At 39.9% G+C, this 144,179-nt stretch overlaps 4 protein-coding genes across 6 annotated transcripts; 2 read left to right on the top strand and 2 right to left on the bottom strand.

Annotated features, from left to right (window-relative positions):
• Window positions 1–35,037: 35,037 nt before the first annotated feature.
• On the top strand, window positions 35,038–54,514 carry cables1 (Cdk5 and Abl enzyme substrate 1). 2 transcript variants are annotated; one of them, XM_072363006.1, is made up of 10 exons: window positions 35,038–35,752; window positions 43,619–43,690; window positions 43,791–43,883; window positions 45,031–45,108; window positions 48,451–48,553; window positions 49,165–49,321; window positions 49,473–49,576; window positions 51,639–51,745; window positions 52,029–52,236; window positions 52,778–54,514. In XM_072363006.1, the coding sequence occupies exons 1-10, from the start codon at window positions 35,187–35,189 to the stop codon at window positions 52,916–52,918; spliced, it is 1,629 nt and encodes a 542-aa protein (XP_072219107.1). In that variant the 5' UTR covers window positions 35,038–35,186; the 3' UTR covers window positions 52,919–54,514. The 2 variants fall into 2 exon arrangements, with proteins under 2 accessions (XP_072219107.1, XP_072219108.1); XM_072363007.1 differs by lacking the exon at window positions 45,031–45,108.
• Window positions 54,515–58,454: 3,940 nt separating this feature from the next.
• Window positions 58,455–74,522, bottom strand: npc1 (Niemann-Pick disease, type C1). The gene is made up of 25 exons (XM_072364529.1): window positions 74,345–74,522; window positions 71,817–71,942; window positions 71,556–71,662; window positions 70,116–70,261; window positions 69,651–69,818; window positions 69,307–69,556; window positions 69,077–69,159; window positions 68,591–68,961; window positions 68,177–68,403; window positions 67,675–67,775; window positions 66,290–66,392; window positions 66,018–66,207; window positions 65,667–65,849; window positions 65,339–65,453; window positions 65,028–65,155; window positions 64,143–64,277; window positions 63,936–64,025; window positions 63,555–63,745; window positions 63,252–63,367; window positions 62,549–62,678; window positions 62,227–62,412; window positions 61,409–61,640; window positions 60,885–60,998; window positions 60,480–60,642; window positions 58,455–60,379 (listed from the first exon to the last, which is right to left on the bottom strand). Exons 1-25 carry the CDS (start codon window positions 74,420–74,422, stop codon window positions 60,297–60,299), a joined length of 3,816 nt encoding a protein of 1,271 aa, XP_072220630.1. The 5' UTR covers window positions 74,423–74,522; the 3' UTR covers window positions 58,455–60,296.
• Window positions 74,523–77,571: 3,049 nt separating this feature from the next.
• Window positions 77,572–116,702, bottom strand: egfra (epidermal growth factor receptor a (erythroblastic leukemia viral (v-erb-b) oncogene homolog, avian)). The gene is made up of 28 exons (XM_072363220.1): window positions 116,405–116,702; window positions 97,958–98,109; window positions 97,288–97,474; window positions 97,013–97,144; window positions 96,835–96,897; window positions 96,417–96,535; window positions 95,929–96,070; window positions 95,266–95,382; window positions 94,244–94,370; window positions 94,060–94,133; window positions 93,880–93,967; window positions 93,547–93,746; window positions 93,279–93,411; window positions 92,775–92,865; window positions 92,024–92,181; window positions 91,208–91,246; window positions 89,923–90,067; window positions 89,706–89,828; window positions 88,988–89,086; window positions 87,716–87,901; window positions 87,266–87,421; window positions 85,736–85,811; window positions 84,762–84,908; window positions 84,134–84,231; window positions 83,860–84,027; window positions 80,850–80,897; window positions 80,649–80,742; window positions 77,572–79,404 (listed from the first exon to the last, which is right to left on the bottom strand). The coding sequence occupies exons 1-28, from the start codon at window positions 116,481–116,483 to the stop codon at window positions 79,067–79,069; spliced, it is 3,579 nt and encodes a 1,192-aa protein (XP_072219321.1). The 5' UTR covers window positions 116,484–116,702; the 3' UTR covers window positions 77,572–79,066.
• A 5,509-nt stretch (window positions 116,703–122,211) lies between these two features.
• On the top strand, window positions 122,212–142,093 carry mmp16b (matrix metallopeptidase 16b (membrane-inserted)). 2 transcript variants are annotated; one of them, XM_072364217.1, is made up of 11 exons: window positions 122,212–122,981; window positions 125,530–125,678; window positions 125,906–125,920; window positions 126,310–126,426; window positions 127,502–127,806; window positions 130,829–130,990; window positions 131,423–131,640; window positions 131,727–131,865; window positions 132,976–133,126; window positions 136,983–137,098; window positions 138,409–142,093. In XM_072364217.1, exons 1-11 carry the CDS (start codon window positions 122,853–122,855, stop codon window positions 138,768–138,770), a joined length of 1,863 nt encoding a protein of 620 aa, XP_072220318.1. In that variant the 5' UTR covers window positions 122,212–122,852; the 3' UTR covers window positions 138,771–142,093. The 2 variants fall into 2 exon arrangements, with proteins under 2 accessions (XP_072220318.1, XP_072220319.1); XM_072364218.1 differs by lacking the exon at window positions 125,906–125,920.
• Window positions 142,094–144,179: the final 2,086 nt, after the last annotated feature.

Genomic DNA, 144,179 nt, shown 5'->3' with positions numbered 1-144,179 from the left:
TACAAAACCACCTTTAGATATGTAAATGCAAGCTCGTGCTAAACTTAAAACATGAGCAAATATTTATGGGTTTCCTAATTTATGAGGTGGTCCTACCTTGGCACTGTCTGGCTGGTATCCACGGTGCTATAAGAGGGAGGAAATGTAAACACAACAGAACAGAAATCCTCCCTTCGCTCTGGGTAGATGCTTGCAGAGCTGAGGGCCTCATTCAAACCTGTTTCTGTCTGTGAGACTAGTGGAAAGAGATGTTGAGTTGCGGCTTTGTAATAGAGTGGGACATTTGTCCATGTAAGTGTTCAAAAGCTGGAAAGAGCGGGAAACAGATAGTTGAGACAGACGTAGCCCGAAAGACTTGATTGCTGCACAGAGTTGAAAGTCCTCCCAAAATAAACAGTACATGCTAGCCCAGCAGCAGACAGCAGGCCCTGGGCTGTTTGGCCATGGGGCTGTAGCACAGTACGGCGCAGCAGCTCCCTCAGGAGATGCCCGTTGATCTTTCCATGTTGCCTTTCAAAGGAGAGCACTGCTGGCCCTGCCTCCGGAAGAGATGGGATCTCTGACTCAGCCCTTTTGGGTTTCCTCGACAGACACGGTGGCATATTCAGGGAGAGAAAATACTTAAAAACATGATAGCTGTCCTACTTGTGGAGTCTTTTGGATCGGGACTCATAAAGACTTTTCAACTGGAGAGAGCATTTAGGCTTACAGACCTGTTATTGTTCTGGAATATTATTCTGTGATTTATTTGCCCTGATAGATTCATAGAAAGCTATACTGTGTTTTCAAAACTATGTCCACAGAGCATTTCATACTGCAAACATGTCATAGACTGGGAGAATAAAATGAAGGCTCCTCCTCCAGCTCCCTCTAAACTCTCACAGTCTGTTTGTGACACCCAAGGGAAAGGTTGAGTTCAAAACAATAAGCAATAGTGAGAGACTGTTTCTGTGAAAATAAAACAGCAGGAAGCACACTGCTGTTAAAAACAAAATGACAGTGAAAAGTGTGACTCCACACAATGCAGTGATTACATCATATAGATTAGTTTAAGAAGTATTACTTATCGCAGAAACAGTGGGAGTGTGTTCAGAGAAGGCTGGGTGTTGGAGATGGAATGACACTTCTGGTGGAGAAGAGTCAAAATCACAGGATGGGAGGCAAATGTATATGACTGTTTTATGTGTGTGAGTTCTAAGAAACACAAGGAAGTTGTTATAACTGGACTTAGTGGAGGGGGTATGACTGAATCCTGAACATGGAGGAAAATCTGAAAGGAAGAGCTTCGTTCAGAGAAATTACACTGCGTTAGGGAAATACACTATTAATCATGAGCGGTGATATGTTGTGTTACCAAAAATTCCTCAGGAGCGTAGACCCTTTATTGTCATAGTAAATCAGAACTTACATCAGTTACCTGGGAACAAGCAGTCGAGTTCAAAATCCATAAAGGGAATTACTTTTAACTCTCATTTGTCCTTAAAGTTAAAGAACTGTCATCAGATGACACTGTTATATTTAGATATGAGAACTGGGCCATTGATCCATGGAAGCAGGTGGTGTGATGAATCGTGTTTCCTTTGCATCATGCTGACAGCTGGGTGTGCATGATGATGTGTGCATGAGGCATTTATCAAGGAAAGAAATAGCAGCATGATACATGATGGGAAAACACCAAATCAAGGAAACAGCGTGAAAGTGTTTTTCAGTTTTCCCAGGAAGCCTTGGACCTTTGCATTGGAGTGGATGTTACCTTGACATGTGCCTGTCTCAGTAACATTATTGCAGTTCACATACACCCCTTCATGACAAGAAATTACCGGATAGAATTAGCCTATTTCAGCACGATGATGCATCTTGCCAATACAGCAATGATTATTCAGGAAAATTTGGAAGAACATAACAAAGAGATTGAATTGTTGACTCTGTCTCCAAATCCCCGAGACTCCAATATGATTGAGCACGCACACCTTCGGAGCTGCTGTGGAATCTTCAGAAGGACAGTTTTATGATCAGAATATCATAACATTTCTGGCATGGGTACAATGAAATATCCAGTTTATCAGATATTTACAATGCATGATTGGCCAAACAAAGATGCTGCATTCTTGTTGCCTCTTTAAATATGGAAGATTATTAAAAACTACATCCCAAAATACAATAGCCTGAATGACTTGCTGACATTAGTCAGTAATCGGACATTTAGAATAGTTGTCCTCCATGTCAAAACACACAAAAATCATTTATTAACAAGAATTGTCTCCAACCATAATAATGAATCCAGCAGTACTTCGAGGGGTAAACGCTTTTGCAGGTATTTGGTCACACGCCAATGTATTTTGACAAATTACAGCTTTGATAGCTGCTCTGATGAAAGGCAATCACTCAGCTGATGAGATTTTTCCTGAATGCCCCACAAAACGTCTCGCAACTATTCATCCAACAGATTTTATGACCCTGAAAAACATAGACGTCTACGCCAGATGATCAGAATTAAACACCCTAGGTTTCTGTTTCACTGAGAAGTCCTGTGACATTAGTGATCAAAGACTCTTTTCCTTACAGTTTTCTTTCAGAAATATTATGTCTTGACTCAATTGAGAGATGCAGAGAAATCTGTCGTATATTCTGGGAAAGTATAAAAACATGTCTAGTACTGCAGGTACAGTAAATAAAAGCCCTAGTCTGATATGCAAACATTCAAGACAAACAAAACGATGCTGGGATTAATGCCTTGCCTGCCAGTGAAAAAAATGTGCACATTTTCTGTTTGTTCAGTCTGTTGTTCCTCTTAAAAGCGCAGGCTGCTGGGAACTTTCTGTTAAGAGCACGGTGCCACACTTTTACATCAGGCTGCAAGGAAGACAAATTGTTTCTGAATGAGAGAAAAGTGTGTGAGACTGGTCCAGAATTTAGTGTTCTAGCCAATTTTAGATGGTCCAGAATAAGAATGAACCGAAGCAATTGCAGCATTTCTTTTAGTCTTGTTCATCTGTGTAGTAAATTTACGCTGGTGATATTGAAGTTTCAGAGAAGATTGTTACTTGAGGAAGACATTAAAAGCCTTGGAAAATGGCTTTTGTTGCTGTTGACAGATTTGTCAGAGCTCGAAAATAGCTGTCCCTTTTTTTCTCCCTGAAAACAGCCATACTCTTACAGGGGTGATTATTGCGTTTGTAGCATGAGCAGAGGTGCTGACTTCTTGGTTACCAGTTCGATGAGTCTTACCCAAAGTAATGGTGCAAAGTTAGGAGATAAAAAGCAGTTCCATTGCATTTTGACCATCTAATTTTGTTTTTCTGGTCCCTGAGCCTAACCAAGTAACCTAATCAAGTTTTCTACTGAAACCTAATAGGATACAAACTGAAAGCATACACAGGGTGCCTAAACCTAACCAAAAAGCAATTGAAAATTAAAGTTAATAACACCAGTTAATGGGAAAATCTTTGCTCTGGACTCATTAACCTGGGCATCTTAGTTACATTTCTTACATTTGTTCTGCTCCTCTTGTCCATAAAAGTGAATTTTTGTTGTTTTTCATGCTTCCACTGTTGACCGAGGGAATTCAACCTAAGAATTGATATGTCCACCCATATAAAAGTGTCAGGTCACTTTTTCTTAGCATTGTTTCAGAGGTGTTAGCACATGTTTTTCCAACAAGTCATCTAACTTATTCACATGATCATGTGATTATGAGTCATATTTAAAGCTATAGACATACCTTTAATTACAACCTGTAAAGTACCTTCTCTGCAAGCAGCTTAAGGGAAATATACACTTCCAACTAGGCCTTTGTGTGATGTGAGATTGAGACCAACACAAGTTCCACTGATAGCATGACACCACTTTAATAAAACATTTAGTCACTCCCTAGCTGGGTTTAAACAATAACATATTTTGGTTTGGGTTCGATAACAATCATGGTTAGGTCTGAAATGCATTCTTTTTATGAGACTGTCACTATCGTGGCTTGAGGCCTTGGTTACATGAGAACAAAGCACATCACGCCAAAATGTTTGGCTGGTTTTAAAAAAATCTCATCACTTGGTTAGGGCCAAAAACATTCTTCTTACAATACTACTGTACTGTAATTCCATTTCTACACCTCACATGCAGTTAGTCTCACGACCACTAGATGACACATATCCATAGACATGTTTTTGGGGAAGAGGACAAACTCCCTTTTTTCTGTGAGATCAGGCTTGTTCCTGACTGTGTTCCTGCTGTTACAATAATTCCACTTGGAAATATACAGTTTATGCAAAATAGAGAGCCATGATATGGATATGTAGCCATTTTCTTTCTCCGCCTTCTGGCCTTGTCACCGGCCACCTTTTTTGTGTGTTCTTGTGTATTTTCAGGAACAAAGTTTGAAATGTATTTAACAAGCCAGGGACAATTTGAATATCAAATCAGTTCCTGTTTCTGAACAATGCAGTGGCAGTTCTGTTGGGTTAGCTCTTGGTTACTTACTAATAGAAAAGTTATTCTACTACCAAGCCCGTGTCTAAAAGGAGCCTGGGCTTTGAAACTCAGCCACTAATCATACAACTCGTGCAAGTATTCATTGCTGTTATGATCCAAGGAGTATGTTGAGATTCTTGGGAGTTCAGTGCAAGGTTACAGCTATCTCTCCTCTCCTGTTAGCCCTCCAGTCAGCCTTGTGTCCAAGGCGTGTTGAATTAAGTTCAGTGCTCTTGTGTATGGGAACATGAGCTCTTCGCCAAATGCAATACTTCCCCGAGTATTTCTGTCAGAACCTCAGCCTTTAAAAACAAAACATAGTGAAATCACAGCAGGCCTGTTTTAATCAATTAAACATATGTCAGCAAGCAATATGCTAATCACTGTCCCAACAGGGAGAGCACATTCTCTACTGCTGATGTATGATCAGAAGTCAATCATGATGTAGAAGGACAAACAGACAACTTTGAGTTTATTTTCAGTTTTTGTGATTAGTGGGAAATAATGTGAATGAATTTCCTGACAATAGGTAAGGAGTCTTTCACTGCTCCATTGTTAGAAAATTTGTTGTTCAGATGTGATTTGAAAGAGACACAACAAAATGAGTCAGAGATGGGTGATTTCACGCTCCATGATCTACCAGTTTTGTATGTTTGTGTTTGTGTGTCTGTGTTTTACTTGGATAAAGAAGTAGGGGGAAACCATGCCTTCCTGGCATCATGTGTTTAGTTCAAAGCCCCAAGCCTTCAAGGGAATCTACATGGAGTCATAGCCTTAATCATTTGGGTCAACACAGGACTATGAATTTTGGTGGGACTTCACCATTCCTACCCAGCAAACAAGGCAGAGTCTCTGACTTTACGACCCAAGCTCTCTCAGAACGAGGTATGCTTGTGTAAACACCATTTGGCTCACTGAAGTTTTGAAATGTAATAAATTTTCATCTATAGCTCAAGATAGTAGCAGAGCAACAAAGCGAAGACGAGAGATATATTGCAGAATGCAGCAGCCTGACAGATGAGCCCAGTGAAGCTCTTCTACTGCTTGCTCATTGGACTTATCAGCACCAAGATTTCTCTTGATGAGCATTTAAAGTAAATAACAGGCTGACACAAGGCAGGCTCCCAAACAGAAGACGCTAATGCTCATTAAAATCTCAACAACTGTTGATGTTGAATGTTTCTCATTTACTCATACTTCACCAGAAAGACATCCTTTTAGCAAGCACAAAATAAACAAACAATTGTTTGATATTTCAATCTTTTTTCCCACCACAGCCATCATACTTTTTTTCTTTTTAGATGCAAAAACATTACCAATATGTAACAATTGTGATATGAAGAATATGTGCTTAGGTCAGTAGCATTGATGAATTCTACAAAGTATGTTTAAATTAATTTAACTGAAATAAACTTACTATTGGTTAAAACATGCTGTAAAAGGTACATGGAGCATAACAGCAGTCGTAAATGTTTCAAGCGTCTCAGGGATTTAAAGAGTATTTCCAATTTATTGCAGTTTTTGTAGTTGTCACCGTCAGTGCTGGCAGCTATTGTACCCTGGAGTGCAAACTCATCGGGGGTTAAAAAAATATGGCAAAGATTCAAACCCCTACGGGGTGCTCGCCATCAGGTGGTAATATCAAGCTTGACTGCAGGAGCTCAGTGCTGTTTCTCTATAAACAAACATTGTATTGAGCCGACATTAAAACACTGAGATCCCCAAATGTTGGCAGATGCTTCTGGAGTGTACCAGCTACTGGAGGATTCCAGTAGGGGGCACACAAGCAAAGTCAGAACATGAAGAACTTTCGGATTTTCAGGACGTAAACAATGAACATGGAGACGATAACGGAGGTTAACATTTGGCTGATGCCAGAGTCACAGCAGAAAACAATGACAGCAGTAGCATTTTACATGGTTCTTGAAGCCCCATATCAAAGATGTCACATTTGCCCCCACTCCTCCCCTACCAGTCACCTTCATATTGTGTGTGCCCATCATGACAAACAAACAAAAAAGGGGTCCAACTGGACAAGACTGAGCTGTGTAGACTTGTAAAAAGTCCCCATGTTGTTTATAGATGCAGCTATTAAGACACATATATCCTTTTCAGACGGATGTATCACTGACATCACCTAGAAAATAGAGCTTTCTCAAAGATTATGAAAGAGATAGTTTTAGACTAAACAATTCTAGGTATTTCTGATGCCCAAGCCAAACAAAACAGTGAGAGAAAGTGAGTCCAGACAAAATAAATTATGAGGCTGGTATTGTAACACATTAAGAACTCCGGATTGTAAGTTCTGGGACATATTCCAAAACCCCACAATGAACTCAGGGATGAACCTTGGGTCATTGCAGGAAGGTTCCCGGTTCAACCTCAACAGTGGCTTTTCTGAGGGGAGTTTGCATACATATGTGGGTTCCCTCTGGGTTCTTCAGCTTCCTCAAAAAATACATGCATGTCAGGCTAATTGGGTATTCTAAATTGAATGGTTGATTATCTTGTTTGTCTCTGTGATCACCCTGTGATGGACTGGTGACCTGTCCAGGGTGTATCCTGCCTTCCACCCAACGGATAGCTCCATGGGAGCCAATCCTATCCCTTTCCTTCGCTCATGTAATTGCTCCATGGAGATGCATCAGAGTTTAATCACAATTTTTTAAAAAAAGAAGTCAAATTCAACTCTTATCCATCATTAAAACTGTTGCAACTTTTCAACAGATCTCTTCTTATTGTAATGTTATTCACCTGCTCTTGGCATACGCATGCCGTGTAAACAGGACGCAGAGGATTGGTTGCTAAGGAGTGATAGGCATGTTAGAGGGGAAGTCAAACTCAAGTAAGGACACGTAGTGGTTGATAACAGTCGGTCAGGAAGCTGACACGGGTGTCTACGTCATGGTTTCCAAAAGCCAAGGGCTTTCCTTGATGTCATATTAAAAGGGAACATTTTCCTCCTGAAAGTAGTTTTCCAAAAGGTACAGTTTTCAATGGATAAAACATATGGACGAAAAGGCAAAAGTATTCAAAAGTTACATGAGATCGAAGCCATTGCTTTCGTCTTTGTTGTTCGTACAGTTGAACTGATGAGGGGAATAATAGTAGCTGCCACATGTTGCTTATGAGATAATTCCTCAGTCAACAATTTATTTTATTTAGTAAATTATACCAAACTCCATATTTCCCTCAAAATAAACATCAAACATACGCTCCTTCCAAAAATATTTTCTTGCATGGTAGTTTGTAAAACTGTCACTGTAAAACTGCATGTGTGTGTGGGTACCTGTATCTCACGACCTAGTTAAATTGTATCACTTGTGTTTTTGTATGAAATTTCACTCTCATTGTTTACAGTTTTAGCTAAAGACAAAGTGGCAGCTATTTTGTTAAACTCTCTGCTTGCACATGGCTGTCTCACCACACACATTTGTTTCATATCAATCATTAGTAAGTCATTATTATAATCATTAGTAATTACTTTTGTACACACAAGTTTAGCAAAACTGATGGTCATTGGTAGAAAATAAGCCTAAGCTTTTGATAAACTGTAGTTTCCCTCTTAAAGTGTGCCCACAGTAGCGTACAGTGTATTGTGGACCCAGTGATTGAGTACAACAACAGAGCTGCTTCCTTGTGCTCCCTTGACCAGGCAGACCCTTTGGCTGAGGCAACCAATTAATTATAGACGTGACTTTAAAACTTCCTGTTTTTCCCCCTTTAATTAAGCCAATCTGCCCTGCTGCTCTAAGGAGAGGAAATGCCTCAAAATAGTTCCCAATTTCAGCACATTCAATTATTTTGTGCCAAGCGCAGATTGCATCAGCTGTGTTAATGCATGCATCAACAGTGTTTGATCAGAGGGAAATTATGTCTGTCATTTCTTCCTGCTTCATCTCAGAATAATGTGGGAATTGTGGGCAGTGTCGGTGCCCGCGGAGGGCATAGCCAGTGTGCACATTAGCAACTACGTGCCCTCAGTCAGGCCCATCCAACATCAATCTCTGCCTGAGACGTTTATTATTACACTCAAGTATACACTTATTTTGAAGGGCGAGAGAAAAAAAAAATCCCTGATTTATGCCTCCACTGTTACCCTTTCCTGTCCTCATTTATGAAAACAAAATTCCAGTGAATTCCTGCAGTTTTTAACACCAAGCAGATATGAGGTCAAGTTTTCACTTACAGTGCACAAACCAACTGGCTGGCCGCAGTCCATGCATAGGTGTTCACATTGTGCTGTTCAGTGCAGCTTCACTGCATGACTTTCAGGCGAAGTGAGGGGAAAAGTCTGCACAAAAGTTTGCTAACTGATTTTGACAGCAAACACACTTCATATCTCTCACCGCCCTTTCTTCAGTCCCACTAAATCTGCAGCCGAGTTCAAGAGCACCAAGTCAACCTTGCTGTTATCATAAACGCACCACACTCGCTGAATACCTGCCAGTGTTTTTCAGTGATCTGCCCTTTTCAACTTTGAACTGAAACTCACCTCCAGGCCTCGCCCTCTCTGTTTTCCCCTAAGAAACAGGAAAAAGGAGGAGAAAGTGAAGACGTACAGTATGTCGATGGCAGAGAAGGCAGAATGGAACACATTTCAAATAGGGGAATCTATGTGACGTTTTTCTTTAGAAAAATGCAACCATAACAGATCAGAGTGGGAAATGACAAATTCTTTCATATTCCATAGCAGGTGAATACCAGCCATTGTTCTCTTCAATTGTTATGATGACTTCAAAAGCCTGCTTCCAGAAAACCCTGAACCTGACATTTAGAGTTTTGTTTTGCTTTTTATTACTGCAGTTTAATTACTTCACAGAGCTGGTAAGAGATGACGGGCGTAATGTAGTCTACCACAGACCAACCATACAACCAGCTACAATGTGTCAGCTTCATATTGTTCATCAAGTGGCTGAATTCCTGTCATTCTCATGTCTGAGGAAAAAGAAAACAGAATTGTTGTAATTTGTTAATTCAGACTCAAAGCAAATAATGAAACTACTGATTTATGATTTAGGCTTACTTGGCAGCCTTCCATTCACAGTAAATAACATAAAACAGAATTATGAACATTAGCTGCTACTTTTAATTTCTGCAAAACTGCAAGCTAGGTCTAAGTCACAGTAGCTAATGCCCGCACTAATACAGCAGCGTTAGTTTTTGAGTAGTCTTTGCAGCGCCTTTGATGCAGTGCAAATAAAATTCAGCAGCATATTTTTAAGATGCATAAATCTGTTTTTCTTTTAACTGAAAACTGTGTTAATTTACAAACAGATGGAACTAAATGTAAGGTGTTATGACATCATCAAAGAGGAAACCCAAGCAGGCCAACGAGCTGTCCTGCTAGAGGCCCCTCCATAAACAGGCTGGTTATCACACCACTAACATTTATTTAACCCCTCTGCAGAGGTGTTCTCTGAGAGGGTGTGCAGGGGAAGGAGCTGTTCCCAAATCTCTTTGGCTGAACTGTTAACAACCTTAACTGCAGTCAAAAGCATACACAAATAAGCTAATGCAGATTCATATGTTAGTGTTCTATAGAAACATACTGTGGCTGCCCTTACTCTGCAATAAAGTATTTTAGACTGTTCTCAGGACAGCCCCCCCCCCTCCTGAACTCCACTACTACTCTCTGTCTTCCACTTCATCGAGTCCTCCCAAGTTTGGCTGACTTTCTGGGACAGAGGACTAAAAGCAAAACTTCAACAGAAAGAAAGGTTGTCAGGTCAAGAAATGAAGGGATGAGAGAATGAAAGGATTAGGGGAATGCTCTATCCTTGGATGTCTTAACACCCACTCCCCAACTCCATTCCTTACCCATTTGCAGCGAGACAGCGCAAGCAGCTCTCTCCCACACATCTCCACATCCCAGCGCCAGGCCCTGTGTTTTCTTAATTCATTACTTAAAGGAAAGAAATGTAGCCCATACCAAAATAAATATAGCTCTCTTGGATCGGACTATGTGTCATAGCGATAGCTCCTCAAAAAAGGGCTGTTGTTTTAACCGGAGGAGGATGGAACTCTTTGGCTCTGCAGAGTGTCTGTCACTCTGCTCTCTGTCTCTGTCACACGGCACAGGCCAGACGCGTACACTCTTATCACATGATTTAGACCAAAGTACATTATTGTGAAGTGGACTGCTGCTACGGCAACCGCACCCCGAAGGGTGAAATCGGATTAATTTGGAGTCACTAACCAATTAATAAACTTTTTTATGATTGATTAATTTTTTTCCGCATGAATAAATTAAAATAACTTTATATTTGTCTATGCATGGTTATCTGACTTTGTAAACCACTTCCTGTTTTATTCTATGAATTTTTTTTCACGGGCGACTTAGTTTTGCTTCCGCACCTATTGTATTAATAATAATGGCAGAATTCATATATGTATAATATATAATTTATTACTTGATTTTGCCAAAGTTTCTGGCAAAAATAAATATTTAATATTTTTAAAGGGCTAGTGAAAATAAATGCAAAATAAGTCCAAGTTCGCATGAAGGTTTTTTTTTTTATTTTATTTTAATTTTTTTTTTTTTACCAGAAGTAGCATGTTTTGCGTTTTTAAAACAAGCCATTTAAATTCCTCCCCACTGACACTGGGGGAAATTCTGTAACAACAAAACCATTAAAGGATGACATTATATTTTATCCTGCACACTGTTGAACCAGTTTCTCTGATATAATTATGACACTTTATTATTTTTAACAAGACAGCAAACAGCAACCCGACAAAGCGGCACAGAGAGGGAGCAGTCATCTCTTCTCCCCTATTTTTGGTCCGTGAGTTGTTGCTGCCAGTTTCAGAGGCTCTATGAGAGACGTTCTGGTCAATAAACACATATATGTGCCCATCCTCAGTGAGCAGGAGCTGATAAAAACCAATGACTACAGCAGAGCGATTTGATGCAGGAATTAAAGCATATCAAATACTTTAACATTGCATTCATAAACCAGATGTTAAAAGGTGTTATATATTTTTTTCTTTTTTTGACCAAAGTAAAATGGGTATCAAATATGTTTGGAGAGAAGATATTCTCAAGAGAGAAGAGTCTTCAAGAGATACTAACAGCACAGGCAGATAAGAATGTCCCTGATAGCATTTGGTAGTTTGTTCCAGTATCGTGGAACCACAAATAAGAACAATCTGGAGTGAAAATGACTTGTGCGTGGGGATGGTGGTACCAGACGATACTAATGTTCATTCATGTGGATATGTGACAGAGACATGCTGAAACTGAGAATGGCTCTTGTGGGAATGAAACTTACAGTTGTAATCATCTGCATGGGAACCATGTCAGTGGATGACCCAACCAATGGAAAAGGTGTACATTGCAAAGAAAAAGGGGCCCCATTATCAGGCCTTGGGTCACTTATGTGAAGAGGTGGTGGAATGCAGAAATTTGTCTTCACCTTGGCACTTTGACAGACAGTCCAGTTAGGTGAGTTCATGTGTTCCCAGATTGCTTGTTATTGCTCCATGTTTGCTATTGGACTTCTGGACTTGCTGCATTTGACTGTTTTACTTGCCTTGTGTGGTTTGTTTGCTACAGTGACTATTTCTTTGTGTTTTTGGATTGTTTTCTGTATGTTGTCTTACCATGAAGTAATAACTCATGTCTTCTAAATAATCAACATGCTTTCATAATCACTACGAGCATCCTATAATACAATTTTATGGTAAGTCTTGGTCTGCCCAAGAAAGGGAATGGTGAGTGATCAAATTTTTGTATCAATACGTATTACTTCAGAGAAATCCAAGCACTTGTCATTAAGAGTCTGTAGATATTCATAGAGTGTTCACTTCGGGTGAGGTCTGTTAAATGGCCAATTGAATGCTCTGTCAAGCAGAACCTTGCTGTGACCCTAACACACTCACACACACATGCACAAACATTTACTGCACTGGCAAAGTCTTGCACAATCCTTTGCTAGAACATCAATAGTTTGTTTATAATTAGCCCTGGCACCTCTTGACTACTTAGAGAGAGTGATTGTTTTTGAAAATGGCCCCTGGGGTCCTGTTGACTGATTGGCCTGAGGTGGTTTGGGGGAATAAGGGTGGTGGGGGGTGGGGAGCTGAGAGCCTGCAGTTGAAGAGGCAAGTCTGTTGCTGGCCCAGAGTTGTAGGCTGCATTCCTCTGAAGCTGCTCTGGACCCTTGTCTGACAGCCACTCCGATAATATCCCAGTTAGATAGAGTCGCAGGGGCGGCGAGTCTGAGCCCTGTTCTGAATCACTCAATTAGTGCAGCAGAGGGAGAAGGGGGTGGGGAACAGGGATACTGAAATCTTTTTGCTCACCAAAACCTAAACTAGCAACACAGAGCGACACACAAACAGTATTAGCTCAATTAATGGCAGCAGTGTTTATGATGCAGATATGCAAGGTGTAAATACAGTTTGTGTGGTCTAGTGGCAAACTCTGTTGGTGGGACACGTTAAGAGTGTTTGTGTGTGTTTGTTCTCACTCTCTGTTTATGAAGGGCGACATCATTGCCCAACCTGAGCCCACTCGGAAAACACAATACTTGTACACGTCTCTGAATAACCAGAATAGAGTTTCATAAACACATGTGGCTTGAAGATTTAGAGGGTTTTTAACAAGCTGACAGTTGGAAAAAAAACTTAGATCATTTTGATGGGTCAAATCTGTAAGTGCGATGTATCATTAAATATTGAGCAAACTAGGTACAAAATATATATGCAAAACAATCATTTTTAAAGTTGATTTAGTATCAGTTTCGTACTCTACTTGGCTGGGATACTGCATAAGAAGAAGTTTAAAATTGAGAAACAGTCTCATTATTATGAGACATATCAGAGAGTAACACAAATAGAGTCATTTCCTAGTGGAATACTGGAAGACACAAAACATAACCAAAGGCCCAAGGATCAGCTGAAAGGCTGTTAGTCATATCACACCCAGTATAACAAGGCAACGCAGACTACGTTTCGACATATTTGAGCGGGAGAGGGAGGATAAGTCAACAGAGAAATTAAGAACTATTAGAACTATTAAATTTGAAAACAAAAATTACAGTTCACTTCTCTGTCAGGCGGTATCGCAGCACTTGGTCATAAAAACACTAGTATACTGAGGACATGTCAATAAGAAGGGGTCGCACAGAGTGAACAGCTATCAGCTAATAGTCTCAAACAGTTCTACTAGTCACTATATATTGAATTCTATGAAATCTCCATGTACACAGTCCTCCTGCCTGAAATAAGAAGGATCATGTTTGTTTGTTTCAAAAAGTCTGCACAAAATGTATCCGAGTATTCTCGCTAACTCACTTAGCCCTTTAGTTAAATAAACTTTGGAGTGTATCCTGAAAGGCAGTGCAACCTGCGCAAAACACAATAACTGACAGCAATGAAAATCACAGCAATTAACAATAAACTCACTTTATCACAACTACAAAGAGTCACTATAACAAATACTGTACAGTGCACTGAAACGGGGCCACTCGCCCATAACTGCCTTGATGAAAAATAATGTTTTTAACTGCACTGCTTAGAGTGGCTCGTTTTTCTCTGAATTTCTGCTCGTGTCTCTCATAAAATCGAAATACATGAGTCATTTTTTTAAAACAGACATTTCTAAGTTACACCGTTAAAACTGAGAATAGACCCTATGCGGAGCGTTTTGATGGAAACACAGTTGATGGCTGCATTTAACTTGGCCATCATTTTGCTGTTTACTTGGATACTAAAAGAAACTGAAACAATAATCGCATGATTAATTCCACCTGTGCTTTCCCCTATGTTTATTTTTGTGGTAAGCTTGAATTTTGCTGTGAGTTTGGCTTACTGGATCCCTTAAGCAGCAAATCTGATGTTGGTGAGTTTTACTTAACCAAAGCTTCATTTCCTAACGGGTCCCTGTGTGTTGTCAGAGTTGTGAAGGTTTGCATTTTGTCTGTTTTGTCCTTTTAGACAGATTTCCTCTTAAGCTGCAAAGCTCACACTCTTGATTACCTTGAAGATCAGACATACATTATGATACTTTTTGGCCTCGATAAATGTATCAGAGTTTCAAAGTTTTTAACAAATCTTGACAAATGTGCAAGTATGACGCCCAAAAAATGAAAAGAAACTGTAACAACTGACAGACCAGTGATGTACCACAAGAAATCCAGTACGAGGAACCGTTTCTTGATTTGTGTGAAACATGCTGAATGGGAGAGTCATGTGAACAAAAATGTCTATATTCATGTATATCTTGGAAGAGTGGATTTTCAGTAGTGAAATCTTCTGGTCCTCCAGCTCCTCTCCTTGATTTTTATTCTTTTTCCTGCTCAGACTGGTGACCCTGTCACAGCCTGCCGTCGACCCCTCACCTCATGCTGACCTGTCACCTGCAGACACCCCCTGTGGCCACCTTTGAAGTGGTGTTTACTCTTATGTACAGTAGGGGTTAATCACACACCTTGAGAGAGCAACGTGGAGTTCCATACAATGGTTCTGCTATCATTTGTTGTCTGAGGGCTAAGAGAGGGATTGAGATCAAAAGGCAGGCAGTGTTTGAGGTAAACAGCAGAGAACAATATTTCACCTACTCCCTGTTTAGTCAGCGGATGTTGATGTCAGTCGTTCTATGTGATATTTAGTTTTGACTGAGGGTTTAGAGGCTGCTAGAACTGCAGGCCTGCTGTTTGTTCAGTCCTTGTTTTCCATTTTGAACTGGAATTTGTGGAATGACCTCTACCTTTATGTAAAATAAGGACAAGTTGGAGAATATCGTATTACTACCAATTGCTTATCATGATGGTTCGTACCACGACTGCTGTAAAACATAACTGAGGGCAAGAAAAATCCTTAAATGGTGTGGATTACTGACAAAGTGATGTTGCATTGGTCACTGATGTTTTCCTTCCTTTCTTTTCTCTGTGACAATTTAGGTTTTAAATGTATACATGAAAAATAAGGTCTTATTATCAGTAAGTACAAACTAAGTTTACCTTTTATGAGCTTACCAACCATTTATGGTTGTGTTTTATAACAAAATTAAACAAATATGTATTTCAGAGAAGCTTGGGGTAGTAACAACAGCAAATACGCCACATCTGTCACACTAATGTTCTCAGTCTCAGAAGAGTTTGGGAAAGAAAAATTAACATCATTGATCTTCTTAATCTGGGACGTAACCCAACATTTTTGTAAAATCCATTCAATCTTTTAGGAAGCAAAAACTTGCCAGTGGTGAAAGATGAGCTCTGTAGACCAAAAAGCACAGTCCCTTGATTGCCGAGTGCGATGCAAAGGAATGACATGTTAATTGTAACAAGACACTCCCTGAAGAACCTGGCCATTCACATGCTAATTGAAACTGAAAAGCTTGAGTTATGGTGTAACAAATCCTCATAAAAAGCACCATTATTTTTTGTGACAGCAGAAAACAAACATTGGATATCATCTCAGAGGAAATCATCTGCAGAACAGACAGTGAATATGAATCCCCAAAGAAGGACTGATTAAAAAAGATTCATTGTCACTGTAATCATTGTTTTCCTCCTGTGGATACCACCTGGAATCCAGATCTTTGCTACTCATATGAAAAATATCAACTGGAAATTTCACTTCAGTAAAAATATTATCAGCAATGTGTAAGGTATCAAAGGAAAACAGCCTCATTGAGGCAGATATGCTTCATATACATAACGGATCATTATGAAAGCAGTATTATCACTTTGTAGCTTGCTGAGGGTGAGACAAGTCTAACTGCTTTACATACATGTTGGTAGTGCAATCTAGATGACTAAACAATCCGATGTTCTATTATACTGTATATTGATGTATGAGAGGAGAATCTTCGTTTAAACAGTAACTGCAGTTCTACGTACATCCACCTGTGAAATGCTGTGAGATAGAAGAATAACTACCACACGTAGTACTAAAAATACAACAACAAAACTGATTTATCTGATCTTTCATGTTGGAACAAGATAGCAGAAGTTCGATTACAAATTGGTGTGTGTCTGAGTTTTTTATATTAACCAACTAGAATGAAAGTCATCCAAGGTTAAAGCCCTGTCTTCCAATTTTAAATGAAGTATTGTGGATCTGCATCAAAATTTGATAGGTTCTCCTTTGCCCAAGCTCTGCATCCCCCCAAAACTTACTGAAATTCCCCTTAGCAGTTTTTGTCTAACCCTGCTAAAGTACTGAGAGAATGACAGACTGATTAATAGTACTGAGAACATAACTTTGCTCTGCTTTGTTGATGGTGTAAACTACCGACTACTAGGCAATAATACGCAATTGACACATCCCACTAATCTTAATAGCACTGCGCTGTAAAACAGTGTCTGGAAGTTACTGTAGTTTGCAAGACAAGTTGAAGGTTTCTTAAAGTTATGGATAGTCTGAGATGTCCACAGGCTGTGGTTCTAGTCTGATACATCCAACTGGGAACAACTTAAGTCATGTTAAGTAAGTCATACTTGTACCCCAGAGTTGACTTTGTGAGCTTCTAATACAGGCGACGGGGTAAAAAAGTTACTGTATATTTTAGCAAATCACAAATTTAACATTTGATTTAGTTTAGACCACCATAATGACATAATTAGTTCCTCAGTATGTTACAAGATGGTTGTGAGGCTGAGCTCTTTTCGTGCTTGTTTTGCAGAAATCTGGATGACGGCCATTATCCTCAATAGGACAAGTATGGGTTACCCTCTCCGTGTTGGGAATATGTCTGTGCATCAAGTGAAGTAGTTTCAATTTCTCTGGGTATGTTTATTAGCAAATACAAGCAGCTGAAATCAGCTTCCTTCCAAGGGTGTCTTGGCTACCTCTAGGGATACAGCAAGGATAAGCTGTACTTGTCATCATAAAGGGGCTCAGTGTGGAGTCACTGCTCCTCTACATCAAAATGAGCCAGTTGAGGTGGTTTGGATATCTTATCAGGATACTTTCTGGATGTCTCCGAGTGGAGGTGTTTTTTCATATCCAACATATCCAAAACTGGGGGAGTAAGCAAAAGAAAAACACCTGCAAAGGATACAGTGGGGTATTTTTGCTTAAAGTGTCAATGGCAAGCCTTTGCTCTCCTTTTGATGCATTTTAGGAATTGAGGCATCTCTCAAAATTTTCAGATGTGGACAATTTCAGGCAAAAAGGACAGAAGAGAGAGGAGATAACAAGGGTGAAATAAGACAAATGAGATGACGAAACAGGATCTCTTGATTGATGACATTTTATGTCTTTTCGTGTACATGAGCATGATAAAAATGTATAATAGGCTGTTGTGTTTTAACAGATTAAAAGGTCTCTTTTACAGGGATGGAGGTGGTGGCAGAGGTCTGACACTTAGGACAGTGTTACAAAGCAAACATCTGTCTGATGCTAAAGTGACAAGATGTAAAATTCAGGTCTAGAAGGCAAAACTGAGCTATTCTGCGGCCCCATTCTTCCCAGTTCTCGAAACTGAAGGTATTGACTGCTCATAAGCACTTCACATAACCCCACGTAAAAAATATATACCCATTTGATGTTGAGTACAGCACTCTTATCAACTGAATCAAAAAAATCTGGCTTGATTGAAATGCTTTGCTACAGTCCAAATATGACATAAAGAAACACACCATGCTACTGTAATTAGTGACTGATACATGTAGATGATGACACTGTGTACTTTAGTCACAATATAACCAGTTCATTTAAGAATTTAAAGATGAATCATCTTATGACAATATTTATCCTGGATTGCAGCATCTCATAAGTTGCACAATTAAACCAGAAAATCATGGGAAGAGAGACTGCACACAGTATTGACTTTGGTGTTACAGCAGCCGGTGAGCAACTGATTGTGAGCACTGATATTTCGCCTCCACATGGTCCTCTCTGTTGGAATATTTTGTCCCTATGAACCTCAATAACTCTTTCTTTCTGGCAGACAGTGGGTGTGATACAGATGTGATTTTAAAAAGATGACTCCATGAAGGAGCAGCTTTTTAGTGAATCATGAGCACAGTCTTTTTAAAGAAAACTTACTTTAAATGGCAGATAGAATGATTCAGTCAATGAATAATTTCTGGCTTCACATTGTTAATAGGTCTTTTGCACGACCGATTTGCTCTCATTTTCCACCCCAAAAATATTTATGAGCCGGTTTTGTTGTTTGAAGACTTCAGACTCTGTGATTGAAGTCCACAGTTTTTATCTGAAATAGTCACACTGGTAGAATATAAAAATGACCGAGTCCTAATTAAGTTTTTACATGTGTGAGAGACAAGGCAAACAACGAGTGGAAACACAACCAATGTTAGCTGCTGCATTTCACAGCTTGTGTGACTCATATACTGCAATTGATTAAGAGGGCGCCAGGAAGCCACTTCACCGTTACACCTGACGAACAAACAATGAGCTTTTACACATGTACAAATAATGAATGAATGTAAACATGGCACCATTCAAAGACACTTGTTTCCCCTTCCAATTCAGTCACAGAGTTGGTTGGTGTGCATTGGCTAATTTTAACTGTAGTGTGTAGAGAATGCTTTCACACCCACAGGTGTGGTTATTCGTCTCAGAGCTGTTCACGAAACGTGGCATTTAATCTGTTTGTGCATATGGACAAAATTGTTTCTTTCTTGTGTCTGCAAGGATATGAAAAACACAGTTAGGAAATATTTTTTGCCAATTTTGTTTTAGTATCAACAGCCTACTTAACAGGACCTTAAGGGGCAGGACAAAAATAATGGAAGCAATGACTGCTTGAATTTATTAAGCCACATGTGCCACACAGGTAAAAACGACTGCATTTTCCAACTTTGGAGAGGTCCAGGTGAACAATTTTTGAGCAGTGTTAAAGAAAATAAACCAAGCGATGGCTCAAGCTTCATATTAAATGGTCAACAAAATCAGTCTTAAGTACATCTTTGCAAGGAAATGAATAGATCGAGTCATTCTTTTAAAAGAGGTTTCTCCAGTCACCAACATTTCCAGGTTCAGTTTGGCCTGGTTCACACAATTCCAGACTGTATGATGAAATTTAAGACATGGAGTTTCAAATCACTAAAAGAAGAAAAAACAAAATCAACATGACATTAAATAGCTGGAGAAGCAGAGACACGTGATCTAAGAAAATTTTTTTTTAAGAAGAAACAAATATTTCTCGTCCATTGTTTATGGTTGCTCTGTGAAACTCTACAGTAGCCAAACAAACAATATTATCTAAAAAACTAAGCAACGTGAGGAGGAGTAAAACTAAAAGACATGAAGCCACTGGTTTCAAAGGGGATTGCTGATGAGATTTCCTAGAAGAGGTGTCAGTAGGAGTCAGACCTGCCAGTGAGCAGACCTGCTTGCTCTTTGCACAACATCTTCATCCCTCCCTCCCACTGGAATCTGATGACAAACTAGGTTTAACCTCCGAGCTATGAGGAGCTGGGTTCAGCTTCTTATTGCTCCATGTGGAGGAGTTGCTTGTCTGGAGAGGAGATGAATTCTAGTGGTGTGCTATGACTCCAAGCAGAAGGAAATTTGAACTAATGTTATTTCTAGCACTCTCTGTCATTGCAACATTCTGAGTCCTAAGAGTGGCATCATTTTCTTCATTATTTCCATCTGAATATAAAATATTTTATGAATTAGAAGGAACCTTGACTTGTATGGTGTACTATATTAACAATTACATTTATTATAGAAATGTGATACTTAAGACTCAAGATATTCTTGTTTTATATATATATATATATGATAGATAATCCTTTCTCCTGCATTCTGGGTAGTGATGTCAACTGGCTGGAAGACTTTGGAAAATAGTTCCTGGCTCCAACAAAGGGATGAGCATGACCTCTGTTAATTTTTTTTAACCCAAGTACAGCTAAATAGCGTAGACATCGTTGTAGATAATTTAGAATGAACAGCAGGATGAGTTGGGAAGGTAAGAATGAGGCAAAGTCAGTCTTTTACTGATGTTATTTCTGTTGTAAACAGAGAATTGATGTGGTGAGCATGCTCGCAAACATCATTATCTAATTGACCATATGAGGAGGATTATAGAAGTGGAGTGTTGTGAACTTTTAGCAAGTAAGTCACAACCAAAGACTGTATATAAAACTAAGCCACTGTCTTGTATACGCTGTGAATTCACTCATTGTTTTGCCAACTGCTGTTTGGTTCAGCGGTTTGGCTGTCATCACCTCACTACATTACAAGCGAGGTGGACTTCAGAGACTACACATGCACTTTGGGTACTAAAGAGTCATGCTTTAAAGCTCACCCTACTTTATCACCTATTCAACTCTGAATATGATGTGTACAATTTTAACAGAGTTGAGACATGAAGTAATTAAAAGGACTTGACACAAATGTTTGAGACTATAAATTCATTAGGAAGTGAGATATATTTTCTTCTGTGCCTTCTTAACACTTAATGGAAACATCTACATTAACTTTGGATTTGTTTGCAGAGATTTTCAAGCCATCTTCCTTATATTATCTCTTGAATATCGCCAAGACAATATGTGAATGAAGCAGTTAACCTTGTGGAGCATTTACTGCAACAGAGTGCGCAGCTGGTAAGAGTTGCTGCTTTATTCCTTTTGCTGCTGGCGTGTATGTTGCTTTCCACTTGCTCATCGATATTGTGGATTTGTTCAAATATATTCGGAATTGATTTCTACACAACAATGTGATCAAAGAGCCTCATCCTGGATTCTTGATGTGCTCTGTAAATGAAGCGCGGCGATTTTCGTGCTGCTTCTCATTTCCAGCTTTGTGGCTTTGTCTCTAGCACAGAATCTCTCAAAGTCAAATAGTCTGCTCATTCTCTAAAAATGTTCCTGTGTCCATGTGGACATGGCTGTAGAATTCTCTACAAACTTACAGTATTTTAGTAGTTCAAACTACTAGAGTTCAAACCCTGCCAACCGAAAGATTCCAGTTTAAAGGCACTTGGTATAATCTTTTAACCAATTCACACCATGGCTAACTTATATAAGCTCTTCTCAGAAGAAACTACAAATATGAAATTAAAAATATGTCAGTGGTTAAACCTTCAGCTTTATTGTAAATTTTTGACTTTGCTCTTATGTGTATTAATATTTTCAGGAAAAAATATTGTTTGTGGGCTACATCTGGCTTGAGACAGAAAAACATGTAAAAGAAAGGGAAAAGCACGAAAATGTTGCATCAGGTCTGCATGGGTTAAGCTCTCAGGCTACTTCCATTTTATTTTCTTATGCAGTTATGGTTCCTACAAAAGACATCGAAACCATGATACTCCATAGATATAATGATAATACCACTTTAAGTCAATTGTCTGATAGTGTCCAGACCGCCATTAGTATCAGGACTTTGTTTGAGTACAAAATATTGTAGTTATGAGAAAGATTATGTTTAAAAAATATCAGACCAAGGTAGGGAAATCTTGTGAAAATGACATTCAAAGTTTTAAAATGCAGCCTCATTGTTGTGGTATAAATTTAGCACAAGCGTTCAAGCTACAGGCAAGTATACAGTAGTGTTTTGTGTTTACATAGATCTAAATGATGCTGGTCAGTGCACAATGGTTTTAAATTTAGGATCAGGAGGAGATAAAAACGAGTGAAAGCTCAATTATCTGTACTTCAAAGCAGCCAAATTGTCAATACTTCCCCATGGCATTTCAAGTTGTGCCAAATCTTTCATCTCTGCTCATGGTCCTTGAGGGCCAGGCACTTAGATGGAGTCAGGAAGTTATTGGCAGAAGTTGGCAAACTAGGATGTGGGAGGACTAGCATAACACTGTACATTATATAGAAATAAGCATCCTAATTTAAGCTTTTTGCAGACCTTGTTTCTGTATCTCATGATTTAATGATCTTTTGGTCAGAGATAGCTTTGCTCTTAGCTTCACTCTCTGAATTTATGTCTTAAGACAAGAAGGAATCCTGCTGTATATTACTGCAGCTAGAAAAAAAAAGAAGCTAAACATGAGCTTAAGCAGCTTTTTCTCACAGACACCACTTCATGTCACCAGAAGTGTTTTCACATGACAAATCATTCACATTTCCAGTCTAGGTGTTTCCTCCAAAACTGTCTAAGGGACAAAAGAAACCAAAAAGTGCTGATGTAGCTTGAAGGATGGTGTTTTCATAAGTGTTTTGGCGTCTCTGTTACAAAGCCTGCTACACACTGCAATCCATTATCTTTCTATGGGACAGGGGAAGTTATCTTGGGGACCTATTGTGTGTTTGATGGAGTTTTGACTTGGTTTGAGTGTGTTGGAGAACCTGTGTGCATGCACTGGTGTTGTGGAGACCAGAGCTGCAGTCTCAGATCCCAGAGGAAAGTGGTGGCTCCAGGGGGCCTGTCCTCCCCTCTGTCCCATCCTGGGCTGTTGGGGAAACCAGACATGGAGACAGCAGGATAGGGTGGTGGAGGGGGGAGTGGGTAGCATGGAAGCAAATGAGCAAAGGAGGTGCTGGGCCGGCTCTTGCCCTCTCACTGACAGGATCTGGTCAATGTCCTGCCGCCGAGGGTCGCGGCCCAGCTTACGCACACAAACTTATCTCCAGTGCATCTGCCGGGCCGCCTGCGCAGTCAGGCTGTCTCCATTGCGAGCCACGAGCGTTTTCCTGCTGAGGGGGGGTGAGAGGAGCATGGTGGGAGGATAGAAGGAGGAAAGGAGAAGGGTGGGGGAGATACAGGGGTGAGAGAGAAGCATGAAGCAGGGAAGGAGAGGGGGGGCTCAATGTGAAACTGCCCCTGCAGAGGCCTGCCAAGTCGCTGAGCTATATGGAAAACACGAGCCGCCTCCAGGGTAACAGGACCACTTCTGAATTTCTACAAACAAAAATAGCTCTGATGTCTGGATACGACCTCTCTGTTCTCTGGCCCTCATCGCTCTCTGGGTGTCTGTCACATTTCTATTCCCACACCAAGACCAAGCCCATTTTCAAACCCAAGCAGCTCTAAAGAACGACCTCATTTACTGTTAAGGAAATTAAAAAGAAAACGAAAAAAAAATCAAAGAAATTGTTTGCAGTCTGGTGTATTTACCATTCCTTCTCTTCTCGCAGATGGAGATGACCTCTTGGTGACCAATAGCGTAGACCTCAATTCGAGGTCCCTTTGGTGAGCCATTTCATCATTCAAACAGCACAAGTTCCAATTCTCATGACCTAATGCATTGTAGAATGCCTGAAATCTGCTGCTTGTGTTTTCTCTTCTCTCCCTCAACCCTTTCTCATCAGCTGCAGCAGGGCTAACAGGACAAAGCTGTGTACTGAGTTGTTGGGACACGGTGCAGAGGCATGACATGTAACAAAAAGATCCCCAAATAAAACTGAACAATTTTCACTTTGAATGGATATATTACATGAAATGCATCTCATCCATGAAGCCATCAGGAACCCCCTTCAGTAACACATTCAAGGAATATGTTTGTTTAACTATTCCCTGGGCTATGTAATTTGACTTGCGTGGAAATTACATGCAGCAACAGTCCAGGTTGACGAGAAATCAAACTGCGACTTAATGGTTAAGGCATTTACACCAATATGGCTTGTACCCTGCCCCACTGGTCTATCGGATTGCACTTTGTTTCTGTTTGTTATAATGACACTGTACCTGGCAACAATGGTGCAATGAAACTGGGCAAAGATAATAGTAATTAGACCAGAGATCGTAAACAACCCTAATGTTTGAGACTATCTACTTTTTTGGGAGGAAGCACAACATCAGAGTGACTCCACTAGAATGTCAATGATTATCTTGCTATATGTTCGAAAAAACACATTCAACTACAGCAAGTATGTTACGCCAGGTTTAACCAGGAAGTCGCTTGAGATGTTGATGTTTCGGTTGAGAGCCAAACTACTCCTGACTTCTAGCAGAGATAACCCAGCCAGCTACTCTCTAAGTAATGCAGAAGTTCAGCGAGTGAACCAGGGTGAAATCCAGAGCATTTACAGCTAGCCAATGCGCATGCTGAAAAGAGCTGCCACCTCATCGTCTTATAAGCTCACATGTATATCATGAGATGGCCAATAATTACGTTAAAAAAATATGCAACCTCTAGTTGTCGTGATAGTGACTCCATGTAAAGGGTAAAAATGGTGTCCACAACAATCACGTTGTAAAAAGTACAATTATTAGCCTTAACCAAGAAATGTTATTTTCTGGAGCCAACCAGAAAGTGACAATGTTTCATCATGACGTGTTATACGAACATGTAACCACTTCAACCAGTAAAATGGCATCGAGGATGGTGACAGATGCATTGTAAAAAGAATATATTTTATTTCTAACCATGATGGTTTTCTCACCCTAACCAAGTAATGTTATTGCCTAAACTTAAACAAGTAGCGACTTGATAAAGTGTTGTGTTATTGATGGAACATAGTTACCACGATCTCAAACCATACAGAGGCCCATGATTGAAACCACAGCACTTAACATCTAACTAACCACTTCTTCCTCCTCATAAGAACGTTATGGCTTCTTAAATAAAATACTTGAAAATGACATTTGCTCTACTGTGGAAACACTCATGAATCATAGTTTCCTTATGGCTTCTGTGGAAGTGGTACTTAGCTGGACATTGTTATCATTAAGGGGTATGAACAAATGACTTATATGGCCATTTCAGTTGGAGGACTTATTGGTTTCCATCAACCTTTCATCAAGCAGAAAATTTCATCGAGATATTTATTAGCTGAATTTTTGCTTGTTCATAGAGGTGTCCAATAAAATGTATAGAATTTCTCTCTTTTTCCCGTAATCATTTTTTCTATTCGTCTAACACATAAATAACTACTTGAGAAGGATTTACATACACTAAATTTCAGAGATTTGTTCTTGTTTGTACTATAAACGTTTTATGGGGGGTTTTGTTTCTATAGTCATTTTAAGCCTGATTCATAACAAATCATATTACTACAAAACTAACTAAATTGTAATTTTATGTTCTTTGGAGACTCAAAATCCACTTTGCAAACATCTTTTACTAATACATGTCAACAAAATGGCATTTGGCATTTCGCTTTATCCTTTTCATTGTAAACATGCTCAGAGACAAAAAAAGATTAAACTGTTCTTTTCTTGCAGGTCAAAAGATTAAAAATAAAGTCAGTAATTAACCGGGGAACTTTCACTTTGTTATCTTTAAACCGTTGTTTGCCCAATTCACCTGTGTCACTGCAAAAGCAGATGAGGGGATGGAAACGTTGCTTCTTAGTTTTGGATTTTTCTGTAGTCTTTGGGTCAGAAACCTTTAAGGATGATGCTTCACATTTTGGCAGTTAAACAGAGTATTATTCGCCACATACTAACCCTTAAAGTCCCAAAGACCTGCAATATATCCACCGAGTCCCACACAGCACAACACCTGACACTGACATATGCACAGCCCCTTGCATACACATCTCCCCTCATCTGCTTCTCATTGGGCACACTGTTAAAGCAGGACCTTTAACACAAATGGTAAAACCCGCTGATGGGTGTTTACAAGGCAAAGTTTAGTCGTGTGACCTTCAATGCTGAAATTACTTGACAGTGACTGACAGAAGTAGGGAACAGCCGGGGCAAGGGCTCAGTGGTGGCGCAGTGCTCTTCAACCTTTGCATGCTCCTGATGTTGAGAGGCAAACATTGCAATAGAATATGTCAGTTTTGGCAGTTTTCTTTTTTGGAAGTAAACCCCTTCTGATTTCTCTAACACAACCTTAATACAATAAATGAAGAAGAGAATTTAGGGAACTTTTTAGGTTCACTGTAGTAAGGATTGAGTTTGCAGAAAGAGGAATAAGAAGAGTGGAGGAGCGATGACCTCCTTAATGTACATTCTGTTCTGCTTTGGTTGTGATTCCCAAGGTTGCCTGTCTGGTGTGTGTGTGTGTGTGTGTCTGTGTTTGCGTGTGTGGTCGTGCCTGGCACTGCATCTCCTCTGGCTCACACGGTGTTGACCCTGCCCTGTACTCTCCTCCCACTATGGGCGAGGCTTGGCGGTGTAGCACGTAGCAAAACTGTATTAACACTGATATGTGCGTACGCAAAAAGGCGTGTGCACTCGGGCCAACAGACACAAACATACACGCCTATACAGAGTCAAACAATACTGATTGTTATATTTGCTCATTGGATGCAGTCAAAGTTAAGAATCTTCAAATTTTTTTTCAGCAATATCAGGGTGTTTTATACAAAGCAAAAAAACCTGCTTGCATCTATGCTCAGCGCTATCTATGAACTAGACCGTGACTTGCATGGTGCCTGACAAAACAGTATAGTACGGTTCGATAATGATGAGGTGTAAAGAAGTCAGCGTGGGTCACATTTTTCCTCTACTTTATAGTGGTACCAGATAAACTGCTTTAAGAGAACAGAAGAATTCAAATAAAAGTCATTTCTCTCCTTCGTCTCACTCCTCCATTAACATCACCAGACACTCTCAAGCACTGATTTTATAAGTGAGACAAATATTCCCATGTGAAATGAACTGCAAGGTATGTGAAGCTACATTCCTGGGAATGTTTTACCCTGATTTAAAGCTTTCTTGCCCAAGTTCGGATCTTGGCTCGTTTGAATCCTACACTTTCCTATAAAAGAGGTCTCGCCATCTCCAGTTCCAGCGCCTGATTGTATCTTGCCACCACTTTGTTTCTCACACACTCAATTCCAAATGAATATAAATGAGTGTTTTCGCTGTGCGACAGACCAAAAACAGCAAAGTATGTTCGCAAAAACACTGGCTAATACTTAAAAAAGAGCAAACTCTCGTAAAAGAAAAGCAAAAATAGGAAATTTAAAAAAAATGCATTTGGCTTTGGGTGCAGACAAGAGGAAAATGAAGAAGACCATTTGCTGTAAATTGAGACGCATACTAAATTATTATTGTTGACATTTGAATCCACATGAAATCCTTCACATCTAGTTTGTTTTTGCCTTTTAGCTTGCAGATTTCTTTTACAGCATCCTGCAAAAAGTGCAACAGTGACACCGTGCCTACATTCCTTGACCAAAAACATTACAAAGTGACTAATAGGAAGCAGTGCAAAGGTCAAAGAAACAGGAACACGTCACTGGATGTGACAAGACTTAGTTAAAAAAAAAAATCTAAAAAAGAGTGGTTTGGATTTACGTGTACGTGATTAACTATAGATATCTGCTTACAATTTAAAATGCAAACAGGAAAAAATAACTGACCTTAATGTTCCAAAAAGTGATTTCATCATTACTGTGGAATCCTGATAGATGCCAGGAACATGTCAGAAATACAAAGGAGGTTATGAATAACCCTGCCTGCCTCAATGTCTGGCAGAAAGTATGTACTAATGTGTTTATAGTGTTAGATGATATTGCTGTGCATTTGCAACAATGCATATGTGCAGAGACTGCATGTTTATAATAACAGTGGACAATTTTGATAGGATCAGTGAGCCAACTTTTAATGAATTTAGAGCACATGTCCAAGTGAATGTAGTGTCTTCTTTGGGTCTTAGTGGAATCTGAAGGTTGGATCAGTTTAAATCTCTCAGTTTGGGACTTGAGCTGACCTTCAGAGTTGGCCTTTGTTTGGCAGACGCCTCGGCCTCCTTTAATCTTGTGAAGTGATAAATCCTTTGATGGACTTGGCCAGATTCAGTTGAAAGTGCTGGCCAGTAATCTCAATAGATCAACAAAATAACGGCATGTTGAATGTGAAGGGGGTTGTGACGCATGGGTGGGCTTTCTCCGCAGAACCCTAAACAAAGTCATCAATCCTGGGACGCATCTGCAGATCCCACCACCTCTCCCATCCTCCTGCCACCACGTACCCCACCTCAACCAGGCCTGGCCTCTTGACCACGGAACGTTAACACTCAACCAGGATAAACATATCTGTCTGCTTTAGGCACAAATAGGCAGTCTGTAATGTGATAAGATTCTGACATACAGTAGCCACGTACATAAATAATTCCATATGACTGTCCTTTGAAGGAACAATGCAACATTTTGGGGACTATGACTTAAGTAAGGGTTTCTTTGCACATTTGTGAGTAGATGGCACTGAGTGACACAAACTGCTGTTTGTTCCCAAACTTGATTAGTAGTGTAAATGAGCAGAGTACCGCTTTCTGTTGTCAGTCTAACCAGTAAGGACCTCTAAGAAGACATATAATAGGTTTGGCTCAATCTGCGGTGTCCAGAGTCAACCATGTGCAACTAAGTATAAACATTACACTTCAGTTTTACTGTCCATGTCCACATATATAGTACGGTCTGCGTGATGGATGTAACATTAATCTTCTTAGTCTTAAGGGACTTAATATTTCCTCATTCTTCTAATTGACACTGAGCAACAGTTCTATAGCCTTTCTGAGAACCTTTCAAAGTTTTGCCCTGGAAAGCGACTGTTTGTTCACTCATTTCCTGTTCAGTCCTTCTACCTGACCATTTTCAAAAGAAAGTGTTTTGTTTGTTAAGCCTCTTAACAATGGTCTATAATTCATTTAAGCTCTAAAAAATCATTGAACTCAAGTGATGAATCAGTTCGGTGTCAGCGCATGACAGACAATTTAGCAAACTACTCATTTTATATTGTATCTTTTGCCATAAGGTAATTCCCAAAGAGCTAGTAAAACTTGACATATTTCACCATGGTGTGCAGTCCTAAAAAAATCAGTTGAGGACAAGAAAACTATTTACAGTATCTGAAAGTGATGCCCTTAAGAACAGTCCAGAAAAGATCTGAGTGATGCATCTGGCCCAGTATATTCATCTACTGTTCTCCAAAGCCTCATTACAAATGATCTCCATTCAATTTATTCAATTTTAGGTTGTGGGCTGGAGCCTATCCCAGCTGTCAATGGGGAAGAAGCATGGTACATCCTGGACAGGTTGCCAGTCTGTCACAGGGCCACATAGAGATGAACAAGACATACAACCATGCATGCTCACACTCACTTTTCACTAGGGAAAATTTAGAGTCACCATTTAACCTGACATTTTGGACAGTGGGAGTAAGCCAGAGTCCCTGGAGAGAACCCATGCATACACAGGGGGAACATGCAAACTCCACAGCTGGAATTTGAACCTAGGACCCTTTTGCTGTGAGGTGACAGTGCTAACCACCACACCACTGTGTAGCCCAAAAAGTTGTTGACCCAAAGGACCCCAGAGCTGGACTGAAAATTAGTGGCAGCGGATCTTATGGAATGGCGAATCCTCCCTAGAATTCAGACTTCAACCTTACTGAAGCAGTGTGGGATCATCTTGACAGAAAACAGAACAAAAGGCAGCCGGCATCCAAAGAAGAGCTTTGAATTATCTTTCCAGAAGCTTGGAGAACTATTCCTGAATAAAACTTTAAGAAATTAGAAAATCTTGTCTCAGAGAGTTCAGGCTATACTCAGGAATAAATTTGATCATACCAAGTAATGACTTTCAAGGCAATTTGAATTGTACAAACTCTGTTTTTGTCTTATATACTATATTTCTATTTGTGTTTGCACAATTTTTGATAAATCACTGCACTTATTACATTTTTTCAGACAAAAGAGAATACTTGTTTCCATAAAGAACCAAGGGGATGGCTCAAGACATTTCCACGCTACTTTATGAATGGTTATGACGCAGACATCCCCTCATTTTGCTGTGACAGTTTTTCAGTACTACATAGCATTTTGCTACAAGGGCACCAATTGCACATGTAATTGAAAAACAAATTGAAACCCAAAATGGAAAGCAATTTCAAGCAAACTCAAAAATAATATGACCAAAAACAACTAAGTGTCCAATATGTTCATGTGCTTTTTCCACAAGTGACTGTAATTCTATGATTATTATTATTATTATTATTATTATTATTATTATTATTATTATTATTATTATTATTATTATTATTATTATTATTATTATTATTATTATTATTATTATGACAAGATCATTTATAGTCCCTGGCATCTTGTCTTGATATATTTTCCATACTCTGAAATCTTCCACAGAAATTAAATCAATGATAAATTCACCACTGTGACTTCAAAAAATTGAATTCCTTTTTCTTCGTCTGTATGTCCCAAAACTTATTTCCCAGGATTCTCGCTCTCTGTGAAAATGAACGCGCTTCACTTCTCAGTACATCACCGAGCTATATATGTGTCATCTAAAAGCGTGCAGTTAAACTGAGGTGAACTTCAGGGAGCTCTTTAGATTCCTCTGATAAGACCCTGGTCCCATTAAGATGAGTCGTCCCTGTTTGAGAGCTCTGTGCTGGCCTCACACACTGACTCTTATCTAAATCCTTTATCACCACACACCTAATCTGATCACAGTTGTTAATGTTGATAGATTTGATCTGCAATGGGGAATAAAGGAGAATTCTAAGTCTAAATTCATATAATAACAAAACACAGGACTAAGTATTTGCTTTGGATGTTTTTTTCCCTTGCTTTGGTGCAATCTATACTGTAGGGGATCCTGTCATGCTTTTCATCCCCTGTGTGTGGATGTGTGGGTGTGTGTGCGTCATGTATGAATGTCATAAGTGTGTCCCAGCAAGGCTAACTACAGTCATCAGCAACATTAGCACCCCTGAAATAGCTTGGCAGGCATTTTAATTGCTTTACTCTGCAATGCCTCAAAATGTTGTTATAAAATAAAACAAAAAGGTGTAACCTTTCCCAGACGCAGGGTGTCCACAAACACATAAACTATACATCACTGACAGGGAGTTTCTCCAAATGAGAGCTAAATTACATGATTCTGATTAAGCAATAAATATTTGGATGACAACATTTTATTTCCCCATTGTTGTCTCTGATCTTTGCCCTCTTCCTTCCACATTGTATCCTCTCACCTTAAGCACATTTTTCTTTGAAACCTCTCCTTGGGCTATAATTATTTCACCACTGTACAGCTCTACATTCATTATGAGTTGGCTGTATTGTGTTTCTTCTTCTCTTACACAGGCATTTTTGTCTTTAATCATCATGAAATAGCAGAGTCATGTGCATGAAGCCTCACAATGAGGTGCTGAAGTACTTCATGAGTAGGAAACTTCACACAAACACAGGAAGTCCAGTGTTTCTCACTGAGGGCAGGAGTCTTTGCTGTGGCGCTGCACGACTGATGGGCTTCTCAGATTAACTGGGGCCACAGAACCTGCAGTTCCTACTCTTTATTGTTGCCCGGACTGTCAACAGAAAGGCATCGGTGCACAGATCTGCAGAGTAGTGTTCTTAACAAGAACTAAACGTTAAATGTAGATTTACTGCGGTATATAACCCTCTAATTTTTAATGCTGGGGACACTGTACAGTGTGATATCAAGACACATAATTACAACTACTTTTTTTCTTCTTCTTTATTTAATCAATTTGTTTTTTTGACAGAAAGCACAGCTGATTAAAGCTTTTTCAATAAACAAAATTACCTGTGTCAGTGTGTCATCACCATAACCTCACAGGGTGAGTAACTAACGTCATTAAAGAGCCAGGGCACTGCATTGTATTACCTTCAACCTGTATAGGTTATTTCAGTTTAAAAACGAAGCTCAGGCTATAATACACATGCGCCCATGGGATGCAACAACACTGTGCTCAGGCTGTAAAGTAGCAAACACAAAGAATAGAACAACAGAGACCTCTAGTGGTAATGAACCGACATGTTGATAGGGATGTATATAGAGCACAACCTCATTATCCTCATCTATTTTAGAACTTTTTAGATCAATTCAACATGTTCCAACTATTTTCTAAGATGTATCTCTTTAGAAGATGAGAAATAATTAGGCTGGGGTTCTATTGAAAGTTCTTAACAGCAGTTGTTCATTTTGAATTTTGTCTGCAAGTTTCGTATAACATCACATCTTTTTTAAAACAGACAATACTAAGACACAGTGTCACGAGGCATAGAAACAAATAGATTCTTACAGAGACTCTTAAGCAAAACAGACACCTTTTTATTGTTTAAAACCCTTCTTTTTTTAATATGTGGTTGGTAATAACAGGTAAACACGTTCAAATCTACTCCAAAGTTTCTACTCATCAGGGTTGTACAAAAACAAACAAAGTCTGTAAACCATTTTGAACATGGGATTCAGAGCCAATCATAACACAGAAACCACCGACGACTCAATGAGAAAGTCAGTTTTAACTCTGCTTGATCTCACCACTGCCACTTGACACTGTTGATCGGAACATTTTAAGAGAAAGACTTGATGATTCAGTTGGATTAACAGGGCCTTCTTAATTGATTTTTATGTGTAAGGGAGAGGAGCTGCTGATGACACACAGCTGTACATATAGTTTTGTCAAAGAACATGTTTCAAAATTGAAAGCAATGTACAAGTCATCAGAAAATTTAATGAAGCAGCAAACGCACCCTTGTTATAAGGTTTTATTTAGAAGTTGCCTGGAAAATCTATGTTAGAAATTTGGAGTACATGCTGTAAATATTTGTGATATCATCCTTTGGAATATCTCTGAAAGATTTTCAGGGCTGCAGTTCATGTGTGGGTTAATACCATCGCCTCACAACAAGAGGGTCCCAGGTTCCAGGCCTTTCCATGTGCAGTTTGCATGTTCTCCCCACGTACGTGTGGGTTCTCTGCAGGTACTCCGGCTTCCTCCCACCGTCCACAAACATGCACGCTAGGTTAATTGATGACTCTAAATTGTCCCTGGTTAGAGTGTGAGTGTGCATGGTTGTGTTTCTTGTTTGTCTCTATGTGGCCCTGTGATGCCCAGTGACAGCTGGGATAGGCTCAAGCCCAGCCCCGCGATGCTGAAATTGGGTAAAGAAGGTATAGAAAATGGATGGATGGAGTTCATGTGTGAAAAAGACTAATGTGCAAATGCAACAGATAATATTCCAGAGTACTTAGAGAGTTGAGTCTTAACCTGTAGGGCTGAGACAAATGAGACGCACAACCAAGCATGCTCACACTTACTCCTAGGGACAGTTTAGGGTCACTAACTAACCTAACATACATGTTTTTGGACAGTGGGAGCTGGAGTACCCTGAGAGAGAATGCTCCAGCTGGGATTTGAACCAGGAACCCTCTTGCTGTGAGGTGACAGTAAAAAACCACCACACCAACGTGAAGCCCCCACTTGGATACAGTGTTAGAAAAAAAAATCCCTCTGTCTCTCAGACACTCTTGTCACATATGGAATGACAGCATCTCTGCATCTGTTCTTCATTTATTTTCTGTTAGATGCTGTGCTGTTTTTCCAAAACTTCTTTATTGATTTGAAATAGGCTTAGTTTGGATAACTGCTGTTTTTTTTATAAGTGTATGGCCTTTCTTCCCCCTCTGTCTTAGCCCCTGATTCTCAGCCCTATGGTCCAGGGTTCTGATGACGGTCTGCTTACGTTTCAGTTGGTGGTGTGCGTCAAAGAGAGGATATGTGTGTGTGGCTTTCTAGTATACCTAAATGTTGAGACCTCTGACATCCGTGCACACAACAATCCAAAAGAGACGGTTGGTTTTGTTTTGCATCGTCTGCTGTAAACTTGATGTTTCTTTCTATTGATTTGATTCAACGAATTCAACAAAGGTCTCTACTTCTCAAGTCCCCTGGTATAAATCCAGGGTGTGATTTTGATTATGAACATATCTTTTACAAGCCAGCTGGTCTTGAAATAGGGAGAAGCATATCAGCAAAATGAGGTTGAAGCCCATGAACAAACACTGATTGGAAGATGGCAGAGAGCAGGACTGGACAGCAAGAGGGGCAAATTAAGCACCTCCTGAAGTTGCTTGATGTGCCAACGTTGTATTTTTAGCTGTGTTTGATATATACTTGAGTCGTATAAGTGTAAATCAGTTTGGAAATTTGCACCTTTACACTACATTATCACCTCATTGCAATGATGCATGATGTCACATTAATCCAAGAACAGAGAGGGAACAATGGGGCAAACCACAATTATACTTTCCCTGGCTATTTTCACTTTTCACAGAAAGCGAAAATAGCTGTTTCATTTGGAAAATGAAGCTTCAAAACTGGATATCATTTACAGGCAAATAAAATATGACTTTATAACTTCCTCAACCGAGTAACCGAAAGCTGAGCCTTTTCCAGATTTGTCTTCTCCGAGCTCTACTGCAGCCGTCACCCAAAAACCGCTAGATGGCACATTTAAAGAGGTTATGGCCACAAAAGCTGCATACGTAACGCACGCGTGTCAAACAGACAGAGGGCGCGATTGCTTCGGAGATGCTGAGCTGCATGTTTCAGAAAATTATCTATTTTTTTAAATCAAACAGAGCCAGGCTTCATCCTGCCAGTGCTCATTGGTAACACACATCTGCACTTTGTGCACATCGAGGAAGCAGAAATCAGTTTTCCCCATGCCTGCAGTGTGTTTCCCCATGCCTGAGTGAAATTTGGAATTGAGAAACAAGCACTGAAAGTTTCCACACAATGCTAAACGTTTCTTATTTGTGTATGTGATGAGACAGAAAACAGATCAAAAGTTGCTGACAGCCTCCAAGTGTTTTAATGGTACTGCCTGGAGATGTCTAGTTTATGTAATTTTGGTATGCACTGTCGGTGAGGAGAGCGGAGGCTTCAGCAGTCAAGAAAAAGGTATGAAAAAAAAATGTCCTGGTAGCCCATTGGTCCAAATTTTCCCTGTGCTGCCACAATACTGCGCACACGTGACCTCCCTGTTTTCACCCAGTTAAACGCATGTACTTAAAAGACGGTCACCACCATTCACCAACACAAGTACGATTACTACAATATCAATGTCCACAAGGTAAGATTGCCGCTGCGGGGACTCGGATCTCTGGAAGTGGACCATGGCGGCTGCCACGAGCAGCAACACATCCACAGCCACGCTTCAGATAAAGCACTCCAGTATTGAGCTTACACGGAAACGCATAGACCCGAGGAGGAGGCAAGCGGCGCTGTCCTTTCTCAGCAACATTTCTTTAGACGGACGACCCGTGCAAGACGATGCAGACGATCAAAATGAAGAGGATAACTCGCCGGAAGCACGGACTAGACAGAGCCTGGTTTCTCCGGAGCGCTCGGCGGCGCATGGAGCTGCTGGCACCGCCGAAGCTGCTGCCGCTGCTGCGGCGGAGGCGGCCGCGACAACAGCCGCCCAGGCGCTCGCTTTAGCAAACCAGGCTCTCCTCGCAGGCAGTCGGACCAGTTTGGCCGCGGGTCCCACTGTTGCCCCAGACACAGAGGGCGACGCTTTCATGCCCTCAACGTTCAACTCGCCTCTCTCCGCGGTCCCAGCCTCGGCCAGAGGGAGGCTGCAGACGTACACTCAGGGAATCCTACCTGCCCCCTACTCCAGGCAATTCTCCCCGAACTACTGCCTGGAGGGCGGACAGATAGAGCAGCAGAGGTCAAGGTAACGGTGTAAACAACGGCTTTTCTTCAGTGTGTGCTGTCGGGGACATGCGCAACAGCATGACTGGCAAAACCGTGGTAAAAGGTTCAAGTCTGTCTGCAGGTTCTGCACAGTGCTTAGTTGTGATCATGACAAGCAAACAACCCTAAGAACAAAAAAGTGTGCCTCTGTAAAGATGCATTGGAGTAGTTGGAAGAATTTAATGCTTGCCACTGAAAAACTATATTTTGTTCGGGGGTTTAAATAACAGTGGGAACTGTAGATTTTTTAAAAAGCGTTCCCCTATTTGACAATCAGTAAGAGTGGAAAGAATAAGCTTTACAATGAACTCTCAGTGCTCTTTGCTTTGTTTCTTGCTCTACCACAATGTAAAGAGGCTTAATTGAATGGACATTAAGAGCTGTTTTCCTGTAAGTTTCTCACAGTCAGATGCTTGGAAAAGTTGCTTTCGATTCCAAGCAACACAGTTGGCTTGGTCACAGCATTACTCAGCAAAGGAAAAAGTTCAGCTGTGCTCCACGCTGGTGGTTGTAACCTCAGGACTCACCCATCTGCTCAGGGAATCCAGCTGCATTTGTCCCTCTCTATTTTAGTTTCCCACCTTTCTCTTTTGCTTTCAGTGCCAATTTTTTACATCTGCTTTCACCTTTTTAGTGAATGCGACTTTAAAAGGTCTGCGCACACCTGCTGTCTCCTTCTCTGTGTGACGTTAACATCCTGTAACCCTACACCCTTGTCCAAGTCCATGTGCAACAGGGTTTTGCTGTCTCACGTGGCTGACTGTATTTGCGCTCTTTGTCTAGTTCATCTTCACATCGGGGCCGCAAAGAGAGATTTGAGAGTTTTGCTTCACAGCAAGTAACAGTCAGTAACAGTCATCTCATGATTCTCTCGCTGTCGGAACCTGCTGTCCAATCCTCCCCACTCTGCTTTCCATTCAGAGCCCCTCTCATAGCAAAATCCTCTCCGTCCTCTTGTGCTGTTGCCAGATTTCTTCTGGAAGCTCTTCTTCGTGGTAAAATGCTCAATAAACATCTAGTTCCCCTACTTGGCCTCGTGGAAATTGCACAGAGAAACCAACAGGCTATGGCAATCTGTGGTGAAAAAGGTACAGGATATAAGTAAAATATCACTCAAGACATGATAAATACATTTGCTTTCTAGAGTTGCACAGACTCAAAAAAGTGCATGGAATAAGGAAAGCAACATCTTGCAGTGATTCACAGTCCAGTCCAGCGTCACTGACTAATTCTTCAGAAATAAACAGTCTCACTTGTAAACAGGTCTGGAAACACAAGGGGAACGTTAAAAACCAGACTTTTTAAAAGTGCAAGAAGCCCTTTAAGAACCGTGAATAGAATGCAGAGTTACTCTTACATCAGAGCTTAAAAAGAAAACTTTTTGTGCTCAGGATTAGTTGGTGTGAGAAAACTACTCCGCTTTGATTAGGGCTTGGAATTCATTGAAGTTTATTTCAATTAAAAATTTTGCCCCACAATGATTACTGCATATAATTACCATATTTTTCGGGCTATAAAGCGCACCGAGTTATAAGCCGCAATATCAATGATTGACTGCTAACGGGTCTATTTTCATACATGAAGCGCACCGGGTTATAAGGCGCATTAAATGAAACAAAACTAAGATAAGTCAAACTTTATTCAATTCACTTGTTGTACTGCGTGACTGATAGCATGGAGTTTGAAATCTACTTCGTAAGCATGTCTCTTAACAGGAGCCATTTTTGGGCCAGCGAGTATAGAAAAGGAATGAATGAATGCACACACCTTAATGTTGAAGCACAGATCCGCGAGGCTCGTGACTACGGTGGCCGTAATGCTCAATCCATCAAGCAGTGCAGCTTCGTAGCTTACCAAGGCCGTCCTAAAACATTTTGACAGATTTTTGAGCGCCGCGTACCACATAAAATCGGCGCACTGTTGATTTTTGAGAAAATTAATGTTTATGCATTTAGCTGACGCTTTTATCCAAAGCAACTTACAGGTAGGCAGATAGGGTAAGGGGGCCTTGCCTAAGGACCCCGACGGGAGATAGTAGTACCTTTCATGCAGGGGATGTGAACCCAGGTCTCCCACATGAAAGGTGGCAATCATCCCACTATACTATCCAGTCCAAGGAAGTAATTCTGTGAAAAATACAGTATTAATAATGTTATTCTGTCCTGCATTACATATTCGACACATCCCTTTCCTTCACAGCAGCCATTCTGTAGAAAGGTTCAAAACTTGTCTGGAACTTGCTCCAGACCAGAGAACACTGTCTCCCACCAACTCCACCATAAAGATGGCTTTTATTTATAAGTTTTATACATGCAAGATGTTCTGGAAAAAGTCTGCAAGTAAAATGCATGAAATAATTGTGACCTCAGTATTGACCAAAATATTGAAGATTATGATTTTTCCATGACTGAATATCTAGAGATTCTTTACATAACCACAGTGTTGCGTGTCTGGCACCACTTTGGTTCTGCTTCTCATTTGATAACGCAGAACTCTGACTGTACTCTGTTTTTGGTACATGCTCGGAGGACTTGGAGGACGTCCACGCAGCATGAATTCTAAAACTGAGAAATAAGTGACCTGCTGATGGAGAGCGGCCATATTCCACCAATGCGCCGCCAGGCGAGCACTCTGCACAGTAACTGGTTTGTTTTTCGAGGGAAGCTGGTGGAAACGTGTCCAGAGGTCCCTGGCCGGGAGAGGCAGGATGCCCAGGCTTTCACAGAAGCAGCCTGGCTCTCTGCTCTGTATTTTCTGTCCTTCGCTTCCTCTCTCAGGGGAATCGGAGACACGCTCTCCCCTCAGACTTTTTGGCCTTCAGTCCTGAGCCCATTCAGGAAGTTGCAGAGCCTCTAATGTGCCGCCAGAACACACACTCTGAGGCCAAAGCTTCTTCAGACCATCAGAATCTAATGCGCAGATATGATGGATAATTGAATACTCTGTTTTTATTCCACTCCTCGGCTTTCATGCATCATAAGTCAGCACGCCAAGAGCGGCGCTTTAAATGTAACACACCTATCACCATCTGGTCTTGTGAGCCCGAGCTGTAAAACAATTTTCACAATTTCTTTTCGTCTTAAATCGCAGTCAGGCTGAGGCGACTCGCATCCTTTTTCGGTTATGTTCTCACCAAACATATGGCAGCTTGGAAAAAAATTTGCAATATTCAAACATTTTTTTTTTTGTCAAGGGCTTTGAGGACAGCAAACACAAGCTGGTAAACAAGCGGTACAAGCCATCGTAATGGTTGTCTGGAGTTCTGTGTGATTGGGTCATATACTTCTGGTTATAAGGTTGATTGTTGTTCACTGAGGTCATGGTTGGCATAATCACAGGATTACATAAGGATGCTTCATCTTCCTTCACAGAGACCTTCACTGTCTGAGCTGTCAACAAATGCCCAGAAAAGCCCTCAAGAACTGTCTGTAAGATTAAGCCTCTGGTTAACTAGACAAACTTTCAATTTGGTGCTCAGCTTTTAATTATCACTTTGTCACTTGTTGTGATTCTCTCTCTGTGCAGCTAAGAGTGCCATCGTAACACGCGAGAGTTTCTTTATCTTCCTTTGTGCTCATTTAATTTTCAAATCTGCTCATCCATCGCATTTGTTCTCCTGGTGCATTTGTGCCTTAGAGGATCAGAGAGGCTCAACTGCCCTGACTGTATTTGAAAAAATAAATGTTCTTCTTTCAAATCAAAATAATCAAATTTCCGTCCACCGGGGCTGTGTGGAGGAAGCTAGAACATTTACTTTCACTCAGTGACTCTGCAGCAAAATGGAAGACTATGTCCTGTGGCAAGCTGCCAACAGGTTGTATTTGTGAAACTTTCTAATCTCCACATCTAAATGGACCACTTGAGTTTCATAGCTTCATTGCATGAACCACTATGCAGGATTATCAATGGCTTCAATATATCTGTTGCAGAAATCCTGTGTGAACTGCAATAATAGAAGATTCTTAAACTGAATGATTTGAAGCAGCAACAGCAGAAACTGATGGATAGAACCCTTTTTTTTTAAATTCTCTGACTGGGCTTAGTTAATGTCAAACTGGATAAATACGGACTGTTCTAACCCTGGCTGCTAGAGTTGAGTCTAAAGTGAATGAGTGGCCTGGTCCGTGTTTTTGTCTCCAGTATTTTGTACTGGCCTGGAAAACATCTTTTGCTCTAAAGGCACGTCTTGCTGCTGTTCATCAACAAAGACTGGATCAAACTCCCCACATGCACACTTAAGTTGTGTCAACACAAGCTGGAAACGTTCCTCTTTCAGTAAACGGGAGAATTTTCAGGTCATTCATGACGTGATTGATTGATAGCAGCCAGTATTTTCAGTTGGTCAAACGGGGCCTTCCATATATTATAGAATTATAATAATTCTATAATTCTTTGTGTGTCAGTGCAAAATGACTGCGAAGAGCAAGAGTGATTACTGCTAACAATAACTGCTTAATTGTATTAAATAGCTCTGGACTAATGTATTACTAACTTTAATGGCTTTTTAGGGGCTGTACAGCGAGATTTGAAAGAAAAATTGACACATTCTTTGGACAAAAAAGTTATAAAGATTTGCCTATTAAAACATCCAGCAGCCATTAGAGAATTTCCTGTTGAGAAATAGTCATTAATGGCTGCATGCGACAGCAGGAAAAGACTGATGAAAGAGGTTCAAGTCAACTAACGCACTGTGTTGTGGTCCAAACAAAGCTGATTTAAGAAAAGAAATAAATAAAGCCAAAGAGATCCATGGAACTGAAGAGAACTGCTGGGTGATAATTATATTTTTGAATCGTTCCAGTGGCTGCTTGCAGGATTCAGTAACCTACTAAACAAAGGGAAGTGCCAACAGAAAAGACACAGGAGAGACCAGGCCCTGCGAGGAAAGCTACAGCCATAGATCCTTATCCTGCCACTCCACCTTTCAGTGTTGTTGCAGGAGGAGCATGATTAAAGGCTGGCCATAAATCACATGATCCCACTCCTCTGAGCCTCAGGCAGAGGCCCTTTTATTATGACCCTTTCAACTCTGTCCAGCAGAGTCACAGTTTACGTCAGCTGCCAATTCTTCAAATCATTCAATTTATTTCCACAAAGAATTTTACTGGTCATGCCTTTTCTTTCTTTTTTAAATTTTTTTTTATCAAAGGTTGATGTTCTTCACTCTGTTTTGTGATCATTAGGTTCATGATAAGCAGTGCAAACTATGAGCCAGTAAGAGGACCCTGGGATTTTTTTGTTTGCCTCAGTGGTCTGGCTCCTCTTGCAAACACTTAACTCACCCCATCTCCTCTGGTGTACAACCTTTACTCAGCTTATGTTGGTTTAAACTCTGGGAGATCCTCAAGCATAGTCATTTTTTGTTAATTTGCGCTCATACCCTGTCATTTATTAACCATTATCTTGACTTTACACTCCACTGTCTGCCATTTGACTGTGAAGAGGTGTGGATCAGGATAGATGTCCAGGTTTCTTACCGCTTCAAGGCCAACCTTGGTGCAAATGTCAGATTATGAAATAAATGAGATGGTACACGTTTGTACAGTATGCACATTAGTAACAGTAACTTATCTGCCCATTTCCTTGGCTTTGCCTAATTGTAATCCTGTGTCAGTTGCATTTACTGCAGGATGACAGAACTTTGGGGAAAATGTGTCAGCTTTCATTATTTGACCACTAACGTGTTGATTTGCGCCACTTTAAGTGTTTCCAGTTTGTAAGGTTGACAAATGAGTTGAATTGCATTGTTACTGTGGCGCTAAACATGCAATTGTGATCTAAATTTGGAACGGTTTAGGCATTCTTTGCTATCACATGTGGGTTTGTTTTCTGAAACTGGCAGCTGATCGTAAAAAAGTGGGTCCAGCAGAATTAGCCTGTTGAGGCGGCCACTAAAGTGTGAAATAAAGGCCATCTGTGACCAAATGTGTTACACAAAGTGCTTGCAGAGCCAGCTCGTTATCCTCTTAGCTGCTCTGATCCTGGAAAATTCTCTGTGATCTACGCAAGCCTGAGAAAATCATTGACCACAGGCACACCGTGGCGTTGAGGGACATCAGTCTTGACAGTTTGTGTATTAACCCCAGAACATGTTGTTCCAAAGCTTTCAGTAGCAAATCTCATACATTTATCAAGGGCTGGATGGTGGATCTTAATGCTTTTGGAGTACAAACTGAAGTATGTCACACTGCAACCGTGCTGTTTTACTCTGGTGTTGATAGGCATTGTGTTAGCAAAATAATTCTCTCTGTGAAAGAAATGTCTAGATCACAGTATATGTAGCTCCAAACTTGTGCGTATATGTGTGTATGATATATATCATTTACAAAATATGCCACTGCAACTGGTTTAGTATTTTACGTGAGGATACTTTGACTTGTGTACTGGGGAAGTTGGGAATTGAACCAACAGTCTTTTGACTAAAGGCAACGGCTCTACCTTCTGAGCTACAGCCGTTCCTGTGATCTGATGGTAGATTTTGACGATAACAAGTCCGATTGTCTTCCTCTGCAGCGTGAAGGAAATGTCATGCATGATTTCCAAAAAACAATTTGAAATTTTGATTTGTTGAACCACTGGAGGGTTCTTTCACTTCCTCTCAGTTAGTCTGAAAGACGGTTGTATTTAGACAAGGCAGCAGTGTTTCTGGATCTTGTCTGTTTTTTGTTTTTTTTTGCACTTTAGAGTTTTAGACTTGCATTTGATATCTGCCTCATTTGCCTTTGTACCGATAAAACAATGCAATTAAACTGTTTTCGGTCACATTTTACAGCGGCAGCATTCTAATTCTGACATAAAAACAATATAGTATTCATAAATATGGCCTTAAAATCTCCACACGTTAAACTAAACACATAAAGAAAGAAATAATAGACACTCTTGATAATAATCGTAGTCTTTTAAAAGAATCCAGAACATCCTGCATATTAGTAAGAGCCTATGATTTCAGAAGGCAGTTTACTGCCAGAGGGAAGAAGCTGTGCAGTAACAAAGTGTGCTCACCGGTGAGGTTTGCTCAAACTCATGCATTAATTGCCTTTGCGGAATCTTCTCTGAGGGGCCTGCAGATCTTGGCCTGTCAACGCAGGATTTCAGCCTCTGCAAACAGATTTCTTCAGATTCTCTGAATGCTTTAATGACATAAAGCACCCTAAATGAGCACATGTGATTCCTTACATTTTCATTTTTAACAAGAACATAACATAACGTAACAAACTGCTCAACCATTTGCTCACTCAGCCTCCCGCAGAGTACTAACCTCGTCTGTGTCTTCACTCCTGAAAGACTCTGTGGGATGCTCTTTTTATACTCTATCATGCTGCTGACCTGTCACCATTTAATGAAATTCTTGGGAGATTTCCCATCTTTTGTCTCAAACATTTTTATCACTATCAACGTTAGAGATTTATAAAGTTGAAGATGTAATGAGGTGTATGCTAGATTTAATTACTAATGAATTCTAATGTTTTGCATTAAGTGAGTAAATGAAGTATTGGCCTTAAACTCTGTGTACTGCTGGTAAATGCCCAAATGCCCCTTTTATATTCTAAAAATTTGGCTAACCTTTTTCTGTTCTCACTTTTAGGTATTGGGTATGGTGGAATTCAGTTTCTTTAGTGTTCTGCCTGTTAATCAAATTGCTTTGCAGTGCTGTTCATGAGTTTGAGTGTGAGTTTAGGGAGAGAAAAAAACCCAAAAGATCGTTGAGAGGATTAATATCTTTCTGCAGCAGTTGGTTCTCCCAAAATCCGATTTGCAAGATGACAGCTGGTCTTGTAGATTTTTGCTGCAGCAATGACTTTCATTGCATCACCTGACTTCATTCTTCTGGCTTCTCTCTTCCCAGACGAAGGCTCATCTCTCAGCGCTCTTCACTCGAAACTCTGGAGGACATTGAGGAAAATGCTCCTCTCCGCAGGTAGAACAGACCCACGCTGCACATTCGCACCGCTGCTGCCTTTCGATCTGAATTTTTACATTTTGCCTCGTGTTTTTCCTGTCCTTTTTTTTTCTTCTAGATGCCGAACCCTGTCGGGTTCACCCCGACCAAAGAGCTTCAAGAAAATCCACTTCATAAAGAATATGAGGCAACACGATATGCGTAATGGAAGGTATGAAGACAAACAACGTCAACCTCATTAGCCAATGCAAGTCCTCAGAGAGTAATGGCGGACTGCCACAGTCAATGAAGTGCAGTTTGAATGTTTCTCACATTACAGGCCACATCTGAACTGACTGGGCCCGATCCAGTCACAGCATGCCACTCTCACTTTTGAAGAAATACAATTGGAAATCCTGTCTGATAACATAGTATCATGATCTGATATGTTTGTTTTTTTTAAATTAGAACATTTCTTTCATCACAGCTGAAATTTTGTAACTACACCAAGAATCAATCTCACTGCTGAATCACGGATCATTACAGCACAGTTTACACTGGCACGTATGCAGCACACAAATCCCTCACTTCAAACAAATTGTTGGCATGTGGGCGTCTCGGTAATATCATCATTGTAAAGATGGCTCTGAAAGCTTTTTTTTGTGCGATGTGGTCGTGTTCTGGTCCATTTCTTTGTGAAGTAGTTGCATTGTTTTTCGAAGCTGTATTGGATATTTGGATGGACGAACTGTCCCTCCGAGACCCTGAATGGGATGAAGCGGGTGTGGAAAATGAATGATTGAATGGATGAATGAATTTTTTGGCTATCAGTTCTGTTATTCAGCACTTGGTTGATATTCAGAGGGACATCTAGTCTGTTAGTTTAGCAACTCTTAAGAGGTCATTTCAGATTTCAGTCTCAAATTTTAAATTAAGTGAGGATTTGTAAAGTTGGTTTTCCTCCACTGATGCTGAAATAAGCAGCATTTTAGGACTGTTGTTTACCTTTTTTTATTTTTATTTGCCAAATAGTAAGATTTATTTTGTGTCAGTCAGTTGGACCGATTAGCAGAAATAATTCAGAGGTTTTTCTTATGTTACCGTAAGAGTCAGAGCCATTCTGCCTTCTGTGCTGCTAAACAAATACAGAGCAACTCTTTTTTTCAAGTTAACTTAAAACACAGGATGAGCATCATCGCTGCCCTCAAACCACTGACGATATCTGCAACTTTACCAACAAAAACCAACACACACTCACACTGAGGTTTCAATTGACTCTCTTCATTCTAAGTTTTTAACTGCAAACTCTCTCCAACTTTTACCTGTGGATCTTGTCAGATAGATGTTGATTAGCTTGTTTACCATTTCTGTTTTCATAGGATAGTCCTTATCAGTGGCAGAAGATCCTTCTATAGTGTATTTTCTGTCCTGCCCTATCGAGATTGTAGCCAAGCAGGGTATGTATACTGCAGCATGCCAAACTTTGTAACTCCGTCCGACCTGTGCTCCCTCTTTCTCTTTGTTTTCTCATCCATCTTCTTTTCTGTGGACACACTCCCTTGAAGTTTTGGTGGATGGATTTTTATCTTCATAGTTCGATTAAACAGTGGACTATAATTAGCTTTAATGGCTCAATTGTGTGTATCCTAGACATTGTTGTAGCCTAATGCTTGTTGCTTGTATTGCTTTTTTTCTATAATGGCTCTGGTGGCTTTTGGGCACTTATACTTTTTGTTCAGATCTTTTTTGTGTGTTGCAAGTATCGCTGGCTTTGCTGTTTGCCATGTACATCTTTCCTGAGGGAGTTTGTAGCTTTAGAATTTTTAACTCAGAATGATGCTATTATTTTGTCAACTGGTTTAATTCCTGATGATGCTGGCAAACTTTCTGTTGCATGTCATCATCCTGAGTTGGTATTAACCGTTTTTCTTTATTCTCTGCCAGCTTTGCATTTCACACCTCACATGCAGAATTAATCTCTATCTTAACTGTAGACGATGCCTTTTCTTTTGTAAAGGGGACCCACCTGGCTTGGATCTGGGCTAGCCGTAGCACAACCTTGGTTCTGACACCGTCCTGGTCACATGAAACGGGGTGGTTTAGAGGAAGTGAAAAGGGAAAGGTAACAGATAAACACAAGAGAAAGACAATGCACAGAAAGAAAAAGACTCATGGGACAGTTCAGTAAGGAGCTGAAAAGGAACAGGGCATTAGTGGAGTTTCTTAAGCCAGCCAATCAGTGCGAGATCAAGGGTTAATAAACCATCCAGTGATGGTTATGGTTGTATTTCGGCTCATTTACTCGAGTGCTTTAATTGCAAGACAACATCTTCTTGGATGATTTAGCACAAACTGCTGATTACATAAAGTTTCACATTCTATCCTGTGCTATTTCCTCTTATTATTATTGTTTTTACAGTAACAGGAACTCCAGGTTACTGAAAGAATGAGCTTCACAAGCAAAAGTGAACAAAACGGAAGATCATTGTTGTTCCAAAAAACTTAAAATTGGAGATCAGATTTGAATTTGACATGTTATTTTGCACAGGTTCTCACATGAAATTGTAGATTTTTTAAAATATTTTTGATTATTATTATTATTTTTTTATTCACATTTTCTGGGTAAAGGTTAGTTTATTCGACTGATATATCGCAAATATTTATTTTTCCACTGTTTGAAACATCTTAAAAGTTTCAAAGCCCGAGAAGAAGCTTCAGATAAAAGATGTTACATTTATCTTAGTTTAAAACGATAAAAATGACTTTGAAGTGGAAATGGTACAAAAAGAAAAGAAATTGAATTATTTTGTTTTCCATAATACTGTGTATAGAAATGGTAACAATTAAACATTGAAGATTTATGCCTTTTCAGTATTGTGTTGCTGGTTTCACCTTAAAGTAAACCTTTTGCACATGTGAAAGTATTAAATATAATACAAATAAAATATGCTAAACTGAGACCTGAAGCCCAAGCACATATCTGTCCTTATAAGCAAAATGACATCATATGTCATACAGATTCACCTTGAAATAAAAAAAAAAACTCTTCAATTTAAAAATAAAAAATAAATTGAGGCATTGAAATAGAAACAAAGAAAGGTTGATGTATTTATTTATTTATGTATTTGTCTTATCTTTTAGGTTGTGAGGTATTGATCGATGGTTGTTTTTTTTACTTTTGGTAATGGGTCTCCATTGTCGTGTCAGACAGCTTTGATACCTGCAGCAGCATAGGTCAAACGCTGACAGCGAACTTTTTCACGGGAATTAATAAAGTAAAACTTAATGATGCTTGTAAGTGTAGTTAAATGGGTGGAGTTGGGCAAAAATTTTATTTTTTTTTTTAAACAAGCCAGACAACCCAGCTTTAAACTTTTTATGAGAGCTGTAAAGTGTTTGTTAGGTAAGTGGGGCTAAACATTATTTAAGTGATATTATTATTAATTGTTCATTTGCCAGATGCCAGATTTTGAAACATTTGGCAATGCACGAACTGCATTTTACATAGATTGAAAAACTACTAACATAGATGTATTTGAAGGCTGTGATCCATGCATGTTACTAACCAATTATAGCTTTTCCTTCCATTTCCTTTCATTTCTCTGTACACTCAGCTGAATGAAGTGCAACCTTTTAACTTTCTGAATGGCTTCATAGAAAAGCTCTCTCCCTAGAAAGCTTTCCATCTGTTCTGCTTCCTTTTGTTTTTATTTTTTTTATCCATTTGATTTTCACTGTTCTTTAAGACATCCGCAGCCCGGGGATCTCCATGCCTGTGATGCATTTGTCCTGACGTGCCTGTCTGCAAGATAACACGGTTTTCATTAGAACAGATTGGCCCCTCGTGTCATCAAAACACTGGGAGAGTGTGTCATGTGTCATTTATTTCTGTGCGTCTGTACACAGTTTCAAACAGAAAGCAAAGCTGAGCCAGGAAAGATAGGGGCAACAGGAAAACAACACAGCCTCTGCTGTCATTCTGTATTGTCACTGTACTACACATGTTGTCATAAGAGGAATTGATATGACACAAACACAGGTGAATATTTTGATATCTTTGTCAGAAATCAAACCATTTCTCTGCCGTACATTGTATTTCAGCAGATAAAACAGTAGATCTGACTGATTGCCCAATCATTAGTTTGTGAGATTACAGGAAAATAAAAATGCCTAAAGTGAAGGCAGATATCCACATTTTCCCATTCCAAATTGCTAGATGAAATTCATCCAGCATCAGCTTGCCATTTTTTGTGACTGATTGATCAGTACTTCAAGGGCACGCAGTTTAGTTTTAATGTAATTTCCACGCACCAAAAATGAAATAGAAATATCAGGAACATACAATGTGGGCCATTCAAAACAGCTCACTGCTCCACTGACACACTTTGGTCTCCAGCCATCTGTTTTCTGCTTCAGGAGAGCGTTAGACCTTCTGCATATCTCCCATAGCAGTATGGCATTTCAGGCGCTGGTGAGGCAGTGCCTGACTTAAAAGAGGCTGGCCCGCAAGAGTGAAAATCTTCTCTCCTCTATTCTCCCTCCCAAGGGCTCACTTTATTTCAGAATGCCCTGAGATTCACCAAAAGACGCAAGCAATTACAGAAAGTAGGACAGCTGATGAGCATAGATCAATATACGGTCTATATTTGTAGAAAGTGTGTGTGTGTGTGTGAGAGAGAGAGAGAGAGATGAGAGGAGCTAGAAGAAGGCTAAGCAAGACTTAAGATAAGGGGCGGGAGTTAAAAGAAGCTGCAGTATAATGTGTATAGTGAGAGGTCTAAAAGTATTGTGATCAATAGGGATGCAAAGGTGGAAGGGCGTCAGCGTCACCCGTCAGGAGGTGTAAGTGCCAAGGAGATGGTGATTGGGCTGGAGGGAGTGGAGTTAGGAGCAGATGGAAAGGTGAGAAACCAAAAAAATGCATGTTGTGGGTGATCATCATTCTCATTCTAATGTTTACCATGAGTGGAAAGTGGCCAAAATGTTGATGTCCTCTGATATATCAGTCAAGCTTTAAAGGAAGTGTACATTTTAGCTTTATATGCATAGTGTTGCAATGTTATTATAAGAACAAATTACCGCACATGCAGTCAAACGTTTAATTTTGACACTTTTTATTATTGAAAGTAAAACATTATATAACACAATTGAATAATAAAGTACAAGTATACGGGTGATTGAAAGTTTTTGAAATATGTTATTCCTAACTCGCCTAAATTAATGTTTCAAATTTGAACTTGAAGGCTAAAATTTTAGCTCACGTGCATCACAACGATGTCTCCTTGTGTCTCCCCAGCTTCCCACAATATTGTCTCATTTAGAAGAGTATTCAATTTGTGTTCACCAGTGACATTAACTGGGCTGTAACCCCATCAGTGTTGCATTTCTGAAGAAAAATTGTCCATCTCACTAGTTTGTCAGTTGTTAGCTGCTAAAGGGGCTACTAAAGTAGCTCCTCAATCAAACTACCTTAGTTTCTATGCGAAACATTCTAAGTGTATATGTATTTGCAGACTGTGTCCTACACCCAGTTCCTGTATCCCACTAACGTCCTGGGTGGTCGCAGAAACACAATCGACTCGGTTTCATCCTTCTCTCAGTCTCGCAACGCAAGTCACCGCAGCCTCAGTTTGGGCCGTGCCAACAGCAACCAGAGCAGCTTAGACACGGGTTAGTGGCCCGCTAATACATACCTTACTGATAACTAATGTGTTTAAACCTCAACCCTCTGTTAACTAACACATTTTTAGATGAAGAGGAACTGGTTGAAATGCAAACTTTCGCTCAGTTTCTGTTGTTGTTGCGTTTGTGCTCACGGCAGGGAATGACTTCGGGGACTTTCGTGAGTACGACCCCAATCTACTGGATGATCCACAGTGGCCTTGTGGAAAACACAAGAGGGTCCTCATCTTCCCTTCCTACATGGTGAGAAAATACTGTGATCATCTCTAATAAAGCAGCAACAACAGCAACCTCTTCTCTTGAGAAGAGATTGGAAAGATTGTTTCAAAATGTCTTGTGAGTTCTTATTGTTGTAGTGTTTTTTTGTTTTTTTTCCCCCAGTGTGTATTTAAATTTTTGTCCATTTTGGACCTTTTGTTCTCATTGTTCCCACCACAACCAAAAACAGTAACACCGGAAAGATTTGTCTGCACTTTGTTTCTAAAAGAGCCTCCTTAGGTTTATCCTCTGTCTGGAAGATGTTTCAGACAGTTTTAAATCGCCAAGGTCACCGGAAGACTCTCTCTTCTACCTTTCTGGGCTTGAATGAATAACATACTTTGTCTCTGTGTTGTGGGCGGTAGCTATTAAAGAGCCATTCCACCAGCGCAACCGCCTCAGTTTGTGCCTCAGCGGTAATCATTCTCACACTTACCCGGAAAAGAACGGAAGTTTTATTGTGGTTGGAAAAAGAAATAACTGCACTCCCTCCTCATTCTTTCCTGGGTTCTGTTTTTGCTACAGAGACTGGCAGAGCGCACGACAAGGACTGACACAGCGGAAATGTTAGTCAAGGCCAGACTTTTTTTTTTATTTTTTATATCCTCTCTTCCTCCAATTGCAAAACCCCATCAGACAACAATAGCTATTGTGTTTACTACAGGAATTCAACCAGTAAATTCTCTGCATTTCAGGAGTTGAGCACAGACAGCTTGGCAGACATGACTAACTGAACTTTTAAGTTGAGGCAGGTAATAATATATTCACACCCATACATGTATACATGTATATGTGTATATATGTATAATTCTCATTTACACTCAATATACAAAACTTCACTTAAGTCATTTTGAATGAGTTTAAAGGAAATTATGATGTTCGGGGGAAAACAAAGTTGGAAACTTGGATCACACCTCATGCACTGAAGGTTACATGCTACTGATTCCCCTCCACCTTATCTAAAGCTCCATTTTGACGAAAAAAGGCCTCAAAGCCTGCTGTTGCCAGCCCAATACCTCACCATGGGCATGTTTTTCTTTAGCTGACATGCTGTTGTTGGTTGTTTTTTTTTGTGCCAAAAATAACTTGTTGCGTTATGGCCAAGAGATATGAGAAATATGCTTTGGTGTCATCATACCGTAACACAATTTTTCTGCAAATCTGCAGCTTTCAACAAAGGGTTGGGAGGGAGGACGGGCCAGTTTATGTTAGATTAAACCACCTGTTGCCCTAAGACTTCAAAGATGAGACCAGAAGAGCATAACTGCATCAGCCAGTCAGACTTTATTTAACTCTGTATTTAACTTTTGGCCGGGTTAAACAGATGTGCACGTGAGGGAGATCACTTCACTCCAATAATCGTTGTCTCAGCTCCATCTTCAGTTCCTCTTCTCCTGCAGACTTACTTTGCTGTAGGTTAGATTCAGAGTGTCTAAAATGTTTTAGCTCCTTAGGAAAGTGTGTAAAAAAGACTGACTGGTTTTGTTTCTCGTTTTTGTTTCTCCAAAGGTAATTGTTGCCCTGATAGTCATGATTTAAAGACCTGAAAAGTTTGTTTTAACGATCATGTATGTTTTTTTGTCAAGGAAACGACTGACGATAACCAAGCTGCCAGTTCAAAACCAACAATGTGTCTCTCTTTTAATGCTCTTCATCACTAATCTTCTATCTGTGACACTAAATATGTACAATTTTAAAAGAACATAACAAATGATTATTTATTTTATTTTGCAAATGCTTGTTTGCTGTGCTATTTACCCCAAAAGACAGTGTATGTGGGGCTGACTGAAAGTAACCTGTGTAGTTTATGGTCCTCGTGATTATGGCACAACAGTGCACATTCCTACTATATGTATCTATGACACAGATCTGATCTGTTGAAAGTGATAAAAACATGGAATCTCACCATTGGTCCATTGGGTGTCACAGCACCCGGTGAGACTCATTGTCAGATGGTGGAATCCAACACTAGGGTGTGAGGGCTCAGTCACGTTACACACAGTGGTGAGTGTGGTCACTTTGACACCGCCTCTGGTTTTCCTTTCAGACTACGGTCATCGAATACGTCAAACCCTTTGACCTCAAAAAGGACATGAACGAAACCTTCAAGGAGAAATTTCCCCACATAAGACTCACTCTCAGTAAGATACGGAGGTAAACAGATTGAAAAGTAGAGAATTAGAGAACTTTTTTTCTTTTCTTTTTTTTTTTTTATTTAAAAAAACAAAACAAGTTAACTTGCAGTTTAACTGAAACATGAGCTCTTGCATTTTTCCTTACCAAGTACTTTCTTTTCGCTACTATTTCTCATCTACAGCACTTTGTTTAATGGTAGTTAATGTGCTTATTTTTAAATCAACTTCACATCTTCATTTCCTTCTTTCTCTCCTTTCCTTCCTCAATCACTCTCTCTTTTTTTTTCTTTAACTTTGTGCAGCTTGAAAAGGGAGATAAGAAAACTGGTCCAGGATGAATGCGGGTATGAGGAACCGACGGTGGCCATGGCTTTCGTCTACTTTGAAAAACTTGTTCTTCAAGGCAAACTAAACAAACAGAACCGCAAACTCTGTGCTGGAGCTTGTGTCCTTCTGGCTGCCAAGATCGGCGGTGATCTCAAGAAACACGAGGTTAAGCATCTCATAGATGTAAGTCTCTTCATACACGCCTCCAAAAATCATTATGCAATTATGTCATTTTTAATATAGATTCCTGTTAAAGTTCAAATTAAAGTTTTTTTTTTTTTTTTTCATTAAATGGAAAACTTCCAGCAAAATGTCAGTGAGGTCCCTGGCAGGTGAATGGAAGCTAAATTCATAACAACGTGGCCAGATACAGCTGAGAGAGTAGTGGGGAAAAAAGTACTGTTGTGATATTTGGGTAAAAAAATATCTCCAGGTTTGACAGGTGTCAAGGATGTAGAAAATAAGAATCTTCCAAGATTGAATTCTGTCAGGCAATGACAGAGTGGGGGCATGACGTAAGCTGGTATGAATTTTAATTGAATTATCATAAACACATTTTAAAAAGAAAAAAAAACAGAAGAATGTGAGTCATTTCTTTAATTGATTCGGGGTTCTGGTATAAGACCAACTCTAGTACCGAGCTAGCTTTAACGACAATGATGGAGCCAAGAAAATAAGAAAAATCTGTTGTCTCGTCCTAACTCCCATGATATTCTTCTGGCAGAAACTTGAGGAGAGGTTCAGAGTGAACCGCAGAGAGCTGATAGCCTTCGAGTTTCCCGTTTTGGTGGCGCTGGAATTCAACCTGCACCTGCCAGAACATGAGATCATGCCCCACTACAGACGCCTGCTGCAGACCTCTTAGCATTAGTGACCCATCAGGAGGACGACCGCCGGTTCCTCCTCCTGATCCTCTGCTCCCCAGAGTATCCATCCTCCGACCTCTCTTGGTTGTCATTGAGCTGCAGCCGTTCATCACTACCAACATTACCGTCTTTGCTCTCACGGAACTGCAATCAGCCAAAGGGACACATTTTAAAGACACCTTTTTCCCTTTCTTTGACTTCTACATTCATCGTCACTACGTGGACCCTTAAAAAGGTTTTAACTGTCAGCAAACTTGCTGTTTTTTCCAGTTTGCATGTTTCTCATCTCCTTACCTCCATCATACAGTATATTTTCTCTTGTTGATTAAGAGATCTTTTGCATTTGAATCTGATTTTTAACTTTTTTCTTATTTTTATCTCGTCTTTTCATGAATCTCCTCTTTGTAAACTTTGGTATGATTGGTTACCTCTTGACCTACATAAGATTTTAACAAAAGCCTTTTACGTGGCTGGTTTTGGCTGGACTGTTATTCCTCGGGGTGACTCGTCTTTTTGCAAGTCATTGTCTTAAAAGTGCACTTTTTGCATACAGCAAATGACATTGGGGAAGGGGGACTATTTTTTCAGACCTTAAACAAGCTTGGGAACTTTCCCTGGAAAAAAAAAAAAAAAAAGCTGTGTTCAAAAGCACCACACACATCATTTAAGTGTACCTTTGATTTCTTTTTCTTTCCAGACAGTTTTCGAACCACAAGTATCCGCATGAAAATGTATGAATGTTTGTACACAGGTACTTGCAGAAAACATGAGACCTTCTATTTTCACCGAAATATTCCATTTGTTTTGTAGCAGTCAAATGCTTGCTTTGGATTCCCTGAGACCAGACCCACTTCCCATTTCAGACCAAATTTCCTGTGCTCTATGTTAGAGTGTATTGCCAGCACATTTACAGTGCTCTTACGGGAGATTGTTCGTGAGTGCAAAATGCCATGAAACCAGTGATCAGAACTGGTGGTAGGGAGCTCTAGGGTTGGGAGGAACCATCGTTGGCCTGAAGAATGTGGGTGAAGACCTTGTGCCTGTACATATCTCCTTTGGTAAAGTGTCCTTGAGCAAGACGCTGAGTTCTTAACAGGCCACAGGGACACTTCTCTTTAGCTGACACTGACTGCTGACCTCTGCGAGGGGGAAGAGCCTCTAAGGCGAGGGCCCGGCGAGGATCAGTGACTGATCAAGCACCTGCTTTCAACTTGAATTTCTTGATTTGAATTCTAAAATGTCAAAAAGAAATTGAAAACAGCAACTTTAGCAGTGTAACAATTCTAATGTATTTAATCTTTTTCTATTCACACTACCACAGTATTCAGCAGCCACTGAATCAGAAGCGTTCGCAAGGATCATTTGATGCTGCTCCGCGTATTGATGGTATTTGAGCTGAAATGATCACAAGACTAATTGTCATCAGAAAAGCATGGATTGTATTGATTTAAGGTGAAAAACACTGAGCTTCTTTCTGTTTGCAAACCCAAAGATTTTGCTGTAAGATGCACCCAAAGTACTCTGTGAGGAAAGACTCATGGGTGACACTTGCAGTGTATGTTTGTAAATAAATGGCTATGCTTGTTCGATCAAAACGGAACTTTTTGTTTTTTTGTTCTTCCAAATCTTTTTTACTGAACAGAGAATGAATCGACTATTTTTAGCCACACAAGCAGCGAGGCAGTTATGAATCCAGTCCGTTCACTACTTTGCTAAAGACGGAAATATCCTGACATTGAGGGTACTCAGAGGCATCGGAGGATGACTGAGCATCTCCAGCAGGCACATGACCAGTGGTTTAAAGGGTTATGAGGACATGCAAGTCACACAATTTCCACAGTGAGATGAAATAAGACAAGGTGATGACAAATGTCTGCAACCTCAAAAAGTAACACGAAAATAACAAAGGGAGCCGAGATAACTACAGAGGAACAGAGTGGCTTAAAATAAGTGTCATGAGACACAAAGTATCAAAAGAACTGTGAAACGATGCAAGATGACCCCATACAAAAGTAAGTCTGCATCAAACATGTCCACAAATTCACCACAACAAGATGCATGCTCCCTAAAGTGACCCCGACAATGTAAAGTAACCACAAAGATGCAAGCTGCAGCAGAAAGGAGACACAAATAGCCCAAAGTAATTTGTCACTATCATTGTCACTACTTGGTAAACAATAAAGGGACAGAAAGGACCACAACGAGAAGGAACCAAGTAAAACTGTTTGCTAAATGGTCCCACTCACAAAACCACATCAGAGACACACAACTGCCAAGAGACTCAAAACCCATGTGCATTGTTTCTGCGTTGTCTCAAGATATGTCTAGTCCAGAGGACACTAGTAACGTGGGAGATCCTCAATCCTTTCCTCAGGAGCCTCCCGGACACTGACATTTATGTGTTTAAGTTAAATGTCTCAATAACTGTAACATGGATTGTAAGAAAACTTGCTACATGCAGTTAAGTTCAGTTCAAAATGTGATCACTCTGACTATCCTGAACTGTTTCATAGATATATTTTTACAAATGTACTAGTGGAAGCAGTTTAATCTACATTCAGGAAACTTAACTCCTCACACAAACCTGAAAAGCCAGATCCCTATCAGACTCCCAGTTTTCTCCAAAGCATTTTTTTAAATTGTTTTTCCAGCTGTTCCATTGTGAATATGAATTATCTTGTCAAAGATAAATCAGAACTTTGTTGGCAGTTATACATTAGCTGTACTTGTTGTGCACTTGAACCTAAGCTCATAACCTGCAGTATATCTTTAAGGTGTCGGAGCTCAACAACAAGCAAATTCAATTTGGTCAGGCTGAGTTTACCCCAAATATAAGCTTAGTGCTGCTCGTCCAACATGCTATTCAATCTTCTTTTTACACATTTAAATGAAGCATAAACACAACTTTGTCTTGACAGCTCTTTCCTTATTGTTAAATGTGCGATATAGATTGCCTTCTGACTGTGTTTCACATACATGACTCAGCAGTGACTCGGTCAAAACTATATTTTCACCATATACCTGTGGATTCCACATGCATAACTCAGGTTTTCGAACTGCCGGGACAAACCACTTCAGATTTCAGGAGCTTTTACTGGAAATGACGGCACCTGCTGCTCTGATGCAACCTGAGAGGTCAGTTTCTCACCAGGTGAGAACTGTCCCCTGCCTGACACATATCCAACGTAAACAAGGCCTGTAGTCACGCCAGTCTCGTGCTGCGATCAAAACAAACAGGCTCGGCCTGAGTGTGGGCACATGGCATACATGGCTTAGTCCCCTCCATTGAAGGCCTAATTCCCCCCTCTCTGTCTCATAAAGGGGTCTATTGACAGCCCTTCCTGAGCCCTGCTCACACATAAGTGACCCTCATTGTGAAAATATGTGTAGCATCGTTTGGGGCAAGCCCTTCCCTGTAAAATGACAACATTTGGCTGAAACTGCATTTTGCACCTTTCTTGTCATGATACTGTGACTCAGGGCTTTTCAAACATTTACAGTTTGTAAACAAGGAAGTGAATTCTGGTGTTGTGGCAAATCAACTGCCAAAAGAACTGTTTTTTTTTTTATTAATCTTGGCTTTTATCTGTAACAAATAGGATTACTTGCTCAACTTTTGGTTATTTTCCCAAAGTTCTGATTGCTTTCTAAAGTGCACAAGTGAGTCTGTATGTTCAAATCCTCCACTTTCATTTTTTTTCAGACTACTTAGCTGTTGTGTGGACCTGCAGGCAGACCTGAAAATCTGATCCCCTCTCCATGTTTGACAAGGCTACCTAATCCTTTTTGTTCCAACCCAAGAGTCAACTGACTCCACTGTAATAGAAAACCAGTGATGCAAAGCAGGACATTAAATGCTTCTCACACTTATTTATTGATGGATCTTGAAAACAAACAAAAAAAACAACTTTTTTTTAAGTGGGGCAGTGGAAGCCCCAATGCGAGTACAGGGAAAGTGAAGCAGATAGTAGTGCATCTGAGTTAATCATTTAAGGATGGCTGCAATGAAAAATGAAAATAAATAAATAATTAGCTTTCTGGGTAATTTTGGCTTAGGCTTTTTGAAACAGACTTGTGTGACAGTTATAACTTCTCTACAAGTGTACTTTTCGTAATCTGTCCACATGTTATTTCCGTGTGCCGAATATTTCGTAGCTTTTAGCTCCTGAGCTGCATTAGTTTCCCAACAATACTTCAGATACTTCAGTGCTGTTATCCAAGAAAATCCAAGGTCACAGTTACTCAGACCACATCAGATATTATGATTGCGCAGAGAAGTTCTTTCAGTGATAAAATCCTCCCAAACTGCTTTGTATGCAGGAGATTAAACAATCTCCTCTCACCTTTTCATAGAACTCAAACATATTAAACTTTGGCTGAGCCAAAGCATGATGCACAAGTCTGTGGCTAAACTGAGTGTCAATAACAATCTGTAAAACCCAATAAAAATGATTTTTAAATCACCCTAATTCCACTGAGCAACCAGGCTTTTAGGTTCCAGATTATAATAACCCTTCTGTGACTTGTAGAATTGCTATTATTGGTCTCACTTTCACCTCTGGACCAGGATTTGCTTTCACTTTAGTTTGAACAGATGAATATTCCTAAATAATCTATGTGAGGGCTTTCTACGCAGCAACATTTGCCCTATATTCAACAAAGCATTAAAAATAAAAAAACACTGTCACATCCTTTGTACAAACCTTTAAAACCCAACACATACAGATTTTAATCTAAAATGTGGATTTTATTTTATACAACTGCAACCTCCATGTTGGTTACTCTTCTTCCCCTTTAATGTTTTCTAAGCCTGACTGAACTAGTATACCCTCGCTGTGCACTCCGTCTCTGCCATAATGGAAGACGGGGCCAGGTCAACGAATAGTGAGAGCAGAGTCTTGCACATCTTACATAATAGCACTCTGACAACCTGCATATTCCGCCTTGCAGGCAACACAACAGACCTGCAGAGGAAATTAATATTTTAATCTCTCAGCTGCACTCAAAGGACAGTTCTCGCTCTCACAGGGCAGCCGATAAATAAGTCATGAGCTGCAGGTTTGTGTGACAACAGGGCTGAGCAGGCAGTCACAACAACACATGCTGGGAGGAAGTAGACAGCTCTCATCTTGGCAGCAACTCTCAGATGGGATGTGAGTGAATGATGGCCTCACAAGTGTTGGGGGTAAAGCTCCAAACGGTGCCAGAATACATGGAGAACAGCCAGCTCTGTTCTGATGTTTCAGTTAACAGACTGTTGCTGACTTTGTATTCTAAAGACGGGCACCCAGCAGAAAATTAATTAACTGACAAAGTAAAAGCACTGCAAGGATGCTGCTCCTCAAACAAAATTTAGGTCACTCCCACTACATTACTGAGAGAACAATACAGACTCCGCTCAGTGAATGATTCAGGCGCCACACTGTGGTTAGTCTGAACAAGTTCAGCGACAGAGGCTCTGCAATGCACAGGAATATCAAGAACAAGAACACAGGCATATCCTTCGGAAGATTACATGCAGAAGTAAGCTCGGAATGGTTCTTAGAGTAGCCTTTAATAAATGTATTAAAATTGTTAAAAACTAAAGGATCCCAAAACTTGCCTTCATCAGCTTTTTCCACAGAGATAGTCTTCAGAGGCGGATGTGATTGGTCATTGCACAGCACATTTACTGCAACAAGGACAGTGAGTGTTTTTCCACATCCAGGTTCCAGCTCTTTCAATTAGTCTTTCTTACATCCAAAAGACATTACCGATTCATGATGATAAAAGCAAAAGTAAAAACACGGAATGCTTCACTGTTCCAGCAGAACGCACACTGGGTCCAATGCTGACATCTACTGACGATACAACAGCTATTTTCAAACTAAACCTGTGGGATCACGCCACTTTGACGAACCACTTACAGTCTCAAACATGTCAGGACAAAGGTGATGGAAGAGGACAAGGATGAAAAGTAATGTTCTGATTGGGCGAGTAACGCCTTTTTTAGTATTTACTTGAAAACTAAGCGATTCCTTCAAAGGGGATTTCTGACAGAAAGTGGTTTAAATACAGCAATACATGGCAACACAGTGTTAATAGTTAAAAAAAATAATAATAATTTAAATGCAAAGGAATGAAAACCAGAACTGTAATATTATGCAATAAACTCTACAGTGTTATGCATCAACATACTAAAAATGGCCGTGGAATAATTCTAAAGTAGTCCCGTGTGAGAATCCTTTTTAAAAACAGTTGCAAGTAAAGCTTTGATTTAAACTTTTGTTTTGCTCAGTAACTATAAAATGCCAAAGACTCACTTAAGTGTAAAACCATTTCTTAGCACCACAGCACCCTTTACACCCGACATCAATATGCATCTTAAAGGTTGGAGCTGGGCTGACGATCGAGTCATGCTAACACACACAAAAAAAAATTAGCTTATTCGAAAATTAAGTTGGGAATGTTGGAAATGTAAACAACTGGAATAAATAAAGCAGTCAGAAAGCAGTACCTTAAGCCCAAATTGCAAATATGTGTACAAATGATGCGATTTTGTTTTAAAAAGAATTGATATCCTCCTCCATGGTGGTAAAGTGGGCTGCAAACCTTATACTGACGTGGATGTGGACATGCTTAAAAACCCGTTGTTTTTGATTGCAAATCCAGTGTTCCCGAGTCAAAACGTCACTTTCTGGATACTTAAAAGATGAAAAGAAAACTGCACTATTAGTTGACCTACAAAAAAATACCTTCTACAGAGACGAACGAAGCCCAGGATAAGAGTCATGGTAATGTCACGTATAGGGGCCTGTGATGCCATTATTGTTACCGTTAGCTCCATTATGTGCCCCGTTTCACTCATCAAATTATTTGTAATATCAAACAGTTACAAAAGTCTTTTTCTTTTCCATTTTCTTGTCCAAAAAAATCATTTCACACACTTCTGTGGTCGATGTTTATACATTAAAAAAAAAAAAAGATCAGTTTTACCCTTTTGAATTTTTCCCAAATTGAATAGCTCATACCATAAAGAACTGGTTGTCAGTTAATGCTGGAAGAAAATGAATGTCCCAACCACTCGGGTCAAGTGTCTGTTCTATGGTACGCTGCTCATGCTTCAGATACTGAAGGTCATGCTTCTCCTGTAGTGTGAAGTGGAGGACAAAGACGACGACTGGCGGAGGTCCGAAGTCTTCTGAGGAAAACCAATAAGCACGCAGAGGAGGAAAGCCTCTGGCACTCCCCTTCTCACGTATTCCTGAGTTAGTTCCATGCATAGCAGTGGCGTTGATGATGAGTGTGTCAGTGATCACACAAGCGGCTTGCACTCACACCCACACAGTCCTTTACTGACAAATAGTTAGCTCATTGTTCATTGTCCCAGACAGCCATCTAGTAGTTGAGGAGGCGCTCCCTTTCTGTGCCAGCGTAACGCTGGTTAGCAGCAAACACTTTTGCTTTGTTCACCGACGGGCCTTTAGAAAGAAACGAAAAATATTACAAATAATGGAAAACAGCATTTATGCTTGTTAAGCTTGTATGTAATCATTTTTCTTTATATGCGACATCACCAACCTATATAGCTGAGTAAAACGGGGAGAAAAATGAGGCCATGCGTTGCCCCCAGCAGCACGATGGCCAAATACATCCTGAAGTAGAAGACCTGGAAGATCTGCGACTTCGAAAGTGCCAGGATTAAGATACCACCGAACTTTGTCAACGTGATCCCACTGAATACCTGAGAAAATGCGATGAAGACTAAAATTAATATGACTGTTTAGTGAATTTAAATCAATCTCCAACAGATTCTACAGAAAATGTTTAAAACTTGACCTTTTATAAGCTTTTATAAACTTTGAACATTATCAAACAATCAAATTCACACACGCAGCACCCCAAAATCATTTTTATAAACTAATTCTTGAGCTTATTTACGTGGCTTCCTGTTGTGAATGAGTTAAGTAGTAATGTGCAACTTACAGAGCTGCCCATGTGAGCCAGGGCCTCCTCCGCCCGCTCCACTCTGTTCTTCTTCACACTGATGGAAAACGCCCGCACAATATGACTGCAGAACTCCACCGAGATACCAATGCTCTGCAAGGAGGGACAAGAAACACATCAGGGCTGGAAGTCGGAAAATCCAGGCCCGAAAGCCAACTCAGCTGGCATCTGCAGAAGATACCTTTAAACACTGCATTATGCTCACTGCAACAATACATTAAAGTGACTTCAAACTAAAGCTAGAAATCAATTAGGTTATGCAATAAATGGTTTTAATCCATGTGTAATCCAGAACTATGCATGTTTACTAATGTTCCAAATCATCAATATACTGTTAAACAAACTCATTTACATATGTTACATATGATGGTTACATATGATGCTGCTGTACTCTCAGATCAAAGTTATAGATTTTCACTGACAGTGATCACAGCATAAAGGACCCCAAGAGGACCTTTCCTTTAACCCGAAACAAATGTCACGCTGTTTCACGTTACTCTTACCATGACCAGGTTCACAAGGGATACTGCATTGAGGCTGATGTCCCACAGCCACATGACGCCGAACATGTTGACCAGGATCATGGCGATCGTAATGCAGACCAGCAACGCTGACCACAGCTCGAAACCCAACAAAACTGTCGACACCACAAATATGGCCACCAGTGACAAGCTCAGGTTCAGTGCTGTGTCATAGGCGATGGTGAGGTACTGCTCGTAGAACACGTAGAAGACACTGTAAAGGTGAAAAATGTACATTAGTGAACAAATAGGATGTGGTTAACCTATAATATGGGCTGCAGTGACTTTTCCTTTGAAAAGCGAGTTGACATTTATGTTGTTTCAGTCAGATGAGCCAATAATCTCTTACGTTGTCCGTTTCAATCAAAGACTTATTGTTTATCTAACTGTATAGACAAAGCGAACATTTTGTATCCACAAAATCCTTGAATTTAGGGTTCTTAATATCTTAATACTGATTACTGCACATTGGTGTTGGTAGAATTTCCTCATTACAGCTGACGTAAAGCACAGGAACTCTGACGCAGTAGTTCAGTTCAAACATTAGCTGCATTGCCATTTATAACGTTATCTTTGCTGTGCTCTTATCTGTGACCTATTTTTTTTTTTCCTCCGACATCCTTGAACCCTCAGTGCAAAACAAGCAACACCTCCGTCACAGGCAGTAAACTTACTCAGAAAACTCTAAAGCTGCTTCTGAAGCAGATCTGCTTATATCAAGGCTAACTCTGCTCTACAGCTATACACGGATTCTTATGAAGTCAAAGTAAATGTCCTACAGCCAGTACAATGGATCTTACCTGTAGGCGAAAACTTTGTGGTCTATGGACTGACTGATGTTGTCAGCCAGAATTCGAGCCATTTTATAAGCCTCTATAAAGTCTGGGGAATCCTTCAGGATGGTGTGGTAAGTCATGAAGTAAGTGGCTCCGACTCCTGTGTTGTTGGGATGCAGGTCGACGGCTGTGGCATAAGCTGCGTGGCCGCTGAAGAGAAACAATAATGAATTGAGGGAAAGAACAAAGAAAGGGAACATCACAACCTAAATAAAAACTGGTACGTAGCTGAAGGGGTTCTAATGACACGCAATGTTTTTAATGAAAATCTTTGTAGATTAATTACCCTTTTCCACACTTGACATTTGGATTGTCCGACAGGAACATGGGAAGAAACCTCATGAATTCTTCTCCAACAGGCCTTTGCTTTCCACTGGGAGTCAAAGGCCGACAGGATACACAAGATGGGTTTACCACTGGAAAGCAGCATTAGGAATATAGTTTTAGACTTTTAGAAAAAAAAAAAAAAAGCTCCATAAAGGTTTGTTTTCAAAAGTCTCTGAATGCGGAAGCAACGTATTTAATATGCTGGTCATGAACAAACAAGGTTTCCTTCTTTTAATTTTCCCATGTGCTGATAATTCATGCTTGAATAATGTGATGCTGTTTAACCTGAATTTCTCTGCATCTGTGACTTTGAATGATTATAACAGCCAATGCTTCCAGAGGAGACCAAACCTCACAGAGGAAGCCCAGGAGGCTTTGAGATTGTAACCCGGGCTCTTTTTGCTGCGATTAAAGAACAAAAACTTGCCCGTCAACCTTCACTAAAGCACTGTGCTCAGAATTATACAAATTAATTATAAACCTATTCAAACTACTTGTATTGCGCCTCTTTTGCATTTGCATTTTTTTCCAGGAATTTGCTCGATAACACTATTGTTTAACTGTACCTTATGTATGAACGACTGGTTAAGAGGTGTTTTTATTTGTGGAATTGAGACGTAAGCACCATTAGACAAGTATCCAATACATTAATGTTGTATTACCTGAGGCATTGCAGAAAGATCCTGACGTGTTGTAGTACCGACAGCAGGTCGACTGAGGCTTCACCCAGTCAAAGTAGTCATCCAGCCAGGATGATGGTGTGTAGGCAATGGATGTGCTAAGGGCGAAAAAAAACAACTGAATAGAACGTACAGTGACATCACAACGTCGAACAAGAGTTTTAACCTTCAATAGGATAAGTCTTACTTAAGGTTTAGCTTTTTAGGGTGCACAAATTTTTAAAAATTCACCCATCAGAACAGAAACCCACAATAGCTTGTTTCTTTTTCCTAGCTCCGACTTACTAGTTGCTTATAAGAGAGGCAGTGTAGACCTGCTGGACCAGGGAGTTGTTGTTACAGCCCACCCCTCCACACACGGCATTCTGGCCCTCTAGGCTGCTGTAGTTGAGACCGTCCTCCACCACAAAGTAGACAGGCGCACCAGTGTGAAGATACTCGCTCAAGTTCTTGAAGTAGTCGAGAACGTACGAGTCCTAGATGGAGAGACAAACTGTCAGAATAGCCCGAGCAAGACGAAAGAAAAAAGGCGTTTAATAAATCGCGTCACTTGACAGGCAGCTGATGTAGATTCTCAGCGGTGGTTACTAGACATATTCAAAGAAAGACTACTTTTTTTTCCCCCCACATCACTCACACCACTATGACGGAAACCACAAAACTCACATCAGGCATGGATAACTTCTGGTCCAGTCCAATTTCCACTTTATTCACCACAGCAATACTGAAGGACAGTATGCCTACAAACACTGCCACCTGTCACAAAAAACATAACCCCAAAATGATATGCTGCTTGATCAAGTCAAAACAAGTTCAAGAGAAAGTTAACAAGAGGCAGATGTGCACGACTGCCAGAGCATGACAAGTACTTACGATGATCGGTCTCACCCACTCTTTCAGGATGAATGGTGCATAGACTTTCTTGAAAAAGCGGAAAAGGAAACCCTGTGTTTTGACTTCCTGACCTTCTGGCAGTTTCACGCAGCAGCAGATGTCAAATCGATTTCCCTTTTAAACAAAACAGACGACCCAGCATTTTTTAAAAAGTGCATGTGACAACATGTTGGTAAGGCTGCGACTAAAGCTGAATCATTCAAAACACACACAGACCTCTGTGTAATACCACTTAAATATCTGATTTCATTGCAATATTCATTTGCAAGTTGAAGTTTACGAGTTTATCCTCTAAGGAGGAAGTAAAAACAAATACTTTAGTGAGACAGCATTGAAAATACAGGCTTCATAGTACAAACTCACTGCATAATCATAATTAAAAAACCATCTGTAAACAGCAGAACTTTCTTAGTTTTGGACCGTTGCAGCAGTAATCAGGATGTTAAGAAGGAACCATAGAACAACCAAGTCAAGCTATATTGGCCGTCTTCCTAAAATAACACCGAAGGCACAGAGCTACTTGCAAAACTTAGCCCTGAAAAACAGATGGGCGAGTACTTTAGACTTGGTACAGGAGTTTCTCTGACGGCTCCCACAGTGTGCAAGACATTGCATAAGGTCGAACTCTATGGATGATGTCCAAGAAAATAAAATCCCTGCTGGCTCTTAGTCACATAACTTGAACATGTGTGAAAAGATCCAATTGAGCTAATTTAGCTAGTAGATCAACTTTGAAATAAAACTATTATTTATGTGTCTCTCAATTTTTAATGATTTGATATTCAAGTGGTATTGCACAGGGGCTCATTCTCCTCTGTTTTATCCAATAATCAACACAGATTTCACTCATTTCCTCAGTCTCACCTCCTGTCTTCTGGCATCCAAGCCCAGCAAGCTGACAAAGCAACTGATCTGCAACAGGAAATCAATAAAAACAGCCAAGCCAGCAAACAGAGAGAAAGTCCTCACAGCAGGCATGTTGGACAGGGCACCTGGGAAAAGAAAAACAACAAGTCTGTCAGCTTCTGGCACAGCAGGACACTGTGACACTAAACAAAAACAAGTTGATTCATCCTGATTAAAATTGTACATCTCAGAGTTTAATCAACACTGTGTGTGTGTGTGTGTGTGTGTTGAGAACACACAGGCTGCATTATATAACTGATCTACATTACCAAGGAAGAAGGCCACCGTCTCTGAGAAGGAGGAGAGAAACATGCTGGGGGCTATTTCTCCCAGAATTCGACCAATCTGCTGGTGCAGCTCTTCCTGTGGCATCCTCTCGTCCCTCTGTTTCCAAATGCAAAAGAAAAAGAAAACTTATCAATTTTCACATCGTAGTGGAATGGAAAAAAAAAACAAAAAAAAAAACAAGAATGTTAAGGCTCAAGGAAAGAGATGATTTGCACAAAGACTCGAGGTGCATCCAAGCACTGAACTCCAGGACAAAGCACTGAGTAATTAATCACTACCACTACATTGGACTTGTCCTAAAGTGTTTACCTGGTATGTCTGCACTATAATGAAGATGTTGTCGACTCCAACAGCCAGCACGAGGAAGGGGATGACTTCAATCACGATGAGTGTGAGTGGAATACCAGCATAGCTGAAGATTCCCAGTGAGGAGGACACGGAGCTGAGCACAATCAGGATACCCGCTATACCTAGAGAAATCTTTGAGTCCACCTGCACGGACAAAAACATACGGGATTAATCATCTTTAGCGTTATCAGCGGGAAAGACAGGTTACACTCTGTAATGTGGAAAACTATTAAAAAGGCTGGGATTATAGTAGCCAACACCAAAGCATGAATAAAAATGTTTATGACACTGAGTCATGGTTTCATGTGTTACCATAAGCCTTCTGAAGCTGTGGATGTGACCCAAGGCCAGGGAGATGTAGATGAACATGATGGCATAGCTGATCACTATAGTGCTGATATCACTGTTGCTCTCTCTGTTGATTTCATCCTCGATGCTTCTCTCGGCACTGAAGGCTATGGTCAGGTTGGGGCTTGTGAAGTTCTTCATAAAGTTGATGAATCTGAAATGCACACAAAAAAAATGTTGGTACACACAAACTGCGACTTCTGCTGAGGTGACGAGCTGTTTGATCGGTCTCTCACTCTTTTTCCCACGCGAGAGCTTTGCCCATTCTGACAGAGTCGTTCAGGTAATTGTTGAGTGGAAAAGTGATAACGAGAGCAGTGGCGTTGTTGTAGTTTGTGTCTGTAATGGGAGAAAAAGCAGAATGAAATCCATGACCTGTTTAACATATAATGAGTGAGCTGAAAACTATTCCTGAGCATTGCTTTCACAGCACATAGAAAATATCCCAGAAAGCACGGCTAAACCTTGGATGATCAGTTTTATTCTCGTTCAAATGCAAAATTCTTTTAAACAACTAAAACCAGACACCCACAGCTGAATCAAGCCATGTCTTTAGAGGAAGATAGTAATCTTTAGAGAAAATAGTAATCTTTTTACCTTGAACAGTTCGTTTTTCTCACTCTAATCTTTTGTTTTAACATTTCCTGCAAAAATGATTCCTCTCAGGGCCAAATGCTAACTGCAGAGTTCCTGCACATTTTCTATTTCCCAAAGCAGGCTTTTATTCAGGCTGCAACACTGAAACAGTGAGCAAAACGGTCAACAACTCATTGCAGCCTTAAGGCCACATGAGCTTGCATCAGTGGACGAGTCTAAACACGGGGTCTTAAAAACCAGGAGATTGATGGCTGAAACTAGAAACTTAAAAAGAGAAGATGAATGAGTCTAACTTCTATGTATTTAATCTTCATCTATAACATTTTCATGCATGATCTATAATCTTTGTGAAAAGCTCGCTCAGTTCATTTTTACAAATTTAGAATTATTTTCTTTTTAGCAAATAGAACTGAAAATGGAGCTGAGAAAAACACAAATGTCTTTTCAATACTCTTCAAGCCTTGGAAAATACTACAAAGAAAGTACTTTTTCATGCTTTTAAAAACCGTGGAGGAACCCTGTTGTGTCCAGTGAAAAGCATTCTTAAATGTGTGGGCGGTGCCTAAAGAAAAAAAAAAAAAAAAGAAATCAGGCCAGAGAAGCCAGCCAATCAGAGTAAACTGGCCTTCTCAGCAAGGTGTGCTGAGGCACTCCCACAGAAATTTCAACAAATAAAAGCCTGAAAATAAAGCATGCGTTTGTAAGTCTGGTCTGATTGTTAACAGCACGCATGTAAAGAAACTGCTTTAGAAAAGCAAAATACTATCATTATCTTGAGGAGAATTGTTTTTATAAACACTTATGCAATGCCAAAATGTATCTTATATTGAGCAAAGAATAAAATGTTTGGTGGTAATTAAACAACAGTACTCCGCTGACTGTAAATGACCAAAAAAAAAAAAAAAAAAGCTAAAAGATCCAGTTCAGGCAGGTTTGTGCAATTCGTTTTAATACAAAACAATACTTGGAACACTTTGGTTTGTCAAGCAATGCAATCTAAAGTAAAAATCTCTTTAAAACCTACCGTCGTAACCCCCGAGTGCCAGCCAGGGGAAGACTGGGCCGCCAAACGTTCCCAAGCAGGGATCGTGGAGGGGAGTGGTGTCATTGAGGGAGGCCGGTGCACTGTGGAAGGAAGAGATAAAGCGAGTTAAAGTCTTCACAAATCAAGACAACGAACTACTCATCAGTACGACTTTGATATGCCCCTCAACATATTACAGTAAATAAGAACAGAAAACAACCTGCAGACACGTGACAGTGTATGAGGAAGTCTGAGTGCACCATTTTAACTTTACCTAAAAATGAAGACACAGCTGCAGCACATGACAGATCTACGTGCACGGCAGGGACCGCACTCAAAGCACAACTTTTTGGTGAGGTTTTGACTATTTTACCAGAACAATATTCTTCAGACCAAGGCAGGCGTGGGCAAGCCATTGAGGCAAGATACACACAAGTGTTGATTGGCAAATAACAATGAACTTAGTAAGCTTTAAAAAGGACAAAAAAGAAAAGAAAATCACCTGACACAGTAGAGGAAGTGGCTGTGAAAGTCAGCATAGGTAAAGAACTCATCTCCTACACTGTGGTCCAATTGAGCGTGACTGTTCTGAAAGTAGTTGAGAACACTTAAGATGGTGCAGTTGTTATTGTACGGGGCCAGCGGAGCCAAGCAGATGTCCTCCAGCGTCACGTTCTGACCTTCATATGTGGCTACAAGACCTTCGATGTCAAGCTGCAGGTCCAGCACCTGGTTGGTTAAAGTTAGAAAAGAAACATGGCAGCAGAAAAAGAGAAGGACAAACTTTAAACTACACTTTCGTAAATTCAGCTGCATTTCACAAGTAAGGTTTCCATCTTCTACAGTAAAAGCAGAACTACTTCTTTAAACAAAAGCTTCGCTGAAGTAGAGCAACGCTGCTTATTATTTTACCCACCTGATGCAAGATGTCTTTGTCCAAGATGGCTCTGAATGGGACGTCTGACCCTCCGAAATACGGAGAATACATGACAGTCTCATTGTGTGGAGTGGTTATAATGAGCTGCACAGTTCGGAAGAAGGGCCCAAAGTGGCTGTCAAAGTAGTTTTTCTCTTGTCGAGCCTGGCTTGTGGGAGACGACCACAGGTCAACCGGGTCTGTGGTGATGCGCATATAGACCAGACCCGCTGAGGAGGCCACCACCACAATCAGGCTGCCCAGTATGACTAAAGATGGATACCTCACACAGAAGGAACCCCAGGAGCTGAAGCTTGTCCGTAGGACATTCTCAAATCGTTCACCCAGCGTTTCGCAGCAAGATGCATTCACTGAGAGGAGAAAAGCAATAGAGTTTGGCTTGATTGTCAATAGCAAAAATCTTATTGATTCTACTATGGTTTACGAGCTGTGAAGTTACTGCCATATAGTCATGTATGGCTGTACCTTGATCAGGATTATCACTGTTGAGGGACAGTGGGTTATTGCTGTCCAAAATGGGGCCATATTCTGACATAATAGTTCTTTTCCTGCAGACATAAGGACCCACATGTGTCAGTTAGATATCAATTTAAAAAAAAAAAAAAAGGTTTAGAACCACAATATTATTGAAGATACAGTGTGTGCTGTATGATGTAGGTCCTAGAAATATTTGTAAGAAACCAAAAGCCTGTTACCTGTAACACCACGCTCCCAGTACAGCTCCAGTGAAGATAAGCAAGAAGGCAATGTAAGAAATCCACATGATGACAGACATGGCATCCATACCAAGGATGGTCCAGGGAGGGGGGAGAGGAGGAGGAACCGGTTTGGGGCCACAGGCCATTTCACAATCCTGACAGGAGCAAGGACCTGAACCGTCCTCTAGGCCCTCTGTGCAGTTATACGTCTCGTTGTTCATTGGAGTGTAACCAGATACAGGCGTATCTGAAAGTAAGGATGGCATTCATCCCAGGAAGATGGATTAACCACAGGTAAAGGTGCGATAAAGACTATTACTACCACAAAGAAAAAGTTTTACCGGAGAATATTGGGATGATAGGAAAGGGAGTCTGTCCATTGTCAGTACTGAACATGTACTGGATCCAGTTAGTTGCATTGCAGTCCCTTGCATCCTTGCCACACAGCAGTGATAAGGCCTTCATGTTGCTGGAAGGAGACTGGACATCCTTGCAGGCATTGTACATAGCTGAGAACAGCCACACAAGGAAAGAGAAAGACGTCATGTTGCATATGAATATATATTCCACTTCTGTTTTCATCTCAAAATGTAAAAGCTATGACCTTTAGTCATCCACAGGATTAGTCATCTGACAACTTGAGTTTGTGACTGAATAGGGAACTTATAAAGATTATTCAGCAGGGATTGTTATGCAAGCCAACTGTGTCAGTAGTTTTTGAAAATGCTTTGCACATTCTGCCAATGTCTTCCACACCACGAACAAGTTGACTTTGCATCTAAATCAAGTTCTGGCCATGAACTCACCGTTAGCAAATGTTTGCCCGATATAGTACTGCACTTCCAGGACATTTGAGCCATTGAACTTGGTGGCAGTCATAAACTGACTCTGATAGGGGCTGCATGTCAGCTCACAGAAGAGGTTCATCAGATTGAAGAAACAGGCGGGACACCTGCACACAGAAGCAGAGTTTTAAAGGAGGAATAAAACAGCAAGGAATCGTCGCATAAAAATCACAAGAACACCTTCGATTTTAAAATGGTAAAGACAATAACAGACGCAGGGAAGGAAAACAACCTACAAAGATAAGAAAACACACCAATTTGCCATTTTCCAGCTCGTTATTTGGAATATGCAAAGCCTTGCATGTTAAATCGTTAAAAGTGAAAATGAAAGTGAAGTCTAAGCTTTTATGTATCAGGATAGAGGAAAAAAAAATCACCTGGTCCTTACCAGGTCTGAGAACTAGTTAAAAATAAGATTAAAAAAAACGGTCATTATTTATTTCAGAAATATCAAACCAGTGTGTGAAAAACAAAACACGATTATAATCAGCAGCCAGGTGCTGCTAACCAAAAACACTCGATTAATCAATCATTGAGCATCTCTACGAAAGCAGATGTTTGCTTGACTAAAGCATTCGGGTGTGTGTCAACACAAAGCCAAGAAGGAGAGACATCAGCAAGGATCTTAGAGAAGCAACTGTTGCTGCCCATCAATCTGGGATGGAGTGAAGTCCATCATTTACAGTGCAAAAGATTATCTACAAATATTCAAGACTGTAACCAATCTTCCAAAGAGTAGACGTTTAAGCGTTCCACCTGGGCAGTCCTACAGTCAACCATAAACCTCTGAGTTCTCTTACTCTCTAGTCAAATGTGAGGCCATCTGCCTGACAGGAAGTTTGGGGGACACTGGGAAATGATACCAAACACAGCTGCGAATCTACAACAGAAAGGAGGAAAATGGTCCAGAATCAAGGAGTTGCAATGATCCAGTCAAAGTCTGGACCTCAACCTGATAGAAATGCTTTGGTGGGACCTAAGGATAGCTGTCCATACGCAAATGCCCTTAAACCCCAATGTAATAAACCAACACTGATAAGAATAGTGGGCCAAAAACACCTCTGCAACAGTCACAGAGACCAATGATGTCACACAGAGAGCGATTATTTCAAGTTAGTTATGCAGAATGTGGTTCTATAGACACTGTTTCTGCATTCAACTTAGTTTTTGTTCAATAAAAAAAAAAAAAAAAAAAAAACCCGTGTAATATGTCATGTGTTGTTGTTTCCTTTGAGGTTATATTTGCTTTAGTTTAAGACAAAAAAAAATGTCCCAAATAGCTTAGAATTGAAAGGTGTACGTTCCTTTTCAGGTGACCGTATCAAAAATTCAGAAGGTTAGAGATGATGCCCTTCCAGGTATTTCATGTCCATCAGCGAACGTTATAACAATACAGCATACCGAGAAAGGAACTGAAGTGGCAGCTCGAGACTTCCTTTGAGCGTTCGCAGCTGGTCGGCATCACAGCAGAGATTTCGGCTCCCGTAGTCAAACCCAGGACAGAGCTCCTGCATAGAATCAAATATTGAATAATAGTCACTATGATAGGCTTTAGCGTATTTTTCCACAGCACAAAAAAATGCACAAGTGTAAAGAATCTGTACAAAAACTTAAGATGAAGAAGATAAATCGTCAATAATATAAAGGCAGAAAGCACGATACCTTAAGAAGCGGATAACCCTCAGCTTGTAGTGGGAGAGCGGGACCGGTGTAGTTACAGTTGTACTTTTTTTCAGGTATCTCAGATGCACCACACTCACTGTACCATACGCAGTGCTGGGCCTCAACCTGACAGGAAGACAAGAAACACACAGCCATCATCTCTACAGCCTTCCAAGACCTACGTCATCTGGTCCTTGAATTTCACGCTGCTGGTCTGCACGCTGACTGGAGAGTCGGGGAATCACGGGTGGCTCTTAACCCAGATTGTTATTCATTTTTACCAAATGACGAAACATTGCGAGTTTCTCTAAAGACTAAAATGGTGACGCCAAAGTGAAAGGATGCCTTAAATGGATATTTATCACAAGGTCATTTTTTTTCTAACAATGTAAAGCATCTGCTCGTGTTTCATTTCCTGTGTTACTAGAATGTCATGCTTTGCATGTCCAAAAATATCATTTTCACTTCTGTAAAAATTATATCTCTCCAATCCCTGCGTTTGGTGGACAAAAGAAAATTATTTGTTTGAAATACAACATTTGAGGGTATATAATCAGTGATGGGACTTGTTGATTTTAAATCGTCTTTGAAACTAAGGACGTTCTTATATCTGTCTATTCAGCATCAGTCCTCTCACGTGCCCTTTGTTGGGAGGGGGAAGTTGAGTGAGGAACACTCATAAAATGGTTATTCACACTCCTATTCGAGGTCTTGAGCAGCGTTCGGACGTCATTGTTTCTGCTGATGAAGTTGTATTTAGCTGTAGACCGATCCAGTAACCTAACCATGCAACTACCTAGCTGAGACTTGTTTATCTAGGCTGAAAATCAGAACCCTGCGGTGGCCCTTGAACAGAAATTCCACCTCTAGCCTAGTACAAGAAAAAGGCCCACTCACAAGTTTCTGTGACTTTCCGCTAACCCACAGCAGTCTCCAAAGAATCAATGTTTTTTACAGATTCCAACATTCTTGTTGTTTTTGCTGGGGTACGGCTATCTTATCTAAAAATGTAATGATTAATCACATTCCAGATGTTTTACCAAGGTTTCAAAGTAGTTTTGTGTGCTGCAGTGGACTGACCTAATTGCATCATGAGAAAAAGAGTGCAACCAATGCAATGACAGGACTTGGCAAGTGAGCATTATCTTCATCTGATTAAATCAGTACATCAAAGCAAATGGATGGAGCAGGATTTACTATGACATTCCTTTTTGTCCCGTATTTATGGTACCTTTACAATGACAAGAAAAACACAACTTGACTGCAACAGAACTATCAAGAAGCGGAAAACCTATTCCGAAGTTACAGCTTAATGCCCATTATTTTGTTCATTGTGTGCCTCTTTAGTGGACTCATCAAAACCAATAAGGAAAAGCCAATAATTCACTCTTCTCTCTTGCAACCTGTATGTTTCCAGTCTACGGTTCATTACACTTTGTCTGTGCTCTTAGCCCTCTTGCTAAATAAATTCCAGATGTGGCTGAGTACAAACGGGTGAAGGTAATCTGGATTACAGAACCAAATTGTTTGGAGTTTGGCAGCTACAATAAACCTACTTGACTTGACTTAACAGTTACACCGTCATTTATTGCTCGACTCCATCCTAATCATGCATTTGAACCTTTTTTTTTGCACAAAGTAACGTTACATCACAGCACTGCACAAGTTGATCTCAGCATGTTTTTGCTGGGCTGATGGGATGCTTTAATTTTGGAAACAACAATTTACGTGCAACAGAAAACTGCACAAAATACGAGGCGTCTCAGCTGTTGCGTGCATACGATGCGCCGATTGGATCAACAAGTGCAGAACGTACAAAACGCGTTTTATTTGCTCTGAAGACGGCGTCCAGATGTTTGAAGGGTAAAAATATGAGCTGCGCCTTTTATGGCAGAATCCATTTGCACAGGAAAAAGGTGCAATTATTCAAATATTTGAATGCCAAGTTATGCACAACTAATCCCGAAGCATTCAGATTGAATCACGTTTTCTGTAATGAAACGAATTAGGTTACCAACTCCAAGAAAGCGTAATCTAATTTGTGTCCAGTGACTGTAACAGTGAGCTGACCGAACCCTGGTCGAAGATTTTTGCTTTGTTTTGTGTGCCACGAGAAAGTGTCAAAGTCGTAGCTGGGGGGGTATAACATATCAAGCTGAGATGCATTTAAGAGCCTGGCTTTGTTTCGCCCCTTTAATAAGAAAAGAAAAAGAAATCGGTTTCGACACCAGCAGCATACAACCCAGACCAGTACAGCCAGTCTCTACAAACGACTTCAAGTTTTCAGTTTTAGCGTTTCAGTAACGTAACACGGGTTTTTGGTAGCATTCACGCTAGCTACATGTTTAGACCAGTATAAAGCCAATTACTGACTAAGGCTGTCTTTACTCTATATTAAGAGGAGCAGGGCTACAACGCTGAACCGATCTAGACCTGGTTTCGTTGCTCATCTTAGATAAACACTAAAGCACCAACGGTAGCCAGGGCTGAGTCATGTAATAGTCACGAGAGCACGGAGTCACACTTACCCATCGAAAATATCCCTCAGATAACAATATGACGAAGAAAAGTAGATATAAACCGCGTCTCCTTGCCAGAGGTTCCATCCCTCTTAATGAAAAGATCGAATCGAAGTGACAGCTCAGGTGAAGTTTCGCATTTCTTGTTGACGTCTTCTTCTTCCTCCTCGTGTTTGTTCCGGGCCGAGACAAACAGTTGCCTCAGTGCTGCCACCAAGCGATATAGAGTACGCGCTACACCCAAAACCAAAGCAGCAGGAGACAGTTCTGTTCTCAGATCAGTCTCTGATAACGTTTTTTGACCAACCAGCCTTTGGAGGTGGAAAACGGGAGTTGACTTTGAGATGTCTTTTTTTTCAGATTGGTGAAAGTTATTGTGGAAAATAGCATTTTCTGTTTTTCTTTTCAACAAACTTTGTTGTTTGGAAAAGTGTGCAAACTGCGTTTAGCCCCTGTATTTAAAGGGGAACTCCGGTATTTTTAAACCTAGACCTTATTTCTGGCATGAAATACGTTTATCTACTCACCGAGAACAGTGAGGCGAAAGTCGGTGTCCTTCGGGAGCTATTTAGATAACTGGCGATAGGCATATATCTATATAAAGGAGTGAACAGGGCAGGGACGATGCAGCCTCTAAATAAGGCATTATCTGTCTTTATTTCACCAGTACTTTAAGAAGAATGAATAACATAGCTACTGTTATGTGGCTTCTTGCAGCTAAAGGAGAGCTAATGGAGGGAATTCTACACACACCTCTACTTGAACTTTAACATTTAATAACTCTAAAAAAGCTGGTTCCTCTCTCTCTGTATATATTCATATTTCTGTTTTCCTCTAGTACTCTGGTGTCACCACTAAAGAAACGCTTTCACAGTTCCCCTCATGTATTCCACTCACAGAAGAGTTTGTGCATATTCAATTATATCCTGACTTATAGAACATTTTAGACAAAAAATAAGGGTGAATATCTGTTTTTTAATCTTATGTTGTTTTTTTCTGGCTGACAGTGTTTTCTGTGTTACTGCATGATTAGGAGAGAACACACTAGAATTTAGAGCCTGGTATGGTGTGTAGGGAATTATTGGTCTCTAAGTCTTGCCATCTAACCAGAGGGTTGGTGTTCCGATCCCCACTGTGTCCTTGTGCAAGACACTGAACCCCACATTGTGCCCACTGGTGTATGGTTGAAGAGAAAAGGCAGTGCATACTGGACATAAAGAGCTTAGATGGGGTTAAAAAGTGCTTTATAAGTGTGGACAGTTTTACTGTATAATAGTCCATGTTGTTTACTAAATGTTGTCATCAGGCAGGATACAGACATCAATCACCGCAGATTATTAGCTAAAGTCCATTGTATTCAAATAGGACTGGTCTTGAAACTGTAGATGTTCAGTCAATTAACTCCATAGTCCAACAGCAGATACCAACAGGTAAAGTTCATGTAGAAAGGTTTTTAGCAACATTTTCCTAACTGGGAGAAGAATAAGTCTATTCCTATCGATGACTTTTCTGTCCCCTGCAGTCTTTTTGTCACCTGCTCATATGATATTTTACGGCTTAGCTCCATCCATTCTTTAACATATATTTATAAATATATAAATATATATATATATATATATTATAATATATACATATCACATATATATGATTGAGGATTTCCGACAAACAAATGTACAAAAAATTGCTCTCTTTTAAAATTATTCCTACTTTTTCTTAAAAAAAAAAACATTGCACCATCTCATTTTCACCTCTGCAGCCCAACCTGACTTTTGGCTCTGACGGTACTTTATTGTGACACTATACGATAATACAGCAACTGTTTTTTGTTTTGTTTTTACCAGTTGACTGTATTATATTATGGTGTGAGCCAAATAGTGACTGACACAGAAATAGTCCTGCAGATTTAGGGTAACAAGCCATAAACACTAAATTATCAGCATAAAGCAGCAGCTAATGGTGACAGGAAGAGTGTACAGATAAAAGGTGACAGAGGTGCGCCCAGGTGGGTGCAGCAGTTTGATGGGAAAGTCCTAATGCCTGGTTTAAATGATTAACTAAGTTTTTCCTCGTTTCTTCTTATTTGGAGTTGTGGCAGCAACGATGAAATGTGAAATAGTCTTCCTTCCAGCTGAAATGTTTATTTTGCCTGAAAATTATACCTGGACACAACAATCACCTCTTCTTGTTCTGGCTTTTTATAATGTTTGGTTACGTGAGTATTCCTATCGTGTTACTGCTCTGATAAATCATACCAAAGACAAGTCTATCATAAAAAAAAAAAAGAAGTTTATAGTTTATCTTAAAAAGCACTAAATCAAATACATTTAAACTGCAGGAACTGGGGCAAGGTGCCATGAACCGCTTGGGCATCCCTTTTACATTCTGCCACAGCTTCTTCATTCTTTTTCTTTGATGAATAAATAACTGTGAGAGAAGCCTTTTTGTTGTTTTTCATTAAATTTGGGGTTATTTTAGATAGCCTGATTATACAAGTATTGGGTCAGTTGTATTCTTACAATTCAATAATTCAGACCCGAGCTGTTCTGCAATGTTGTAATTGAATAAGCTATTTGAACATATAGGCCTCTTTAAATTCTTCCTCTTTTTCTTTTCTTTGTCTCTCCTTGTGACGTTTTTGGCTGTCACGTCAATGATCGGAGTGTCAGCTTGAAAAGTTCAGCGTTTTTAACAGTGTTAAAAAAAAAAGCAGCTCACTGTGGGAAATGCTGTATTTTAAGTTGAGGACATGAAACCTCTTAGAAAAATATAGTATGTAGATTCTCCTGTCTCTTAGCTTTCAACATTTTGACAATCGAGTTTAATTCTGTTTTGTAACATTTAGTCCTAAAAGGTCGAACCCTGACCCTGCAATTAAACATTATAATCAGTTAGGCACATATTGCAGTGCCTAAGCAACATATAAATCTGGCTTTTGATAAATGTCATTGTGTAGTATATATCATATGCACTGGTAGTGCATATCAAGTACCTTTTAGTAAGTATTAGCACTCCTTGTGGCCAGGTGCTGGTGACACAAACAGACAGCAATGCTGTAGCTGCAGGTTTCACTCAGCTGATCAAATGTTTATGAAGGCCTTTCATTGGATTGTTACTTGATGTTATGTGGTGTTAAGATAAAAAGATTGAGTAGATGAGTTAATCACAAGGCTCTTTGTCTTTTCCCCCCCTGTATCTTATCCCTTCACTTGTAAAGCTCTGGAAAGGAACAAACAAAATGTTTTTCCATAGAAAAGATTTATTCATGTTCTTTTTTGAATGATATGATCACAATCAGGAATAAGTGTATATTCACGTACAGCGTGACAAAACTGTGAACTGAGTATAAATTACAGGTGACTATTTTGGGGTACATTTCAGGATAATCACTGTTGTCTGTACATGTACCTGTGTAAAATCTACAAAAGTAGGCTTATAGGCTGCTACAATAAAACATTCCTTTAAAACTAGGAATAATATTTGCAGGGTTAATACTCTTGCACGACTAAAAGACTTGAAGCTAGGAGCAGGAGATATGGCGTCAACACCCTGGGCGAAACAGCCTACAGAAAAAAGAAAAAGAAAATAAACGACAAAAAAAAAAGAGAGAATCAGACACATTCCTAACTTCTGACATACACCACGAGGAAGTGCTACAACTAAAATGTACAAACATGGCCAGCATTTTAAAAATATGACAAAAAAAAACAACAAAAAAAAATATATATATATATATATGGGAACAGAACAATGATACTTGTGTGTGTGTGTGTGTGTGTGTGTGTGTCGAGCAGTAAACCCAGATAAACTCCGAGTGCATTCAGGAGTGTTGGGAACTAATCAGTCATCAGGCCATACTGATATAAAAAAAGTCAGATTACTTTGTAGGCCTGCACAAATATGACTCACATTACGAAAGTGCTGCAAGTTCTGAGCAACAAAACACAGCAACGTGAACATGACCACAGTCACACTGGCTGTGTTTGTTCACATTCTCTACATATTTAGTGTCCCCGACACTTCAGGAAAAAAAGGAACTACTCTTCCAAACTGAGAGTCGTAATGCCCACAGACCTGCTTTAGAACATTAGGGTAACATTTAAGTGATACAAGTCACCAGCGTTCCCCTTTACACTGACACATTCCAAGGTTTTGTTTTCTCATTGACTCATCCTTCAGAAGAGTGTCGTCAGGCTTTTGAAGAATCCAACAACTGAACCAGCTGCTTACTTTTAAAAACTGTCTTTAACCTTCATGACTTCATCACAGAAAAATGTTCATAGTTCATAACTCGCAGTTCTGCAACAACACCTGTGCTGTAATTTCGAGTGCTTCGTAAGAAATGGACATGTTTGAATACTTTTAGCTTTCCTCCAATGAAAAAAATTGGATAACTAAGCATTCTGAGCAAAACATTTAAAACTCGTTTCTTTCTGGTAGGGGTAACATCAATAGGGTGGAGGGTATCTAGTCCAGCAGCTTTAGGGTCAACTGAGGCATGTTCAACTCAGCTTCCATCCTGTTTTTAAATCAGTAAATCTGTAAAAAGTCCTTTACAGTTTGGTAGTGAGGAAAAACTCTTTGGGATGACACAAAGTGTCATCTGACTCCAAAAGACAACAGATGTGATAACTGACGGTACCACTTATCAAGGTGCTTCCAGCCATAGAAAACTCTTCTCTTAATGGAACAGAACACAGTCTTTTATTCTTTTTGTCTTATTCCACAAAGTCCTCAGTCTGGGCCCAGGTACTCCACATTCTCTGCTGCTGGTATGTGTCCGTTGGTGTGAGTCTTGAAGGTGGGAGTGAAATCCTGCTGGTAATCTGGGTTGTCCATGCTGTTCTGGAGCTGGTACTTCTGAATGTCCATGCCGTTGGAGGCAAGCGGGAAGATGGTGGGGGAAGGGAACTCATTGAGGTATTCGGGTCCGTTGGCCCCATTCTTAAAGCAGTTCAGGTACTCTGTCTCTGTATTGTCTGACGAGATGGTGGGAAGAAGGGTGCGAGGTGAACAGGGATGCTGGTAGATGGGGTTCATCACATCGGAAACTCCATTCTGGTTCATGTAGTCTGCAAGAAAGCCAGTTGCATTAACAAGAGATGTTAGATAGACGCTGGAGAAGATGTCGCTTATATTCTTTTGTCTGAACATCTTGGCCTCTTAAGGTGTGAGTGATTTTGAATATTTAGAAATAGAAATAGACAGAAATGGGTTCTAAATGGAAAAAATGAGAAATACCATCCAAGCTGTTATCATCAAAAAGTGCAGAAGCCAGAGTCTGCGATGGTATGTGGGTGCAACACTGTTCAAAGCATGGCTGACTTGCCTGTGAATGGTGGTATCGTTGATGCAGAGGTGTATGTTGGAATTTTTGGATAGACACGTGTCACCATAAAGGTGACTTTTATCCCCTGTCAGTGGTTATGTCAGCAGGATAATGCCAGACCTCATCCCACATGACTTTCCTCTGGTTCTTTGTTAAATACGGGTTCAAATAAATTGACATTCTTTTCAATTTGTGTATGTATATTCTCAGCGCTTCATTATGTGCAACATCCCTGATTTGTCACATCGATGTATAATAAAATTTGATCCTGCTCCACAGAACGTTGGAGCCGGAGATCGACAATGTAAATTTAATAGTGTCTGTAGGCGTGTGCTGTGTGTCGGCTTCTGTTCAGCAGCTTAAGTTTAAAAACCTGAGATGCAAGTGTTTCATCAAAAATGCACACAGAGGTCTGTATCCATGACTTTAAAGGAAATTACACTGACATAAATTAATTTCTTGCTGATATACTCCAGTATAAACCATTCATTGCCTAACCCTAACAGTAACCTTGTGACTAAGTCTTCCCTTCATATTCGGTGATTTACTTTACCACATGGGGTTGTATTTTGAAACCATAAAGAAGATATGTGCACATATTGTGAACACATTTAGGTCCCAAAAACATGAGTAATACCTGGACCAAACACAAACAGACCTTTAAAGGTCTAAAAAGTAACACACTTATGAATACTGCACATATACAATGATTTCTGTCATGACCAGAGTTTGATAATAAATGTTTCCACATTACAGTCCACCCCCCACCAAAGCCTCTTAGACTGCTTACTTAAGCAGTAATGGTTCTGTAAAATCACTTTAAAAAGACATCAAATAGCAAATTCCATATGTTCCTCAGCAAGGACAGTCCAGCAGCAAATACAGCTGCATCCTTTTGGTCCACTAGATGTCCCCCTTCCTCACTGAATCTACTGACTGACTTTACAATGATGTCTCTGAGGGGTTTTAAATTTGAGAGAAACTCACCTGGAGCAGGCAGGAAGGCATCGTCAAAACTTTTATCGGTGGGGTCCGGAATATATCGGAGAACCATGCTGCCATCTCTGCTCGGGAGTCCGTTCTGTAAGAGAGGACAGAGTGCTGTGGCATTCCCAAATTTCCCAGGGAAACATGATAGAAACAGCTCAAGACAAAGAAGGTTTTTGAAAGATTTCATTTTTATCTTACCAATAATCCTTTTCTGCCGTTGCATGTTCCAATGCTACTGTTGAGGCTCTGAAACACAAACAATTCAAACTTTAATGTCTTTTTTTTCTTGTATTTGATCCTAACTTCCTGTGTTATTCATATATTTTTAATATGTGATTTTTTTGCTGTTGAGATTCATTTTAAAGCCTCTCGGGGGACAGTAAAAACCTTTTGAAATTTCTTTCTATGGTACCCTAGTAGAAGACTCAGCTGTCATCCTCAGTGCAAGCTGATGAGGAGCCAAAAGTGGCCACCGAGCAGATTCATATTCATTCGGGCAATTTGACAAACTTTGTTGTGTCAGACTTTCAAGTCAAAAAACAGTGAAGAGTGAAAAGTGAGCAAATATAGAGAACAGAGTGACAGCTGTGGCAATGCAATTACTTTTAACAAGAAAAAGAAATTGAACACGCTGCAGCAGCAACCATCTGTGAAAAAACTCTCCACCCTTAGTGGGCTGTACCCCAGCAGTGATATTACAAAAGCAGGTCTGCTCTGAGCTTTTATTGGAGCCTGTAAAGATGATCAAACTTGAAAGCCCATATGGGCAAACCAGGTTGTCAGTGGCTCGGGTAGGAGAGCCAGACCTACGCATAGCCTTCACTTAACCTGAAGTAGAAGAGTTCTTCTTACTCAGTTCTCATCAATCAAAGGCCAACTGGGAGGAAAACGTGGGAGAGGGGTTCATGGAGGACGGTGAGTGGGTGAGGTGAAGACAGGACACTCGTCAGAGTGAGGGCAGCTGCAGTAAGAAGGGTTCAGGCCAGGTAACGCTGGCCACTTTTTCAATTCTCCGCACCGTACGATCATTGAGGCTCAGTTCAGAGGCTGATGGTCTCTCTCTGCTGACTGCAGGGAAAGGTAATCGTTTTCAACTAACTTAAAGAGGACAGTGTTTATTTCCATTCTGACTCACAGGATGATGATTTATGCAGAAACCCCATTTCCCCAAAACACTGTTAAAATAGCACTATTAAATTGTTCAAACACTTGACTGCATGTCTGTACGTTGCTGAAGCATGTGTTCCAATTCCTCCCTCTACTCTCTAAATTAATGCAGCTTGTTCTGGAAAAAAAATACACATCTGGACAGAGGTCATGGTCCATGTGATAGAATCTGGTGTGCTTCTGTGATAAAGGTGTCATCGTTACATGTGCTTTTGTTCAGAAAACTTGCTGAAGGCTTAGAGCAACAAAATGTTGTGACAATATTTTGGCTACGGATCTCGGATTTTTGTGGAAACTTATCATAATTGGAGGGAATTATGGTGTACTTTTGTTTAAATGCAACAAAACGTAGGGCTATAATTTCCCAATCATCGGATGATGTATTGAGGCCAAGCAAATGCTCTAAGCCACTGAGGTGTTCCACGCCTGTGAAGCTTAAATGTTGCACTTATCCCCTTGTTTGAAGAATATATCCAACAACATTTGTAACATTTGTCGATGCGCACTTTGGTTTTCTTATCATTTTCAGTGGAGCTAATGGCAATCAGAGCTGTAGTGTCTTAAAATCACAGCAAACCATTAACCTGTAGATGGTCAATCACAACAATATCTCAGGGGGTTCACAATTAAAACAACCAAATCATGGTGAGCTTTCAGTAAAACTGCTCCATCCTGTGGAAGAAAGAGAAGTAAAAGTAGAAGCTTGATTCTTTAGGACTTGCCTGTTGTAAATGTTTAACAACAATGCAGCACCTTCGCTTTATTTGCTTTCACTTAAACTGGGTCAGTATGCGTTGCAGTAGGGCATTCTTAAAGCGTTCAAATGATGTGTTCATAGTACATCTGACAACAAAGCATTACTGGGTGCAAATACAGCATAAGCATTGGCACCGAAGAAGAAACATTTCAGCTCTTTATTTATCTAGAGCCAGGATGGTTTAAAGGCTTTTGCCACAATGCATTTAATCTATTGGCCTTAAACTAACAAGATCTATTAACATTTAGTTTTGTTGGGAAAAATTTAGAGCACTTAAAAGTCACAGAGTAAGTCAGTCAGTGGGGTTACATGAGTGCCATTGGATCGGATTAATGGCTAAATTACAATACGATTGAGTTATTCTGTTCACGTAGACACCTTAATCTGACAAAAAAACGGATCAGATCGGGTTACTCGAGATTGAATTAAGACCCCGAGATAACTCGATTCAAATGTACACTGAACGTGCATGTAAATGGCAGTGGATCGGATTGAGCATTCTGCGCATGCTCGAGACTTTTTCCTGGGATTTATATTACTTGTTGTCGCCGCCGTCGGAAAGAAATAAACAACGCGATGAAGAATGTGCTGTTGTGCATCGTGTTAGTGCCATAACCAGCTCATCACAAATTAAATGTAGAGGGACGTAGCTTCATCTTGCTCTTCGTTCCCCATTTTTCTCGAATGCCTTAGTTTTGCTGTTGTTGTTGTTGGTGGTGAAGACGTCAACTGGAAGTGGCTCTTTTGGCAGTAGTGGGTACAGCGCCACCTATCGTACTGGGGTATGACATGCTTTGTACCAGTGATTCGATTCATTCACCGCCATATATCCAAGGATAATTACCCTTGCACAGATAAGGAGCATAACCTAACTATAGCTATAATTCATCTCATCATGTAGACCCACTGACTGATGAACAAGCTAGAATGTCTTTTGCAAGGCTTCTTTTACAAAGCAAAGGATCTCTTTACGCAAAAGGTTACAATAAAGGATTTTTGATTAATTTGTATAAAACAGTTTGTGTTCACTGAAAGATAGCACAAAGAGCTCAAGTATAGCAAAACTCTTCAGTTATATCCTATAATGTATATGCCATTGCTTCCCTGGTATCAAAGGGAAAATGAATAGCACAAACATCAATGGGGCTCTCGGTTTAATTTTTATCTTTGTCATGATTATCGGCCTATAACTTCTCTACCAGTGCATACATGAATGTTCTATTTAAAGGAAAGACAGATGGACAGACATTAAAAGCTTTACATGTTTGATATGGGAGAGCTTACCATGGAGTGGAGTAGTGGAGTCTGCGAGGTGCTCGGACTGCTGAAGAAGCTATGCTGTGGCACCAGGTATTCATCTGCATCCACAACATCCTCCATATCCTCTCCACTGATCAGGCTGCGGTAGAATTTCGTATCCGCGGGACTCGGTAGATGCATGCGGTCATCACCCTGGAAAAGAAATATTTGCCCTTAACTTTATTGAATTAGCACATCACTGAAGTTCAGCGTCAAATTGAATGCAGATTTAGGCAGTCAGTTGTCAGGTGAAGTTTACCTGAATGACAAGATAGCGGGATGGATCTCGAGCCATCTTTGTAAACTCTGCAATTAGCTCCCGGAAACGAGGCCGGCTGTCTGCATCGATCATCCAGCCTGCACAGACACATCAACAGGGATCATCGAGGTGACTTAAAATAAGAAACTCTTATCTTCTTTGTGATGCTTTCAACAGAAAAATAAATGAGAAAAAAAAGAGATTGTCTATGTAGTGAATGCATAAAAACAAAAAAAAAAAGACTGTAACTGGCAACTATTTTTGTTATTGTTTCTTTTGCCATTAACTGTCTTGATTAAACATTTGGTCTATCCAAAGTAAGAAAATACTGAAAAGCATTCAAACATGTGATTGCAGAGGCCAGTGTGGACTCATCGAATGTCTGGCCAACGCTCCCACAAAACCGAAGCCATTACATTATTTGTAATTTAAGAAAAAGCAACAAATGCTGACACATGAGAAGATGAAACTCAAACTTGGACATATTTTGCTTGAAAAAAAACAAAACATTTTTCTTCCCATTAAGTAATTAACTAATGCAGCCCTTACTTAAGCACTAAATGTTGATGGGTTCTGTGAATTATATCTACAATAGTAAGTGCAAATATAAGCCATCCATAAAGCTTACATTTCACCATGATCATATAGACATCTATGGTACAGATTGGTGGTTGAGGCAGCCGCTCTCCTTTCTCCAGGACCCCGGCTATTTCACTGGCTGGAATCCCATCATAGGGTTTGGTCCCAAAGGTCATCAGCTCCCAGACTGTTACACCTACAGTACAGGAAGAAAGAAAGGCAGTTGGTAAATGTCAGTCTGATGAGCTGTCATTCACGTTGTTTTGCTCCCAATAGAAGAGAAGAAACGAGTGTGACACGATGTAAGCTTCTAAAATATCAAACAGTATCAAAATCTTGACAAATTGGCTCTTCCTTCAGGAGTGGGAGTCAGCAGGATCAGTCAGCATCTCTGTGTTGGAGGAACTGAAGAGGGAAAGGGAGGAAAGGAAGCCTGTCACTTCTGCCAGGGTGTACTGATGCTTTTGCCAGATTGAGCAGAAGGCATAATCAAACCCTTGGGAAAAGAAGATTTGGAAGCAGGCCCACTCTAAAAAAGCTAGGCTGTGTTTGGTGTGTGTGTGTGTGTGTGTGTGTGAGTGTGTGTGTAGGCATCTCTCCATATGCACACTCCTGGGCTGGAAGAATGGCTTGAGTGGGTTGAGGTAACAATCTTTCCTGACGTGACGTAGGTGTGTGCAACCTGCGCCCTAAAATCGCAGATGCTGGCAAAATATTCTCCTTTTTGATTTTTTTTAAATGCTGAGTAGCTTTGTTGGTTCCAAAAACAACATCCTCTGCGGAGCTTCAAAACGGCTGTCCACTCTTTGCCTCGCTTGCTGTGAAAACACTTTATTTACCAATGAATAAATATTTCTCCAGTGAGACTGTCACCAATGCTCAGGAGGAGCGCACAGCCCCAGCTGTTTTGCACATCTGAAGTTACACAAGGACTCGAGATCAATCTGGGACAGTGTGAGCAAGATTCTGCCTTACTGGGTTGAAAGTAGAGCACATTTCAACAACATAGAGATGAACACTTACCATAACTCCAGACATCACTCTGGTGGGTGTAAGTTCTGTTCAGGATGGATTCAAGAGCCATCCATTTTATTGGCACCTGTAGACAAACATAGCATCATCATATAAAAAGAGTGAATTCACCAACTTATGGTGTTTATAATGTCACATTGAGCATGTTTCCTGGACTGGAGCACCAGTTTTACATGCTTGGTATGTTTAATCCACAACATTTTAAATGCCTGTGTTTACAGGGTTGTTATCGCAGACAAACAAAGAGATGTCTGATAGCTATTAGCTCACAGAGTCTGCAGTATTTACTGATTCTGTTAAGAGCAATACCTGTAACAGCCTGTTAAAAGGAAGGACACTTCAGTTTATACCTCAATAACATATAGTCAAGTACTTAAGCACTTGCTTAGATTGATATAGGTCACGGTCTTTGCCACATTTAGTGCATAATGTAACTGTGCTGTCACCCAGTGGTGAGGAACAGCAACAGTCACAATTCATTATGCAGTGTGTGTGTTTGTAATCTTTACATAAAATTAGTTGCTATTCTCACTAAATATCTACTTAAGGTATGACCTCTTGGATCCACCATGTTTCAGTGTAACTACGCATTTAACAACAGTGATTTACTATTAATTTATTTTTGAGTTCAACTTTGTACAAATCTTTTTCAAAGAACTCGAAAGTCTGTCTTCAAATCTGGCCTTTGGTGTTAACTGGCGATACGGATATCTGGGCCAAAAAGAGAATTACGTTAAAAAAAACCTTCCTAAAAAATCTTCATATCATACAGAGAACACATGACTAAGTCAAGCCAAAACTGGAACACAAGCATTTGAGAATCATCGCATTATGGGGTTGCTTCTCGTAGAAAGTGCATTCAATGCATAGAGTACATTTACTAGAAGTTTTTTAACAATAAAAAATAATACTTCCAACACAAAGGATTTAGGCAAAGCTGATTTTTTTTCTTAGAACTGACTTCTAAGAGGACTATTAATATAGCACACCACTTACATAAGATCTGGAGCAACACTAAGAGAAAATAGATGCTGTCTCTTATTAAATGGAACTTGTGTGTTTACTGTACAGAATGTGATCTGTCTGCCAAACTCACAGGCTACACACACACAAACAGGCTGTTTCAATTAAGGTGTATTTACTATACTAAACATTAAGCACTACCTAATATGAATGTAAGGGTCTAGTTTTTTGGACAATATGGGGATCTACAGGCAGGAGAAACTATGTATAATATTTATAATGTTATAACTGTGTTTTAGTGAAAATCACATGAAAAAAGGAATAAATGTAGTGCCGTGGGTCCATTGAGTTCCTTAAGAGCCACGTGGTTTTTAAGACAAGCTTGGAAGGGGAAGGGAGGTATTTAGTTGGTTGTAAACTGACGCTATATACCACTAAATTGTACTAAATCTGCTCCTTTAATGTAAAACTGGGTTTAAACAAAAGGCCATTTTGAATTATCTGTAACATACAGAGCATCCTCGTCAACACTAAGGACAACTTTAATCTTCAACCAACCTTTCCTCCATCAGCGTGGTACTCTTTCTCATCAGCATTTAGCAGTTTGGCCAGACCAAAGTCTGTGATCTTAACATGTTGAGGAGTCTTCACCAGGACATTTCTGGCTGCCAAGTCACGATGCACCAAGTGGCGCTCCTCCAGGTAGTTCATACCCTTTTGTCAAACAAAAGGGTTATTACATAACAGAAGTGCTTTGAATGATTGTTTGATTAACCTGGAAAGGCTGTTTGGTCAGACACAATACAAACATACTATTATTTGAAACAGGTGTAAAAAAGAAACCTGACTTGCTTTGTAGAAATAATAATGATCTTAAAAAAAAACAACATAAACACATGGAATACAGTGTGTTGATACCAAAAAATGTGTATTTGTGTACAACAACGGCTGCCTAATACGACTGACAATACCAGCCGACTAAATACCGCAGTGAGTTTTCGGTCTTACCTTGGCTATCTGCACACACCAGTTGAGCAGGTGCTGGGAGCCGATACTGTCCTTGTTCTCTTTCACATAGTCTAGCAGGCAGCCGTACGGCATCAGCTGTGTTATGAGCTGCACTGTTGAGGTCAGACAGATGCCCAGAAGACGACACACGTGGGGGTGCTCCACACTGGCCATCACATAAGCTTCCTAAAAAAATATCAGAAAAATGTAAAAAATGTCAATTTTGTCCTTTTTTAGGGGGGGCAAAAAGTTCAAAAGCAAAAAAAGAAAAAGAAATAGAACTGTGTATTTGCCTAGCAGGGATGTGCCTATATCCAGATGTGTGAAAAACATCTGTGGGTTACCCATTGTTGGACGATAGATTTCTAAGCAGCAACCATACTCATCCAGCTCTATGTTATTGCCTGTGAGTGGAAAAAACAGGCAGGAACATGGGGATAATCGGCTCTGGCCAGGAAAAAAAGAAGACTTAAGCAAACAGAACTTTAGACTGAGCTTTACTTAGTAATGTTTCCTGTCAAGGGTGTATTACATGCAAATATTTCCTTCATGCCTTTTGCAGTATCAACATTGTACAGTAAATAACCACTTTACTTGGAGATTGGTCATTCTGACACTAAGAATTCGGATGAGAGAGAAGCTTTTTTCTGTTTATCTTTTTTTTTGTTTCGTTTTAAGTCCTCAAGTGAGGAGGTTCACGGGACCTGCGTGTCCACTGCAGCATGCAGCGACAGAGCAGCACAACCAGAAAATCACAGGATTTAAGATGCACATTTGTCTGTTTGCAAAGATTCATTTATAACAGGCTGGAGCTTCAGGACTGCATTCCTTTCCAGAACACCTCAGCCTCGGATTACACGCCGACGCCTACACATTGCCCCTCTAATGAATTAATCCCATTTCCCACCACCCCATACGACAGTCACTTTGTAACACGACACATTCTCCATTACAAGGAAAACAAGAGCTAAGTAGTTTAAAACAAAGTTCTGTGTGCTATAAATTACAGTCTACATTAGAGTTAAGTTGACATCCGGCAAGCAACAACTGACACACATAGAGGTACTGCGAGGCCTTTTCTGATTAGATGAAAACATTGTGGCGCATGCTAAAAATACACAAAAGTTTCCAACATTATATTTCCACTTTCAAATCCAACAAGCAGCACAACCTTAACCAAAATGGCTCAGAAATAACGTCTCAAATTAATAGCTGTTGTAGCTCTGACTCAGAAACATGTTAACCAGAATCAGCATAAATCAGTAAACCTACATCCAAGATCTCCTTGTTTGCTTTTGGTGATGTGGCCTCTCTCAAAACTTTGATGGCCACAGGGATCTTCACATCCTCTCCCTCAGGGACCCACAGACCCTGCAAAGACACAATTGTTTTAATTAACTTAACTTAACTTAACTAAATGAATGGTCAAGTGAACACAAGCAAACGTGCACATGTACATGAATGTACAATACAGTTACAAAGATTGCCTCGCATGAGTGCACCCCCACCTGCAAACAAAGTATACAGTCAGTTTGTAGTCAATTGTAAAAAATGTCCTGTCTATCAGGTGTTAAACTGAAATCCATCCTTACAACACAGAAATCTAAGACCACACATGCATAGTTCGTCATTAACTTGCATTTTTCACTATTCGAAGATTCCCCCCAGCCTAAAACCAACTCTAAAATAAACGGTTAAACCATATAGCAGCTGTCTGTCTCCATATGAAAAACAAATCCCCGAACTTGAATAATATACCAGCTCTGACAGTGAGAGTGAAAAAAGTCATGCGTAATCTGACAAGTTAAAAATGTCTCTTGTAATTGAAAAATTGACAACACATGTAGAGGAGTGAAAACACCGAGTGGTGTTGGTTCTGCACGCTTTGCACTTACAGCACTACAGAGCTCCAGCTTCAGCACAGCCCAGCACTGGAGTTTACTCTTTACAATAAGGTGGTTTGAAACACAAAGTTAGGGCACGTAATTACCTTATAAACTGTACCAAAAGCTCCCGATCCCAGCACTTTCAGTTTTTTAAATTCAGGTTCCTTCAGGATCCGCAGAAGAGCCTGGTTTGGTGCTTGTCCACTTGGAGTGAGAGGTTCAACCAGCTGGCGGAACAAAAGGAAAAAAAAAGTGTTAAATACTGTCTGAAAAACTGAACGTTTGTCTCCAAATGTTTTTGTGCAAGTTGACTCAACTCACTTCTCTCTCTTGAAGCAGTCTGCGCGTGGTTCTCTTCCTCTTAATGTGGCGTCGGCGTAGCAACACAAAGACAGACAGGCCTGCAATAAGAACAGCAAGCAGCCCACCGACGACACCAGCTGCAATCATGGAAAGACCTGAGGAGCTGAAAGATAGGGAGCTGATTAAGAACAGAAATATCAAATACAGTGTTCAATAAACAAGGAGACGGAGGATTGGGATATATAGCTTGGGCGAAGTAAATACATCTTTCTCAATTTACAATGGTGTCTGAAAGTTTGTGAGGCTTATAGACTTTCCACATCTATGCGAAACTTGAAACACAATCAGATTTTCATAGGTGCAAAATGAAGATAACAAGAACCACATTGAACAGACAATATCATTCATCACCTGCCTGTGAGTGGAAAAAAAAACTTTTGTTCTTGCACCAGTATCTCGTGTTACTCCTTTGAGCAGCACTAACTGCAACAAAACAGCTATTGTCCCTATCTATCGATCAGTCCAGCAGAGTTTTAATTCATTGTTCTGAACAGAAAAAAAAACTTGATCTCTGAGATATTTCTAGGTTTCCTCACATGAAGTGCCAACTTCAGGTACTTTCATAACTTTTCTATGGGATTAAAGTCTGGACTTTGACTTGGCCACTCTAAAACATTAACTCTACTCTTCTTGAGTCACTCTCTTGTAAAAATGGCTTGTGTGCTTATGATAGGCCTCACAAGGCACAGCCATCCTTTTCCTACGGATAAATAGGCCCAAATGATTATACTTCCCCAACACAGCACCAAAAAGTACCAAGAGTTCTATGGACGATTACACACTTTGTTATTGGTATAGTCTGTGCTACTCCGAAGAAAGTTAACAATTTCTGTCTTATAGTCCTGCAACCTTTTCCAGCCTGATTAACAAAAACTGTACTTTTTTTTAATTTTTCAGAGATCTCCTTTGATCATACCGTGATAGAATTCCATAAACATGTGTTATGTGTTAAATCAGACTTTGATGAATAAATAAAATGGCGCTGTCTCCCACTTGCTTGTCATTCTATTGATTAAATGTTCACTCTGGAGGTAAACATACTTTTTCCACTCACAAATACATAGGTCAGTTTGTTCAATAAATAAATGTTGTTTTAATCTCATTTGTTCAAATGGGTTCTCTTCATCTACTTTTATGAGTCATGTGAAAATCTGAGGAGGTTTTAAATCGTATTTATGCAGAAATAATAATAATTAAAAAAAAAGTCAAAGGACTACAAACTGTGAAGCACAGCAGTATTCACCTTTTAATGTGGCAGCCCTCAAGACCAGGCCCCGTACATCTGCAAAAAAAAAAGATCAATATAAAGGATCTAATGTAACCATGTACTTTGAGCTTTTTCATGCTGAACATCAGGCAAAAGTTTTCCTGTGAAGCTAAACAATGCACTGCAATCAGTGACCATCAAAAACCAATCACCGTTGCCACACTTCTCCATTTCCCAACATATTTGATTCAATCTGTGCCAGTCAAAGCATTGAAATTTTGTGTAATTTTCTACACGACTAAATACTCTGAATGAATGCATCAATCACTGGGGTCAGCTGGGAAATGTTTATTTCCATGCTTCCCAATGATGTATTTATAAAACACAACTACTGAAAAGTTATGGAAACATGTCTCATATTCTTCTTCATAAGACATTTACAGAGACCCATCAACATGATTGCTTTTGGTGGTTTAGAGGTATGTCAGAACCATTTCCCCAGTCACTCATTTGTATACCACCAAGGCTCAATGTTGACTGTATATCACTGGGAACATTTGGTCTTGCCCCAGTTCTGTTGGAATCATTATTATGTCCGTCCATAATGGAACACAGACCGCTGTAACTGAATCCTGAAATGAATGGAAACCAGTGGGAGCAAGAATAAATAATTTAAAGCATATCTTATTTGTTGTATGTGGAAAAATGTTTAAAAAAAAATAAAAAATACTAGTCTGATCTTTACAGTCAGTCTGTGCCAGCAGAAACCCAGCTGACCCCTCACCCACCCCTCTGTGTTAGACCAGACAGATGTTTGAAACAGAAATGTATTGCAAGTTCTCTGTTCTTTACCCTTGAGTGCAGTTTTGGTGGCATAGCTGGCACACTCTCCTCTCATCAGCGTATTTCCACACCAGGGTGTCGTCGTCTCCTGGCACACCTTGGGGACAGCGGAACACACAGAACAGTCCATCTTGGAAGTTGGCGCACTTCGTACAGTTTCCAGGACCCTGGAGTTGAAAAAGACTTGTGATGTTTACAACTTTATTGAGCATAGTTATAAATATTTTGTAACTAACACTGTCTCATAGTTATAATTTCTCAAAGGAAGCTGCATCCATCTTCCACGTTAAGAAACTAATGTTTGGCAATGAAAACCCATTCAGACATGTTTGATGTTTCTAATCTACAGTTTTGTTCTCCTATACACCTTCTGCACACAAGAGCTGTAACCTAACACTTTAATACCATAAATAAGTGTGTTTCTCAACCTGACTTTCAGTTCTTGATAATTATGCCCGATTTTTCCCAGTGTTTAAAAAAAAAAGGGGGCTGAACTTGCTTTTTTTTTTTTTAAATCAAAGATGGGATTATGAGTACAAAAAAATGAGACAGCTAGCCAACCATCACACAGCCACACCCCTTATTCAAAAGAAATGTCTTGTGGCTGCATTGCATTATGCTCCATTAAGGCTGCTGCTGATGGAGAAATCCTTAGCACTGACACAACTGGGAAGTATTTAATGCTGAGTAAATGCTGAGCTGTGCAGAAATCAGGTTCACAAAGCTCTTTAATAAGACTAGGTTTTGGTGATACACATACAGGCGCCATGCAGGTTGCAGTCCCATTCAAGCGCTGACACTCGGGGTGGCACTCCACGCAGGTTTTATTCACAATTGTCTCCCGTGGCTCTCTGCAAAAGCAAAAACAGAGCTGACAGACTCTCCCTGCAGAGCAGCTTCATTTCAAACACTTAGATGTGAAGTAAAAAATATTGATCACTTTTTTGAGGGCAGAAGTTAAATTGTAAGCACGTCAAGATTCAATGTTTGACAAAGGTCTCCAAAGATAAACAGATGTGTGTGTATTTGCAATTTCTCCAACAATGTTTGCCTTCTATCAACCAGAGATGTCACTCCAAAATGCCTTGGATCTTAGCCTTTCTTTCAATAATCCCCAAATTCCTCTAATGACACAGTCTGGAAATGCTCATGGCATGAAAACAGACTTTAAAGGAACACACAGATGTGGTGTTTAGGCTGTTTGTTTAAAATAAAGAATGGTGCATTTCAGAGCTTAAAAGGCAAACCCCAGTTCCTCCCTTACCCGTCTCGGATGTTGCAGGAGTCAACACAGCTCCCATCACGGTTGTAGTCTCGGCAGGCAAAACACATGTTCGGGCCCGGGCCCCAGCAGCCGTCTGTGGTACACTTTCGGTCACATGTGTTGTTCTTCAGAGCTGAAACCAGACATACAATTTCAAGCAGAGTACTTGATAATTATCCCATTTTGAAATGAACTTGTCGATTGCATAAGTAAATGTTTCAAAAGCAGCAGGGATCTGACTGAATTCCCTGTGGGAAACTGAACTCACCACATGTGTCAGCATCAACATTTTCCTCTACAGTAGCACTCTGGCTTTTTGATTTGAAGAGCCCCTTCCAGTGGCTTTTGTTCGTGTAGCAGAGGTTCTGGTTCTTGATGATGACTACATCTCCATCGCTGATTTCTTTGAGGGACCGAAGCCCCAGGTAGTTGATATAGAGCTGAGTCATAACCAAACTGCGGCTACCACTACCAATGACAAAATGTAGGGAAAAAAAAGGTTTTATGACTGTATTAAGTAACACTCAACTCTCAAGAAACAAATTTCTTCCTTGTGATTCAACAGATGGAAATCTATGAGGGGTCTTTACAAGGAACATACCGTTTTATCCTCCCTCGAATTATCTCCAGATTCTCAAAAGGACTGAGTGAGCTCATGTTCATTGGCCACGTTTGAATCCACAAATATCCTGAAGCAACAAATGGTTTGTTAATTGTGAAGATTTTCATTGTGAGTCACTTAAAGTGTGTAATGCATTACTCGTGTCTCATGTGATCTCACCAGTAATTTCTTTAACGGTTTTAAACACATCCAGCTGGGCAGGGTCCATCTTTGGCGTTTTGGTATACGTATCCCTACAAGCAAGTAAACACATGTTAACGGCAATTGGCAAAAACGCAGCAGTCTACTGCAGTTGGTTTTGACTGGTATGAAGGCTGTAACACTGTTAATGTACTTAACTTACCCATAAATCGACGTGTGGATGATAGCAATGTTGCCATTGATTTTGGTGCAGTTTTTAAAGGAATCAATGTTGGTGGCATTGATAGACAGGGTGTGAGTTAGGTCTCCTGTTCCAAGTCCATTACACACTGTAAACAAGAAAAGAAATAAGCCGTGTTTGGAAGTTGTACTCAGTTGCCTTTCTCACTGATATCAATGCTTGAATGGGAAAAAAAAAAGTTTATATTGAAAGAGAGGGAAAAATACGTTATCTTAATATTCAACAATGTTGTTAATGTGACTTTTTTCCATCTTAGAACTATTGCTAGAGTCATACCTTTTTACATTCAAAGATGCAAAACTAAAAACTGTAAAACAAAAAAAATGATTTACAGTAATATATGCTGTAAATAATTTCTGTGCTTTAGTCTGAGTTTGATTCCTTATTTGGTGTAAAATAGTTACCCAAACCTGAACAAGGAAGACTACATGTTAACCCTCAGAAATATATTACAAATCTGTAGGTAGATGTGTCACTAGGCACATTTCTAAGGAGAAAAAAAGGCTTATAGAAAGCAGTTAAATCTAGCAGCAAAGTTGTTAAGTAGGCGTTCACTTGCTTTGGTCTACCTCTGAAATAAAATTAAAATAGTATAAATGAAAAAAGATGTCCATTTTAGTTTTTTTTGTATTTCTGGGATTTCAAAAATGGCACCTTAAAAACAACTTTGGTAAGACCACTGACTCAGAATGTGGTTTCTGAAGCAGATTTGAAGATGTGAAGCAGATTTTCTAATTTCAGCTCGTTTTGGGATCAGATGTGTCAATGACTTTACAATTCAAAACTTCATGAAGCTGGCTAGGTTGTGCTGATGTAACTCAGGTGTATATTAAGCTTTTTTAAAACCTTTAACGTCGTACAAGAAAAGTAATACCCTCAGAGCTTTATGTTCTCTATATATCAGTTCCTCCACTGCAAGTTATATTCTGTGTATGGTCAGAAATATGTCCTTAGGGTTGCACAGTAACAGCTTAGCCTCCAACCTTTTGGACACAGTCCGTTGCACTTGGCACACTTCCTGATTCCTCCTTCATCCACTTCATATGTGTTACCACTGCACGTCCGCACACATGCTCCATGATCAGTCACAACATAATTATCTGGAGTGATTATAAAATATGAGCTGTCACTTCATGATTATATCACATTTATCATGTACAGGCTGAGTATTACAAAGCATTAGGAGAGAGAGACAAAAAATATACAAATATAAATATACATCTGAGCAGTAATAACTTGTATTAGCTGTCCCACCAGAATGAGAAGAGGTACTTAGTATATGTCATACATTATATAAAGCAGGGACAGATGTTAAACTTAAGTTAAACTTACAATAACAAGTTGTTGCATTAACACACTCTGCAACTCAATCATTTTCTTGCCCTGTTTATACAGTTTATAATTAAACTTGAACAAACTGTGACCACTGAATGTCTGACAACCCTGAAGGACAACCTGTGCACGTGTTCAGTGTAGCATAATGTAAAATTGCACTTCTAACCGTGTATTATGTATTTCACATTTGCAACCCAACTACTTTTATTCATCCTCATTGTCAGCACAGATACTGTGTGTGCTTCTCTGTAAGGATAGAAAGATCATTTCACAGAAATGAGAAAAATATTTGTGTTTGTAGCCATTCTTACGTGGGCAGCTTTTCACACAGGTGGCCCCAAAGCTGTACTTTCCATGTGGGTTAGGAACCAGCTGGTGCAGGTTGGGATCGTAGCGCATGAGGCCTGGACAGGAGTCCTTACACACCCCACCATCCTGAACGTCTCGACAGGCCTGCAGCACAAACAACAGTCATCTAGTGCACTGGGACCAAAACAGAGCCCCTCACTAATGATAACACTGCATTCCACTATTGCAGCCTTGGCTTAATTCTCAAAGCTGCATGGAGAGGGAGAGCAGACTCTGATACAAAAGACCCTGCCAAATAAAAGATTTAATCAGCAGTTACGTGTCCTATTTGTTCTAAAACCAATAACAATACCTCTGATCATAAAAGCAGATGCTGCTGAGGGAGAGATTTGTTTTATAGGAGAGTTCTCAGCTGGATTTAATGGATTGGTATGAAATATTCAGTGTGCTCGTTACTCCTGTCAAGCATTTGAGGATGTCTTTGTCTCACCAGACAGTCTGTGGGCCTGGGTCCTGTGCACCCTGCTGCACAATGCTCATTGCAACAGTCGCTCGGTGAAGGTCCTTTGCATCTTTTAGAGCACTGCTGTGCGCAGTTCAGTTTGGTTACTAAAGACAAGAGCAGCACAAATTCAGTGGGTTGACCAGCAACAGAAAGTAATTTTTTCTGCTTTTGATTGGGAGACTATATCAGAACTATATATCCTAAGATGTTTCAAATGTTTACAAGATTGTAAAAATTATCGAGCATTTGGGAAAATTTGTTCCACCCTCATTGTTTCTATGCAGTTAATATGTTACATAATTAGCCAAATAAGCATGAAATATGTCCATAAATAACCCTTTTTACTTTACTACTGTTTTTAATTGTTCTGAGACAAATGATTAAAAGATAGATGAGAGCTTACAGGTCTGACAGTGTTGTGGCGCCCAACACGAACCATTGAAGCAGCTCGAGTGACACTTTTTACCTGTAAAATGAAAAGAACCAATGACAAATGTTTACTTCAGTCCTTTAAAAACACAGAAATCAACACACATATTGACTAGTTTAGTAAAGCTTGCCTTTTGCTGAAAAACACTTACATAGTGGGTTGTTGCTCACCACTGGCAATTCCATATTGGGTTTGGCGTCAGCATTGACAATGTCATACCACTGTATTGTTTCCACGTTGCATAGCTGGTTGTTCCCAAACTTTACACCTCCTTTAAGAATTTCTGCAAAATAATGGGCATTGTGAATTTAGTAAAATTGAACAGTTGTGCATTTAATTGTTTAACTGTTTACAGGTTTAAAATTATCCTGAGATTTTGGATGGTATCCTGTCATGGAAAACATATTCATTAAGGGCTGCACCTACCTGTCAGGCTGGTCATAAGAAGCTCTGTGGTGCCTTGATCTGTAGCTTTGTCATAATTGGCAAGCACAGCAAGTGCAAATGCTCCTTCATAGAGGGAATGACCTCGAATGATGCGCAAGTTCTCCAGAGGAATCCTCGAGGCAGTGTTGAGGGCGATCAGGACATAACCACCCACTTCCTCAATAGACTACAGAGGAAATCAAACAATCCCAATGAATACAATGCAAACAAAATGCAAAACATCCCTAACCCGATTTAAGCCATCAGGGAAGGTGTTAACATTTAAAAAGAAAACTAGTGGAACAGGATGTTAAAAAATCCCCTCATTCACAGTGGAAAATCTGAACTGCTGCATCATATCTGCTGACTGCATGTTATTGTGTGTTTGTGTAGGCAAGCCTGAGCATGAGCGTGTGTGGTCCTTTATCACATCTGCCCAGTGCTCACTAACATCTAGCTACAGCTGAGCTTCGAGCAGTTCTCTAACTAGAGCATTAAACACATTGTATATAGTCATTCTCCACTGGTTTTGACTCTCTGAACCTCATTGGCGCAACAAAGAATCTGCAAAGATTCAGGGCAGACTGCTCGGAAAACTGACCAAAAAGTTAACTTAAAAATAAGATTTGTTGGCCTCCAATCAACCGCTAACAGACTGCAATTACTTTACCCTCAGGAAGGACAGGTCACGGTGCTCCTCCATGTAGGTGACCTCTAGGTTCTCCAGGACAACGGTGCAGTTGCTGTAGGTCTTCACCATATTCAGGTAGTGGTCCTCTTTAGAACCCAGAAGGTTTAAACGGTTGGTGATACCTTGGCATACTGCAGGAAAGACAAAAACATTATCTGAGAAGGTAACAAACTGTAAATCACCAGCCACAAAAAGATTAATTTTGTTGTTGTTTTTAGCACAAAGGAGTAACATCTCAATTTCATACATTTTTTTATTATCATTGTCAATAATGAAAGGTCCACAAAGAGATTAATCACAAACATTCACTGCTTATTAAACACACCGGCTAAATTTATGACTTTCTGTGTCTTTACCTTCACTAGTGAATCAGGTCTGCGCTGTCATAACTTGGCAAGCTTTCATGTGAAAATAACAGATCTGGGCTGCATGTAGGATGGAAATCAAATCTCAGTGACGAAGGAGGTTCTGGCTCATGGGTCAAAATGAGCTGTGGCTGTATTTATTCTGGCAAAGGCCAAAGTCTTTGTACGGAAATGCAGACTAGTTGAAACAGCCCCTTGACCAGAAAATGAAGGCCAATTGTGGTATTTAAGAGAGAAAAGTTCAGTGTGTCACAGATTCCATGAAAGTTGTGAGTGCTTCTCTTACGGTAAATTCAACTATGTAAATCTCATAATCAACAACAGGCCCAGCATAAACTAATTAAGGGCAAATTGTACACATGGTAAAATAAGAACTTAGGGCTTGAATCAAATGCTGTCTGATCCACTTTTGAATTTTCACTGACATAAACAACATTGACAGAAAAGATTACAAGTGTGTGTTGATAATGTAGTGTGTCTAGTGTTTCGTAACAGATCATCAGGATAAGGAAGGCTGTCATACTGATAAAAAAATAGACTTGCGCTTAATGTAAAAAATGTGCGTGCTGAGAGAACATGTCATCTTATGGGGTGAGTGTTCATTTATCCTGAGCTAGTCTGACAGGTTGTGACTGGCAATGAGGAGGGAGTCAGCTGTTTTAAAAACCGTGCCACTAATCCTACACACAGCCATAGTTACAGGCAAACATTCTGCAAGTGCATACATTGAGCAAGAAATAGATTTTTGGTTTGAGCAAACATGAGAAACTTGGGAAAAATGTCAAGAAAAGCAAAATATTCTAACTCCAGTTATTGGAAATGACGGTACGGTTGGAATGTCTCACTTGCATTCCTCAACATGTCTGCTCTTGAGGGCAAAGAAAGGCAAACCATGCAATCCAAATTCTGGGACACACCTCACAACACATAAAAAAGAGCTTTAAAGTATTTTCCTGAGGCATGTCAGAACTGACAAATAAAAGGAAATAATGTGAACTGTTGCAGCTCTTTTATGGTCATGTGAAAAATATTGTGTCTCTTTGCTTTCACTGTGCTTTTCAGTCATGTTGTTGACTTTACACACACACATGCATATATACAAAAAACAAAAGCCAACTAATCAGTGAGAATTAGACACAAACAGCTGGCTGTGGCCCTCCCTCTTCCTCCTCATTAATTTGTCCCTGAGGGATCTCCCTGACATGAACCCTGGAGTCCGGCAGCCTAACACCCTGGCAACAGCGGCAGATGAGCAAAAGCAAGTTGACTGTTTTAATTAGAGGAACCGTGTGAGATGTAATTAGCCCCATAATTATTACCCAGACTGCAAAACCAAACTGTTACAAACAAAAGATTGTCAGGATATTGCAGCTGTGGTTATTAGTGACTTGAATATCCCAAATGAGTTTGCTAATGCATACCATGATTATAGTTAATCTGTTTTCTGCTATGCCACAGTCAATATATGTGTAACTCCCAGCAGTCAAACAGCCTGCGTCCAATTTGAATGTTTTGCTCCGTTAACAGTTATGATAAGCAGTAAAGGCCAAATGAGGCAGGTGACTAAAGGTGGAACAGCTTCCTCAGCCCAAAGCTCATACTTTGAGTCCTGAAAGGACGAAAGGAAAAAAAAGTTTATTGCTGAAGCTCGCAGGCGTACAGCCACAGTAAACACAGAGCTTGTCCAGTTGTTGATTTCGTAACTCTGTTGCAGGTGGTGACTGACCTGATATTCCACAACCATTAACTGACTTCCTCGTTCTGCTACAGCACATGAGAAAAAAAGATAGGTTATCAGTTTTATTTAAAAGATAGCTTCATAAATTTTTTTTTTCTTGAACAACGTATTGATTTCAGCATGAAAATTACTCGTATATCCGAGCTGGATGTCTCACAAAAGTTTACACAACTTATAAACTACCTGCATGAAAGCAGAGATGAGCAACAGGTAGTGAGTAAAACAATGTTTACTCACTGGGAGACCCATTTTTCCATGAAACTTGACTCAAATGTACTAAAATGCAACTCACTGCCTTTAGTCTGTTAAATGTGGGGGCGAGGGTGGAGTTTTCAATGACGTAACTGATACTGTGACAAAGACAAATTACCGATTGCTTCACTTACTCCAGCTGTACTGTCGTCACAAAATGTCCAGGAGGTAACTAGCAGCAAGGAGTGGCTGGTCTGGTATATCTCAGTACCGTGTGTGCGTGTGTGCATGGGTGTGTTCACTGGCATGAGTGCAAGCCTGCAACATCGTGTGCAGCAATATGACATTGGCTGGATTGAGCTGTGCTGATCAGCACCCAGGCAGAGCTCGACAAAAGACTTGATAAATCCAATCATTAGTCATCTAAGCTTGTTGCAAACTGCGGTTGCAAATCATTCTTTCAATGTTTACATGGGGACTAGTGCTGGAAGTCAAGGGTGTGTGGGTAGATATTTGTTTCTTGAGGCTACAGGATCTGCATAACTGCAGAGAAAAGATAGCTTCAGTTTATCATTTGAAATAATTGGAGTAATAGTAGTAGTGATAATCTCACTGTTCGAGTCCAAAAAAACTGCATTCACATCTTACTAGTGGCCAAAAATGCATGTAAATGGTAGGTATGAAAAAGGCTCCTGAAGTCAGGTTTTGTCAGTGTGACAACATCGCAACTGTGCAAGACACATTCTCAAAAGATGCTGTTCCCACTCAGCATTACTTCCCCACATTTGAATTTTTCTACTTTTCTGTTTGTATTTGCAACTTCCAGTATGAGATATCAATATGTAGTGTATAAACTACAATATTTCGGAAATGAGGGTGAGCTGGTGCATGTAGGTGCTGGTGCTGGTGGAGGTAAAGTTGTGCATGTAAAATGAGAAAAATCACAGAAAACTTTACAATATATTGTCATTAACATAAAACAGTACAAACAAAATCTAAATTTGTAGCATTTATGTCTTGTCTTTTTTTTTTACAGAATCTCTCAGCAAAATCAGAAGGTTGTCAACAATCTCATGCATGCAATGTAAATATCAAGCTTGGGAGCAGTCAGACTTTTGTCTTGTAAGTTTGTTGTACACGTTTATATTAAAATATTTGGTAGTCTATCTCCCGTCTTCATTATGAAAGCTATGTTGGCACAAAACCATAAAATAAAGACTCTCCCTTTGAACTTTGAAGATGAGAAACTTATTTTGGAGAGGAAAGGGGTTCAAATTCAGTAGGGTATAAAACCAAAGTAACAGCAGACAATTTACAGTAAATATTCAAGACACATAATGGAAAAAAAAATCAAATGTGCAGTGTCATGTAACAAAATCCGCCAAATAAAAAAAGTAAAAGTCTGCCAAAAATTCCCATTCATCTCAGGATGAAACTTTCCATGTGAGAAAAGAGTGAGAGTGAGCATCTACAAATTCAAACCTAACACAGCAATAACTTCTGAAGCCCAAATGATGGTTTCAGCCATCATCAATGAGCCATCCACTGTGCAGCTAAATCAACATGCTTTATACCTTTCCACAGATAGCAGAAATGGTCCTGCTGTTTTCTCTTCCTCTCATTCACTACCAGCAATTCAATTATGCTGTGTCCAGAGTCTGGTGATCACATTATCTGAAAACTTATGCACGATTAAAGGGAAGTAACAATGCTAACTGACAAGACTTGTTTATTTCTCTCTCCAAGTCAACAGTATTACAGCAAAGAATCTTATGTAACTCAATCTGCAGTGTTCCTCTGCTGATAAGAAATCGATGCCAAGATTAATTTAATTTTTACAGGGAAAACATGGTTAACTCCCTTCCATATCTATGCCAGTGAATGCTAGAAGGATGGGATATAAGGAAAAATAACACACAATCTTTTTTATTGATTTAAAGTTGGGGCTCCCTTGGGTTGCTTTCTCCCCAGTTCCCAAACCTTCAAACTTCAGGGAAGCATAAATCTCCCAAAGCCTACATTCAGTGTATAAATGGGGGAAAGCCACTTCCTTGATTATTTCAGTGCATTCAGCTCATACTTCCTGCTCCTATTTTCTGTCTGGCCAATATTCAGGAGGACATGAGGGGTCAAATGTCATATCAAGACAAATCAGCAGTCATACGTGTATTCTATGAGGTGCACTACATTTGTATAAACATACTTTGTGCTCAGGACATAAAAAATCCTGATATCCTGCTCTCTGTTCAGGGGAAATGCAGTCTTCCTTTGCGTGGGAGATGTTTCAGTCCCTTAGAGAAAACATCTTGGGGCCTCAAAAAAGAAAGAGGGGTCAGTAAAGATTGGAGGATAGCCCCCCCACCATCCTCTGTGAATGCATCCCTATAAGCCCCTCTGACATCTCAGGAAGTTGATCTTTACACAGGGTCAGCTCAGATGGCTACTCTGCAACGCTGAAGCAGATGGTAGCTGATTGTCGTCTCCAGGGGGGAGGACATGAGGACAGTTTAAATCAAACTCAATGTACTATTTGTGAAGGAGAACTGATTGAAAGGAAGTGAGACAGAAACGGAAACACCAAAGAAAAAAAGAAGAGTTAGGAGTGGTTTGTGGTTTAGCTAGCAGTTGTTGATGTGGGACATGGCAGTCGGCAATGGGGTCAAACTGTGGAAAGGGGGTGTAAAGCCTCACACTTGACGTATGATTGTGGATGACCTTTCCCTTGAGGCCAACAATGGGGACAAAACTTGGGAGTGGTCAGTTGAGGAACACAAGCAAATGAAGCATCCTACTGAATACGTCACAGGTCCTGTAAACATTTCAAACAGCAGAGACTGCACATGCTGGCCCTGCCTGAGTTTGAGGACAGTCTGTGAAGTTTAGTCTGTTGAAAGCTCAGCAAAGTGACCAAATAAAGACCAAAAAGTCTGGTGTTTACTCCCTGCCTCTGATGAGAGCTCTCTACCAGTCGGTGAGACACTCCAGATACCTGTGGCTGGGCCCATCATGCTGTTTACTCTACACCTCAAAGTGAGGAAACTGTGAATTTAGGTTCTGCACAAACACTAGATAAAAGTATGTATACTCACACTCCATTCTGTGATCAGCATTTCTAAGACCTTTAGACAGTCCACAATTACCCATTTTCAACAGTTGCAGTGCCGGCTGGGAGCCAGGAGCTTGTTTCAAATGAGTTCTTTGCATTTTATCAGTCAAAGAGAAGGTTCTTGGCCTTGAAAGCTGGGTCCAGAGCAGCAGAAAGTCTGTGCTGAGGCCTGGAGGGTTTTCAGTGGGGGTGGGGGGTGTATTGAAACAAGCTAATATACACAAACTTAGCTCAACAGAGCAGCCTTTCTTCAGGAATGAAGTGTACTGCACCTGCCTCATAAAGCTTACTTAGTTGGCTTAAAAATCCATCAGGGAAACATTACTGAAACAAAAGTAATCTGCAATTTTGTTGAAGCAAAGAGATACCACCTAACTTTCATCCAACAAGCTTCACAAGAACATTGGTCTCCATGCAGAGCCTGCTGTGAGATGTGCATGCAGAAACCATTTCTAAAATTCAACATTGAAAAGAGATTCTTCAGCAATTTTTCATTTTGGATAAGTGGGATGCAAGGCAGCTCACTTTCAGTTGGATTTTTAGGTCCGTTTGTTCATTCAGTGAGCTGGAAAACTTGCTGTAACCTGGTGTAGTTTTAGAGAGTTAAATATTGGATAATGTTTTGTTATTAACATTAAGTTAGAGTTTCCCTTAAAAAGAGTAACAAAAATGTTCTGTCCACTGTACAGTACAATATATGTAATGTGTTGTATATGATGCGTAGGAAAAGGCCTAAAACACAACTGTTCTGCTTTTAATCTTATGCTTCAACAGTCATATGATGAGCCTAACAGCACAGAATGAATAATCAAGTCACAATTAAACAAATCTCCCTAATGACATGTTAAAAAGTCCATTAGTGCTCTGTGAAGGCTATGTACTTCCCTCCTCCTGTTACTAAAAACTCACATAACTCCAGCCACATTTAAATTCCAATAAAGCAGCCACCATTCCCCTGAAACGTTCCAATGTTCAACCCACTTCCTCTTTGGAGTCCAGACATTCTCCCCATTGAAGCCCATTCTAGCCAAGAGCCCCCCCCCCAAAAAAACACCCCTATTTTTTTTCTTCTTTCTCCTTCCCTGTTAAAACTATACTCCTCTTCAATCCCACAGGAAGCCTCAGAGGAAGACTGGACAGGGAGTGGGCGGCAAGCACACTGCTGCTAACTCTATAGCAGCAATACACCCCCCCCCCCCCCCCCCCCCCCCCCCACACACACACACACACACATACACACATACACACACACCCTCACCCTCCTTCCATCAACCATCACCAAGCCATGGCTGGAAAAGAAGAGTAGAGGGAGAGAGGCAGAAAGAAAGAAACACAAAAACCACAAGCGAAGAGACCCACACATTTCACACATAATTCCGGCAAGAGAAACCAGCTGTGATCCGGGAATTCCCTGTTGGTTTAAGCGTTCCCATTGTAGAGCAGCAGACCCAGGTTGGAGCATCCCAAAGCAGAGGACAGATAGCTCTCATGTCATCTAAACAAAATAGATAGACACTCTTGGAGGCAGCCTTTTTGCTTAAGGACTTCTTATTTTTAGCCTTACTGCTGATAGGCCAATTTCTGTGTCGATCTAATCACCGTTTTACAGCGTTGACTGCCAACATCCGTCTTACAACCTTAGTCATATCTTTAGCAACTCTTTCCCAATAGGGTTTTCACAAAGAGTGACCCCATAAAAGGAATATTCCACAAAAGCCCCGGGGTTTGAGTTAGTGAGCTTAACTCTGTTGCTCAGTTCTTACTCAGCCGGCCCCTAAACCCACTGATGAGTAGTTTCTTCCGCTTCAACACTGGCAGAGGCCAAGAGTCAGGGGCAGATAAAGCTCATTGAATGAGTTTATACTTTAAAAGGAGTTTCTCATCATTTCTGATGGCGTGAAAGGGTATTTTACTACATGTTTTGCTGTTCTCACTAAAAGCATGACCAATTTAATTTGCGCAGGAAAGCTTGGAGGATTTTAGTTACATCTTCCTGATGACACATAAAACTGAAATGTTTGAAATGCTACAGGGTACCACTGCCAAGTACTTGGGGCCCAAGGGAGCTCAGTCACAATCTGCTGCGTATCTTCAAAACAATTATATCCCCTCAATAGCACTATAAACAGCAAGGACTACAGACAACTGTACTAGATTTTCATCAAAGAACCTCTCCCCAGTCCCCACGACTCAGATTGCATCCATTGTTAGCATGTGAAGTGTAATGCTGTTTCTGACTAAATAAATATATATATATAAATAAGGCACATGGTTAACACAGCTCCAGAACAATGTTTAAAGCTTGCTTAAGATGATTATGACTGACAAGGTTGTTGTTTCAAGGCCACCCCCTCACTACAGAGACACAGAAGCTTTTTCACACAACCCAAGGCCGGGCTGCTTTCCGTCAGTCATCAAAGGCATGAGACTTGGCAGACAAGACCCTTTTCTCGCTATCAGCTATACTGATGAACACAAGAACTCTGTCTCAGATATACTGTGGATGAAACACACACTAAGATCCCTCATGGCGACTCTAGAAAGTGAACAAACAGAGGACTGAAAATCTGTCCAACACTAAGGTTATCCCAAGTCCAGTCCAGGCACAGAAGGCAAAAATTGGCTACTTTTACAGAGAAAATGTTTAATACAACAATTATATTAATAATTGGCTGAAACCTTTAAGCTCTTTTATAAACTGCCATTACAAATATTTAGAGGTTGAATGTTCATTACACTTCACATAAAAATCTCATCACACGGTCCATTTAAAAGCTAGATTCAACTATCCTCTCTGCTGTGAAATTGGAAAATTAAGTACTATTTACGAAGTCAAGTAAAATTTTGAACTCTGTTTCTATGTGTCAAAATTGATTAAAAGTCTTTTAAAAGTCAAACAGAGGAAATCTGTTCAAACATAAATTCTACTTCCACAGAAGAATAATTTAACTTAAGGATCCTGAGGTGACACTACCTGAACTTTTAAGCCAACATAAACAGGCATTCTTAGAGAAAACAAACATCTTCCATTTCATGATCATTTCCATTTTTTAAAGGGTGATAGTGTGATTTAATCACAGGCTCCAGAAAGCTCATTATTGGACCACCGGGAGACATATTTCAGTTTATTCTAAACTAGATTTAAAAAGCTCCGATAAATGTGAATAAATGTGTTCAGTGCCAAAAAACCTGTATCTCATTTCTGATGTTTTTCCAATTGGACAGCAATCCTTTCTAAACCTGGATAAATCTCAGACATATTATTCCAAAACACAATGTTGTTGTTTTTATTTAGTGATGACAGATAGTGAATATTTTATGTTCCATAGGTGTTCATTTAGGTTATATTATCTTAGTTATTTACATGTCAACTGACCTAAAAAACCCAATATGGTTTTCAGTGCTTTTAATCTTTTGTAAATCTTCTTGGTGCCCGATTATTGCAATAATACTCAAATAAAGATTAAACAAGTGGAGTCATATTGAAAATAAAATCTCAGACTGCTGCTTAATCAGCTCAGGGGAGGGTTGTTTATCTAATGGATATACTGCAAATCTAGAGGGCTAATCCTTACTTCCTGGCACAGGTTCAACTATGCACTCCAGGGTATTTCTAACCTACCCATTCTCAACCAGGCCACACAGCTATCAAGCTCAAGTGGTTTGTTATGAAAATTGAAGTATAGCTGTAGACATTGATCATCTTAATGACGATGCTCAAATGGAGATACTTAAAATGTGTGGCCTTAACTAATGGTTTAGTGGGTTCTTGCCACCACTGCGTCGAATCAACCTGCAAGTGAGACAAGGAAAATGCCTTCTTATTTTTCACAAGCCTCTGGTTTCCATTATCAAAACATGCAGTAATGAAGATGTTCCGCACAAAGTCCCACCAGGAAATTAACTCTGAGCTCAGTGAAACAATGGTGTTGTTGAAATTTATTGGTCAATTACAAAGGCACAGCACAAGGGGAGTGGAGCATGTTATGCTTTAGAACTGCAGGCCTTTAACAAATCACAGATCAACTCTTTCACACAGCCTTGCTGCTCCCGCAACACTCTGAACATTGCTGTCAGCTCATCTACTAATGGCTGCAATGAAATATGTTTTTCAATGCTGATGAGATCTCGAAGAGATGATGCTGGCTTGTAAAATGAGAGAACTAAAGAAAGCAAAGTGCTGACATCTTCTTTTGGTTCTGTCAGACAACACGTCCCAATATAAACTCATTAGCTTTACTGTCTGTCATAAGTCAGCTGAAGCCTCATCTTGAGGAGGAAGGACGGTTATTAATTTTAGAGAATTAGACTTAAATAGCTATTGGTCTGTTTTGTTAAAATGTTTTTGTAATTTTCAAGAAAAATCTGGATTTTTCTGATCATTTCTGATCATTTTGGTCTTATTAGTAGTGCTGCTCAATGGATCCCAGTGGGATGATTGGCTAGTTAGTTGGAACAAAAATCGGAGCGATTATCTGAATGTCAATAGATTTTCATGCTGATAAATCAGTTGTTATGATGTTAACTGTTGGCACCACTAAACCACAAGAGAATCATTAAATGATTACATGATAGCATCATCATTGCAACTAGCCAAAAAACGATACATCTGCTCAACATCACATCACATCAGTGTTTGCGGTTTACAGCTATTTTGAGGCAGTTTTGAGTTTCTCTGATGATCCTTTTGTGAGCAGTCGGCTAAAAAGATTCTTTTATCCTTCCAGCATCGTAACTTTTAGCCAACAGGGATGCCTTTCTCCTCTCTGTTGACTCAGGGCTGTAAAGTCATGTCTACATGGCAAGCTAAGGTCAAGTAAGACAGATAAGCCTGTGTCAAAAAAGACAACAGAGTCCCCAATAAAGAGCCTTTTGTTCAGAGATTTTGGCTTTCTGCATTCATTTGCTTCGTCTATTCAACTTTTCCTTTCCTTTGTGTCATGTTTCTCTGTAAAGTATTATCTTTAATCATCTGATTTGGAAGCCAGCCTCAAAACCACTACGTATATTCACAAATTTTCAGCTAGACACTTCTCTTAAGACTCACCATAATGGGGACCGTAAACTGACAACTCACTTTGGACTGTGCAACTTGGACTGTTCTAAGGTCTATACTGGGAAAAAATAAAAATAAATTAAAATTTGGAGCCATTCAGGTTATGAAATAACAAGTAATTCATCACATTTGTCTATGTTTACTTTGTACTGTATGTTAACGTTTTCCACTTTCCTATGTACTTATCCACTAATAAAACACAAGGTTATTAAGGCATTTTTCTCTTACTGCTGCCATCCATGCGAAGCTCACAGCAAGATAAAAGATATCTTACCACTGAAGCTACTTTTCTGCTTGTTTAAGGACACACTGAATGTCAGTCCTCAGACTAAATGGGACAAAACACTCTCTTTTTTATATTTGGACTGTTAATACTCGCTTTAACTATAATTTCAGTAGGTAAATACTGTAAAGTTAGGTCTTGATTGGCACCCTATCACACCCTTGCACTGAAGCATGTAATGCCTTAATAACTCTGGCAAAGAAAGCACTTTTTCTCATGAGTCGTTAAAAGATGAAAGCTGGCAACCAAACAAGCCTGATCAGCATTCCTTCTGAAAGCATAAATAATTATGTTCTCTGTAAATTGAGCAGATAAAGTACGATTTCATGAGCAGTCTCAAATCAAACTAAACACAGCAGGATGCCCAAAGTAAATTCAAGTCAAGCTGCAACTTCCATGTCAGTGACAGTCATGACTTACAATCTCCATTGCACTATCGATGTCTGTCATTCAGACAGTCTCCATTGTTCACAGGTGATAGGTGTGGAAACAGCAAAGCCATTTTGCAGCAGACTTGAACAGAATCCCTCCAAACTAATGAGGCCTAATACTTCAAGTTAAACTGTTAAAGATCTCCAACATCCTTTTTAATCAGGATGTAAAGCAGGAAGCACCCCCCCCAACGACAATGGAGATCACAAATCAAACATCCTGGACCTCTTCTTAGTTTTGACACATGCAAGGATTAATTTACAAAAAACTAACCATGATGTACCAAGAGGGCCAAACCACTCAAATGCAACATTAATTTTCTAGCAAATAGACCACACAGGCAGAAGCTTATTACTATTAGGGAAGCACATTTCTGGGATCAGTCACCACCCTTCAAACAATGCTTTTTTCTAAAGTATTCTGGAATGGAAATTTGTTTGTAAAGGCATTGTTCTCCTCCCTGTAGGGGATTTCTTTTTTAAGCAGGCACAGTTTGCAGCACTGCTCCTCTGCTTGACCTGCAGGTCTACAGGATGATGGCGAAAGGCTTACGTGAAGCAGCCGCAGCTAAAAGGAGCAGACCCAAGCCTCTTAGATGAACAATTAAGAAGGACACGAATGATCCTAAAGTCAAAATCAAAGATCCCTCACCTCATCTTTCTGATGTACTGCATATTGGTCCATCTCAAACTTTCCTATTACACTTCACTGTTGCAATTTTTGCTTTTATCAGCGCACCTGCCCCATACATCTTCTTGGCATCTCTTATATTTGCATAGCGATGAATATCCATAGAGTTTAGAATCAACATAGAAACAAAACATATTTGTTTGGAAGAAAACAGGCCTCAAAGTAAGTCTGTTTGCTGTCTTTCAGTAGTTCAAGTTGAAAGCCTCCATGATGGAAATAAGTTCAGTATCAATACTTCGTCTTTATCTTCATTACTAAGGCTGACTAAGTCTCAAAGTTTATATCCACAGTTAAGCTGAGATACAGTCATAGCTCAACCCGGCTATTTAATTGTAATGCTGTGACTGTCCTTGTCCCAGTAAACCAGCATGATATATTGATTACAGTATGTACCGTCAGCAATGGTTTTGAGCACTTTTCACACTGTGTTCAGTTTTTTTTTTTTTTTTTAAACAGCTGTTATTCTAGCAAATAATTTTCTCAACAAATGAGTGGTTTTTGTCTTTAAAATGGCAGGAGCTATCAAGGGATCCTCTAAAATGACATTTTATTGAATCATCCGTTAAAAGTAAAAAATATTTAGTATTTAATATACAAGATTAAACAAACAAAAGCAGCAAATTCTCAAAAACAAGAACATCTGTGTTGGTTTTATTCTTTTAACAATTTGATGGTTATGTAAATATGGAAAACCACCGATGATAAATTCACTGTGCGTTCTTAAAACAATGAGAATTATTGGTATGTTATGTTCACCAAATAAGGGCTTCAGTCTTCTTTTCAACAAGGCAAAGGAACAAAATCTGAAAAGAAAAGAGCATTCTTCAGCACCACCCCCGGTGAGACTTTCTTTAAGACAAAGACATACATGGAACTGTGGCCTCTTTTCCCTTTTAACACGACACTGCACCTGATGAGATGAAAGATAGCAGAAGGCCTTTTTCCAGTCTGAACAGCTGGGTCTCTTTCCACTGGATACTCCATGCACAACCAGCCGATCATGGAAAGGCCATAAATGCTGTAGATGACTTTGTTACTATGTACAAACATAGGGTGCAAATTCGTTCAATGAGTAACCACACATTCACTCACTTATTCCATGCTGGAGGTACACAAACTACTGTTGTGGAACCAGACAGACAATTAACAGTCACAAAAGTGCAGCATTACTTGATTTTACAGCTACAGAAAAGACATACTGTATTTGAATGTGTCCTTCCAGACACAACAAAAACTGCTTCACCTCTGGACTTCCTCTTGATGACATAGAAGTCTAGCCTAGGGCACGTCTGCTGCACAGCATAGATCTTTGCTGGGCTACAAAAGTATCAGTGCCGCCACATAACCTGCTTTCTACAGAGGTGCTATTGTCCTGGGGTGAAACCCAAACCTTTCACCTTGCCTGCAGTTCTCTAAAATCTCTACCACTCAGACATGCTGCAGTTTCTCAAAGCAAGCAGAGAGGGCGGTCAGAAATTACACTCCAACTCCCACGGCCCTAACCTACAAAGCTTTATTTCTGACAATGGCCGCAGCAGATGTAAGTCTGGGAAGGTCGTCAAAGAAGCAGCAAAACATAGCCGCGGCAGTAGTAGCAGTACCAGGACCACTCCGGGCTCTAGAATTACACAGGAAGATAAGCTATATTTCACTACCATTCCCAGAGAGTGGGCTTTAATGAAAAGAAAAGGCTCTCCGAAAAAGATGGAAAAAAACAGATGACTTATGAGAAAAGCTGGCTTGTTAGATTCCAGTTCAACGGACAGAGGGAAAAACACTTACTCAGGATGCTGAAATGCACTGCAGGAGTGAAATTTTGAATGATTCAGCTCAGCTTTTGCAGGTGTGCAAGCACACTTAAACGCAAAACAAGTGGAAGTAAACTTCACACATGCATTATCTTTAAATCTCATTCTGTCAGGAATATCCTATTACCTCTGAAAAAGGATATTGATATAAGCGGGTTATTCTGTGCACAAAGCAAGCTTCGCATGAGGGATTAAGGACTTAGCTGTTGACAGGCTCTGATTATTAGTTTGATCTTTCACAGGTTAACTCATTGACCAAGGCAGGCTCACTGTGTATCTGCACTTTGGCAGCATTCAACAGAGAAATATATGTGTTAAGAAATATCTAGGCGTACAATAAACAAAGTAATCATCATCTCTTAAATTCCAGTCCACAAACTGAAGTCTTATTGCGAGACCATTTAGCATTTTATCAGGGAGCTGACAGTTGTTCCGGGTAGTTTGCGGCTGGATGAAACTGTGAGCATCATTTGCAACCTCCCCAAAGATGACAGCTAATAAACAGAGCATACCAGTGCACAGGATGAGGATCATTTCTAATAGTCATCAACCCTTGTGTGACCCTTATATGACTCCCACAGAAGCCATTAAACCCTGACAAGCTGTCACTGAGCACTGGACTGACAGGTGGGCTTGGTGCTCGCTGCCAGGTGCATTATCAAATCTCAAGTACATTTTCAGAAAGCTTCAGCATTTGGCCCATGACAGGTAAATTCCACGATGAGCTGGAGAAAACAGCAAAAGCCTGATTTAAGTGAATGGAGTTGCTTTTGTTATGTGCGGAGCAAACATGCAGTTTAAAAAGATAAATATGCCAGGTTTGAAATGATCATTTTCAGCAAGCTTTAAGACAGTAATTTCAGACCAACAACAAGCAGAAACAAACTTTTTTCACTTCTTCTTGGTTGACAAACCAAAAAAAAGAAGAAAAAAATAATTCCCAACTGAAATGAATTGAATTGAACTGAATAAAATAGTAGTTAATTAACTCCAATAAGGGAAATTATTTTGCTGCATAAAGAGCCAAACCATTAGGGCATTAGTCATTGTAAAAAAAGAATTGTGCAGAATTATTGCTGCTGGAAGGATGGAATGACCCCCAGTTGCAACAAAAAGCTGAAGATGTCTCTGTCTGAACGCACTCATTCTCCCAGGATAGAAACAGTGTTTGGTTTTTTTTTTCCTGGTCTTCATAAAATCAACAATAATCTCCTTTGTTTATATTCAAGATGAGGTAATTGTTCCCACCTCACTTCACAAAGTGTTCGACCAGTTCCTCAGCCTGTGCTCAGCCTTTTGTCGATCACACCTTCAGGTTAATCTGCAGGAGTATTTCTGGAGGTGACAGGATTGAGTTGTACTGGAGGTCTTAGATGTAAAGCGTTAAGAGAAACTGAGAGAGTGTAGTCCCCAGTGGTGCTCCTGACTTGCTGTTTACTTTAAAGTCAGAGCCTTTAGCAACCTGTTCTAACTACGAGCTTACTATCTGTCAATGTGTTTGTCAGATGTGGCTGGCATTACCTCAACTCCCTTTCCCTAAATCTGTGACATTAGCTTACCCCTCTGCAGGGAAATGCAGCACAGTGGATGTGCCAACATTATATCAGGGTTTTTGCAATCTATGACAAAATAAAATATAGTTGGTTGATAATGTGCTCCTTTGACAAGGAACTTCATGTGGAGCACCAACAGTGTTCCTGTCGATCACTTGTCCCCTGCGCAGCGCTTCCATATTTAAAACTTTAAAATTTGTCCAAGTACAAGAGAATTGAGATATTGCATTTTGAGGAAAATGATCACAATCTCAAGAATGAGGCATAAAACCTGACCTTCAAGTATTTTGTGGTGCACTTGCGTCAGGTGTTTGGAGATTATGCCCCAAATGCACTGCAGGGGGTTCCATCTTTGTCACCTTTTTAACCTGTGAAGTTTGCACCCCTGGACCTCGTCTTATTACTCAGCAACACAGTGAAGACTGTAGCTGCCTTTCCACAGCTATGGCCCTGTGTCGACATTGCATTTCACCATCTTAATAAGCAGGATTATGATCACTTACCCTAACATAGAACTTAAAGGACAAAACAAACAAACAATACTAGCCGCCTTGGCAATATATAAGAGGAAAATTGAGGTCTTTGGGAATTCATTCAATTGGGTCAGACTGATAGCTCAGAAGACAAAACCACTTGAATAGACAGACTCTCTGTCATCAACCAAACAAACAAGAGCGAGCCAACAAAGTTTAGACGGAGAAAACTACCAAACACAGAGCAATGCACAAAAGCTTAACGATTCTAGCATGGTCACAGTTAATTCTCAGTTTTGCTCAGCTTAACATTTTTTTGCCAATTCCAAGTGTAAACTGCTGACCAAGTGTTCTCTTGCCACCGAACAACACAAACACTCAAGCACTTCTTAATCAGACTGACTGGCCAGTGTTTTGGGGTTTTCTTTGGTTACCATGATGATGACATCTGGATCAGTGATGTCATCAGTGTAGATCATTTGATCGTGGTCTCATGGAGTCTGTTTCAGGTGGTTCAGTAACTTCTATCAAAGTCTGGTGAACAACCCAGCACGTCGACTCTAAGGTGTCCTGAAAATATGTTAGAAGCTGGTCGTGAGAACAGATCTAAAAAAAAATTTAAAGATCAGATGTTTACTTGGACGATGCCGCCTGAATCCAGTCTTACAACACTGACTAGTTAAATTTCTACAGAGCTGGATCCACATCTCACCTGTACATCAAGTGACATTCATCGAGCACTAACTTCAACATAAAATGAACAATTTAGACCGTAAAGTGCCACAAGAAATTTTTTTTTTTTTTTTTTATATTTTCAGTTAGAGCTAATGAATAAACCAACTGCAAAGAGCATGACGTAAATCAATATACCTTTCACCTGCGTCCGCTTTAATCAGTAACAATAATTAAACTATGTCTTACCCAAACTTATCAAGATGTACAACGTCTCATAGCGTGTTATGTGGTTTATTTTGGTTTATAAGTCCATTTTGATGCTAAAAGAACATAATAGATGTTTTGCATCCTGCTGAAATCCATCTGGACAATGTGCGAGGGAAACACAGCCTGCCATGTAGAAACATCTGCCCCAGGCCCACTGGCCAAAAGCAAAAAACAGACACAACAACACCAACTTAAACTGTCAACTAGCACAGCTGGCATTTCCCTGGGAATGGAAATGGGATCAATTATACAAAAAAAAAACAGCAATAAAACAAAATGGTACAACATAACATGGGCTGTCTGTCATTACAGCTGCTCATTGCTAATCTTTTCTAGTCCTAAGAAAAATCTGTATTTACTGTGGGAGACATTCTGTGGCATGAGACATACACCGATTTGTTTAGGGGCCAAGGAATATCTGAGCTATTTGAGCTCGCGAACACTTGATTTGTTATGGCTCTCAGCAAAGCAGCACTGGTTCGTAAATTGTCAGACCAAACAAGAAAGATGTAGCTTTCACATGTGATGCTGGCACCCAATGCACATGCTTATCTGCTTATAAGGAGGAACACTGTAAAGAGCTGCAAAGAGTGTTGACTATTGTGATTCATGAAGAGAGGAAGTTACAGTCACTAGGGAGTAAGGTGTTACTACTGGTCACTTTCTCTGGCATATGGGCTTCATAGGTTCTGAGTGACTAAAACCGATGGGGAAGGATCTCTGAGGGCTTTTCTGAGTTTCTAATCTTGTGCAAACATTTGGCTGAGCTACGGAAAAGCAGGATCCTTCTGAGCAACAATTACAGAAAGACATCATACCCAAAATAGAAGAAAGCATTGAGGTGACAGTCAAAACACGGTAATTTAAATAAAAAATATTTCAGTGTCCTTTGCTTCAGGGCCACTTAATCAAGCAAAGTAACAACATATGTTTTCATTCTTTCATCAGCCTCAATCTATCCAGTGTCTGCTTTATTTCATCTGTGTTAGCAGGATGAAGACACTGTCCTCACAATTTGATTTGATTTCCTTTGAGGAACAGATACAAGTTGAACACAAGTGGCCTTTTATTTATATCTATTGCACAACAGCATGCTCAGATACTGCAAAAATGAACATTATCATTAAAGTGAGATAGTATGAGATAACAGAGTATTCAAAAAGAAAACGTGGCATCATCAAGGAATGAGTGGAGAAAGGAGGGACAGTCAGATTGTTCACCAAACGGACTTTTGGTGTGGCCAGATATTTTTAAAGTGGCAGCAATTGATTTTAGATAAATCAGTCCGTGCGCGCACTCCAAACACATGATAAAAAGAAAACTCTCTCAAACGTATCATTGTTTTTTTTTTTAAAATAAAGCAGGTAAAAGCGGAAAGAGGAGTGTATGCCAGCAAATTTCTCAACCAACATCCCCTCCCATCATTTACATCATCATCAATGTGGTGCGAAATTTCATAGTCAACTTCGATTATCATCATCTTATTATCAGTGGCCAATTAATAACGACGCTTCTGCAATAAACAAGCGGCGCTATTCATAATCAATATCGACCCGGACTCTCGCTACAGGCTTGACTGTAATCCAGCCTTTTCTGAGGCTTTAACCAGGTCACAGGCTGTAGCAGCAGGGCTGCGAGAAACTTTTCTCTCCTGCAGGATCAAGTTTCTCTGCGGCTTCGTGACCAGGCTGTGATTCTCTGAGATTTATGTAAAGGCTGGATAAGCACAGAGGAAAGCGAAAGAATGCTGGTTGCCGCTACGAGCCAGCTGCGAGCGCCCTAACATACCTTTCTTTTCCGCCAGGACACAGGAGCCCAGCCACAGCAGAGAGCTGAGACCGATCCATTTGAGAAAATTGTTTGCCATCGTGTTTTGGAAGGTCCAGCGGAGAAAGTGTCATTCCATGCCAACAAGACGCAATATTCCGCTGGGACGAAACTTATAAAAAACAAACAAACAAAAAAACTCGTTGATTCCAACCTCGTGAAGTACAAGACTTTTCTTTCTCAGAAAAACTCAAACTTTGACAGCTCCTCCTCCTCGCAGATATCTTCAGAAGTCCGATCACGGGCACAGGCAGCGAGCACAAACCTCTGGCTGCTCTGACGTCAGCAGGAGGAAGGACAGATGCGCCTCGCGCGCTGCTCAGGTAAACACTGAGGGTGAACATAAGACAAAAATCAACATTTGGCTTTTTTACAGCTGTGTGGTAACACACAGTTTTCAGAAAATTGAACGCAACGTGTAAGAGAACACATCACATTTAAGTGCTACAAAAGCTTATAAAGCTCAGTGATGCAGAGAAATGAAAAGCTGGATAAACTTCCTGAAGTTAACAATAAACACCACGAGCAGAAAGTAATGCTTTTATTGTCTATTTACTCTGCTGAGTGAAGGGAAGGCGGAATAAAGATAGATCTGATCAACACTGACAGCACTTACCAGGGAAAGCCCTGTCCGTACGCCTTTACCATAGTATATAAGTATATATAACATATACCTTTAGGTAATACATGCTATAATTGTTTTTATTTTTTAGATCACATAATTATTTTTGATGAACCCTTGATTTTTGCTATCATCAGATACAGTGCATGAGTTGCGTATTCTGAAATAAAAACTCTTGTAAGCACGTTTTTAGTGGTTGACATAAATTGCCTGAATATGCTTAATTTCATGAATATTCACTTAAAAACCGAGTCTTTCCTGTTTTTACTGTTGGAAAACCAAAGTTTTAGATCAGGTTGAGCAAGTTTTCTTCTTTTCCTGCGAACAAAGCTTCACATTCTTTCTGTATTGTTCATAAAGCTCTGATTATATTCAAATTGGCAGAGGTGAAAGGTGAGTAAATGTTATTAACTGAGGTATTGCAAGTAAGTACATTTTTAGAATACACATTCTGCACTTGAGTATTTCCATGTTTTCAACATTTCAAGAATTCAACAGTTTGTCCTCCAGCCTTTTGCCTTTAATTTAGTCCAGGTTCAGATGTTAATTAGTTATCAAAATCTCCACCAGAGATTATGTTTTGTTACACTTCTTTTTACATAGTTTTGTGTCAGTAAATGTTCAAATGATCTAGCTGCTCATATAAAAAGAAAAAGCTATAAAGAGATTTGTGTATACAACTTTATTCTTATTCTCTTTACTTTTCCATTATTAATCTGATGACCTCTCTAATTTATCTGATGTTTCTGCTCATAAAACTGTGCATAAAGCAGTTCAAACTGGCTCCCCCTTAAGAATTTTTAAAACAGCATGTTGCTTACGCACTAATGCTTCTGCAGGCCTGTTAATAGTCAAATTGTATCATATTTACTGGTCTATCAATCAGAGTTACCAAAAACATTTCTTTTGCTTTAATTAATGACTAGATTGTGCAGCTAATACTTTTTCTCATGGGTCATTAAGGCAGAACTTCTTCTATTCTGCAATATTGGTTTTCATTAACTGATTTTAACTCCACAAAATAAATAAATGGATCTCACTAGCAGTGATGCTTACTAATATGAAATGCAGCAGCCATACTGCATAGAGTCACACATGAAATTGAGGGACGGTTTCAGGGACAAATATCTGCTTTTCAGGGAATTTGTCACTTCTTATTATAACTACACACCATCTGATGTCCCTGGAGCACTTTTTGATGAATACATATAAAAAAATCAACTCAATGATGACTCATCCAAGATGTCAGACCTCACTTCCCAAGGCATCATTGAATTTGACCCATAAAAACAAGGCCAACTGTAAGTTCTGACATCCTATTACAATTTTACCCGTCTTTATTTCTCACTGTGCACATATGAAGGGCAGTCATCAGTATCAGCGTCAAGCAGGGGCTGAATAGACAAAATGTCTGGATTGTTGACTGAGCTTCAGCCTTATGGGACCCGATTCTAAGCGGACGTTGAGCTTCTTAAATGCGTTTGTTGTTGTACACGTATCAGACTCTATGGTGACAGGACTGATAGAAATCATTTTTCACACTGGTGTTTATTTCATTAGCTCAGCCTAATGGCTCAGCAAATTGTTGTTGGTTGTGCTGTTGGAGGAAGAAGTTATTGTGTTGAGTGAATTATGGCCATTGTCCTCGAGGAGAAATTACCTAATGTGTGGCTAACGTTTCACATGAGGCAGCATGGAGAGCTATTTTCAATGCTGTGGATGTGATGCAACTGTCAGTTTGACTGTTCTAACTAATATCATTGCTAAACAGAAAAAGCATGTTGTCAGTGTAGCTGAGGAATAAAACGTTAAACTAAAATGAAGCAACTAAGATGATGTTGAAATTTTAGGCACAGTCTAAGATTTACAGAAGACCATTAGAGGTCAAATATTGCTGTCTTACTTTTAATGAAAAAGAAATTTCAGCTGAAGGTTTGGTTTCAGACGTTTTGAAACCAAGGTTTGCCACATACTAAACCACAATGGAGGCTCATTAAAGGGTAGAGGGATTGAGAAAGGAAAGGGAGAAAGAAATCACCTCGGCATCTCACCAGTAGCCAGTTTCTAAACCTCTGGCCAATGTTCCACTTATGAATTATTTCAAAGAGAAAAGAAAGGAAGTTTCAGATGTTACAGTGTTTCATTGTGCCTTCAACTCCTACTGCAGGGATCTGTGCTTTCGGCATTGCTGACACAAGCAAAAACACTAAACAAACACAAAAAAAATGCCTAGACTATTGAAGATTCAGAACTCTAGCAAAAAATATCTAGGGTGAGATGAGAGATTGTAGCTACTGGATGGGAAAATAAACATCTCATCTTCCAACACTCAAATTTTCCATTTTTATTTTTGACAAGCGCTGGGTGAAGGTATATATCACCTGAAAGAACAGGTTAATCAACAGTAAGTTAATTAATGCAGCCCATACATGTAGTTTATTTAGGAACGAATCACAATCTCGGCCAAACAGTATAAGACTTTCTAATAACATTTGATTAACTGATGTTTACACAAGGAGTCTTATTAAGTGGCTCAGTGAGGCAGAACAGTTATGCAGCCGGGGGAGGTGAGGCGGTTTCTTATTGATGGTCTGCTGTCTGAGGTGCATGACAGAGCCCCCGATCAACCTGCAGCATCTCGCTACTTGTGAAAACATGTACAGAAAAGTAACAGCCACTGCCACCATTGCTGCCATTTTTAATTTCCTCGTACACTTTTCTTGGACATGGTAGGGATGAGACTGTGCTGAGAAAGCAGAGAGGCAGAAAGGAACAGCATATGGGATCTTATAAGATCGACTGTCACTCGAAGGCACAGCATCTGCTGAATGCACACTCACAAACATCCCACTAGCTGTGTTTCAAAGAACATGTGAGATAACAAACAATGCTGACGTTAGGTCCAGCAGTAACAAATCTAGATGTTAAGATGTGATGTTTTCCTCCTTATATTGTACAGTATGAAAGAAATATGATAGAATAACATGTGATATATTTCTGTTTTGGCCTATTGGTTCAAATCATGCCAGATTATCTTGTTTTAATTTTATGATGTTTTAGCAACAAAAGGATTAATTGATTAAATGTGCTGAAATCCAACGAAGTTTACACAACAATACATACATAATATGCATATAAATCTATTCTTGTACATAGAATAAAAATAGATCACAGGAACATCACATAGACATGAAAAATAAAGAGACAAGTTAAACAGACCGTGAGCAGATGACAAGCAGAGATAATATAGTATATCAAAATTAAAATACAGTTTTCTTCCTCTGACAGATCTATTAGTTTAGACATTGTAGCTCTGTGATTTCCTGCTCCTCTCTGTGTATCTCTGCACTGTTTCAGGCGCCTGTCATGGCAGTCAGATAAGACTTGTATTAGATGTGAGTGAATCAATAACAGCTTTATTAAAAGAGTTCTAAATCCTGTTTTCAGCATTATGGTTAAAATGCCTCAGGCATTCAGTACATACAGTCAAGTACCAATTAATGAGGTTTAATTAGAGAAGCCAGTGGGATTACCTTCAATCTCACCATCTGCCTGACTCCAGGCAATTCTCCTACAGCTAAACTTGGTAGATAAAATAGTAAAGGCAAATATTTGAATGTAGGACTTGTTTGTTTTGTGACACTGATTACACACTCACATACACATTGATTTGTTTTTCTATGAAGGACAATAAAGTGCAAGCATGGGTCTTATTGCTGTGCCTTTTTTTTTCACCTTTCCTGATCAGGGCCCCTGGTCTTTGGCTCTGAGCCACGTTCACTTGCCAGAGCATGCAGTCTCCATGGCATCCCGATGGTTTACTCAGTAAACATCTAAGAGTAAATGAATGAACCTGTTTTAATCCAGGAATCTCTTTTCTCAACTTCTCAACTTGTCACATCCTGTTTAGAAACAGAACACCTTGTTCTCAGATATGAGTAATGTGAATAATCTCTTGATGGTTATGTGTTAGGATGTGCAGGTTTTTCAGCTTTAAAATGATTTTGCGTGTGTCATATCAGTCATTTAATAACAATACAGTATAAAAACAGTGAGGAATTCACAAAGCAGTGACATTTCTATTTTTGAAGTGATTTTTAAAGAGGATGGCAATTTTATAAATTATATATAAGTAAACAATAGTATTTCATGATGCTACCCTTACTGTTGATAAGCTTTGATTATCACTGTGTGCTGCATTATCAAAATTCTACTAATTTTTTGTGCTCTCTATGGTTAGGTCTGGGATATCCATTCTAAAAGCTGACACCACGACTGAACAAGGTGTTCATTACTACAGGAAGCTCTGAGTCACAGGCATGAATGAAAGATGTCAAAAGATTAACTGAACTGTCTGAAGAAACGTACATTTTGCAATTGACAAGGTGGCTTGGCAACTGATACTCAACTGTTTATAGTACAAATGACTGATGGAATGAGATTATGAATGCAATCAGCTCAAGTATCTCTGCAAGTAGTCTCATCAGATTCAGACAGAGATTCTGTAAGACAAAACTGAGATGGTTGCTGTTTGACATGCTTTCGCCATCAAAAGAAGAGTGCAGGATGGACCCAAAACACACTTGAAGACTTAGCTGCAAAACAAAATGCCCCCATATCATAGTCTTTAAACAGCACAACACTGGAGGGATGGATACAAGTGTTATCTCTTTTTTCTTTTCTATTTTTATCAAACAAGCCAAAAAACTTCTCTTCTGAATTTAAATCACTTTTGCATAGTGAATAATTGGCGTGAGCAATCTATTCTTTCTCTTCTGTTATATCAAATCAAGGTCACCTCATTTTCTTGACTCATTAGTTCATGTGACGTGAATGAGGTTCCAGTTTTCCCTGTGTCCTTGCCGTCCTGGATAACAAATAGGTTGTTGACAGGTTCCTCGATGAAACACTGCCATCTTGTGACTTTTGTTGCTTGAGGCAGGTTGTTGACTAGGTTCGTGAATAGCTTGAGGGAACTATCAGCTAACGAAGATGTTTCCGTTGTGGGTCTTCATTCCAGAGAATGTTGGGGTAAACTGATAAATATGATAAGAGTTGAGATGAGATTTGGGTGAATGATCAACTTTTGTCATTTTTTAATCTTTATACTGATGTGTCTGAAGATTGTGGAGGATTGATAAATCAGTGGCATTGATTTAATTTTCTATTATATGACTATATATTGTTAGTGCACAAATTCTTGCAAACATTTTCCTTATTTTTACCAGAGTATCAGCAGTATAAACAGACTTCATCAGGTCATAATCTGGACCAAGGCCTCTATTTAGTGGCAGGAATTTAAGATCAAACTATATTTTTCGAGTCTAAACTGCACAGCACTATGGCATTTACGATCGTAAAGTGAGCTGTACAGACAGTTCTGAAGGACTGTATTATTTCTCTCATGCACTCTGTAAGGCAGCTCTCATGATGCTGCCAAGCAGCTCTGCACTGTGTGAGAAATCAAAGCGCAGGCGTCGAGACGGGAGGGAGCCTATCTTGCGCAGACTGGGTAGCTTACTGTACATGGCCATTGATGCTGCTGGATAGATGTTGCCCCCGATGCAAATAAGAATGGCGAGGGCAGCGGATCTAACATGTCGCGTTATCTCTGCTTGACATTGGAGCCTTTGTTTTAATCACCATCAGGAATTTATAAAAACGCGGGGTCTTTTTCTCAATTTCAGCTGAATCTGCATTGAAAGCTCGCCCGATGGTTTTCATTTGACACAAAGCAGACGGGCGGCTTCTCCTAATAAACACTCGGGAAAAAAAATACAGGTCATTATGACCTTAGTATCCGCCAGTAAAAGAAAACCATCGGATTGTTTTTACGCGGCAGCATTCTGCTTGCATTTTTTGCTTTGGATTTTGCGTGCCGTGTCCGGAGAGGAGCATCATCAGTTCAGCGTTGAGGTAAGATTAATGGCCTTCCCTCCTCAAGCATCATAAATGACCGAGCTCTCTCCTCCATATCATTTTCCATAGAGTCAAAAAACATGCATGCTGACTCCCTATGCACTCTATCGCTGGGCTCGATTGTCACAAGGCAGAACGTGGAGATTTTGTAAGCCTATCAGCACAGCTCAGGCTCTGAACGGCGAAATTATTCCTCATTTGTAGGGTGCAATGAAACACAGAGATGCTTATTTGATGCTATTACATTGTAGTCTATGATCTGAGCTGATCCAGCCAATGTGCAACCCGAGACAAGAAACACTCATGTATGATACTACTGTTTTCACAGAGATGTTCTGAATGATGTTTCAATGTTAGATATAGGACTTCTTTGTCAGGTCATCATGAGGTGAGGCAGGTTTTAGCAGCATCACGGTGTTGGACAAGATAATAAAACATCACAAGTTGCATAATAGGATTGATAGTTTGTGTCCTCACCACAGGCACCCTTCCCACCACTCTGAAGAAATTAAATGCTGAAGCTGACAGTAACACACACGCATCATTATTCAATTTAATGGCTCACTGAAATCTGCCCAGTATCTGTCTGGAATCTGTGTGTTAGAACAAACACAAGCCACAGAGGCAACACGCCCACAGGAACGAGGGAAAAAAGGGATAAACAAGGCGTTTAGCTAAGTAGAAAAGGCAGAAAGAGGAAGATGGGTGGGGGGTGGGCAGAAGAGACAGCTCATCAGATTAGCTAGCTGGAGCAAATATTGTAGGTTGTGTTATGATATGGAGGCAGCTGGTTGGCATGTGGACAGCTGTGGATAATGTGAGCACCTCATGCCCCTTAACTTCAGATGTGACTCTGACAATGACCCTTGGATGATGCTCATATTCACTCGCCTCTATGCACTGCATTAAATCCCACTCTGGCTTTGTAGGGCAAGAAGAGGCAGGGCCGCAGTCCTTCACATGCACACGTTGACCGGAAGACACAAACACTGACTGCTGTCACTAGTGGCGATTCAGATGCTGTTTACACTTGCTCCACAGAGCCTCTGAACAAACACATTTGAATCTAAACCACTGCTGCATAGACAAATTTAGAAAACAATACAATATAAATCTGCTGACATCACTGAAGAGCTTTTAAGCTTTTCAGGTAGAGTTTGCAATATATATATTTTTTACAATGAAATAGTACAGTAATAATGGTTTGTCACCACTCTTGTGAGCTGCATGAATTACACAGGTTCATATTTGTTGAGCTCTATTTGGTGTGTTTTCACTATAGATTGTCTGTCAGCAAGTTTAGCCAAACACAATCAAGTTGAATTTCATGAAACTTGGCGGAAGAGAGGAATCTATCAAATTCTGGTGAAGATTGAGATCACACTGTGTGAGAAGGCATTGGATTTTATGGAGAACTGTGCTCTATGAGAGCTCTAAACCTGCTTAATCCAATGTAGCGTCGCGGGGGGCTGTAGCCTATCCCTGCTGTCACTGGGTGAGAGGCGGGGCACACCCTGGACAGGTCACCAGTTTATTGCAGGGCCATCACAGAGACAAACACACTCACATGCACACTCACTCACTCCAGGATTGAAAGTGGGTGACAAAAATCAAGAAAAAAGATATGCAGCTGGATTTTTGCCATTCTCTAGAGTTTCTCTCCAATGCCGTCCAATTTTAATTATTCTAGCGAAATTACCTCTGCAAACAGGCTGCTACGACTTAACGACTGTCACCCCATTAAGAACAAAGCTCCCATGGTTTCCAGTTAGTGTTATTGTGCTGACAGTTTTAGTAAAGCTTGACATTACTTTTGGTTTAAACATTAATCTTCCCATTGAAGTTAATCCCTCCAACTTCGGTGACCCCTTAAATTTCAACAATAAATTGGATACAAAACTGGCTAAATATTTTGGTGTCGTGGAGGAATGCCTGTGGTCCAATCTTTATCTTCAATAGGCTTGATTACTCTAACAATGCATTTACTGGTCTGCCTAAAAGAGCAAGACAGACAGCTGCAGCTGATTCAGAATGCTGCTGCTCGAGTATTCACTAAGATCAGAAAAGTGGATCATATCACTCCAGTCCTGAAGAGTGTACACTGGTTCCCTGTCCATCAAAGAATTGATTTTGAAATTCTGCTGTTGGTTTAATCGCTCAGGTTCTTAGCTAAACACAGAAAAGCTGCTTTCAGTTTTTATGCACCATAAATGTGGAAAAAACTTCTAGATCTGGGTCAGCTCTTACTACTTTTAAACCAAACCTGAATACTTTCCTGTTTGCACCACTGCATTTAATTAACTGATTCAAATTAATTGAAGGATTTTGATTAATTAACTGTCAATTTTGTTCTTAATGCTCTGATGTTCTATGTGTAGTACTTTGAATCACCTTGTCGCTGAATTCTGCTATATGAGTAAATTTGCCCTGTGGTTGTGATTTCATGACCATCTTTCTCATGTCGTTTACCTAATTTAGGATTTTGGTGATGGAGGTAAAGCTTGTGCAGCAACTCTTGAATTCTTCTCCTTGTTCCCCATTGCAGGGATGGCTACAGAGGTATGGCTACCTTCCCCACACAGAACCGGGAATGTCTGTTCTGCGTTCAGCCCAAACCATGCACTCAGCGATTGCTGCCATGCAGCGTGTCTATGGGCTCAATGTCACAGGGACACTGGATGAGAAAACTAAGGAGTGAGTATACACATGTGTTGCTGATGTATTAGCTCAAGCTGTGCTGCATGCAAACTTTTGTTAGACCATTAATATTCCGTTAAAACATTTGCTGCACTTATTAAATTGAAATTCAGAAGGGATGTTTTAGTGGGTTAGTGAAGAACAGAGACAGATCACCCCATCTGAAACAACTTCAGGTGAAGGTTTAACGCTTTTCCCTTTTCTCGTTTTGCATGATCATGCAGTGATATCACACTAAGGTGAGAACTAATGTTTTGCCTCTGTATTGTGCTTATTCTGTAGCTGTGATATCTGATGTGGTATGAATGAGGACTGTAGTTTGGAGTAGTTTAGCCGTTCTTTGCATCCTTTTTTTTGCTGCTGTGATTCTTTGCCACCTGACACGAAGAGAACTACAAAGTTCTCTTCAGTGCTTTGTGTTGTGTTGTGATGCAAACTGGGACTTGTATTTAGCAAACTTAGTTCACCTTCTCTTCTCCTCTTCTCTCCTTTTCTCTCCTCTTCTCTTCTCTTTTCTTTTCTTCTCTTCTCTTCTCTTCTCTTCTCTTCTCTTCTCTTCTCTTCTCTTCTCTTCTCTTCTCTTCTCTTCTCTTCTCTTCTCTTCTCTTCTCTTCTCTTCTCTTCTCAGCTGGATGCAGAAACCGCGCTGTGGCGTTCCGGACAAATTCAAAAGTGCTACAAGGTCACGGAGGCGGAGATACGCTCTGACGGGGCAGAAGTGGCAGCGTATGCACATAACCTACAGGTGAGAGACAGTGGAAGCAGTTGTCATGGAGACCACTGTAATTCTCGCAGGGCTCAGTTTCCGATATGCCAGCATTAATTTTCTCAGCTCTCCTCCGTCTCACATCTCCACCTCTTTAACCACCTGAGATCACATGCTCTGTGTTGTCATAGAGACTGAGCAGAGACGTCATTTGTGAGGTGCCGCGCACAAAAAAATATAGTGACAATCACACGTACAGTAACACAGAGATTAACGTGTAAATTGTGTGTTGTGAATTTGTTTGCTATTCAGAGTATAAATAGCATTCTGGCACAATTAAACATGCAATCAGGGTGTGTTTCTTTTAACTCACTTCCATTCATTCTTTACTTTTCATAAGCAAAACAAGCATTTAACCAGAGTGGCACGAAAATTGAAGGGCCTCCTCTCCCTTAAATAAAATTGCTTCAAACTGTGGGTGTAAATCTCAGCAGAAATATGCAAACTCTCATCTTATCTGCCATGATTAAGCTCAGGCTTTTAATAGGTTCTGAGGAGAACAGATAAATGTGTCTCTGGCACAACTGCAAATTGACAGGTTACAGCAGTAATAGATGATAACACTGCCAATTTATTCAAATCCTCCCTTCCTTCCTGCCCGAATTTGAATTGATGAGCCACCTCTTCTAATGGAATGTCAATCAGTGCTGAGCCAGTGCTGCTTGCACTTTATTCATGAAAATAAGTGGAGAGAGAGGGAGAAGATTTCCCTTTCCTCTCTGCCTGCCAGCGACTGATAACGGCTGCTGTGTTAAAAGTTCAGTGAAAGCTGCTGGGCTTGAAATAGTGCAACTTTTTTTCAGTGTCAAGACATTCTGAAAAGTGAAAATGTTCACTCAAACTTAATGAGATAACAAGGCAAGGGGTATTTGCAGGATGTATTTTCTTTCCACCTTCTCTAAATATTTTGTTCTCTGTGGATTCAAATTGTGTGATTGGTGCTCCATTCATGCCTGTTACTATTACAGACCCCTTATGCAGATTTATTTTTAGCTTCCAATTTGATGTAATCCTGTCAACTGGTTTACCAGTGTTTTCTTTTTCCTTCCATCAGCATAAAAAATATTACGCCAAAGGTGGGTGCCCGGGAGACTCATGATGCCATCCGCCGGGCGTTTGATGTGTGGCAGGGTGTGACTCCCCTACGTTTTGAAGCTGTTCCGTACAGTGCCCTGGAGACTGGCAGGCGTGACGTGGACATCACTATCATCTTCGCTTCAGGTTTTCACGGTGACAGCTCACCCTTCGATGGGGAGGGGGGGTTCCTCGCCCACGCCTATTTTCCTGGCCCAGGCATAGGAGGGGACACGCACTTTGACTCAGATGAGCCTTGGACCTTGGGGAATCCCAACCATGATGGTGAGAAAATGGGTCTAAGCATAAACTGTGTGTGAGAAAAAGAAAGCAGTTGGGGTTAGTCGTAAAGAAAAGGTGACAACGAACCAGCAGCAATCGAGCAAACAAAGAGAAACTAAGGAGAAGTAGCAGCAGAGAGCATGAGGGAAAGAAGGGCTGTTACATGGAAGAAGTGATGGAAGTAAACAGAAAAGAACAGTCATCTAGAGAGATGGATGAGGACTGGTGGAAAGTAAATCATGGAAATGCAGATGGCTTGACAGGAGGGCTATATGACAGAGATGGTATTGCAGGGCAGAGTGTGAGGGATGCTTAGCCAAAAACAAAGAATGCTGAGATGTCTTTGATGCGGCTGTGCTCTGTAAAGACGCATCACCCCATCTGTCAGGACTTTTTTTTTTTCTGTATAATAAGCTCTTCAGATGACAGGATAAAAAGCCCTGCTATTTTAAGACATTACTTGCTGGCACATGATTATGGTTATTTAGTTTTATTGAATTTGATGTAGCTCAGTGGCTCTGGTGGTGCAGCTCAGAGAGGAAAATAAGATACCACTCTGAGCCATGCAACCAAACACACTTTAATTATTCTACCTACAGGGTGCCAAGCTTATGAGAGCACCACCAGGCTGCATGCACCATACGCTAACATTCTCTCCTCCCATTAGTGAGGAAGGAGGGTTACAGATAACACTGTGTTTGTTCTAGGAAGCTGCTTTTCACCTATCAGCTCCTTTCCTCTTTTCTCTCTTTTGTTCTCCAATGGTAATAGTCTTAGACTCCCAAGTCAGATTCATGTTCACCCCCATGAAGCATCCCATGGCTATCCATATGGAGTGCTGAGGCTGATTTTGAAAAGCTCATATCTCAGCATGTGCGAAGCTGTGCAATCTTTAATGGGCTTTCACAGCAGTGTTATTGTAAATGTTGCATGTTGACATGTGCGCTAATGGTAGCTCCAGCCGTCTCCATGGAGTCCCAATGGGACTTTTTTGGTTGCGTGAAAGAGGGTGATTGGGTTAGATAGGGGTGGGAGAGGGTAACCTTTCAGTTACTGGCTGAGGGTCAGTTGCAGTTCTGTGCAGTGCTGCTGGCAATAGTGGATATGATCTTGTAAAGGGCAACAATCTCCTGAGGACAGCTTCAGTCACAACCTGTACTTAAATGGTGTATTTCCCTCCAAATCAGGTTGACACTCAGTGCTGAATTCTGACCACTGGCTGAGATATTTCCATTGTTAATTTGTGTGTGTGTTGAAATTATATGAAGGGGCCTCACAATGTTTGCCAGTGCAAGGCCAATGTTTGTCTGTGCTCAGGTGCGTCATGTTTTGGACAGCAGCGGCAGTGTGTGTCCTGCTGCTTTATGTTAGCTGTGGTTCACAAATGAGTTATCTTTCTTTATGGAGTAGAAAAGGAAAAGTGCTCCTTCTTCAAAGCTTACTTCCAATAACCTTTAATTGCAACTTTTTCCACCACTTTAGCTCAGTAGAGGTTAGCTCAGGACTAAAGGGGCAGCAAGTAGCTAATACTTGGTTTTGGTTTATCAGCTGGCTTTTTGTTGATTCTGAGTTTAATCTTAAAACATCATTAAAAATGCCCAATAGAGTGAAAGGTCATAAAAATGCTCAGTTTTGTCCATTCAGACAAGCAAAAAAGTCCAAAAAGGGGTCAACTAACAAACACAGAGCAAAATAAGCACATTCTTAAAGAAATACTATATGATGCCTTTTTTTTGTAAGCTCACCCAGTATTTTTAGGTCTGTACGAAATTCTATAACTTTTTTTTGTCAAAATACCACAGAGACAGTATAAACGTCCCTTTTTCAGGCATGAATTTATCTACTCCTGTACCGTATCAGTAACCGTATCAGGCAAACAGTATCTAGCCAAAGAGTTCACACCAACTGACACTGCAAACTGAGCTCAGCCTGTCACCCATCAAAATGATAGAAAAAGACTTGATGGGTAATTTTTTTTCTCCAGATACTTTGATTCTCTCATCTGCCATTCGACCGCATGCGGTTGGTAATATTTCCTCTTTTAGGCACAGTTTTATTCCAAGTAATTTGTTCAGCTTGCCCAAGTTGTTAAAACACCACACAAAAAATAGAGCAACGTAATGACCAGCAGCTTAGACCAGAAAGTTTATAAGGGCTAATGTTAGGAACTGATGCTTACATGGGCAATGTTTCACCAATGTTTGTGTTCAGTGCTGACTTCAATGTCAAATGGAAAATCCAAATGTTCAACCTTAAAGACATTAAACAATAAAGAATGCCAGTCAGAAGTTGGGTTTCCCTGTATTCAACCAAGATCATTGTCAGTTCAGTTAAGCCTTTCTCTGACATGAACTATTTAACATCTGATGAGAATTTACTGTTAATAGCAAACTTTAAATCAAGGGCAAACAAGTTTTAACCTACCTACTTCTGGGGTACAAAGAATGCAGCATGATTTGAAGTTAAAGCTGGGTGGAGATAAAGATCAGGGGGCTGGTTAATTCTACTATAAGAAGGACGTGTTGCACAGAAATCCAAATGGCTAATTGAATGACATATTTTCAAACCTGAGCGCCCTCAAACAAAATGCAAGGTTGCGTTTTGTGGTTGATTCTGCATTAAACCTCTCTTGGGGTCAATAATTAATTCAGAGTTACTGAGTCTAGTTGCTGTTTCTTTAAGCATTTCGGAGAATCACCATGACCTGGATGACAAAGAATCTACACAGAAACAAAGACATAATTCTTCCTTGCCCACATCTTCATATCCATCACTTGGATAGTCACCCATATCTGATACAAACAGCAATGATTTACAAGAAGGTTATCCAGTCACTATATTTAATTATTCTGTTCTATTATTTCTTTCTTTGCTTTTCATTTGCATTAATTTCTGTTTTCTTTGTCTGTTTTATTAAGCTGTATCCAGTCATATGCGTCCTTCTTCCCTTCCAACATGTACTCCATATCCCGTATATGATGTATCATTTGCATTCTCAGTGCAGTTTTCCTCCTCCCCTCTCCAGGTAACGACCTATTTTTGGTTGCGGTCCATGAGTTGGGCCATGCCCTCGGTTTGGAGCACTCCAATGATCCCACTGCTATCATGGCTCCTTTCTACCAGTACATGGACACAGAGAACTTCAAACTACCTCATGACGATCTGCAGGGCATCCAGAAAATCTATGGTAACTTTCCATATTACAGACTTTAAGAACATATTAAGAAAGAACACTTCTTTAACTTTATTTGATTGTTGTAACACTTTACTGAAGATAGACAATATTGCTAAGCAGTAAATAGTCGGGTTTCTAAAAACTTACTCACTATTTCAAAAGCTGCTACATCAGTCATACTGGGTTTAATGCCAGTAAGAAGCATTTGTCAGCTGTTTAAGAGGTCAGCCAATTTTGTGTTTTTCAAAGCAGCATGAGTCAACCAACAGATTGTCAAAGATGCAAAATAATCTGTGCCAAAATAAAATGTTTATTGGTCAAAAAATATCTCAATGAGGACAGTCACAGAAATAGCTAAATCGTGCACAAACACAATAACAAAGTTCTGGCAAAGACGAATGATGAAGAGGGAGAATGGAATTCTGTGTGTTTTTGTATTTTTAGGACCACCAGATAGAGCTCCACAGCCAACCAGGCCCCCAGTCACAGTCCCTCCTCCTCGCTTCCACCCTCCCTCAGACCCACGGAAACATGATCGCCATGCCAGACCCCATCGGCCCCCACAGGGGGCCAAACCGTCCAACCCCAACTCCAAACCTAACATCTGCGATGGCGGCTTCAACACTTTGGCCATCCTTCGACAGGAGCTTTTTGTCTTCAAGGTAAAGTGGATCATCAGCCTGAGTAAGCATTCCTGCTGGTCTCACAGCAGTTTGAGATGAAGATTCTATTTTGTCCTTTTCTACAGGACCAGTGGTTCTGGAGGGTACGGGATAACTCAGTAGTCCCTGGCTACCCCATGCAGATCAACTACTTCTGGAAAGGCTTGCCTCCCAAAATTGATGCTGTATACGAAAATAGCGAGGGGAAGTTTGTTTTTTTCAAAGGTATTAAAAGAAATTCCCTTTTTTCCATGTCTGGGTTATATTTTATCATTAATCATCATTCCCTGCATGCTTTGGGTTCTCTCCAGGTATTTTCTCTCACAGTCAAAAAACATAAATGTTAGTTTCAGTAGTGATTTTAAATCAACAGTAAGAGTGAGCATTGTTGTTTGTCTGGATTGGCAATCTGTCCAGGGTGTACCCTGCCTCTTGTCCGATGGCAGCTGGAATAGGCTCCAGCTCCTGCACGGCCCTGTATTAAAAAAAGCGAGTATAGAAAATGGATGGATGGATTATTATTCCCTCCTTTTCAATCACTAGTAGTGCTATGGTGCAACCTTTTGAGAATGGGCAAATTAAAATACACATGCACCTATGAGAGCACGTGGCTAACATGAGACACATTCTTACCACCAGTTTCACAGTCTTTGGCTCAATGTGGTGAGATCAGTAAAACCAAAAAATAAAAGAATGCAAAACAAAGGGTAAGCAAATGTCACTACAAGCGCTTATGAAAGTGTGAGCTCTTTAACTTACAATAATCTTACACTGGATAATAATAGACCGGGTGGTTGTGTGGTTGTAGTAAAGTAGGAGAATGGGTGGAGGTCCCAGAGAGCCATCCGTCCATCAAGCAGATTAACATGACATCTGTCGCCCAGTGGGATCAGAGAGCCTCATGCTTTATTCATTCACCCAGAGGGACTTAACCATGTGTGTTTTCATGGGTGTGTGCATGTAAAAGTCGAGCCACTGACCACATGTACAACACATCAGCTTTTCATTTTGCCTGAAGCACTTATAATGAAACTGAATTAAATGCAGCAACGACATCAGTGAAACTCAAAACAAGTCTCAATGGAGTCTTTCGAGCATCATCTTGCTGCTTACTGTATTATGAGTAATACTGCATATATTTGGTGCTGTGCAGAGGATCTTTAAACAAGATAATGCAGCTGGTCTTTGAAATCACAATAAAAATACTAGACCATCCAGCAAAAGTGCATACAGAGGTCAGGAACAGCCCCAAGTGTTTTGTGCAGTGTGATTTGAAGCAATATTTATGACTGTGTCTTTGTCCTACTCCAATCTAACCTTGTTGGTGTATTTTAGGAAACCGTTTCTGGGTGTTCAAAGACACAACTCTCCAGCCTTCGTATCCCCAGGACATCTCTCTGTTTGGGAACGGCATGCCCACACAGAGTATCGAGACAGCTGTCTGGTGGGAAGATGTCGCCAAGACCTATTTCTTCAAAGGAGACAGGTCCGTGTGGATTAGTAGTTCTATTATGAATTCAGGGATTTTACAGAACTGCATCCTGGCCAGGTTAAAAATGAATAATATGACACCAGTGATACATTTAGCTTTCAGAGTCAGACATGAAAGGTGATTCCATAGAAAGTGTCACAAAAACAAGGATCAAAATAATTGAATAACTTTAACTTTAATAAGCATGTTCCCCGCTGTGTTATCACTTCATCTTCTAAGAACACTATTATTTCCTGTACGTTTTTGGTAATAAAATTATTTCTCATTCCTATTTGATATAGGATTCCAGCTTCTCAGTAGTTCTGAGCCTCCTTTGGCATATTTTTCGTTTCAAGTGTTCGGTCTTATCAGTTTGTGACACATGTGAACTGCAATTTAGCTTCTGGACTCGCTTCCTATGGAGCCACGCCATTGTAATATGCACAGAAAGTGATTTACTAGGGATTGTACTGCTGGTCTCCCCTAGCAAACATACAGTCTCTATGGCAATACATGTTGCTCCAAAACCTGCACTTGTTTAATACTGATGGTGCCTTCACTTGTGTGAAAGTTTCCTTTGCCATGTGCAATAAAGCACCACCACACCAACACTGAAGCTCTTTCCTCATTTGCCTGGAACACACAGTGTGTACAAATTCCATAAAGAATTTCAAATTTACTTAATGTAGGACAGTTTTCTACTAACCTCCATCCTCCAGAAAAGGAAGTAACATTTGTTCGGAAAATCTTGCTTATACCATGTTGTTTCTGTTTTTTTTTTTAATGGTTTGCCCCCCTCTTTACCGCCAAACTTAAATACACACACACATGTGCATTGAAACATCAAAAGAATAATCTCCAGAACTTTATTAGCACCCCTTTTCAGAACATTCAGTCATACCTAGGCTTGCATACCTTTGTCCATCCCACTTGATGAGTTGTCAAGTGGGATGTTTATTACGTCTGTTATTGGATTTTGTTTTATTGTTACATGATGTTGAAAGCTGTCTCTGACAGGAACATTGAGCTGAGTGGGAAAATAACCTGGAACTGTGTGTTTGGCTTGCTTGGGTGTGACTGCATGTCCTTTATCAATCCAAAACTTTTTTTGTTTGTGTTCTCGGAAGTATTTCTTTGACACTGTATCAGTCTGAAGGTGATGATGGGCTCCATCATCTCAGCTGAGGCACTCTAAGTCCTTGAGGCTGGAAATGTAGAAGTTTAACACTCACACATTGCTGTGATAAGAACACGTTAGCTTTGGTAAAATGAGACTTAATTTACTCCCAAATGTACTCTTGTTGTAGCTCCCTGTTTGATAGTAAATATGCTTGTTGGTCTCATTCTAAAGTATGAGTATATCTGAAAGGTGTACCGTTTCAATCAAGAACACATTCGTCAGCTGTCTGTACTGAGATGTACATGTGCTCTTTCAAGAATTATTTTATCCTCTATAATTCCACAATACACATAACCAATATGATTCTGTGTGTAACAGCAATGTTTTTTGTGATTCACCCTCATGCAAATTAAATTTTACAACCTTTGTGAAGTGAAAACCTTCCACCCCCCCATGGAAACGTTAGCCCCTTCACTGGGGGGGTGGGGTCCACCATACCATAATACGAACTAAACTTCACGCTGTACTGAAGAAGACTTGGCACAACAAGAAAATCTACTCTGAGGTGGCAACAATAGGGTCATTTTTTGTCATAAACATGTCTGTAATCAGACATCTTTTGCTGCCGCAGGGGTTGCTCCAAGGGGGTTATTGCTTGTAATAGTTGATGGTAACGCTAGGTGTTGAAACAAAACTTTTCCAGGTTGGATGATGGTTTTAAGATGGTTACGTGTAGCTAGAACTGAAATCAGGGAGTGACTTTAGAGAATCTGTTGTTTATTTACGTGCGTCACAGGGGTTATACAGTATGAGAATGTGCCAGCCTGACTCACATGCTCAGCTGTGGTGATAAATCATATCCTGAGAGGTCATGGGACCCTGTGGTTGCAGCAGAGAAAATTTTCCTTCTCAACCACATGTCCCATTTTTATAAACAGAACATTCTGTCAATGGCCACAAACACGATTTCATATGTGTGTGTGTGTGTGATCGGGTGTAGGTGGTTGGTAGGTGGTTGGTACTGAACAGCAAGTTTGAGAACGATGACTGTGCATGAGAAGCACATCCATCACAACTGCTTCTGAAACTAATTTATGTAGCAGATGAATGTAGCAGCAGGGATGATGGACTGCTTTTTTTAGTGATGTGAAATAAGTCTCAAAAGTTTTTAGTTCATGCTTTAAAACATCAGTCGCCATCATCACTGATAATATTTACATACAATATTTCAGTTTCCAATTTACATTATGATTTAAAGTCTTCCGATGTTAAACACTTGACCATTGAATAAAGGCAAATACCATTAACCCAAGTAAGATAATTTTTACATCTGTACAACTTAATTGCAATATTCTGTCCTACCATTGTTTTTGCAGCATTATGCTACATACACTGCCACTTTATGACACATTCTGTGGCCTCAGTACTGAACAGGATGACTGCAGGTCAAAAGAAAAGACTCTCTTGAGATGATAGAGGAACCCAACTCATTTTCCATAATTTCCCATGAGGGCTTCATACTCCTCTCTGTACAGTGCAGTGACAGTTTATATCCAGTATATGGATATAATGAATGTCATGTTCAGAGTCTTTAACTATAATCTTTAATTTGTAAATGAGAATATGAATGAAGTCCTCTATGTGCCACATGTAAACAGTAGTAGTAAACCAGGCACAGACTTAGCATTTCAATATATTTTTTATTACTGTTGATGTTAAAGAATTCTCTCATTTAGCCATATTTACTGTAGCTTGGTATCCTTTGCTGCTTTTGATTCAAACTCCGATGAGCTGAACAAGAAAAGATTAATTTAAATGATAAAATTGGAAAGAAAATTATATTATGTACAAAAAAGTTTATATACTTGCATGAAGTAGTTTTAGCATGTTTAGAAGAAGACTTAATAATCATGACAGGCATAAAAGCAGTCTTAGAAATTGTGCCTGCCCTGGCAAAGATTAAAATGACTCACCAGCTGTTTCCGGTCTGGGCCTGCAAACAGTAAACTCATATGACTGATCAATGTCTTCTAATGATATGATTATGATGAAAATCATGATATAACATCTTACATTTTCCCAGAGATGCAGGTAAATTGCTGAGGAGCAATTCTCTAAACTTTGGGAATGACTACTGCACGTTAGACAACTACTTCTTCTACTGAATTACAGCCACTGACAGTGTAGCTTGTACCACCACCTTCCATCTTTATTAGTTTCAAACCAGTTAATGGAAAAGTGTTGGATTCACATTTCTTGTCTTCTTTTATTTTCTCTCTTCAGATTGGCTTTGCTAATAAATGTAAACCTTAGTACCATCTGCAAACTCAGCAGTCACCGCATTGTATTTAAAAATCCTCATCCTGCTGAGTGAATATCTGTGTATGTGCAACTTAGCTAGCTTGGCTGGGTCTGCACATAAATACACCACATAGTTCTATAGGGTAACAAGACGTGATATAGGGATTTCTTTAAAAAAAAAAAATCATTAATTTTTTTTCTCTGGAATATTCTGCTTAGTTCTTAGAGAATGAGGATGTTAAAATACCAAAAGATATCTTGTTCTAATGTATTTTTAATGATAACATGGAAACATTCTCTGAAGCTTGAACTTTTACAGCATTTGTGGGTCACTCTTTGTACATGCTTGCAAGACCATGAGAGTTGGCCAAATTTAATCAAGTGGAAAGTGACAGGATACCCTAAACTTGTGTATCATCTGTCTTGATGTTTCTGTCTATCCTCTTGTAGATACTGGAGGTACAATGAGGACATGAGGACCATGGATCCAGGTTACCCAAAACCCATCACCATCTGGAACGGCATCCCAGACTCACCCCAGGGGGCTTTTGTGGATAAAGCCAATGGTATGTCTAATTAAGTGAAAATTGCATTGTAACTAAGTTCATCTACTCAAGTAATGTTCTGAAAAACAAATGTGGGATACTTGTATTTTACTTTTATTTTCATCCACTCTTCTAAATGTCTTAGGTAGATCATATTTAATGTCACACAGTTTTTTTCACAAGTTTAGTTACTAATTACTTCACTGCAATAAAAGAAAAAAATAATAGATTTATATGTCATCTATTTTCTTGATCAGTCAGTTAGTTTTTGGCATAGATATATCAAGGAATAGAGGAAATATATCACTCATTACATTTACATGACAATAAAATAAACTATTTATTGTGTTAGTCAGACCAAAACTGTTAAAATGCATGATAACGTTTTAGACTGACAAAACTGGAATGATACACCCAGAAAATGCAAATCACTCTACATTGCTTCAACTAGACTGAAATGGGCCAAGGCACATCAGCTATGCTCAAAAGTTTAATTTTTTAAAAACAAAAACACTAAATAAAATAAAACTGTGAGTGTATATTAATACAAGCGAATCATTTTCACGTTATTCTGTTGTTTTTTTATCAGACCCCTGAATGCGTCAGTAACCCAGTCAAACATACGCTGATTGATGAATTAGTGGATGTATACTGGGTCAAAAACAATGGTCCAATTAAATGAAAAGTCAAATTTCCACAGTAGCTCAACTCCACTGTGCATGTAACAGTGCTGTTTCCTAAAGCCACGGAGCCTCAAATCTTTAATAAGAAAAAAGAATAGTTCTCTATAAAATAAGAGTTCTCACAATGAAGAAAGAGGATAATGAAACTGTTTAGTTAATGTTTAAAAAAACAGTCATGATTTATATTATAGTTGACAACTAATTAACAGCTGCAACCTTTATATTTTGATTTTAAAACTAAGCATATTTTTGTGATGATACTTCTAACTTCTACTTCTTACAGCGTGGTATTAGTACTTTTACTGAAGTAAAGAGTGTGACTACAGTGTCTGTCACTGGTAGGACTGTAGATGTGTAGTTTTAAGAACTAGCATCACAATATAATTTTGATTTGAACTAGTGATTTGATTTGAACTACAAGATATGAAACCAAAAGGCGATTTGTCAATACCGATGTTTAAAATCTTTGTACCACATTGCAATTTATTCAACTACACTGCATAATTAAAGGTGTTTAGCATCAGTGCAGCTGAAGAAGACACATTTAACCACATATATACTATATAGTATTTACAGAATTTACTAAATGTTCGCAAAAATTATTTACAAAATACCAAAAAACAAAAATGGTTGTGTTCTCCCATCTAGGATTTACGTATTTTTACAAGGGAAAAGAGTACTGGAAGTTTAACAACCAGCTGCTTCGTGTTGAGCCCAGCTACCCGAGGTCCATTCTGAGGGACTTCATGGGCTGTGACGGCCTACCAATTGACCCCGACTGGGACTGGAGTCCGCCGGTGGCAGAGGAACGCCACTATGACAACGGTGACGTGGATGTCGTCATCAAACTGGACAGCGCAGGCGGTACAGAGAAAGCGGTGGCCATTGCTATCCCCTGTGTTCTGGCACTGTGTATGATGGTCCTCCTCTACACCGTTTTCCAGTTCAGGAGGAAGAGCACGCAGCGCCACATACTGTACTGCAAGCGCTCCATGCAGGAGTGGGTCTGAGGGACTGTTACTGCACTGTACAGAGAGGAGTGTGAAGCTCTGATAAAGGTCTATAATTGAAAGCACTGGAAAGATTACAGTACATGAGGTCTGCCATGTTGGCAGATTTCAGAGCAGCTGGAATTTGTAACGTGCAAGCTGCAAGAAAGTAAAACAATCAGCGGAACTCAAGTGAAGACAGTAATGGAGCCACATCTCCTTTGTCCAACTGATATGTATGTATCTGCTTTGACCTTTTCTGTATCTTGGAATGAACTCAATTAACTGAGACAGAATTAAGCTACTCTAAGTGGGAACTTTGTCTATCCCCATCTCTGCACGCCGCTTAAAAGCACTAACTTCAGAGGACAACTTAGAGCTAAGCTATTACTTTACTTTAATTTCTTAATTAGATTGCCCTGAGCTGTGATTTTTTTTTTCAATTTAGGGTCCCCATAAAACATTATTCATTGCGTGAAGGAGTGACAAACAAACCAAATATGACCTTTTCTTCCAAAGAGGATTACTGCTCGATGTTGTTTTTGATTGAATATTTTTCCTCCGTGGATCTAACATTGTGGATCAGACTGTGATTTGCTTTTGCCATGTCATTTCATCCACCTGTCTGCTCTGTAATTTATTTTGAAAGAATGCAGCAGTAAGGAAGAGCTCATAACTCAAGACCACTCAAGACTGTTGTGGCAGTCTTTCTCCAAAATAGGGGCCAAAAACCCTCTCTGCAATATTTATGAGACTGCCTTAATCACAGATTGCTTAAATTCTTTCTCTCTCTTTTTCTTTGGTGTGGAAGTTGGATACAGACTGACTCGGTTGGAATATATATATATAAAATTTATAAAGTCATTAATTAGTGCCCACAATGCAAATTTAAACCAGTAGTTAAGGTCGGTTTGATCCACTTGGGGCTCATTGTTCTTGAAAATGTCACCTGCCAAAGATCGGCTTTCATTTACTGCCTCACCAGAGGGTTTTAGAGAGAAAGGGGAGGTTAGATATATGTGTGTTTGTGTGTGTATGTGTGTGTGTGTGTGTAAAGGAGAGCATAATTACCCACATTACGTATGCACTGTACTGTAGTGTCAGTTATTGAACAGCTAACATCCCGCCTAAATCTCTTCTTGCTAAATCTAGATGCGACTTGTTCAAACAGAATCCAAACATTTATTTTAAAGGTTTCATTGATCCATATTTTCTCTGTTCAAGTTTTGCTTTTGAGTTAAAAACATGTTTCACAAGGAACTTTCACACGAAAACTAGGAGCAAAGAAAAAAAAAAGACGAAAACTAAAAGAAGAATCATCCGAGCTTCTTCAGTTAGCAGAAGCGCATCAGCCTTTCATCAGTGGCCAGTGTTGCTGCACAGACTGCTCCATCGTTGTGCAAAAAGTCTTTGATGAGTAGCACAGCTGCAAAGACGAAAACATGTCTAAAAGTAACTGGAAATAATTTGATGAAATAACAACAATACGGTTGGTTGAATTTTGTTTTTTAGTTGAAAGAGTTCAACCAGTGCTGCCTGTTTGTTCAGTAATATAACCAGGCTGTGTTATGTACTGTAAGTAATTATTATGCAAATACGATACATAGCCTACAGTGTGTTAGGTCAAGAACAGGCTATCAAATCTTTCAAAACACTGTAATATCGTTGAATTTGACAGGGATATTGGAAAAATTGGCTTAAGATTGATGGCCACTATTTCACATTGATATTATGACACATGATGTTTCATGATGAAACAATTCAGTGTAAAATACACACAGGAAGACTCTCTGAGGTGATATGGAGCTAAAGTGAGAAGGAGTTTTTATTTATTTGTTTGTTTGTTTGTTTATTGCCATATATTGTGCTACAAACGCAACACACGAGGATACTAATAAAATATACTTTCTCACAATTGCCTTTGGCCTGCCATACATTTAACAGTGTGGTTGTGTGGTGTAACATTTCTCAGAGTTTTCTAAATGATGTCCATTAGCATTCATGAACGGATTCTTTTCTTATATTTGTGCTCACTGTTATTGTTTACTTGAAAAGGTCATCAACTGTACAGGATATCTGACTTAATCTTCCATTGATATTGAAGCGATGCTGTTTTTTAACATATCAGACACTTAAAATGTTCTTATCTTTCCATTATCTAAAACAGAATTGATTGAACCGTGGCTGATGGGTTGAGCTTTTATTCAACGTAATTTGTAACAGATAAAAACCTTACAAAGAGTAAGGACAATGCATGCCGGTATTAAACTAAGATGTCATTCTTGCATATCGGTTGACCATGGATTGGTCTTGTACCAGTCTTTCCCTTTATGGTTAAATGACAAGACTGATCAACCTTGCAGGTTTCTGCTGGATGCATTGACTGATGGTCATGCTTTGTGACCCATTTAGAATAACTGGCTTCCAGTCTGTCCTTGCTGTTCCTGTTGTCACTGTCAAAATTCTACAAGAAAGAGTAACAACAGGAACAGCTTTGATTCCCTGAAGTGGTGCTGGATTGCTCTGCTTATTAGTCCATGTTGATTGTTGACCACTGTAATCTATGGTGGAGGCAAAAGCCTTTGGCTCTGTGTTGTGTATGGTGTAGTATCAGTTTGTGTGTTTGTGGCGAGGGTCTGATGGCTCCAGAGAGTGTGAATTTAAAAAAGGCCAGTGAGGTAAGTAGGTATTGTTTTTATTGCTGTATTTAATCCTGTGTGCTCGGCACCTCAAGTCTTGCATTGCACTGCACTGAGGGAAAGAAGGTGTCAATAAAGTGGGTGAAATGCTTTTTTTTTTTTTTTTAAAGTCTTGCAGCTACAAAGTGATCGTCTTTCTGTTACTGTCGAAGCAACAAGCAATTAATTGAATTGTTTTTCATCGTGGAGAGATAACATAAACTTTTAGTGGTTACACACACTCAGAATGGTTTTAATTAAGATTCCTAACTTCAGTGAAAAGCTAGATGTTTCATTGCATTGACCCTGGTTGTCTTTTTTTATTTGATTTATTTCTTAGTCTGCCTTGACACTTGCTGCTAAGCATTAGGGCTAATTTGAAGTGTCATTTAAGGAAGTAGATGGGACTGATTAGACAGCAGTCAATACACAAGAGAGACAAAGGGTATGGAAGAGACAAGGAGCCATCGCTGCACTCTAGATGCTATACATAGATATGTGCAGTATGTTGCACAGTGTATCAGAGGTTAAATTTATTGCATAATATGTATATACTGTACAAGCAAGGCTGTATATTGTCTGCTTTGGACAATTCTGTTTTTAATCCACTGACTTCATGGATAAAGAAAATGCTGTGTGTTGTAAATAAAACAAGTGCATAACAAATTTGTCTGGCTTCCGTGCTCTCTGACATTTGAATCAGACACCGATAATAAGTTTTTAGAGTTTATCTTCAGGTGAATGTGGCAGCCTTAAAAAACAAGTCACATATAACTTAAAAGGACAGTTTATTTAGGAAATTTAATTTACACACATGATATATTTGATATATAAATTTGTGAAACCCTGAACAGTTAATAACAATGGTGTGAGCATCATAATAAAAGGAAATTTTGCGTTTTTTGAAGTGGTGTTGTATAAAGTAGTTATGAGCAGTCAGAAAACCTCAAACATTTCTTAGCAGTTCTATGGTGGAGTTTCGCTTCTGCATCAGTCTCTTACTTTGTCTCTACTTTTTCTCAACCTAAGAGTGTGTTACTGCAGTGACAGTGCAATGTATCTTCACCGATTGTCCTTCGTTTGTATATTTTGGCCCATGCAGATATCCTCTTGTCTCCTAAAAAAAAGGCATGTCATGTTGTTCTTGTAATGACTTGTTTTTATTTATTAGATTAGACTGGCAGACTGCACAGCCACCATGCACAGACATTCTGCGCTTAGGAACATAGCTACAAAGTAAGCAGCGGATGCAAAAGTGACATGGCGTCAAAATCCACAATATAGCCTTCGCCCCAAACCAACAAGAAATTTTTGAGGTTTGAAAATGCACTCTTCTGGTGTTCCTGAGTAGCTTTAAACTTGCTCTGTCAGGATTGGTTTCTGCTTCACTGCATTGAGAGTGATCTGACGTCTGTGCACTGCAGGTAATACACTGTATACTCAAAGTACTTTACTCAAGCACAAGTGAAAATCTGTAATATAGTTTTGTATTAGAGTTAAAGACCAATTTTCCATGAGCAGTGAGAGAGATACATTTCTCTAAGATTTTTTATTTTTTTTGTTAAAGAAGTTAGAGATGAATCTTTGATATGTGCAGGACTTATTTTTCCTTGTTCCAATGTGCTGATGACTTTGAGGGACACTTCTCCTCATTGCAGATCTCTTTGTAGCCCTCGGGCCTGGGTCAGTCGGCTTCTTTTTTAAGAAACAATAGAAAAGTTCAGAAAAGCAATTCAAATAATCAGAAATGTATAAAACTCTTTTGTTGATATGTGTAAATTAAATCTAGTTCCATCTATCAGATTGTAGAGAAGGCAGTAGTCATTTGGACTGGTGGCATTCTCAGATGAAATGGCCTATACAGAGACATCATATTAGCAAATTTACCAAGAGATGCGATGCTAAACAAAAAAGAGAAGAAAAAGCTAAGTAAATTTACCTTCATTTTGCAGGACTTTGCTCAAAGTTAACATCACTTTGCCAGTTTGAGGAGATGTGTGCTCAACTTCAAAGAACAGGGGGGTTCATTCAATATCTAAAAGAAAGAAAAAGCCAACACATTTACACTGACAACATTGCTGTTGTGATTATTTTGTTAACAACAAAACTAAATGTTTTCCTATCATCTCAAAGATTGCATCATTCACTTTGGCTATGATTCTCCATGATTTTGAATTTGTCACAAAAATAAGATGAAGCTCTTTATTACCTTATACATTCACTTCTCCGGGCCATCACAACACTTTTTTGTGCTCCAAGCCTTCACTCGGTTCACCAGATCACCAACAAGTTGGGAGTGAGGCAACCTAAAAGTCCTGCAAAGAAAAAGAAAACTAATCATTCACACTTTCCATTTTTTACAGGAAAAAACACATCATGGCAACGAGCTACTCCAAAAAGAATTTGATCAGTAGATTTCTCACCATATTTCTATACATTTTGATGGATCTACAGCTGAGAGGGCAGCGGGAATGAATTCTGGAGAATGAATGTGAAGATGCTTGCACGTCAAACACTTCTACCTTAAAAACAAATCTACGTTTCAGTTATTTATCTTCAGTTTATATATACTCCCTTTGCATGCAGGGTGCTTTTTGAGGTACTGTTCCTCCCACAGTTCAAAAACATTTCTATTAGCTTAACTGGTGATCCCAAATTGACTCTTGAAGTGAGTGTGAGCGTGTCTCTGTATGACCCCCTAGCGACCCGAATAGGATGAAGCAGGTAAGGAAAACTAATTAATAAATGAATG

The sequence above is a fragment of the Leuresthes tenuis genome, unplaced genomic scaffold (genome assembly GCF_036924035.1).
Source record: "Leuresthes tenuis unplaced genomic scaffold, fLeuTen1.0.hap1 SCAF_14, whole genome shotgun sequence".
Classification (NCBI taxonomy): domain Eukaryota; kingdom Metazoa; phylum Chordata; class Actinopteri; order Atheriniformes; family Atherinopsidae; genus Leuresthes; species Leuresthes tenuis.
This window is presented reverse-complemented; position numbering and strand designations above follow the sequence as displayed.

Bases quoted from the DNA above. Each gene is read 5' to 3' on its own strand.
- cables1 (XM_072363006.1), top strand. From the start codon at position 35,187: ATGGCGGCTGCCACGAGCAGCAACACATCCACAGCCACGCTTCAGATA. The intron at 43,884-45,030 runs GTATGAAGACAA...CTGTTTTCATAG, and splicing joins CACGATATGCGTAATGGAAG to GATAGTCCTTATCAGTGGCA. The intron at 49,322-49,472 runs GTTAGTGGCCCG...TGCTCACGGCAG, and splicing joins CCAGAGCAGCTTAGACACGG to GGAATGACTTCGGGGACTTT.
- egfra (XM_072363220.1), bottom strand. From the start codon at position 116,483: ATGGCAAACAATTTTCTCAAATGGATCGGTCTCAGCTCTCTGCTGTGG. The intron at 92,182-92,774 runs GTATGTGTATCA...TTTCAACTCCAG, and splicing joins CTGCAACCTGCATGGCGCCT to GGTCCTGGAAACTGTACGAA. The intron at 89,087-89,705 runs GTAATTACGTGC...GTGTCTTTGCAG, and splicing joins CTTTTGGTACAGTTTATAAG to GGTCTGTGGGTCCCTGAGGG.
- npc1 (XM_072364529.1), bottom strand. From the start codon at position 74,422: ATGGAACCTCTGGCAAGGAGACGCGGTTTATATCTACTTTTCTTCGTC. The intron at 70,262-71,555 runs GTATGCTGTATT...TTCTGTGTGCAG, and splicing joins CCACTTCAGTTCCTTTCTCG to GTGTCCCGCCTGTTTCTTCA. The intron at 66,208-66,289 runs GTGAGAGACCGA...TGTGCATTTCAG, and splicing joins GCTCTCGCGTGGGAAAAAGA to ATTCATCAACTTTATGAAGA.
- mmp16b (XM_072364217.1), top strand. From the start codon at position 122,853: ATGACCTTAGTATCCGCCAGTAAAAGAAAACCATCGGATTGTTTTTAC. The intron at 126,427-127,501 runs GTGAGAGACAGT...TCCTTCCATCAG, and splicing joins CGTATGCACATAACCTACAG to CATAAAAAATATTACGCCAA. The intron at 131,641-131,726 runs GTAAAGTGGATC...CCTTTTCTACAG, and splicing joins AGGAGCTTTTTGTCTTCAAG to GACCAGTGGTTCTGGAGGGT.